General features: G+C 40.5%; 2 protein-coding genes across 2 annotated transcripts; both read right to left on the bottom strand.

Annotated features, from left to right (window-relative positions):
- Positions 1–17271: 17271 nt before the first annotated feature.
- LOC139757151 (glutamate receptor ionotropic, delta-2-like) lies at positions 17272–86504 on the bottom strand. The gene is made up of 10 exons (XM_071677250.1): positions 86347–86504; positions 82821–82997; positions 73059–73271; positions 69816–69934; positions 50643–50808; positions 46079–46320; positions 35406–35590; positions 21335–21571; positions 20966–21144; positions 17272–17299 (listed from the first exon to the last, which is right to left on the bottom strand). Exons 1-10 carry the CDS (start codon positions 86502–86504, stop codon positions 17272–17274), a joined length of 1704 nt encoding a protein of 567 aa, XP_071533351.1.
- A 27991-nt stretch (positions 86505–114495) lies between these two features.
- LOC139757150 (abasic site processing protein HMCES-like) lies at positions 114496–115255 on the bottom strand (the record flags this gene model as incomplete). The annotated part of the gene is made up of 1 exon (XM_071677249.1): positions 114496–115255. A coding segment is annotated over one exon (636 nt), but the record flags the coding sequence as incomplete, so codon positions are not given.
- Positions 115256–141267: the final 26012 nt, after the last annotated feature.

A 141267-nucleotide genomic window follows, 5' to 3' on the forward strand; every position in this document is an offset into this window, starting at 1 on the left:
CATATGTTATTCTCAAACAATTCTTTCCAACGCATCCACCCTCCACCCTACCTATAGCCCATGCCTCGGAAGCATATACCATTATTGGAACCACTATTCCTTCAAACATACCCATTTTTGCTCTCCGATAACCTTTGACCCCTCCCTCACCCTGTGACTCACTTCTGCTTCTATGGTTCCATTTGCTGCTAAGTCCACTACCAGATATCTAAATCACTTCACTTCCTCCAATTTTTCTCCATTCAAACTTGCATCCCAATTAACCATACTGAGCCAAATAACCTTGTTCTTATTCACAATTACTCTCAACATTTTCTTTTCACACTTTTCCAAACTCAGACACCAACCTCTGCAGGCTCTCACACGAATCAGCCACCAAAGCTGTATCATCGGCGAACAACAATTGACTCGTTTCCAAGGCCCTCTCATCCACAACAGACTACATACTTGCCTATGTCTCCAAATCTTGCTTTTCCCTCCTTAACCACCCAATTGATAAAGAAATCAAACAACCATGGGAACATCACACACCCCTGCCGCAAACAGATATTCACTGGGAAACCATCACTCTTCTCCCTTCCTACTCGTACACATGCCTTACATCCTTGGAAAAAACTTGTCACGGCTTCTAGCAACTTACCTCCCACACCATATTCTCAAAAAACCTTCCACAAAGCATCTCTATCAACCCCATCTTATGCCTTTTCCAGATCGACAAATGCTACACACAAATCCATTTGTTTCTCTAAGTATTTCTCACACACATTCCTGAAACACCTGATCCACGCATCCTCTACCACTTCTGAAACCACACTGCTCTTCCCCAGTCTGATGCTCTGTACATGCCTTAACCCTCTCAGTCAATAACATGCCATATAATTTCCCAAGAAAACTTGAAAAACTTATACCTCTGTAATTTGAACATCCACATATATCCCCTTTGTCTCTTTACAATGGCACTATGGATGCATTCCGCCAATCCCCAGGCACTTCACCATGAATCATACATCCATTGAATATCCTTACCAACAAATCAACAACACAGTACGAGAGTAAGGGTAAGAGAGATGTGTGGTTATAAAAAGAAAGTGGTTCAGAGAGCATAAGAGGTTGTGTTGAAATGGTTTGGACATATAGAGAGAATGAGTGATGAATGACTAAAAAATACGATATATGTGTCAGAGGCGGAGGGAAGAAGGAGAAGGTGGAGAACAAATTAGAGACGGAAGGATGGAGGGAAAAAGATTTTCAGCGATCGGGGCCTGAACATAAAGGAGGATGAAAGGTGTGCAATGAATTGAGTGAATTGGAACGATGTGTGATACCGGGGTCGACGTGCTGTCAATGGATTGAACCAGTGCATGTCAACAGTCTGGGGCAAACCTTAGGAAGTTCTGTGGATCCAGGATGTGAAATATAAATACATATATATATATATATATATATATATATATATATATATATATATATATATATATATATATATATATATATTTTTTTTTTCATACTATTTGCCATTTCCCGCGTTAGCGAGGTAGCGTTAAGAACAGAGAACTGGGCCTTAGAGTGAATATCCTCACCTGACCACCTTCTCTGCTCCTTCTTTTGGAAAATTGAAAAAAAATCAAGAAAGGGGAGGATTTCCAGCCACCCGCTCCCTCCCCTTTTAGTCGCCGTCTACGACACGCAGGGAATACGTGGGAAGTATTCTTTCTCCCCTATCCCCAGGGATAATATATATATATATATATATGTATATATATATATATATTTTTTTTTTTTTTTTTTTTTTCATACTATTCGCCATTTCCCGTGGTAGCGAGGTAGCTTTAGGAACAGAGGACTGAGCCTTTGAGGGAAATCCCCACTTGGCCCCCATCTCTGTTCCTTCCTTTGGAAAATCAAAAATGAGAGGGGAGGATTTCCAGCCCCCCGCTCCCTTCCCTTTTAGTCGCCTTTTACGACATGCAGGGAATACATGGGAAGTATTCTTTCTCCCCTATCCCCAGGGATAATATATATATATATATATATATATATATATATATATATATATATATATATATATATATATATATATATATATATATATATATATATATGTTTCCCCTTTTTAGAAAGTTAAAAAAAAAGAAAAAAGAAAAAAAATACAAGGAGGGGAGGATTTCTGGCCCCCCTCTCCCGTCCCCTCTAGTCGCCTTCTACGACACGCGAGGAATGCGTGGGAAGTATTCTTTCACCCCTATCCACAAGGATAATATATATATATATATATACATATATATATACATTTCTCAAATACATTCTTCAAAGCAAACACCTGATCCACACATCCTCTACCACTTCTGAAACCACACTGCTCTTCCCCAATCTGATGCTCTGTACATGCCTTCACCCTCTCAATCAATACCCTCCCATATAATTTACCAGGAATACTCAACAAACTTATACCTCTGTAATTTGAGCACTCACTCTTATCCCCTTTGCCTTTGTACAATGGCACTATGCACGCATTCCGCCAATCCTCAGGCACCTCACCATGAGTCATACATACATTAAATAACCTTACCAACCAGTCAACAATACAGTCACCCCCTTTTTTAATAAATTCCACTGCAATACCATCCAAACCTGCTGCCTTGCCGGCTTTCACCTTCCGCAAAGCTTTCACTACCTCTTCTCTGTTTACCAAATCATTTTCCCTAACCCTCTCACTTTGCACACCACCTCGACCAAAACACCCTATATCTGCCACTCTATCATCAAACACATTCAACAAACCTTCAAAATACTCACTCCATCTCCTTCTCACATCACCACTACTTGTTATCACCTTCCCATTTACGCCCTTCACTTAAGTTCCCATTTGCTCCCTTGTCTTACGCATTTTATTTACCTCCTTCCAGAACATCTTTTTATTCTCCCTAAAATTTAATGATACTCTCTCACCCCAACTCTCATTTGCCCTTTTTTTCACCTCTTGCACCTTTCTCTTGACCTCCTGTCTCTTTCTTTTATACATCTCCCACTCAATTGCATTTTTTCCCTGCAAAAATCGTCCAAATGCCTCTCTCTTCTGTTTCATTAATACTCTTACTTCTTCATCCCACCACTCACTACCCTTTCTAATCAACCCACCTCCCACTCTTCTTATGCCACAAGCATCTTTTGCGCAATCCATCACTGATTCCCTAAATACATCCCATTCCTCCCCCACTCCCCTTGCTTCCATTGTTCTCACCTTTTTCCATTCTGTACTCAGTCTCTCCTGGTACTTCCTCACACAGGTCTCCTTCTCAAGCTCACTTACTCTCACCACCCTCTTCACCCCAACATTCACTCTTCTTATCTGAAAACCCATACAAATCTTCACCTTAGCCTCCACAAGATAATGATCAGACATCCCTCAGTTGCACCTCTCAGCACATTAACATCCAAAAGTCTCTCTTTCACACGCCTGTCAATTAACACGTAATCCAATAACGCTCTCTGGCCATCTCTCCAACTTACATAAGTATACTTATGTATATCTCGCTTTTTAAACTTAGAAAAACAAATGGATTTGTATGTAGCATTTATGGATCTGGAGAAGGCATATGATAGAGTTGATAGAGATGCTCTGTGGAGGGTATTAAGAATATATGGTGTGGGAGGAAAGTTGTTAGAAGCAGTGAAAAGTTTTTATCGAGGATGTAAGGCATGTGTACGTGTAGGAAGAGAGGAAAGTGATTGGTTCTCAGTGAATGTAGGTTTGCGGCAGGGGTGTGTGATGTCTCCATGGTTGTTTAATTTGTTTATGGATGGGGTTGTTAGGGAGGTAAATGCAAGAGTTTTGGAAAGAGGGGCAATTATGAAGTCTGTTGGGGATGAGAGAGCTTGGGAAGTGAGTCAGTTGTTGTTCGCTGATGATACAGCGCTGGTGGCTGATTCATGTGAGAAACTGCAGAAGCTGGTGACTGAGTTTGGTAAAGTGTGTGAAAGAAGAAAGTTAAGAGTAAATGTGAATAAGAGCAAGGTTATTAGGTACAGTAGGGTTGAGGGTCAAGTCAATTGGGAGGTAAGTTTGAATGGAGAAAAACTGGAGGAAGTGAAGAGTTATAGATATCTGGGAGTGGATCTGGCAGAGGATGGAACCATGGAAGCGGAAGTGGATCATAGGGTGGGGGAGGGGGCGAAAATTCTGGAGGCCTTGAAAAATGTGTGGAAGTCGAGAACATTATCTCGGAGAGCATAAATGGGTATGTTTGAAGGAATAGTGGTTCCAACAATGTTGTATGGTTGCGAGGCGTGGGCTATGGATAGAGTTGTGCGCAGGAGGATGGATGTGCTGGAAATGAGATGTTTGAGGACAATGTGTGGTGTGAGGTGGTTTGATCGAGTGAGTAACGTAAGGGTAAGAGAGATGTGTGGAAATAAACAGAGCGTGGTTGAGAGAGCAGAAGAGGGTGTTTTGAAGTGGTTTCGGCACATGGAGAGGATGAGTGAGGAAAGATTGACCAAGAGGATATATATGTCGGAGGTGGAGGGAGCAAGGAGAAGAGGGAGACCAAATTGGAGGTGGAAAGATGGAGTGAAAAAGATTTTGTGTGATCGGGGCCTGAACATGCAGGAGGGTGAAAGGAGGGCAAGGAATAGAGTGAATTGGAGCGATGTGGTATACCGGGGTTGACGTGCTGTCAGTGGATTGAATCAAGGCATGTGAAGCGTCTGGGGTAAACCATGGAAAGCTGTGTAGGTATGTATATTTGCGTGTGTGGACATATGTATATACGTGTATGGGGGGGGGGGGTGGGGCCATTTCTTTCGTCTGTTTCCTGGCACTACCTCGCAAACGCGGGAGACAGTGACAAAGTATAAAAAAAAAAGAAAATGATATATACATACACATACATACGTACATACACACACACACACACACATATACATATATATACATATGAAAAATCTAAGAAACAATTTAGAAAACTAAAACTCCTAGCTTGAAATGAAATACATATATATATATATATATATATATATATATATATATATATATATATATATATATATATATATATATATATATATATATATATATATATATATAAATAAATATATATAGATATATAGATATATATATATATATATATATTTTTTTTTTTTCTTTTTTTCTTAGTCGCTGTCTCCCGTATTTGCGAGGTAGCGCAAGGAAACAGACGAAAGAAATGGCCCAACCCACCCCCATACACATGTATATACATACACGTCCACACCACAAATTACATACCTACAAAGTTTTCCATGGTTTACCCCAGACGCTTCACATGTCCTGATTCAATCCACTGAGAGCACGTCAACCCCGGTATACCACATCGATCCAATTCACTCTATTCCTTGCCCTCCTTTCACCCTCCTGCATGTTCAGGCCCCGATCACACAAAATCTTTTTCACTCCATCTTTCCACCTCCAATTTGGTCTCCCACTTCTCCTCGTTCCCTCCACCTCCGAGGCATATATCCTCTTGGCCAATCTTTCCTCACTCATTCTCTCCATGTGCCCAAACCATTTCAAAACACTCTCTTCTGCTCTCTCAACCACGCTCTTTTTTATTTCCACACATCTCTCTTACCCTTACGTTACTTACTCGATCAAACCACCTCACGCCACACATTGTCCTCAAACATCTCATTTCCAGCACATCCACCTTCCTGCGCACAACTCTATCGATAGCCCACGCCTCGCAACCATACAAAATTGTAGGAACCACTATTCCTTCAAAAATACCGATTTTTCCTTTCCGAGATAATGTTCTCGACTTCCACACATTCTTCAAGGCTCCCAGGATTTTCACCCCCTCCCCCACCCTCTGATCCACTTCCGCTTCCATGGTTCCCTCCGCTGCCAGATCCACTCCCAGATATCTAAAACACTTTACTTCCTCCAGTTTTTCTCCATTCAAACTTACCTCCCAATTGACTTGACCCTCAACCCTGCTCTACCTAATAACCTTGCTCTTATTCACATTTACTCTTAACTTTCTTCTTTCACACACTTTACCAAACTCAGTCACCAGCTTCTGCAGTTTCTCGCATGAATCAGCCACCAGCGCTGTATCATCAGCAAACAACAACTGACTCACTTCCCAAGCTCTCTCATCCACAACAGACTTCATACTTGCCCCTCTTTCCAAAACTCTTGCATTCACCTCCCTAACAACCCCATCCATAAACAAATTAAACAACCATGGAGACATTACACACCCCTGCCGTAAACCTACATTCACTGAGAACCAATCACTTTCCTCTCTTCCTACACGTACACATGCCTTACATCCTCGATAAAAACTTTTCACTGCCTCTAACAACTTGCCTCCTACACCATATATTCTTAATACCTTCCACAGAGCATCTCTATCAACTCTATCATATGCCATCTCCAGATCCATAAATGCTACATACAAATCCATTTGCTTTTCTAAGTATTTCTCACATACATACGTACATATATATATATATATATATATATATATATATATATATATATATATATATATATATATATATATATATATATATATATATATATATATGTACAGCTCCCTTTCCACACCCAGGTCCCACACAACTTTCCATGGTTTACCCCAGACGCTTCACATGCCCTGGTTCAATCCATTGACAGTACGTCGACCCCAGTATACCACATCGATCCAATTCACTCTATTCCTTGCCCGCCTTTCACCCTCCTGAATGTTCAGGCCCCGATCACAGAAAATCTTTTTCACTCCATCTTTCCAACTACAATATATATATATATATATATATATATATATATATATATATATATATATATATATATATATATATATATATATATATATATATATATTGTATTAACTTTCTAAAATGGGAAACAGAAGAAGGAGTCACGCGGGGAGTGCTCATCCTCCTCGAAGGCTCAGAGTGGGGTGCCTAAATGTGTGTGGATGTAACCAAGATGTGAAAAAAAGGAGAGATAGGTAGTATGTTTGAGGAAAGGAACCTGGATGTTTTGGCTCTGAGTGAAACGAAGCTCAAGGGTAAAGGGGAAGAGTGGTTTGGAAATGTCTGGGGAGTGAAGTCAGGGGTTAGTGAGAGGACAAGAGCAAGGGAAGGAGTAGCAATACTCCTGAAACAGGAGTTGTGGGAGTATGTGATAGAATGTAAGAAAGTAAATTCTCGATTAATATGGGTAAAATTGAAAGTTGATGGAGAGAGGTGGGTGATTATTGGTGCATATGCACCTGGGCATGAGAAGAAAGATCATGAGAGGCAAGTGTTTTGGGAGCAGCTAAATGAGTGTGTTAGCGGTTTTGATGCACGAGACCGGGTTATGGTGATGGGTGATTTGAATGCAAAGGTGAGTAATGTGGCAGTTGAGGGAATAATTGGTATGCATGGGGTGTTCAGTGTTGTAAATGGAAATGGTGAAGAGCTTGTAGATTTATGTGCTGAAAAAGGACTGATGATTGGGAATACCTGGTTTAAAAAGCGAGATATACATAAGTATACTTATGTAAGTAGGAGAGATGGCCAGAGAGCGTTATTGGATTACGTGTTAATCGACAGGCGTGCGAAAGAGAGACTTTTGGAGGTCAATGTGCTGAGAGGTGCAACTGGAGGGATGTCTGATCATTATCTTGTGGAGGCTAAGGTGAAGATTAGTATGGGTTTTCAGAAAAGAAGAGTTAATGTTGGGGTGAAGAAGGTGGTGAGAGTAAGTGAGCTTGGGAAGGAGACCTGTGTGAAGAAGTATCAGGAGAGACTGTGTACAGAATGGAAAAAGGTGAGAACAATGGAAGTAAGGGGAGTGGGGGAGGAATGGGATGTATTTAGGGAATCAGTGATGGATTGCGCAAAAGATGCTTGTGGCATGAGAAGAGTGGGAGGTGGGCTGTTTAGAAAGGGTAGTGAGTGGTGGGATGAAGAAGTAAGAGTATTAGTGAAAGAGAAGAGAGAGGCATTTGGACGATTTTTGCAGGGAAAAAATGCAATTGAGTGGGAGAAGTATAAAAGAAAGAGACAGGAGGTCAAGAGAAAGGTGCAAGAGGTGGAAAAAAAGGGCAAATGAGAGTTGGGGTGAGAGACTATCAGTAAATTTTAGGGAGAATAAAAAGATGTTCTGGAAGGAGGTAAATAGGGTACGTAAGACAAGGGAGCAAATGGGAACTTCAGTGAAGGGCGTAAATGGGGAGGTGATAACAAGTAGTGGTGATGTGAGAAGGAGATGGAATGAGTATTTTGAAGGTTTGTTGAATGTGTCTGATGACAGAGTGGCAGATATAGGGTGTTTGGGTCGAGGTGGTGTGCAAAGTGAGAGGGTTAGGGAAAATGATTTGGTAAACAGAGAAGAGGTAGTAAAAGCTTTGCGGAAGATGAAAGCCGGCAAGGCAGCAGGTTTGGATGGTATTGCAGTGGAATTTATTAAAAAAGGGGGTGACTGTATTGTTGACTGGTTGGTAAGGTTATTTAATGTATGTATGACTCATGGTGAGGTGCCTGAGGATTGGCGGAATGCGTGCATAGTGCCATTGTACAAAGGCAAAGGGGATAAGAGTGAGTGCTCAAATTACAGAGGTATAAGTTTGTTGAGTATTGCTGGTAAATTATATGGGAGGGTATTGATTGAGAGGGTGAAGGCATGTACAGAGCATCAGATTGGGGAAGAGCAGTGTGGTTTCAGAAGTGGTAGAGGATGTGTGGATCAGGTGTTTGCTTTGAAGAATGTATGTGAGAAATACTTAGAAAAGCAAATGGATTTGTATGTAGCATTTATGGATCTGGAGAAGGCATATGATAGAGTTGATAGAGGTGCTCTGTGGAAGGTATTAAGAATATATGGTGTGGGAGGCAAGTTGTTAGAAGCAGTGAAAAGTTTTTATCGAGGATGTAAGGCATGTGTACGTGTAGGAAGAGAGGAAAGTGATTGGTTCTCAGTGAATGTAGGTTTGCGGCAGGGGTGTGTGATGTCTCCATGGTTGTTTAATTTGTTTATGGATGGGGTTGTTAGGGAGGTAAATGCAAGAGTCTTGGAAAGAGGGGCAAGTATGAAGTCTGTTGGGGATGAGAGAGCTTGGGAAGTGAGTCAGTTGTTGTTCGCTGATGATACAGCGCTGGTGGCGGATTCATGTGAGAAACTGCAGAAGCTGGTGACGGAGTTTGGTAAAGTGTGTGGAAGAAGAAAGTTAAGAGTAAATGTGAATAAGAGCAAGGTTATTAGGTACAGTAGGGCTGAGGGTCAAGTCAATTGGGAGGTGAGTTTGAATGGTGAAAAACTGGAGGAAGTGAAGTGTTTTAGATATCTGGGAGTGGATCTGTCAGCGGATGGAACCATGGAAGCGGAAGTGGATCATAGGGTGGGGGAGGGGGCGAAAATTTTGGGAGCCTTGAAAAATGTGTGGAAGTCGAGAACATTATCCCGGAAAGCAAAAATGGGTATGTTTGAAGGAATAGTAGTTCCAACAATGTTGTATGGTTGCGAGGCGTGGGCTATGGATAGAGTTGTGCGCAGGAGGATGGATGTGCTGGAAATGAGATGTTTGAGGACAATGTGTGGTGTGAGGTGGTTTGATCGAGTAAGTAACGTAAGGGTAAGAGAGATGTGTGGAAATAAAAAGAGCGTGGTTGAGAGAGTAGAAGAGAGTGTTTTAAAATGGTTTGGGCACATGGAGAGAATGAGTGAGGAAAGATTGACCAAGAGGATATATGTGTCGGAGGTGGAGGGAACGAGGAGAAGAGGGAGACCAAATTGGAGGTGGAAAGATGGAGTGAAAAAGATTTTGTGTGATCGGGGCCTGAACATGCAGGAGGGTGAAAGGAGGGCAAGGAATAGAGTGAATTGGAGCGATGTGGTATACAGGGGTTGACGTGCTGTCAGTGGATTGAATCAAGGCATGTGAAGCGTCCGGGGTAAACCATGGAAGGCTGTGTAGGTATGTATATTTGTGTGTGTGGACGTGTGTATGTACATGTGTATGGGGGGGGTTGGGCCATTTCTTTCGTCTGTTTCCTTGCGCTACCTCGCAATACGCGGGAGACAGCGACAAAGTATAAAAAAAAAAAAAAAAAAAATATATATATATATATATATATATATATATATATATATATATATATATATATATATATATATATATATATATATATTTTTTTTTTTTTTTTTTTCATACTATCCGCCATTTCCCGCATTAGCGAGGTAGCGTTAAGAACAGAGGACTGGGCCTTTGAGGGAATAACCTCACCTGGCCTCTTTCTCTGTTCCTTCTTTTGGAAAATTAGAAAAAAAAGAAATGAGAGGGGAGGATTTCCTGCCCCCCACTCCCATATATATATATATATATATATATATATATATATATATATATATACACCATATATTCTTAATACCTTCCACAGAGCATCTCTATCAACTCTATCATATGCCATCTCCAGATCCATAAATGCTACATTCAAATCCATTTGCTTTTCTAAGTATTTCTCACATACATACGTACATATATATATATATATATATATATATATATATATATATATATATATATATATGTACAGCTCCCTTTCCACACCCAGGAATATATGGTGTAGGTGACTGAGTTTGGTAAAGTGTGTGGAAGAAGAAAGTTAAGAGTAAATGTCAATAAGAGCAAGGTTATTAGGTACAGTAGGGTTGAGGGTCAAGTCAATTGGGAGGTGAGTTTGAATGGAGAAAAACTGGAGGAAGTGAAGTGTTTTAGATATCTGGGAGTGGATCTGTCAGCGGATGGAACCATGGAAGCGGAAGTGGATCATAGGGTGGGGGAGGGGGCGAAAATTTTGGGAGCCTTGAAAAATGTGTGGAAGTCGAGAACATTATCTCGGAAAGCAAAAATGGGTATGTTTGAAGGAATAGTGGTTCCAACAATGTTGTATGGTTGCGAGGCGTGGGCTATGGATAGAGTTGTGCGCAGGAGGATGGATGGGCTGGAAATGAGATGTTTGAGGACAATGTGTGGTGTGAGGTGGTTTGATCGAGTAAGTAACGTAAGGGTAAGAGAGATGTGTGGAAATAAAAAGAGCGTGGTTGAGAGAGCAGAAGAGGGTGTTTTGAAATGGTTTGGGCACATGGAGAGAATGAGTGAGGAAAGATTGACCAAGAGGATATATGTGTCGGAGGTGGAGGGAACGAGGAGAAGAGGGAGACCAAATTGGAGGTGGAAAGATGGAGTGAAAAAGATTTTGTGTGATCGGGGCCTGAACATGCAGGAGGGTGAAAGGAGGGCAAGGAATAGAGTGAATTGGAGCGATGTGGTATACAGGGTTTGACGTGCTGTCAGTGGATTGAATCAAGGCATGTGAAGCGTCTGGGGTAAACCATGGAAAGCTGTGTAGGTATGTATATTTGCGTGTGTGGACGTGTGTATGTACATGTGTATGGGGGGGGGGGGGGGGGGTTGGGCCATTTCTTTCGTCTGTTTCCTTGCGCTACCTCGCAAACGCGGGAGACAGCGACAAAGTAAAAAAAAAAAAAAAAAAAAAATATATATATATATATATATATATATATATATATATATATATATATATATATATATATATATATATATATATATATATATATATATATATATATATATATATCCCTGAGGATAGGGGAAAAAGAATACTTCCCACGTATTCCCTGCGTGTCGTAGAAGGCGACTAAAAGGGAAGGGAGCGGGGGGCTGGAAATCCTCCCCTCTCGTTTTTTTTTCTTTTTTTTTTTCTTTTTAATTTTCCGAAAGAAGGAACAGAGAAGAGGGCCAGGTGAGCATATTTCCTCAAAGGCCCAGTCCTCTGTTCTTAACGCTACCTCGCTGTCGCGGGAAATGGCGGATAGTATGAAAAAAAAAAAAAAAAAAATATATATATATATATATATATATATATATATATATATATATATATATATATATATATATATATATATATATATATATATATATATATATATTGTAGTTGGAAAGATGGAGTGAAAAAGATTTTCTGTGATCGGGGCCTGAACATTCAGGAGGGTGAAAGGCGGGCAAGGAATAGAGTGAATTGGATCGATGTGGTATACTGGGGTCGACGTACTGTCAATGGATTGAACCAGGGCATGTGAAGCGTCTGGGGTAAACCATGGAAAGTTGTGTGGGGCCTGGGTGTGGAAAGGGAGCTGTGATATCGGGCATTATTGCATGACAGCTAGAGATTGAGTGTAACCGAATGGGGCCTTTGTTGTCTTTTCCTAGCGCTACCTCGCACACATGAGGGGGGAGGGGGATGTTATTCCATGTGTGGCGAGGTAGCGATGGAAATGAATAAAGGCAGACAGTGTGAATTGTGTGCATGTGTATAAATGCATGTGTCTGTGTGTGTATATATATGTGTACATTGAGATGTATGGGTATGTATATTTGCGTGTGTGGACGTGTATGTATATACATGTGTATGGGGTGGGTTGGGCTATTTCTTTCGTCTTTTTCCTTGCACTACCTCGCAAACGCGGGAGACAGCGACAAAGCAAAATAAAAAAAAATGAAAATAAAATATATATATATATATGTATATATATATATATATATATATATATATATATATATATATATATATATATATATATATATATATATATATATATATATATATCTTTTTTTTATTATATTTGTTTTGCATTGTCGCAGTCTCCCGCGTTAGCCAGGTTGCGCAAGGAAACAGAGGAAAAGTGGCATAATCCACCCACATACACATGTATATACATACACGTCCACAAATGCAAATGTAGATACCTATACATCTCAACGTATACATATATATACAAACACAGACATATACATATATTCATAAGTACATAATTCATACTATCTGCCTTTATTCATTCAAATCGCCGTCCCCGCCGCACATGAAATAACAACCGCCTCCCCCCTCATGTGTGCGAGGTAGCGCTAGGAAAAGACAACAAAGGCCACTTTTGTTCTCACTCAGACTCTAGCTGTCATGTAATAAGGCAACGAAACCACAGCTCCCCTTCCACATCCAGGCCCCACAAAACTTTTCATGGCTTACCCCAGACTCTTCACATGCCATGGTTCATTCCATTGACAGCATGTCGACCCCGGTATACCACATAGTTCCAATTCACTGTATTCTTTGCACGCCTCTTACCCTCCTGCATGTTCAGGCCCTGATCACTCAAAATCTTTTTCACTCCATCTTTCCACCTCCAATTTGGTCTCCCACTTTTCGTTCCCTCCACCTCTGACACATATATCCTCTTGGTCAATCTTTCCTCACTCATTCTTTCCATGTAACCAAACCATTTCAAAACACCCTCTTCAGCTCTCTCAACCACACTCTTTTTATTACCACACATCTCTCTCACCCTATTATTTCTTACTCGATCAAGCCACCTCACACCGCATATCGTCCTCAAACATCTCACTTCAAGCACATCCACCCTCCTGCGCACAACTCTATGCATAGCTCACGCCTCGTAACCATATAACTTCGTTGAAACCAATATTCCTTCCAGCATACTCATTTTTGATTACCGAGATAATATTCTCGACTTCCACACATTCTTCAACGCTCACAGAACATTTGCCCCCTCCCCCACCCTATGATTCACTTCCGTTTCCATGTTTCCATCCGCTGCCAAATCCACTCCCAGATATCTAAAACACTTCACATCCTCCAGTTTTTCTCCTTTCAAACTTTCCTCCCAGTTGACATGTCCCTTAACCCTACTGTACCTAATAAACTTGCTCTTATTCACATTTACTCTAAGCTTTCTTCTTTCACACACTTTACCAAACTCAGTCACCAGTTTCTGCAGTTTCTCACATTAATCAGCCACCAGCGCTGTATCATCTGCGAACAACAACTGACTCGCTTCCCAAGCTCCCTCATCCACAACAGACTGCATACTTGCCCCTCTTTCCAAAACTCTTTCATTCACCTCCCTAACAACCCCATTCACAAACAAACTAAAGAACCGTGGAGATATCACACATCCCTGCCGCAAACCTACATTCACTGAGAACCAATCACTTTCTTCCTACACGTACACATTCCTTACATCCTCGATAAAAGCTTTTCACTGCTTCTAACAACTTGCCTCCCACAACATATATGCTTATTACCTTCCACAGAGCATCTCTATCAACTCTAAAATATGCCTTCTCCAGATCCATAAATGCTACATATAAATCCATTTGCGTTTCTAAATGTTTTTCACATACATTCTTCAAAGCAAACACCTGATCCACACATCCTGTACCACTTCTGAAACCACACTGCTCTTCCCCAATCTGTTGCTCTGTACATGCCTTTACCCTCTCAATCAATACCCTCCCATATAATTTCCCAGGAATACTCAACAAACTCATACCTCTATAATTTGAGCACTCACTCTTATCCCCTTTGCCTTTGTACAATGGCACTATGCAAGCATTCTGCCAATCCTCAGTCACCTTATCATGAGTCATACATACATCAAATAACCCTACCAACCAGTCAAATATAAAGTCACCCCCTTTTTTAATAAATCCCACCGAAATTCCGTCCAAATCCGCTGCCTTGCCGGGTTTCATATTCCACAAAGATTTCACTACCTCTTTTATGTTTACCAGATCATTCTCCCAAACCTTCTCCCTTTGCACATCACCTCGAACAAAACACCCTATATCTGCCACTCTATCATCAAACACATTCAACAAATTTTCAAAATACTCACTTCATCTCCTCACATCACCACTACTTATCATCACCTCCCCTTAGTCCCCTTCACTGAAGTTCCCATTTGTTCCCTTGTGTTACGCACTTTATTTACATCCTTCCAAAACATCTTTTTATTCTTCCTAAAATTCAATGATATTCTCTCGCCCCAACTCTCATTTTCCCTCTTTTTTACCTCTTGCACCTTTCTCTTGACCTCCTGTCTCTTTCTTTTATGCATTTCCCACTCATTTGCATTATTTCCCTGCAAAAATCGTCCAAATGCTCTCTCTCTCTTCTATTTCACTAATAATCTTACTTCTTCATCTTACCACTCACTACCCTTTTTAATCTGCCCACCTCCCACGCTTCTCATGCCACAAGCATCTTTTGCGCAAGCCATCACTGCTTCTCTAAATTCATCCCATTCCTCCCCCACTCCCCTTACCTCCTTTGTTCTCACCTTTTTCCATTCTCTACTAATTCTCTCCTGGTACTTCCTCACACAAGTCTCCTTCCCAAGCTCACTTACTCTCACCACTCTCTTCACCCCAACATTCTCTCTTCTTTTCTGAAAACCTCTACAAATCTTCACCTTCGTCTCCACAAGATAATGATCAGACAACCCTCCAGTTGCACCTCCTAGCATATTTACATCCAAAAGTCTCTCTTTCGCGCGCCTATCAATTAACACGTAATCCAATAAAGATCTATGGCCATCTCTCTTATTCACATATGTATAATTTATATATATATATATATATATATATATATATATATATATATTTTTTTTTTTTTTTTTTTTTTTTTTTTTTTATACTTTGTCGCTGTCTCCCGCGTTTGCGAGGTAGCGCAAGGAAACAGACGAAAGAAATGGCCCAACCCCCCCCCCCCATACACATGTACATACACACGTCCACACACGCAAATATACATACCTACACAGCTTATATATATATATATATATATATATATATATATATATATATATATATATATATATATATATATATATATATATATATATATATATATATCTTTTTAAACCAGGTATTCCCAATCACCATTCCTTTTTCAGCACATAAATCTACAAGCTCTTCACCATTTCCATTTACAACACTGAACACCCCATGTACACCAATTATTCCCTCAACTGTCACATTACTCATCTTTGTATTGAAATCACCCATCACTATAACCCGGTTTCGTGCATCAACACTACTAACACACTCACTCATCTGCTCCGAAAACACTTGCCTCTCATGATCTTTCTTCTCATGCCCAGGTGCATATTCACCAATAATCACCAATCTCTCCCCATCCACTTTCAATTTTACCCATATCAATCGAGAGTTCACTTTCTTACACTCCGTCACATACTCCCACCACTCCTGTTTCAGGAGTAGTGCTACTCCTTCCCTTCTCACAATTTTGCGCGTGAGTAAGATATTCCTATGAGTCCACTGGGAAAATGAAACACGATAACTTCCCAAGTGGACTTTTTTTTGATAATCATGTCATCAGGGGACGTACAAGAGAGTGATGTAACAGTCATTTGATATACATCGAAGAGACGAAGCTAGGACGCCATTTGGTAAACGTGCGATTGTCCAAGACAGATTACGAGCGTTCATAAACTTACCATTTTACAAATTTTATCAAGAATATAGTTATCTGTTTGTATATACCATCGCTAATATTAAGATTATAATTCTCTGCGTATCTAATAATAGAAGATTCAAGGATATTGCTCGTGGGTATAGAGTTAGAGTTAATAACTTAGATGGCATTACTCCTTTCAATATAATGATCATAGTTTCTTACGTGATTAAACAAGGTAGTTGATTCTTGTCCCGTTCTTATACTATATTTATGTTGCTTAAGTCTAACAGAAAGATCCTTACTAGTGTGCCCAAATTAAACTTATCACAATTTCTACATGGCACTTTATGAATGCATCCAGGAGAATTTTTTTGATAATTCCTGATTAAGACATTCTTTATAGTATTATTGTTGCTAAAGGCAACATTTACATTAAAGGATTTAAGCAACATGGGAAGCAAAGTAAAATTATTAAAAGGGTGAGCTAGAGATTCTTGGTGTTAATGGGAGGTTTGGGCACAACTCTATGAAATTATTTCTTTGCTTACTTAAGGGATTTATCAATGAAAGATCTATGGTACTTTTAACATAGATCCAATAGATTATATCTTGTCAAACTCATCATCAATAGACTCTGGACTGGAAATACGTAATGCCTTAAGGAGCATAGATTGAAATGATAAATTAACTCTGTCATGTTGAGATGAGTAATAGTGGATATATGAGCATACATTGGTAGGTTTTCTATATATGCTAAACTTAAACTTGTTTCCTTGCCTATGGATCATGGAATCTCAAAATGGTGACATACCATTATTTTCATTTTCTACAATAAATTTGATGGAAGGTACTAAACTGTTAAGTAAGGGGAGAAATATTTGTAAAATTCTATATGTTGGCCAAACATAAAGAGCATCATCTATATACCTAAACCAAATTGCATTAGAGAGTAAGATACCGTTTAGTAATTCTGTTTTAAAAAATTTCATATAAAGATTACTAAGTAAATAAAGTGCGTAAGACAGGGGAGCAAATGGGAACTTCAGTGAAGGGCGCAAATCGGGAGGTGATAACAAGTAGTGGTGATGTGAGAAGGAGATGGAGTGAGTATTTTGAAGGTTTGTTGAATGTGTTTGATGATAGAGTGGCAGATACAGGGTGTTTTGGTCGAGGTGGTGTGCAAAGTGAGAGGGTTAGGGAAAATGATTTGGTAAACAGAGAAGAGGTAGTAAAAGCTTTGCGGAAGATGAAAGCCGACAAGGCAGCAGGTTTGGATGGTATTGCAGTGGAATTTATTAAAAAAGGGGGTGACTGTATTATTGACTGGTTGGTAAGGTTATTTGATGTATGTATGACTCATGGTGAGGTGCCTGAGGATTGGCGGAATGCGTGCATAGTGCCATTGTACAAAGGCAAAGGGGATAAGAGTGAGTGCTCAAATTACAGAGGTATAAGTTTGTTGAGTATTCCTGGTAAATTATATGGGAGGGTATTGATTGAGAGGGTGAAGGCATGTACAGAGCATCAGATTGGGGAAGAGCAGTGTGGTTTCAGAAGTGGTAGAGGATGTGTGGATCAGGTGTTTGCTTTAAAGAATGTATATGAAAAATACTTAGAAAAGCAAATGGATTTGTATGAAGCATTTATGGATCTGGAGAAGGCATATGATAGAGTTGATAGAGATGCTCTGTGGAAGGTATTAAGAATATATGGTGTGGGAGGAAAGTTGTTAGAAGCAGTGAAAAGTTTTTATCGAGGATGTAAGGCATGTGTACGTGTAGGTAGAGAGGAAAGTGATTGGTTCTCAATGAATGTAGGTTTTGCGGCAGGGGTGTGTGATGTCTCCATGGTTGTTTAATTTGTTTATGGATGGGGTTGTTAGGGAGGTGAATGGAAGAGTTTTGGAAAGAGGGGCAAGTATGAAGTCTGTTGGGGATGAGAGAGCTTGGGAAGTGAGTCAGTTGTTGTTCGCTGATGATACAGCGCTGGTGGCTGATTCATGTGAGAAACTGCAGAAGCTGGTGACTGAGTTTGGTAAAGTGTGTGAAAAGAAGAAAGTTAAGAGTAAATGTGAATAAGAGCGAGGTAATTAGGTACAGTAGGGTTGAGGGTCAAGTCAATTGGGAGGTAAGTTTGAATGGAGAAAAACTGGAGGAAGTAAAGTGTTTTAGATATTTGGGAGTGGATCTGGCAGCGGATGGAACCATGGAAGCGGAAGTGAATCATAGGGTAGGGGAGGGGGCGAAAATCCTGGGAGCCTTGAAGAATGTGTGGAAGTCGAGAACATTATCTCGGAAAGCAAAAATGGGTATGTTTGAAGGAATAGTGGTTCCAACAATGTTGTATGGTTGCGAGGCGTGAGCTACGGATAGATTTGTGCGCAGGAGGATGGATGTGCTGGAAATGAGATGTTTGAGGACAATGTGTTGTGTGAGGTGGTTTGATCGAGTGAGTAACGTAAGGGTAAGAGAGATGTGTGGAAATAAAAAGAGCGTGGTTGAGAGAGCAGAAGAGGGTGTTTTGAAATGGTTTGTGCACATGGAGAGAATGAGTGAGGAAAGATTGACCAAGAGGATATATGTGTCGGAGGTGGAGGGAACGAGGAGAAGAGGGAGGCCAAATTGGAGGTGGAAAGATGGAGTGAAAAAGATTTTGTGTGATCGGGGCCTGAACATGCAGGAGGGTGAAAGGAGGGCAAGGAATAGAGTGAATTGGAGCGATGTGGTATACCGGGGTTGACGTGCTGTCAGTGGATTGAATCAAGGCATGTGAAGGGTCTGGGGTAAACCATGGAAAGCTGTGTAGGTATGTATATTTGCGTGTGTGGACGTATGTATATACATGTGTATGGGGGTGGGGTTGGGCCATTTCTTTCGTCTGTTTCCTTGCGCTACCTCGCAAACGCGGGAGACAGCGACAAAGCAAAAAAAAAAAAAAAAATATATACATACATATATATATATATATATATATATATATATATATATATATATATATATATATATATATATATATATATATATATATATATATATATATATATACATACATATATGTATGTATATATATATATATATATATATATATATATATATATATATATATATATATATATATATATATATATATATACATATTTTTTTTTTCTTTTTTCTTTTGCTTTGTCGCTGTCTCCCGCGTTTGCGAGGTAGCGCAAGGAAACAGACGAAAGAAATGGCCCAACCCACCCCCATACATATGTATATACATACGTCCACACACGCAAATATGCATACCTGCACAGCTTTCCATGGTTTACCCCAGACGCTTCACATGCCTTGATTCAATCCACTAACAGCACGTCGACCCCGGTATACCACATCGCTCCAATTCACTCTATTTCTTGCCCTCCTTTCACCCTCCTGCATGTTCAGGCCCCGATCACACAAAATCTTTTTCACTCTATCTTTCCACCTCCAATTTGGTCTCCCTCTTCTCCTCGTTCCCTCCACCTCCGACACATATATCCTCTTGGTCAATCTTTCCTCACTCATTCTCTCCATGTGCCCGAACCATTTCAAAACACCCTCTTCTGCTCTCTCAACCACGCTCTTTTTATTTCCACACATCTCTCTTACTCTTACGTTACTTACTCGATCAAACCACCTCACACCACACATTGTCCTCAAACATCTCATTTCCAGCACATCCATCCTCCTACGCACAACTCTATCCATAGCCCACGCCTCGCAACCATACAACATTGTTGGAACCACTATTCCTTCAAACATACCCATTTTTGCTTTCCGAGATAATGTTCTCGACTTCCACACATTCTTCAAGGCTCCCAGAATTTTCGCCCCCTCCCCTACCCTATGATCCACTTCCGCTTCCATGGTTCCATCCGCTGCCAGATCCACTCCCAGATATCTAAAACACTTCACTTCCTCCAGTTTTTCTCCATTCAAACTCACCTCCCAATATATATATATATATATATATATATATATATATATATATATATATATTTATATATATATATATATATATATATATATATATATATATATATATATATATATATATATATATGTATATATATATATATATATATATATATATATATATATATATATATATATATATATATATATATATATATATATATATATGTATATGTATGTATAAAATACAGTTATTTAAGATTATCAAAATATTTGATGACATATGTTCAAACATCTACATGAGGCTTGATTCGTCTGATTTTACTTAGTATAATGGATACAAACTAGTGGGCAACGTTTTTCCTAAAATTAGGGAAGTATTTTTGCTTCAAGAGAATCGTTAAGAAATGGATTGCTTTCTCAGTTGGAATAGTTCAGATTAGTCCCATAGATACGTTTAAGAATTATCTAAAATATAGATCGTTTCCAGAGCATATGTAACATTGTTTGCACATTCTTATTATCTTGAATGAAAAGTTTGACATTATTATTTGAAACTTCTTTCTACTTTCCCATAGAAAACCGTGATCTTTGATATTTTCAATATCAAAAAGAACCTGGAAATGATCCAATGGTTTATTGTTCTTTGGATTCCTTTATAACTTTTGCATCCATTTATATTCGTTTGTATTTTTACGGTGATGTACACATACCTGATTCCCCATCCAGATGCAGCGAAGACTGATATTCCATGGTTGCTGATGTAGAAGGGCGTGTTGCCCATAGTGTCGGTGTAGCGAGAGGCAATAACGACAGTGATGAGAATTTTAAAGTCTATGAGGGAGTACCCACCTTGAGACACCTTCCGGAGCGCTTCATCCACCAGGAGAACCTGCAGTACAGTGAGGTTTGTCATGACTGAAGTGTCGCTATACAAACGTACATTTAACGCAGTTGATTTTGTTGTGTGTACGTGTGCATTTTGATTTTCTTGTTGATTATACGAATCACTTGTCATTTTTCAGGCAAAAATAATATTTTCTTCTCATACAATAATAACAAAAGTTATATAAATGGCCGACCTCCATTCCTTCATGGATTTGTTTCACTACGGAGTCAGGATGCCTGGAGAAGTATTCATACGTTGCTCCTCCGTAGAGCCAAGGTTCGGTGCACCACCGCCAACCGTCCTTCTCCACCAGGTCTTTAAATGTGTCCAGGGTTCCTGATCTTCCCTGAATGGTCAGGTGCGCGATCAACGACGAACGGAACCCTGTAGTGATGACCAGGCAGAACACCAGCCACCAACCCACCAACAACTGTACGGTGAGCAAAAGATTATAACCAAAAAGAAGGATAACTATAAACAGTAAGAGCGACCAATGACGACAGTAGCCACCAGCATATGATAGTTTAGGTTGTGGCCAGACAAGTCACCCGTCACCACTTGTGTGCACACAGTATATGATGGACGGAATGAACACCAGCTCTCACACTCACCTATAGTAAAGATGATGATCGGGCTGCCACAACTGAATAAACACAGCAGAAAATGTATTGAAGATTTTTGGAAAGAAGACCAGCTAAACATCCAAGCAGCAAAGTAGTCAAGCAGCCATATCTCTGCTAGTACCTACACCATTCAAGCAGTCAACCAGCCAACACTTGCTCGTATCTACACGTACAAGGGAGGTGATGACCAGGTTGTCGACTATCCATTATCTACATATGAAAAGTAGTTAAGCACTAAACAAAAAGTGTATATATACCTTACTAGGTGATTATACAACCACCACGATACTAACACATGTACATAGGTGTACAGCAAACAGCACCCCCCCCAGCACAACCCCCCCCCCACCCCCCACCCCCCCGCAATCCAACCCCACCCCTGTCAGAAACGTTTCATTGCGTGTAATTTCCAAACATTTTCGTCTTTACCTAAGGCATCGACAAGGTGGCACGTATGTCTACATAAACATGGAAATTTCCAGGTGCTGCCTGCTTGGGGCAACACCTTGAAGGAAGCGCCACCTTTGGAAAGGTTGTGCCATCGTCATTTAGTACAAGAGTTCCATGTGCTCAATCAACTTATTTCAAAAGACTCCATCCCATCCCTGCTGATGAGTGTAGAGCAGCCTTGGAACGGAAGAACCTCCTGGGTGGGTAAGGGGGGTTAATGTCATAGTAATAGCATTATCCCATCTTTCCATGGTTCCCTACAATGCCTCATATGCCTTGGCTCAGCCCACTAACAATGCGTCATCTTCCTTGTACCACATAAATAAATGTTCAAACCCTGATCACTCAAAATCTTTTTCACTCCATCTTTTCAACTCCAATTTGGTCTCCCACTTCTACTCGTTCCCTCCACCTTTGACACATATATCCTCTTTTTGAATCTTTCCTCACTCATTCTCTCCATGTAACCAAACATTTTCTAAACACTCTCTTCTGCTCAATCAACCATGCTCTCTTTATTACCACACATATTTCTTACCATTTCATTACTTAGTCGGTCAAACCTCTTCACATCACAAATTGTCTTTTGATTCTGATCATTCACAGCATCTTTTGATCTAAATATTCATCTCATCCTTCATCTCCACTGCCACTAGGTTCCCTCGACCACTGGCACTTACACCTTCTAAGTCATCCTCTCGTAATTTTTGCTATTCAAATGCCCAGAATGTTTCAGGAAACCATCTTCTACTTTAACTACCACCGTTGATTAATACCACAATTTCTTCTTATTGGTGGCAGACATGGCAGAGACAAAACATGACCCAGTCAAAGCTAACTCGGGTGTACGAAACGAGAGATAAATACGAGTTCCGCACGTTTTTTAAAACCTGACACGACACTTAAATGAAGAAAAATTATTTGGAAGCTGCCAACATCTGGTACCTAATCAAAAAAGCACTAGTGATTATATATATATATATATATATATATATATATATATATATATATATATATATATATACACATAAACATATATTTCTTTTTCTTTCAACTTATACTTTGTCGCTGTCTCTCGCGTTCTCGAGGTAGCACAAGGAAACAGACGAAAGAGTGGCCCAACCCACCCACATACAAATGTATATACATCCACGTCCACACACGCACATATATATACATCTACATTTCAACGTATATATATATATATATATATATATATATATATATATATATATATATATATATATATATATATATATATATATATATATATATATATATATATATATATATATATTCCTATGAGTCCACGGGGAAAATGAAACACGAAAAGTTCCCAAGTGCACTTTCGTATAATAATCACATTATCAGGGGAGACACAAGAGAGAAATATAACAGTCAGTTGATATACATCGAAGAGACGAAGCTAGGACGCCATTTGGTAAACATGTGATTTACCAAATATATACATATATATAGGTGTATATACAAATATACACAATATATACATATATATATATAGAGAGACACAGACATATACATATATAGAAATGTACATGATTCATACTGCCTGACTTTATTCATTCCCATCGCAACCCCGCGTTAGGAAGACAACAAAGGCCCCATTCGTTCACACTCAGTCTCTATCTGTCATGTAACAATGTACCGAAACCACAGCTCCCTTTCCACATCCAGGCCCCACAGAACTTTCCATGGTTTACCCCAGACGCTTCACATGCCCTGGTTCAATCCATTGCCAGCACCTCGACTCCGGTATACTACATCGTTCAACTACACTCTAGTCCTTGCACGCCTTTCACCGTCCTGCTTGTTCAAACCCTGATCGCTCAAAATCTTTTTCACTCCATCTTTTCAACTCCAATTTGGTCTCCCACTTCTACTCGTTCCCTTCACCTTTGACACATATATCCTCTTTTTGAATCTTTCCTCACTCATTCTCTCCATGTAACCAAACATTTTCTAAACACTCTCTTCTGCTCAATCAACCATGCTCTCTTTATTACCACATATATTTCTTACCCTTTCATTACTTAGTCTGTCAAACCTCTTCACACCACAAATTGTCTTCAAACATCTCATTTCCAACACATTCACCCTCCTCAGCACAACTCTATCCATAGCCCACGCCTCGCAACCATATAACATTATCGGAACCACTATTCCTTCAAACATACTCATTCTTGCTTTCCGAGATGATGTTCTCGCCTTCCATATATCCTTCAACGCTCCCAGAACTTTCGCCCCCTCCCCGACCCTATGACTCACTTCAGCTTTCATGGTTCTATCCGCTGCCAAATTCACTCCCAGATATCTAAAACACTTCGCTTCCTCCAGTTTTTCTCCATTCAATCTTACCTCACAATTGACCTGTCCCTTAACCCTACTCTACCTAATGACTTTGCTCTTATTCATATTTACTCTCAGCTTTCCTTTTTCAAACACTTTACCAAACTCATTCACCAACTTCTTCAGTTTCTCACCCGAATCAGCCAACAACGCTGTACCATCAGCGAACAACAACTGACTCACCAAGCTCTCTCATCCACAACAGACTCCATACTTGCTCCTTTCTCCAAAGTTCTTGCATTCACCTCCCTAACAACCCCATCCGTAAACAAATGAAACAATTATGGAGACATCACGCGCCCCTGCCGCAAACCGATATTCACTGAGTACAAACCACTTTCATCTCTTCCTACTCCAACACAAGCCTTACGTTCTCGATAAAAACTTTTCACTGCTTCTAAAAACCTTCCACCACACCATATATTCTTGATACCTTCCACAGAGCATCTCTATTAACTATGTCATATGCCTCCTTCTTCCCCAATCTGATGCTCTGTACATGCCTTTACCCTCTTACTCAATGTGGTTTCAGGAGTGGTAGAGGATGTGTGGATCAGGTGTTTGCTTTGAAGAATGTATGTGAGAAATGCAAATGGATTTGTATGTAGTATTTATGGATCTGGAGAAGGCTTATGATAGAGTTGATAGAGATGCTCTGTGGAAGGTATTGAAATATATGGTGTGGGAGGCAAGTTGTTAATGCAGTAAAAAGTTTTTATCGAGGATGTAAGGCATGCGTACGTGTAGGAAGAGAGGAAAGTGATTGGTTCTCAGTGAATGTAGGTTTGCGGCAGGGGTGTGTGATGTCTCCATGGTTGTTTAAATTGTTTATGGATGGGGTTGTTAGGCAGGTGAATGCAAGAGTTTTGGAAAGATCGGTAAGTATGCAATCTGTTGTGGATGAAGAGCTTGGGAAGTGAGTCAGTTATTGTTCGCTGATGATTCAGCGCTGGTGGCCGATTCATGAGAGAAACTGCAGAAGCTGGTGACTGAGTTTGGTTAAGTGTGTGAAAGAAGAAAGCTGAGAATGAATATGAATAAGAGGAAGGTTATTAGGTAAAGTAGGGTTGAGGGATAAGTCAACTAGGAGGTAAGTTTGAATGGAGAAAAACTGGAGGAAGTGAATTGTTTTAGATATCTGGGAGTGGATGGAACCAGAAAAGTGGAAGTGAATCATAGGTTTGGGGAGGGGGCGAAAGTTCTGGGAACGTTTAAGAATGTGTGGAAGTCGAAAACATTACCTCAGAAAGCAAAAATGGGTATGTTTGAAGGAATAGTGGTTCCAAAAATGTTATATGGTTGCGAGACGTAGGCTATGCATAGAGTTGTGCGGAGGAGGGAGGATGTGCTGGAAATGAGATGTATGAGGGCAATATGTGTTGTGAGGTGGTTTGATCGAGTAAGTAAAAATAAGGTAGGAGAGATGTGTGGTACTGAAAAGAGTGTGGTTGAGAGAGCAGAAGAGGGTGTTTTGAAATGGTTTGGTCACATGGAGAGAATGAGTGAGGAAAGATTGACCAAGAAGATATATGTGTCAGAGGTGTAGGGAACGAAAAGTGGGAGACAAAATTGGAGGTGGAAAGATGGAGTGAAAAAGATTTTGAGTGATCGGAGCCTGAACATGAAGGAGGGTGAAAGGCGTGCAAGGAATAGAGTGAATTGGAACGATGTTGTATACCGGGTCGACGTGCTGTCAATGGATTGAGCCAGGGCATGTGAAGCGTGTGTGGTAAACCATGGAAAGTTCTGTGAGGCCTGGATGTGGAAAGGGAGCTGTGGTTTCGGTGCAATATTACATGACAGCTAGAGACTGAGTGTGAACGAATGTGGCCTTTGTTGTCTTTTCCTAGCGCTACCTCGCACACATGAGTGGGAGGGGGGATGTTATTTCATGTGTGGTGAGGTGGCGGTGGGAATGAATAAAGACAGACAGTATGAATTGTGTACATGTGTATATATGTATATATCTTTGTGTGTATATATATATGTATACGTTGAGATGTATAAGTATGTATATTTGCGTGTGTGGACGTATATGTATATACATGTGTATGTTGGTGGGTTGGGCCATTCTTTCGTCTGTTTTCTTGCGCTACCTCGCTAACGCGGGAGACAGCGACAAAGTAAAATAAATAAATAGATAAAGAAATAAAGAAATATATATATATATATATATATATATATATATATATATATATATATATATATATATATATATATATATATATATATTTTTTGTGCTTTGTCGCTGTCTCCCGCGTTTGCGAGGTAGCGCAAGGAAACAGACGAAATAAATGGCCCAACCCACCCCCATACACATGTATATGCATACGTCCACACACGCAAATATACATACCTACACAGCTTTCCATGGTTTACCCCAGACGCTTCACATGCCTTGATTCAATCAACTGACAGCACGTCAACCCCGGTATACCACATCGCTCCAATTCACTCTATTCCTTGCCCTCCTTTCACCCTCCTGCATGTTCAGGCCCCGATCACACAAAATCTTTTTCACTCCATCTTTCCACCTCCAATTTGGTCTCCCTCTTCTCCTCGTTCCCTCCACCTCCGACACATATATCCTCTTGGTCAATCTTTCCTCACTCATTCTCTCCATATGCCCAAACCATTTCAAAATACCCTCTTCTGCTCTCTCAACCACGCTCTTTTTATTTCCACACATCTCTCTTACCCTTACGTTACTTACTCGATCAAACCACCTCACACCACACATTGTTCTCAAACATCTCATTTCCAGCACATCCATTCTCCTGCACACAACTCAATCCATAGCCCACGCCTCGCAACCATACATCATTGTTGGAACCACTATTCCTTCAAACATACCCATTTTTGCTTTCCGAGATAATGTTCTCTACTTCCAGACATTCTTCAAGGCTCCCAGAATTTTCGCCCCCTCCCCCACCCTATGATCCACTTCCGCTTCCATGGTTCCATCCGCTGTCAGATTCACTCCCAGATATCTAAAACACTTCACTTCCTCCAGTTTTTCTCCATTCAAACTCACCTCCCAATTGACTTGACCCTCAACTCTACTGTACCTAATAAACTTGCTCTTATTCACATTTACTCTTAACTTTCTTCTTTCACACACTTTACCAAACTCAGTCACCAGCTTCTGCAGTTTCTCACATGAATCAGCCACCAGCGCTGCATCATCAGCGAACAATAACTGACTCACTTCAAGCTTTCTCATCCACAACAGACTTCATACTTGCCCCTCTTTCCAAAACTCCCTAACAACCCCATCCATAAACAAATTAAACAACCATGGGGACATCACACACCCCTGCCGCAAACCTACATTCACTGAGAACCAATCACTTTCCTCTCTTCCTACACGTACACATGCCTTACATCCTCGATAAAAACTTTTCACTGCTTCTAACAACTTGCCTCCCACACCATATATTCTTAATACCTTCCACAGAGCATCTCTATCAACTCTATCATATGCCTTCTCCAGATCCATAAATGCTACATACAAAGAGAAAGGTGCAAGAGGTGAAAAAAAGGGCAAATGAGAGTTGGGTGAGAGAGTATCATTAAATTTTAGGGAGAATAAAAAGATGGTCTGGAAGGAGGTAAATAGATTGCGTAAGACAAGAGAGCAAATGGGAACTTCAGTGAAGGGCGCAAATGGGGAGGTGATAACAAGTAGTGGTGATGTGAGAAGGAGATGGAGTGAGTATTTTGAAGGTTTGTTGAATGTGTTTGATGACAGAGTGGCAGATATAGGGTGTTTTGGTCGAGGTGGTGTGCAAAGTGAGAGGGTTAGGGAAAATGATTTGGTAAACAGAGAAGAGGTAGTAAAAGCTTTGCGGAAGATGAAAGCCGGCAAGGCAGCAGGTTTGGATGGTATTGCAGTGGAATTTATTAAAAAAGGGGGTGACTGTATTGTTGACTGGTTGGTAACGTTATTCAATGTATGTATGACTCATGGTGAGGTGCCTGAGGATTGGCGAAATGCGTGCATAGTGCCATTGTACAAAGGCAAAGGGGATAAGAGTGAGTGCTCAAATTACAGAGGTATCCCTGGTAAATTATATGGGAGGGTATTGATTGAGAGGGTGAAGGCATGTACAGAGCATCAGATTGGGGAAGAGCAGTGTGGTTTCAGAAGTGGTAGAGGATGTGTGGATCAGGTGTTTGCTTTGAAGAATGTATGTGAGAAATACTTAGAAAAGCTAATGGATTTGTATATATATATATATATATATATATATATATATATATATATATATATATATATATATATATATATATATATATATATATATATATATATATATATATATATATATATATATATATATATATATATATATATATATATATATATATATATATATATATATATATATATATATATATATATATATATATATATATATATATATATATATATATATATATATATATATATATATATATATATATATATATATATATATATATATATATATATATATATATATATATATATATATATGTATATGTATATATACATATATGTATATATACATACATATATATATGTATATATATATATATATATATATATATATATATATATATATATATATATATATATATTTTTTTTTTTTTTTCAAACTATTCGCCATTTACCGCGTTAGCGAGGTAGCGTTAAGAACAGAGAACTGGGCCATTGAGGGAATATCCTCACCTGGCCCCCTTCTCTGTTCCTTCTTTTGGAAAATTAAAAAAAATTGAGAGGGGAGGATTTCCAGCCCCCCGCTCCCTCCCCTTTTACTCGCCTTTTACGACACGCAGGGAATACGTGGGAAGTATTCTTTCTCCCCTATCCCCAGGGATGCCATATATATATATATATATATATATATATATATATATATATATATATATATATATATATATATATGAAGTCTGTTGGGGATGAGAGAGCTTGGGAAGTGAGTCAGTTGTTGTTCGCTGATGATACAGCGCTGGTGGCGCATTCATGTGAGAAACTGCAGAAGCTGGTGACGGAGTTTGGTAAAGTGTGTGAAAGAAGAAAGTTAAGAGTAAATGTGAATAAGAGCAAGGTTATTAGGTACAGTAGGGTTGAGGGTCAAGTCAATTGGGAGGTGAGTTTGAATGGAGAAAAACTGGAGGAAGTGAAGTGTTTTAGATATCTGGGAGTGGATCTGTCAGCGGATGGAACCATGGAAGCGGAAGTGGATCATAGGGTGGGGGAGGGGGCGAAAATTTTGGGAGCCTTGAAAAATGTGTGGAAGTCGAGAACATTATCTCGGAAAGCAAAAATGGGTATGTTTGAAGGAATAGTGGTTCCAACAATGTTGTATGGTTGCGAGGCGTGGGCTATGGATAGAGATGTGCGCAGGAGGATGGATGTGCTGGAAATGAGATGTTTGAGGACAATGTGTGGTGTGAGGTGGTTTGATCGAGTAAGTACCGTAAGGGTAAGAGAGATGTGTGGAAATAAAAAGAGCGTGGTTGAGAGAGCAGAAGAGGGTGTTTTGAAATGGTTTGGGCACATGGAGAGAATGAGTGAGGAAAGATTGACCAAGAGGATATATGTGTCGGAGGTGGAGGGAACGAGGAGAAGAGGGAGACCAAATTGGAGGTGGAAAGATGGAGTGAAAAGGATTTTGTGTGATCGGGGCGTGAACATGCAGGAGGGTGAAAGGAGGGCAAGGAATAGAGTGAATTGGAGCGATGTGGTATACAGGGGTTGACGTGCTGTCAGTGGATTGAATCAAGGCATGTGAAGCGTCCGGGGTAAACCATGGAAAGCTGTGTAGGTATGTATATTTGCGTGTGTGGACGTGTGTATGTACATGTGTATGGGGGGGGGTTGGGCCATTTCTTTCGTCTGTTTCCTTGCGCTACCTCGCAACCGCGGGAGACAGCGACGAGGTATAAAAAAAAAAAAAAAAAAAAAAAAAAAAAAAAAAAAAATATATATATATATATATATATATATATATATATATATATATATATATATATATATATATATATATATATATATGTATGTATATATACATATATGTATATATACATACATATATATATATATATATATATATATATATATATACATATATATATATATATATATATATATATATATATATATATATATATATGTATGTATATATACATATATGTATATATACATACATATATATATATATATATATATATATATATATATATATATATATATATATATATATATATATATATATATATATATATATATATATATATATATATATATATTATCCTTGGGGATAGGGTATTAAGAATACTTCCCACGTATTCCCTGCGCGTCGTAGAAGGCGACTAAAAGGGGAGGGAGCGGGGGGCTGGAAATCCTCCCCTCTCGTTTTTTTTTAATTTTCCAAAAGAAGGAACAGAGGGGGCTAGGTGAGGATATTCCAAAAAAGGCCCAGTCCTCTGTTCTTAACGCTACCTCGCTAACGCGGTAAATGGCGAATAGTTTAAAAGAAAGAAAAGAATATATATATATATATATATATATATATATATATATATATATATATATATATATATATATATATATATATATGTATATACGTATTAGGATGTGGGAGCCTAAAAGGAGAATGTATGGCAGTGTAGTTTATATGGCTGGTGTTAGTCGAAGATCACTTGTGAGTTGGGCAAATATTGTGGAGGAATACTTGAGGGAGAGAATTTGTATAAGAATGCGTGGGATTGTGTATGCGAGGGAGGCATGTAAAGAGAGGGATAAATAGTAGCTCTTTTTTCCGTGACCATCCTTTTATGGGAGTTACTAGAGTGAACGGGCCTCAGAGATATAGAAAGTTTACATAAATGAATAGAGAACATGAATACTGATTGGACCACGACCCGATTGTGCTTTAAAACAAACAAAAAAAAGTTTGACTTTACTGCTGTATTTCATAGTTTATTTCTGGCGCTTTTTCAAAGTATACTTGAATTTATGAAGCATTTGTCTAAACTACTTTTGAAGGTATCTATGGTCTCAGCATTCACTCCGTCTGACGGTAATTTATTCCAGTGCTCAATAAACCTATTGGAAAAGAAGCTTTTCTCACGTCCGTACTACATCTTTCAGGTGTGAGTTGTATTCCATTCGTCCCGGCAACCATATTTCATTGTATTTCGAAAGGATGCTCGTGATATACCTTATCGAACTTGTTCAGAATTTTGAACACATGGATTAATCCGCCGCGAAGTCTTCGTTTTTTAAGGAAGAAAAGATGTAATCGTTGTAGCCTCTCAGATTTCTAAGGGAATTGATTCATTTTGTTGCAAGTCTTTGTACTTGCTCTAATGTTTCTTCGTCTTTTCATAGTTTGAGGACCAAAACTAATTGTAAAGTGCTAGAATTGTTTCTGGTGACCTTTAATTTATGTTCCTTGCTATGAAAGCTAACATTTGGTCGTTTTTTTTTATTTGCTGCTTGACAATGTTCAGTGTACTTTAAGACAATTGCTAATTACAACTCTAAGGTCCTTTTCTTCATTTACCTTTGATAGTTTCCAGACAGTTTGTAGTGATAATGTAAATTCTTGTCTCCAGAGTGGATAGCTTTTCACTTGTCTACATTAAACTTCATTTGCCATCTGTCTGACCACTCTGCTAGTAAGTTAAGATCCCTCTGAATCATTTCGTAGTCCCGCCTGTTTACAGCTCTACCTCCTAGTTTAGTATTGTCAGCAAATTTGGAGATCTTAGATATGAGACCGAGTTCTAGGTCATTAATGTATATCATGAAAAGAATTGGGCCTAAAACCAACCCCTGTGACACATCATTCGTTACGTCTAGCAAATCTGAGGCTTCGCTGTTTAATACTACACGCTGCTTTCTTCCAGTAAGCCAGGCTCTGATCCATGTACAGAGTTCTTCACCGATTCCGTGTGCTGTGAGTCTCTTGAAAATCTAGATATACTACATCAGACGGTAATTTTTCTTCCCTATTCAGATAAATGATATTAAATAAGTCCAGCAAAGTCGTCAGGCATGTTCTTCTGTAGCGGAAACCGTGTTCGTTGTCCAATAAGTTTTTGTGATCTGGAAACGTGACAATTTTACCTTGTATTATTTTTTTCATCATTTTACTTAATACTGACGTAAGGCTAATTAGGCGGTAGTTGAAGGCACACTTTTTGTCTCCTTCTTTATATATAATAGTAACATTCGCTAGTTTCCAGTCAGTTGGCACCTGACCATCCGATGGAGATTTGTTGAATATTTTTGTTATGTGGTATATCAGCTGTCTCCTGACCACCTTTAGATATCTTGGAGCTAAGTTATCTGGGAATTGGATTTGTTAGGATTTGATTGGTCCAGGTATTTAAGTACTTCAGAGTTCTTTATTTCTCTTAACTGCAACTCTTCTTCATCAGATCATTGAAACATTTTCATTGGTTTCGGTATCCGAGATGTTTCTTCAATTGTCAATATAAAGTTAAAAGAATAATTTAGTATGGTTGTCGTATCTTTGTCGTCAGTAGTTAGTGTGTCTTGTTCGTTTCGTAATGGTCCAATTCCTTCTTTTACCGTCTTCTTTTGTCTTGTATATTTGATGAATTCCTTAGGATTTATTCTTAACTTTCAAGGAAATTCTTGTTTCTTCCTTGCGTTTACTCTACGTTATGACCTTCCTACACTTTTTTTGGATTCTGATTAATTTCAAACGATTTTCATCGATCCCCATTAATTTGAATTTCCTATATGTTATCTTCTTTTGGGAAAATAGTTCTTCTATTCTCCTATTCATCCATGATGGTTTTGAAATATTGGAAGATATCTTTGTAATTCGGGAAGGAGTTTATTTTCAATCGTGAGTAGTGTGTTTTTAGAATTATACATTTCCTTTACTGTGTAAACGTCAAGAAGTTTTGTTACATTGATACAGCAAATTTCGTGTCTAATGTTTTCAAAATTTGCTCTATTGTAATCTGGGATCAAGGGTTTGTTGTTATTTATTTCATGATCAAAATTTATCTCTAATCTAATCAAATTGTGATCGCTGTTTAACAAACTCTCGCCTACTTCGAAAGAGTTGATTAAGTTTGTGTCACTGGTGAGGACAAGATCAAGAATGTTTTTACCTCTAGTTGGTTTTGTAATTAACTGTTCCAGAAAAGCGTCTTCAATCAGTTCCGTTAGTCTCGTTCCCTCTCGATCACCTGTTAACGTGTTTCAGTTTATGTTTGGACTGTTGAAGTCTCCTACTTTTTTAACCTCTTTACTGTTTACTATAGTTATGATTTCACTGATTACCTTATCTTCTTTTTGCTTAGGTCTGTAAATGAGAGCGATACATAGTTTACTTTTGAACTTATCGGTAATAACAACATAAAAAGGGAATCGTAAGTGTGTGTGTGTGTGTGTGTGTGTGTGTGTGTGTGTGTCTACTTTGCTCATCTTGATAGCATTTAGATTGTTATCAACGTAGATCATAACTGCACCACCTACCCTGTACAAGCGATCTTTCGTTGATAGTTTGTATCCGGGTATTGCTAACAGAGCCATTAAGTGTTTATTCTCAGAGTTCACCCACGTTTCTGAGATTGCAATAATGTTTGGTTTTTCAGTAACTACATAGGATATAAGTTCATCATAGGATATAAGTTCATCATAGGATATAAGTTCATCATAGGATATAAGTTCGTCGCGTTTAGTAATGATGCTCCGGGCATTTGTGTATATCAAACTTATTTTCCCTTAAGTTGATTTCTGTTCTAAATTTGCCTTTTTTTCTTACTGTTGGTATGATGTGTGTTTGTACTATCTCTGTTAATGTCAGCGTCGTGTGCAGCAGCGGGAGAGAGACGGTTCTCCATCTGTTTTGGGTTCGCCGCCTTACTCTGACCCTTCCCGCACTGGAGATTGATAGATAGATATAATGTCAAGAGAGAGAGAGAGTGATAGAGGAAAGGTGTAGATAACATGAATTCGTGAAGACCATCATTCAGTGTTCATGTATAAAATAAAGAGGATTCATTAGTAAGTGATATACTAAGCTGTTCCACATCAGCTGGAAAGTTACGGTATCTTGTGCGTGGGGAAGAGATTAAACGCCAGAACCTAACTCATGCTATGATCTTGCATGATTAGCGAGATCTCCTACGTTATCATACCTTTCCTGCAAATATCCTCATTCATCAGGACAATTTCAGGAAAACATTTGTTCGAGGGAAAAGTGTCAAGTGTCATCCTTGGGTAAGAGTTTATGGTGATGTGTTCATCGTTACAAACCTTATCCCGTAACAGCTGTCATCTTTAGGCAAGATTTTAGGGTATCATTGCATCCATATAAAACTTACTCCGTCGTATCACATCACATATCAGTACGAAATGTATTAGTCACCTGTCTTTAACAATGATATCAGATAACCATACACCAATAACAAAGATAGCAGGCCATTATTCCATAGGATGGAAGATGTCACGTATCATTAATGGAAATGGTTTTTGATCAAGTGCAATCACAGGGAAGATAATAAGGTATTGCTACTTTAGTTGAGAAATTTTAATGTATCACGGGAGGAAGAAATACTAAACCTAATGAGACATAAGGACGTCATATATTACTTTGCTATAAATCATAGATGTATCTGCGGTAAATAAACTTTGATATGCCCATGAAGGATTGTTAAGGTGTTCTCCTGGATGAAGAAAGGAAAGTAAAATCCTTTTTTACATTATCATGTCTTCGGTGATATGGATGAGATATTATCTGTAGGGCACAGAACAGGCACTACCTTAGAACGTAGACAAACACTCACTCTTCCTGAGGTGCTGATGGAGGGGTCATGGGGCGGCTGCTCCAGGAGGGCGCCCCAGCCGTACAGGAGGGCGGTGCTGAACCTGACCCTAGGTCCTCCTACCAGCCACCACCACGCCTTCTGCAGCAGCCACAGGAGCACTCCCCACGCCACCACACTCGCCACCACCGCCAACCACAGTTCCTCTGTCGAAGAAGGCGTTATAGACTAAGTGTGTAAAGTACCAAGCAATAAAAGTATGTTTATTATATCAATTGAACCAATCTACACGATGTATCAGGCCAAACTGAAGATACATAACCTGCAATAGAGGCCACTAGCACATAAAGATATACATATTCATATTTTGACATACGTCCTTATGTAAACGAATAACATTAGTGAATAAGATAGGATGATAAACATATGACTAATGCTATGAAGTATGCCTTTAAAGATAACAGTGTCTGCTTTCTTTTCTTAGCAAGACGATTGTTCAGATCTTGGTACCGCAGAAAACAAGAAAAGCCTTAGAAGCGACGCTGTTGTCAGGGATGCTCTCAGATTGGTAGCAAAAGCAAATCCTCTCGAATGTCACTATTTTTCTATGATGTCAGCAGGGCGACTTGACTCCTCATAAGAAAGGCACTTGAACACGAGCGTCAAAGACTTACATACAATCGTCATAAAAGACAAATAAATTCATGTATTTGGTTACCTCGTTTGTTCCAGTAAACACCTTCATTCATAGCTCCTTCTCTTTCAGTTGCCTTCAGCAACAATAATACTATAAAGAATATCTTAGTCAGGAACTCACCAGAAAATTCTCCTGGGTGCATCTACTAAGTGCTATGTAGATATTGTGATAAATTTTACGTTCGGCAGACTGGTAAGTATCTTTCTGTTAGAATTAAGCAACATAGATATAGTATAAAAACGGGACAAGAATCAAATGCCTTGTTTAATCATGTTAAAAACTATGATTATTGTATTGACTGAAGTAATGCCATCTTAATTATCAACTCTAACTCCAGTACCACGAGAAATATCATTGGATCTTCTATTATGAAATACAAAAATAATCATAATCTTAATATTAGTAAATTTATACAATTGAATAACTTTGTTATTGATAAAATTTGTAAACAATTCACCTTCTTGTCCACGTGATAAGGTTATGATACGCTCGTTGTCTGTCTTGGACAATCGCATGTTTACCAAATGGGGTCCTAGCTACGTCTCTTCGTTGAATATCAGCTGACTGTTATGATTCTCTCTTATGTCTCCCCTGATGTGATTATTACACGAAAGTGCACTTGGTAACTTATCGTGTTTCATTTTCCCCGTGGACTCATCGGAATATACTTGATCATGAGCAAAATTGTGATCCTTTTCAACATGGATTCCACACGGCTCTTCTATTACTTTTCTACAAGCTGTCCTATACGTTCTCCTTTCGTTACTGCTTTCTCCAAAACGTTAATCAAGGCCCACCAACTGAATTTAAGATTTGGATTCCTTAGGAAATTCCTTGATGAACAAGCGATGCCAAGATCTGTCCTACCCCAGCGACTGCTGGAGCTGTCGACCATTTGACGAATTCCAAAACAACATTTAAAAAAAAAAACATATTGAATTAAAGAAGATTGAAAGGTTTTTCGTATTGTAAGAGAGAAGAAGCGTGCCTTTCAAATGGCTATACCGACATATTGGAAGAACCGGATGTTGGATTATTGCTATAGTAGATAAAAAAGTGAACACAATAGGTTATAAATGAAATTGAAATGTAAGTTGGACCATCTTATTGAAAACTGCGAATGGACTAAAAACACGAACCCTTCTTTTGTGATAAACCTGTCCAATAAACAGCTAGATAAAGATTCTTTATGGGCTTTAGGATATGGATTAAGTTTTGTGTGCAATAACCGAGAAGCCACCTGTGTTGATGTCACAAAGTCTTTTTTTAATTTAGAGAAATACAACAATCATTTCTAATGATGAAATTGATATCTGTAAGGGTTTAGTGTATGCCAGTTTGTCAAAACCAATGGAACTTAATTGCCCTAAAAGATTTTTAAGAGGTATTAACATCTTAGAAAATGACAATGATATACATATTACTAAAGCAGATAAGGCTAACACTGCTGTGATTATGAACAAAAGTAATTATTCATCTAAAATGAATGATCTTTTAAATGATGACACAACATATTTCAAACTCAGTAAGAGCCCCTAAGGAGCAGATATTTCCCATTTCAATAGAGAACTGAAGTTGTTGTTGAAAGGTAATGGTTCTCATATCAAAAGTTTGTCATCTTTGTTCCCTTCATTACCATATACGTATGGACTTATCAAAACACATAAACAAAATTTACCAGCAAAACCTATAGTGAGTTCAGTAGGCTCCATCACATATGAATTGTCAAAATGGCTAGTTTCTTTATTGAGCCCTTTAGTGGGTAAGATATCAAATACTATTACCATGATAAATGTAGATTTAGTTAGGAACATTTAACAATATCAATATTAATTTTGATTTCAAACTTACTACCTTTGATGTTTACTCACTTTTCACAAAAGTTCAACTTGATGACCTTTTAGAACATTTATTTGATGTTTTGGATGATATTCATTTACCGGTTTCAAAATCTGTTTTCATTGAACTAATAAATTTGTGTATAAAAGACTGTGTATTTCAATTCAATGGAGATTATTATGCCCAAAAATTTGGCATGGCAATAGTTAACCCTCTTTCATCTGTACTAATAATCTATAAATGGAGTTTTTTGAAACAAAATTACTAAAGGATATCTTACCCTCTAAAGAAATTTGATTAAGGTATATAGATGATGTTCTTTGTGTCTGGCTAACAAATGAAAATTTGCAAACATTTCTCCCCTTACTTAACAATTATGTACCTTCCATCTAATTTACTGTACAAAATGAAAATAATGGTATGTTACCATTTTAGATTGCATGATCCATAGGCAAGGAAACAAGTTTAAGTTTAGCATATATAGAAATCCTACCAATGTATGGTCATATATCCATTATTACTCATCTCAACATGACAGAGTTAAATTATCATCATTTCAATCTATGTTCCTTAAGTCATTACGTATTTGCAGTTAAGAGTATATTGATGATGAGTTTGAGAAAATATATTCTATTGGATCTATTTAAAGTACCCTAGATGTTTCATTGATAAATCCCTTGAGTCAGCAAAGAAATCATTATATAGAGTTAAGCCCAAACCTCCCATTGAAACCAAGAAACTTTTAGTTCTCCCATTTGATAATAACTTTACTTCCCATGTTCCTGAAATCCTATAATGTAAATGTTGCCTTCAGCAACAATAATTCTATAAAGAATATCTTATCAGGAACTCACAAAAAAATTCTCCTGGATGCATCTATAAAGTCCCGTGTAGAAATTGTGATAAGTTTTATGTTGGGCAGACTGGTAAGGGTCTTTCTGTTAGACTTAACCAACATAGATATAGTTTAAGAATGGGATAAGAATCAAATGCCTTATTCAATCACGTTAAAAACTATGATCATTGTACTGACTGGAGTAATGATATCTCAGTTATTAACTCTAACTCCACTACCACAAGAAATATCATTGAATCTTCTATTATTGAATACACAAAGAATTATAATCTTGATATTAGTGAAGGTCTATACAAATTGGATAACTTTATTGTTGATAAAATTTGTAAACATATCAACTTCTTGTCCACATCATAAGTATGTGATGCGCTCGAAGTCTGTTTTGGACAATCGCATGTTTACCAAATGGCGTCCTAGCTACGTCTATTCGTTATATATAAACTAACTGTTCTATTTCTCTCTTGTGTCTCCCATGATGATGTGATTATCACACGAAAGTGCACTTGGGAAGTTATCGTTTTTCATTTTCACCATGGACTAATAGGAATATACTTCATCTCGCGCAAAATTGTGATCCATTCTGATATATATATATATATATATATATATATATATATATATATATATATATATATATATATATATATATATATATATATATATATATATATATATATATATATATATATATATATATATATATATATATATATATATATATATATATATATATATATATATATATATATATACATACATATTTATCTATTTATTATTTATTTTGCTTTGTCTCTGTCTCCCGCGTTTGCGAGGTAGCGCAAGGAAACAGACGAAAGAAATGGCCCAACCCATCCCCATAAACATGTATATACATACACGTCCACACACGCAAATATACATAACCATACATCTCAATGTACACATATATATACACACACAGACACACATATATATATATACATATATACATGCACACAATTCACACTGTCTGCCTTTATTCATCCCCATCGCCATCTAGCCAAACATGGAATAACATCCCCCTCCCCCCTCATGTGTGCGAGGTAGCGCTATGAAAAGAAAAAAAAAGGCCCCATTCGTTCACACTCAGTCTCTAACTGTCATGCAATAATGCCCGAAACCACAGCTCCCTTTCCACATCCAGGACCTACAGAACTTTCCATGTTTTACCCCAGACGCTTCACATGCCCTGATTCACTCCATTGACAGCACGTCGACCCCGGTATACCACATCGATCCAATTCACTCTACTCCTTGCCCTCCTTTCACCCTCCTGAATGTTCAGGCCCCGATCACTCAAAATCTTTTTCACTCCATTTTTCCACCTCCAATTTGGTCTCCCACTTCTCCTCGTTCCCTCCACCTTCGACACATATATCCTTTTGGTCAATCTTTCCTCACTCATTCTCTCCATGTGACCAAACCATTTCAAAATACCCTCTTCTGCTCTCTCAACCACGCTCTTTTTATTTCCACACATCTCTCTTACCCTTACATTACTTACTCGATCAAACCACCTCACACCACATATTGTCCTCAAACATCTCATTTCCAGCACATCCACCCTCCTGCGCACAACTCTATCCATAGCCCACGCCTCGCAACCATACAATATGGTTGGACCAATATTCCTTCAAACATACCCATTTTTGCTTTCTGAGACAATGCTCTCGACTTCCACACATTCTTCAAGGCTCCCAGAATTTTCGCCCCCTCCCTCACCCTATGATTCACTTCCGCTTCCATGGTTCCATCCGCTGCCAGATCCACTCCCAGATATCTAAAACACTTCACTTCCTCCAGTTTTGCTCCATTCAAACTTACCTCCCAATTGACTTGACCCCCAACCCGACTGTACCTAATAACCTTGCTCTTATTCACATTTACTCTTTACTTTCTTCTTTCACACACTTTACCAAACTCAGACACCAGCTTCTGCAGTTTCTCACATGAATCCGCCACAAGCGCTGTATCATCAGTAAACAACAACTGACTCACTTCCCAAGCTCTTTCATCCACAACAGACTGCATACTTGCCCCTCTTTCCAAAACTCTTGCATTCACCTCTCTAACAACCCCATCCATAAACAAATTAAACAACCATGGAGACATCACACACCTCTGCCGCAAACCTACATTCACTGAGAACCAATCACTTTCCTCTCTTCCTACACGTACATATGCCTTACATTCCCGATAAAAACTTTTCACTGCTTCTTACAACTTGCCTCCCACACCATATATTCTTAATACCTTCCACAGAGCATCTCTGTCAAATCTATCATATGCCTTCTCCAGACCCATAAATGCTACATACAAATCCATTTGCTTTTCTAAGTATTTCTCACATACATTCTTCAAAGCAAACACCTGATCCACACATCCTCTACCACTTCTGAAACCACACTGCTCTTCCCCAATCTGATGCTCTGTACATGCCTTCACCCTCTCAATCAATACACTCCCATATAATTTACCAGGAATACTCAACAAACTTATACCTCTATAATTTGAGCACTCACTCTTATCCCCTTTGCCTTTGTACAATGGCACTATGCAAGCATTCCGCCAATCCTCAGGCACCTCACCATGAATCATACATGCATTAAATAACCTTACCAACCAGTGAACAATACAGTCACCCCCTTTTTTAATAATTTCCACTGCAATACCATCCATACCAGGTGCCTTGCCGGTTTTCATCTTCTGCAAAGCTTTTACTACCTCTTCTCTGTTTACCCAATCATTTTCCCCTAACCCTCCCACTTTGCACACAACCTCGACCAAAACACCCTATATCTGCCACTCTATCAGAAAACACATTCAACAAACCTTCGAAATACTCGCTCCATCTCCTTCTCATATCACCACTACTTGTTATCACCTCCCCATTAGCCCCCTTCACTGAAGTTCCCATTTGCTCCCTTGTCTTACGCACTTTATTTACCTCCTTCCAAAACAGCTTTTATTCTCCTTAAAATTTAATGATACTCTCTCACCCCAACTCTCATTTGTCCTCTTTTTCACCTCTTGCACCTTTGTATTGACCTCCCACCTCTTTCTTTTATACATCTCCCACTCATTTGCATTTTTTCCCTGCAGAAATCGTCCAAATGCCTCTCTCTTCTCTTTCACTAATAATCTTACTTCTTCATCCCACCACTCACTACCTTTTCTAATCAACCCACCTCCTATACTTCTCATGCCACAAGCATCTTTTGCGCAAGCTATCACTGCTTTCCTAAATACATCCCATTCCTCCCCCACTCCCCTTACCACCTTTGTTCTTACCTTTTTCCATTCTGTACTCAGTCTCTCCTGGTACTTCCTCACACACGTCTCCTTCCCAAGCTCACTTACTCTCACCACTCTCTTCACCCCAACATTCTCTCTTCTTTTCTGAAAACCCCTACAAATCTTCACCTTCGCCTCCCCAAGATAATGATCAGACATCCCTCCAGTTGCACCTCTCAGCATATTAACATCCAAAAGTCTCTCTTTCGCGCGCCTATCAATTAACACGTAATCCAATAACGCTCTCTTTCTACTTACATACGTATACTTATGTATATCTCGCTCTTTAAACCAGGTATTCCCAATCACCAGTCCTTTTTCAGCACATAAATCTGCAAGCTCTTCACCATTTCCATTTACAACACTGAACACCCCATGTATACCAATTATTCCCTCAACTGCCACATTACTCACCTTTGCATTCAAATCATCCATCACTATAACGCGATCTTGTGCATCAAAACCACTAACACACTCATTCAAGTGCTCCCAAAACACTTGCCTCTCATGATCTTTCTTCTCATACCCAGGTGCATATGCACCAATAATCACTCATCTCTCTCCATCAACTTTCAGTTTTACCCATATCAATCTAGAATTTACTTTCTTACACTCTATCACATACTCCCACAACTCCTGTTTCAGGAGTAGTGCTACTCCTTCCCTTGCTCTTGTCCTCTCACTAACCCCTGACTTTACTCCCAAGACATTCCCAAACCACTCTTCCCCTTTACCCTTGAGCTTCGTTTCACTCAGAGCCAAAACATCCAGGTTCCTTTCCTCAAACATACTACCTATCTCTCCTTTTTTCTGATCTTGGTTACATCCACACACATTTAGACACCCCAATCTGAGCCTTCGAGGAGGATGAGCACTCCCCGCGTGGCTCCTTTTTCTGTTTCCCCTTCTAGAAAGTCAAAATACAAGGAGGGGAGGGTGTCTGGCCCCCTGCTCCCGTCCCCTTTAGTCGCCTTCTACGACGTGTGAATAATGCGTGGGAAGTATTCTTTCTCCCCTATCCCCAGGGGAATACTTCCCACGTATTCCCTGCGTGTCGTAGAAGGCGACTAAAAGGGGAGGGAGCGGGGGGCTGGAAATCCTCCCCTCTCGTTTTTTTTTTTAATTTTCCAAGGGAAGGAACAGAGGGGGCCAGGTGAGGATATTCCAAAAAAGGCCCATTCCTCTGTTCTTGGCGCTACCTCGCTAACGCGGGAAATGGCGAATGGCTTGAAAGAAAGAATATATATATATATGCATATATATATATATATATATATATATATATATATATATATATATATATATATATATATATATATATATATATATATATATATATATATGTATATATATATATATATATATATATATATTTATATATATATATATATATATATATATATATATATATATATATATATATATATATATATATATATATATATATATATATATATATATATATATATATATATATATATATATATATATATATATATATATATATATATATATATATATATATATATATATATATATATATATATATATATATATATATATATGTGTGTGTGTGTGTGTGTATATGTGTGTGTGTGTGTGTGTGTGTGTGTGTGTGTGTGTGTGTGTGTGTGTGTGTGTGTGTGTGTGTGTGTTTATATATCTTACACCTTTGGATGGGGAGAATGAATACTTCCCACATATTCCCTGCCTGTCATGAAAGACGAGGAGGAGGGCGCAGAGGGCTGGAAATCTTCCCCATCTGTCTTATCTTTTCAAAAGAAGGAGAGAAGTGGCCACGTTAGGATTTTACCTCAAAGAGAGAGAGAGAGAGAGAGAGAGAGAGAGAGAGAGAGAGAGAGAGAGAGAGAGAGAGAGAGAGAGAGAGAGAGAGAGAATGGTAAGTCTGAAAACAGTGTCTGCCGAATAGCGTGAGGTGATTGAGGGAGGTTTTAATGCGAGTGTTGATAACAAATGCTTCTGATTCTACTCTGACCGAGAAAGGGACGAGGAAAGAACCATCCCAGATACAGATGATATTCATTACTTGGGCTGATGGTAACCCTGTAAAATTTGGATCATCTGCTCTCGAGAAAAAAAACACTAAAAAAATAAGCTTGAAATAACCTATGATACAAGACCAGCTTTTGAAAAGCAAACTTTGTTACAATGATAATGATGGTTTTCCAGGATAGATTGTGGGTTATTCTGATGCTTTTGTTCATGATAACTTACAGTTGGTCTCAAGTGTCTTGAAAATTCAAACTAAAAAAGAAGTGGGATTTAGACGCATACATACAAGGGAGCTGAGTTTCACAATGTTGAATTCAGCTATGTTATTGTTTTCTCGATTTGTTGTGCTGCAGATGTCTGACTTAAGAAAGAAATCTTATTCACCGTGAGAAAAGAGCGAGTATGGGAGCGGGAAGGAGAGGGACATAGAGAGAAATAGATAGGGTAAACAATGGGATAAAACTATAAGAGGCATAACCGGTCACAGGGTAAGAGTATAGTGTTGTCCCAGCAACGACCACTACAATGGAACAACTGGAGATAATGTTATGCATCAGAGAGGAAAGAAAAGACAGAAAGCAAAAGGATGAAAATTTAGTAAATAAAGACTTGTGGCACATTCTGTGAAATGCCCCAGAGGTTTGAAGAGGAAGACGAAAGATTAACAAATATCCCAGAAAGAGAAGGACCAAAGGTAGAGCATATAGGACAAGTGATCAACAGGAAAACAAATGATGATTCACGAGAAAGGAATGAGATTCTAAGAAAGTAAGAATCACGAAGAGTTCCCATTAGTTTGAAGATAAGAGAGGTAGATCGACTGGGTAATGATTATATGAGGATACGAAGCGCAGAACTGGGAAAAACTTCAAAGCTTCGAAGTAATGGGAAAATATGGGACTATAAACAAATGTACAAATGATGGACAAGCACCAGAGGTAGGAGACACATTCTTTGAGGATTTAGGTAAGTATCCATCTGGCTCACATGTCTTGTCCACCTTATATGAGAGACAACTCAGAAGACTTTGTGAGAAAAAATTACGAAGTTCACTGGGAGGAAAACTAGAGAGAATTTGATGAAGAATCATCCGATGTGGAGTTAGGAAAATATGGGACCGAAAGTAATGGTTTCATCTGACAAAGTTTCCAACTGATTGTTCAGGTCGGAAGATAACACAATTGAATGAAATGCATAGGATGCTGGAGATGCTCTTGGTTAAGGACTATAAAGACTTATCTATTAAAAAAGAAATCCAATCAGCTTACATTCTCTGTGTGTAGCGTACTGAACGAGTAGCAGCAGTGAAATGATACCGAGTAAAAATGAGGACTTAAAGTGAGTCAGCAGGGAAGGTTTTTGTGCCTCATACACAAAGTTCAGAATAAACGCATTTAATCCATGACTAGAAGTTTAGTACAACACGGGACGTGGGATTTATCCCACCTAAGATAACCTCTCGTATATGGTCAGCACAGCTGGAAGCTTCCCGGCCAGCGAAGCAAAGAAACGCTGAGGGAAAGATGAGCAAAATTTACTGAGCTTTTCCGAAGTGGTAGAGGACAGGCCATGGACGTGCCCACTTGGCCAGGACATGCCCGCTCGGCCTTGATCGTGCCCTCTTGGCAATGAATGTGGCCCGCTTGGCCATGGACGTTCCAGCTTGGCCATGGACGTTCCAGCTTGGCCATGGACGTTCCCGCTTGGCCGTGGACATGCCCGCTTGCAAGTGATAGGATTAAGATGGTAATCCAAAGACCGTAAGGGAACTCAAGTAGTGGATAATGAAGAAGCTCATGGGTGAAAAAGATCAGGTTGAGTGTTGCCTGGGTGATCGGTCGTGGTGATCAAGAGTTAAGGATGACAAATGTACTTCAGCAGGATATACCAGGTACAATCAAGTTACTATTTATAGTATACATTAAATTCTCCAACACACAGCATATCGCAGAGTAGATCTAAAGAGAGCAAAGTCACCTGAAAATGGCCTGATCAATGCAAGACGTGCCGGCAGCAGTGCAGGTTTAAGAGATGTGACGACCATCTTATCGGCGGGATACCCACGCAGGAACTCAACCACCTTGAGTCGTCCTGGTGTTGGGGCTAGTATGGTTGAGAAGTCCGTCTCCTCCCGCTGCAGTTGGCCGATCATCCCGTTGAAGATACCGTCTTCCACCTCATCGCCAAAGGTGCGATCAGGCTCAGCAAATATCTCGAAGCTGTTGCAAAATACGTAATCATATTTACCTGAACACTACAGTATGTTTATATATAAACGTTAAAGTATGTCTATATATGAACGTTATAGTATAGATATATGTGAAGGCTATAATATGTTCATACCTGTGAGCTACAGTATGATTACATACACAAACAAAGTCTCCTGAATGTGTTGTGTCACCAGTAATGAATCATATTATCTATTGTAATCTTTTGTTGGGAGTAAACGTGAGAAACTTGCATTACTACAAACCGTAAATGTATTAATGTCAGATATTCATAACTGTCTTTCAATTTATACAAACACTGAAATTATAGTTTCTGATTTTTCCCTTTTCTTGTGCGCTCTCCTAAGTTATCTAAAAACTAGGAACCTTTGCACTACTGACAGACACACATGCATCAATCACAGATACATAAGTATAATACATTTTGTATTCATGTCCGCCTTTACAGCCATAGCCATTTCCCGTACATACAGCATTTCTCCCTCACAAGCGTACACAGGCTTCATCTCCTCCCTGATCTTTCTGGTTTGTTCATGCTGACCAACATTCTTGCTGCATCCTTCTGATCCACACGCTAACAACGTTCCTGTGATCCACATCGTCGCTGCATCCCTCTGATCCACACACCGGCAACGTTCATCTGATCCACGCCTTTGCTTCAACCCTCCAATCCATAGTCTAGCTTTTACACACTGATCCCTAATCTAACGTCTTCAATCTGATCCATAACCCAACGTCTTCAATCTGATCTATAACCTAACATCTTCAATCTGATCTATAACGTAAGGTCTTCAGTCTGATCTATAACGTAAGGTCTTCAGTCTGATCTATAACGTAAGGTCTTCAATTTGATCCTTCACCTAACATGTTCACTTTGATCCAGCCTCATCATATTTCTTTTACTCTGATCTACTCACTGACTTTTACCTCCTACTCCATACTGTCTCGCCTCTGATCCCTTTGATCTATCCCCGATATTTTGCTTCCCTCAGCCTCCCTCTACTCTCTACCTTCTTGGCCTGTCCCTCCGTTTCCAGATAACTTTCTTCCCTGTACTCCTAGCCCGGACTCTAGTTCCTCCCCTCACTGACCTCACCTCAACACCACCTCTGACTGTGGAATGAGGTAGAATCTGGCCACCTAATCCATACTGTCGCCTCTCCCCTGCCTAATGTGACCTCCCTGTGCCTTGATGTGCCCTCCCCCTACCTGATGTGAACTCCCTCTGCCTGATATGACCTCCCTCTGCCTGTTGTGACTTCCCTCTGCCTGATATGACCTCCCTCTACCTGATGTGACCTCTCACTGCCTGATGTGACATCCCTCTACCTGATGTGACCTTTCACTGCCTGATGTGACCTCCCTCTACCTGATGTGACTTCCCTTTACCTGATGTGACATCCCTTTACCTGATGTGACCTCTCACTGCCTGATGTGACCTCCCTCTGCCTGATGTGACCTCTCTCTGTCTGATGTGACCTCCCTCTACCTTATGCGACCTCCCTCTGTCAGATGCGACCTCCCTCTACCTGATGTGACCTACCTCTGTCAGATGCGACCTCCCTCTGCCTGATGTGACCTCCCTCTCTCAGATGAGACCTTCCTCTGCCTGATGTGATCTTCCTCTACCTAATATGACCTCCCTCTGCCTAATGTGACCTACGTCTTCCTGATATGACCTTTCTCTGCCTGATGTGACCTCCCTCTGTCTGATATGACCTCCATCTGCATGATATAACCTCCCTCTGCTTAATATGACCTCTCTCTGCCTGATGTGACCTTCCTCTACCTAATATGACCTACCTCTGCCTAATGTGACCTCCGTCTGCCTTATGTGACCTCCCTCTGCCTGATGTTACCTCCCTCTGCCTGATGTGACCTCCCTCTGCCTGATGTGACCTTCCTCTGCCTGATGTGACCTCCCTCTGCCTGATGTGACCTCCTTCTGCCTGGTGTGACCTCCCTCTGCCTGATGTGACCTCCCTCTGCCTGCTATAACCTCTCTCTGCCTGATGTGACCTCCCTCTGCCTGATATAACCTCTCTCTGCCTGATATGACCCCCCTCTGCCTAATGTGACCTCCGTCTACCTGATGTGACCCCCCTCTGCCTGATATGACCTCCCTCTGCCTGATGTGACCTCCCTCTGCCTGATGTGACCTCCCTCTGCCTAATGTGACCTCCCTCTGCCTGATGTGACCTTCCTCTACCTAATATGACCTACCTCTGCCTAATGTGACCTCCGTCTGCCTTATGTGACCTCCCTCTGCCTGATGTGACCTCCTTCTGCCTGGTGTGACCTCCCTCTGCCTGATGTGACCTCCCTCTGCCTGTTATAACCTCTCTCTGCCTGATGTGACCTCCCTCTGCCTGATATAACCTCTCTCTGCCTGATATGACCCCCCTCTGCCTAATGTGACCTCCGTCTACCTGATGTGACCCCCCTCTGCCTGATATGACCTCCCTCTGTCTGATATGACCTCCATCTGCATGATATAACCTCCCTCTGCTTAATATGACCTCTCTCTGCCTGATGTGACCTTCCTCTACCTAATATGACCTACCTCTGCCTAATGTGACCTCCGTCTGCCTTATGTGACCTCCCTCTGCCTGATGTTACCTCCCTCTGCCTGATATGACCTCTCTCTGCCTGATGTGACCTCCCTCTGCCTGATGTGACTCCCCTTCTGCTTAGTGTGACCTCTCTCTGCCTGATGTGACCCCCCCTCTGCCTAATGTGACCTCCCTGTACCTGATATAACCCCCCTCTGCCTGATATAACCTCCCTCTGCCTGATGTGACCTTCCTCTGCCTGATGTGACCTCCCTCTGCCTGATGTGACCTCCCTCTGCCTGATGTGACCTTCCTCTGCCTGATGTGACCTCCCTCTGCCTGATGTGACCTTCCTCTGCCTGATGTGACCTCCCTCTGCCTGATGTGACCTCCTTCTGCCTGGTGTGACCTCCCTCTGCCTGATGTGACCTCCCTCTGCCTGTTATAACCTCTCTCTGCCTGATGTGACCTCCCTCTGCCTGATATAACCTCTCTCTGCCTGATATGACCCCCCTCTGCCTAATGTGACCTCCGTCTACCTGATGTGACCCCCCTCTGCCTGATATGACCTCCCTCTGCCTGATGTGACCTCCCTCTGCCTGATGTGACCTCCCTCTGCCTAATGTGACCTCCCTCTGCCTGATGTGACCTCCCTCTGCCTGATGTGACCTCTCTCTGCCTGATGTGACCTTCCTATGCCTGATGTGACCTCCCTCTGCCTGATGTGACCTCTCTCTGCCTGATGTGACCTTCCTATGCCTGATGTGACCTCCCTCTGCCTAATGTAACCTCCCTCTGCCTAATATGACCTCCCTCTGCCTGATGTGACCTCCCTCTGCCTGATGTGACCTCTCTCTGCCTGATGTGACCTTCCTCTGCCTGATGTGACCTCCCTCTGCCTAATGTAACCTCCCTCTGCCTAATGCGACCTCCCTCTGCCTGATGTGACCTTCCTCTGCCTGATATAACCTCCCTCTGCCTGATGTGACCTTCCTCTGCCTGATGTGACCTCCCTCTGCCTAATGTAACCTCCCTCTGCCTAATGTGACCTCCGTCTGCCTGATGTGACTTTCCTCTGCCTGATGTGACCTTCCTCTGCTTGATGTGACCTCCCTCTGCCTGATATGAACTTCTCTCTGCCTGATGTGATCTTCTACCTAATATGACCTCCCTCTGTTTAATGTAACCTCCGTCTGCCTGAAGGACCCTTCTCTGCCTGATGTGACCTCCCTCTGCCTGATGTGACCTTCCTCTGACTGATGTGACTTCCCTGTGCCTGATGTGGACTCCCTCTGCCTGGTGTGACCTCCCTCTGCCTGATGTGACCTCCCTCTGCCTGTTATAACCTCTCTCTGCCTGATGTGACCTCCCTCTGCCTGATATAACCTCTCTCTGCCTGATGTGATCTCTGCCTAATATGACCCCCCTCTGCCTAATGTGACCTCCGTCTACCTGATGTGACCCCCCTCTGCCTGATGTGACCTCCCTCTGCCTGATGTGACCTCCCTCTGCCTGATGTGACCTCCCTCTGCCTGATGTGACCTCCCTCTGCCTGATGTGACCTTCTCTTCCTTGTCTTCTCTTCTTCCATCATCATTTGGTCTTTCATTGGTCTTCTTCTGGATTATGAGTATACAGCCTTCCACAGAACGCTGTATATTTCATAGTACACTAATACTTTGGATTATGATATTCATAAGACTAGTAAACTCTGGCGCTTGAGTAGCATAAGTGTGAGAGTGGAATAGGCGAGGTTTTTACGTAAAGTTTAATGTTCTGGAAAATGCGTTGATTAGCCTAACGTCAAGAGAATCCCTGGGTGTCACTCTGTTGCTTTCCTCGCGATTCATCCAATGGTAGTCCATGTAAGGGAAGTGTGGTGTTGTCACAATCCTGAACTTGTGGCCCATGAAATTCTGGAGCAGATCTGGAAGGGGGAAAGTATCTGTCTGAGTTGATTTCCTTGATCTTTTGTGGTAAATTCAGGATATAGATTTTCAGCTAGAGCTATCATGATAAAAGCATAGAATAACTTTCTTAAGAAATTTGATTACAATACCGTCCACTCAGCCACTGTGCTGCATTTCATCTTACGTAAGACATTCACCACTTCCTATCTTTTCAGCATACCAATTTTCATAACTCTTCCACTTCGCATATTTCCTCTTACAAAACATATCCCTTCTGCCACCCTATCATCAAACTCGTTTAAGAACTCTTCAAAACACTCACTCCATCTCTTCACCTCTTCTCTGGCTCTTATCACTTCCCATTAGCTCCCTTCACCGATGTTACAATTTCCTCTCTTGTTTTCTTAAACCATCACTCTTCGAAAGCATTTTCTTATTCTCTCTTTGGGATTTGCTGGAACTCTCTCATCCCAACTTTTTTTTTTTCAGCACCTACACCTTCCTTTTGACCTCCTATCGCTGTCCTTTGTACATCGAGTAGTGTGCTCACCTTCCCTGCAAATAATACCTATACACCTCTCTTTTCTCCTTAACTTGCCACTTAACTTCTTCATTCCACCTCTCACTACACTTTCTAACTTGTTCACCTTCCACTTTCCGCGTGCCACACACTTCTTTAGCACATATAAGCAGTGCTTTCCTAAACACCTGCCATTCCGCATCCACTGCAATATCTTCATTTACTCCACCTTTTTGGCTATCTACGCTTAATTTTTTTCACAATCCTCTTATCTAAACTCATTCGCTTTCACAGTCTACTTCCCATCCTCACCGTTTCTTCTTTTTCTAAAGCCCCTACAAGCATTCACCTTCGTCTTCATTTGGTAATAATTACATATTTCGCTATCAATTTTTCCTCCCGCTTCAACATATTAACATCCAAGAGTCTCTCCTTTGCGTGCTTCTCAATTTGCACATGGTCCAATAAAGCCCCTCACCATCTATCTTACTCACCCACGTATATTTCTGTACATCCCCCTCCTCCTTAAACCAATGGTATTCACATTCACCAACCTTTATTCAACATACAACTTCACAAGCTCTTTACTATTCTTATTCACAACACCGGGTATCCCATGCTCGCCAGTTGTACCCCCAACTGCCACATAACTACTCTCGTAATCAGATCATGCAATACTGATACTCGATCCCGCTCATCAAAATTGCTGATACAGTCTGCCATATGCTCCCAAAACACTCACTTTACCTCTTAAGCCACCTCATCACCGGTTTCATTAGCACAAAAAATTATCCACATCTCGTAATCCGCTCTCATTTCATACATCAGCCTGAGACTCATTCCCTTACATTGTTTCAGACACTCCCACAGCTCTTCCAGTACTGTTGCTATCCCTTACTTAGCTCTCGCCCTCATACTATCCCTGAATTTAATCTTAAGACATTCGTAAACCATTCTTTCCTTCAGATTCAGAACATTCATGATTCATTTTACATATCTCTCATTTCTTCTCAGACTGGTTACGTCAACGCACTTTAAGATATCTTACACTCAGCCCTCGAGGATGGCAAAGAAATCATTTTATAGAGCTAAACCCAAACCTCCCCTTGACACCAAGAACCTTCTAGTTCTTCCTTTTTACTCTATTTCTCAAAGTGCATAAAATAAATTAGTGTAAATGTTACCTTTAGCAACAACAGTACTATAAAGAATATCTCAATCAAGAACTCACCAGAAAATTCTGCAGGATGCATTTATAGAGTACCCTGCAGAGATTCTGATAGGTTTTATGTTGGGCAGACTGGTAAGAAACTCTCTCTTAGACTTAAGCAACATGAATATATTACAGGAACAGGAAAAGAATCAAATGCCTTGTTTAATCACGTTAAAAGATGATAATCATTATATTGACTGGAGTAATGCCAGCTAGGTGAACATAACAATTCATTGAATCTTCTATCATTACATACACAAAGAATTGTAACATTATGTTAGTGAAGGTCTGCACAAATTGGATAGCATATAGCTAAAAAGATATGTAAACAGATCCCCGGCCAGTCCAAAATATGAACTTGTGATACGCATGTTGCTAAACTTGGATCTCCCCTCATGATATGCAATTACAGGAAAGTTTACTTGGGAACTTATATCATTTCCCCGTGGACTCATAGGAATATACTTAATCATATACATATATATATATATATATGTATATATATATATATATATATATATATATATATATATATATATATATATATATATATATATATATATATATATATATATATATATATATATATATATATATATATATATATATATATATATATATATATGTATATATATATATATATATATATATATATATATATATATGTATTTATATATATATATATATATATATATATATATATATATATATATATATATATATATATATATATATATATAGGTATGTATATTTGCGTGTGTGGACGTATGTATGTACATGTGTATGGGGGAGGTTGGGCCATTTCTTTCGTCTGTTTCCTTGCGCTACCTCGCAACCGCGGGAGACAGCGACGAGGTATAAAAAAAAAAAAAAAAAAAAATATATATATATATATATATATATATATGTATATATATATATATATATATATATATATATATATATATATATATATATATATATATATATTTATTTTTTTTATTATACTTTGTCGCTGTCTCCCGCGTTTGCGAGGTAGCGCAAGGAAACAGACGAAAGAAATGGCCCAACCCCCCCATACACATGTATATACATACGTCCACACACGCAAATATACATACCTACACAGCTTTCCATGGCTTACCCCAGACGCTTCACATGCCCTGATTCAATCCACTGACAGCACATCAACCCCGGTATACCACATCGCTCCAATTCACTCTATTCCTTGCCCTCCTTTCACCCTCCTGCATGTTCAGGCCCTGATCACACAAAATCTTTTTCACTCCATCTTTCCACCTCCAATTTGGTCTCCCTCTTCTCCTTGTTCCCTCCACCTCCGACACATATATCCTCTTGGTCAATCTTTCCTCACTCATCCTCTCCATGTGCCCAAACCACTTCAAAACACCCTCTTCTGCTCTCTCAACCACGCTCTTTTTATTTCCACACATCTCTCTTACCCTTACGTTACTCACTCGATCAAACCACCTCACACCACACATTGTCCTCAAACATCTCATTTCCAGCACATCCATCCTCCTGCGCACAACTCTATCCATAGCCCACGCCTCGCAACCATACAACATTGTTGGAACCACTATTCCTTCAAACATACCCATTTTTGCTTTCCGAGGTAATGTTCTCGACTTCCACACATTCTTCAAGGCCCCCAGAATTTTCGCCCCCTCCCACACCCTATGATCCACTTCCGCTTCCATGGTTCCATCCGCTGCCAGATCCACTCCCAGATATCTAAAACACTTCACTTCCTCCAGTTTTTCTCCATTCAAACTCACCTACCAATTGACTTGACCCTCAACCCTACTGTACCTAATAACCTTGCTCTTATTCACATTTACTCTTAACTTTCTTCTTCCACACACTTTACCAAACTCAGTCACCAACTTCTGCAGTTTCTCACATGAATCAGCCACCAGCGCTGTATCATCAGCGAACAACAACTGACTCACTTCCCAAGCTCTCTCATCCCCAACAGACTTCATACTTGCCCCTCTTTCCAAAACTCTTGCATTTACCTCCCTAACAACCCCATCCATAAACAAATTAAACAACCATGGATATATATATATATATATATATATATATATATATATATATATATATATATATATATATATATATATATATATATATATATATATATATATATATATATATATATATATATATATATATATATATATATATATATATATATACATATATCATATGCCTTCTCCACATCCATAAATGCTACATACAAATCCATTTGCTTTTCTATGTATTTCTCACATACATTCTTCAAAGCAAACACCTGATCCACACATCCTCTACCACTTCTGAAACCGCACTGCTCTTCCCCAATCTGATGCTCTGTACATGCCTTCACCCTCTCAATCAATACCCTCCATTATAATTTACCAGGAATACTCAACAAACTTATACCTATGTAATTTGAGCACTCACTCTTATCCCCTTTGCCTTTGTACAATGGCACTATGCACGCATTCCGCCAATCCTCAGGCACCTTACCATGAGTCATACATACATTAAATAACCTTACCAACCAGTCAACAATACAGTCACCCCCTTTTTTAATAACTTCCACTACAATACCATCCAAACCCGCTGCCTTGCCGGCTTTCATCTTCCGCAAAGCTTTTACTATCTCTTTTCTGTTTACTAAATCATTTTCCCTAACCCTCTAACTTTGCACACCACCTCGACCAAAACACCCTATATCTGCCACTCTATCATCAAACACATTCAACAAACGTTCAAAATACTCACTCAATCTCCTTCTCACATCACCACTACTTGTTACCAACTCCCCATTAGCCCCCTTCACTGAAGTTCCCATTTGCTCCCTTGTCTTACGCACTTTATTTACCTCCTTCCAGAACATCTTTTTCTTCTCACTAAAATTTAATGATACTCTCTCACCCCAACTCTCATTTGCCCTCTTTTTCACCTCTCGCACCTTTCACTTGACCTCCTGTCTCTTTCTTTTATACATCTCCCACTCATTAGCATTTTTTCCCTGCAAAAATCGTCCAAATGCCTCATGTGTACGTGTATGAAGAGAGGAAAGTGATTGGTTCTCAGTGAATGTATGTTTGCGGCAGGGGTGTGTGATGTTTCCATGGTTGTTTGATTTGTTTATGGATGGGGTTTTTAGGGAAGTGAATGCAAGAGTTTTGGAAAGAGGGGCAAGTATGCAGTCTGTTTGGGATGAGAGAGCTTGGGAAGTGAGTCAGTTGTTGTTCGCTGATGATACAGCGCTGGTGGCTGATTCATGTGAGGAACTGCAGAAGCTGGTGACTGAGTTTGGTAAAGCGTGTGAAAGAAGATGTTAAGAGTAAATATGAATAAGAGCAAGATTATTAGGTACAGTAGGGTTGAGGGTCAAGTCAATTGGGAGGTAAGTTTGAATGGAGAATAACTTAAGGAAGTAAAGTGTTTTAGATATCTGGGAGTGGATCTGGCAGCGGATGGAACCATGGAAGCGGAAGTGAATCATAGGGTGGGGAAGGGGGCGAAAATCCTGGGAGCCTTGAAGAATGTGTGGAAGTCGAGAACATTATCTCGGAAAGCAAAAATGGATATGTTTGAAGAAATAGTGGTTCCAACAATGTTGTATGGTTGCGAGGCGTGAGCTATGGATAGAGTTGTGCGCAGGAGGGTGGATGTGCTTGAAATGAGATATTTGAGGACAATATGTTGTGTGAGGTGGTTCGATCGAGTAAGTAACGTAAGGGTAAGAGAGATGTGTGGAAATAAAAAGGGCGTGGTTGAGAGAGCAGAAGAGGGTGTTTTGAAATGGTTTGGACACATGGAGAGAATGAGTGAGGAAAGATTGACCAAGAGGATATATGTGTCGGAGGTGGAGGGAACGAGGAGAAGTGGGAGACCAAATTGGAGGTGGAAAGATGGAGTGGAAAAGATTTTGAGTGATCGGGGATTGAACATGCAGGAAGGTGAAAAGATCGATGGTTGGTCGACGCTGGGAGGGGCGGGGTCAGTATCTGGGGGTGGGGGATTGGTCGTCGCTTGGAGGTGCGGGTCAGTACCTGAGGGTGGAAGGTGTGTCGGTGCTGAGAGGGGCGGGTCAATACCTGAGGGTGAGGGGTTGGTCGATGCTAGGAGGGGCGGGTCAATACCTGATGGTGGGGGGTTGGTCGGCGCTGGGAGGGAAGGGTCAGTATCTGAGGATGAGGAGTTAGTCGGCGCTGGGAGGGGCGGGTCAGTACCTGAGAGTTGGGGGTTAGTTGGCGCCGGCAGGGGAGGGTCAGCACCTGAAGGTGCGGAGGTTGGTCGGCGCTGGGAGGGGCGGGGTCAGTATCTGAGGGTGGGGGATTGGTCGTCGCTTGGAGGTGCGGGTCAGTACCTGAGGGTGGAAGGTGTGTCGGCGCTGAGAGGGGCGGGTCAATACCTGAGGGTGGGGGTTGGTTGGCGCTGGGAGTTGCACGTCATTACCTGACGGTGGGGGATCGGTCGGTGTGGGAGGGACGGGTCAGTTTCTGAGGATGATGGGTTAATCGGCGCTGGGAGGGGCGGGTCAGTACCTGAGAGTTGGGGGTTAGTTGGCGCTGGGAGGGGCAAGTCAGTACCTGAGGGTTTTGGGTTGGTCGACTCTGGGAGGAGTGGGTCAGTACGTGAGGGTGGGGTGTTGGTCGGCGCTAGGAGAGGCGGGTCAGTACCTGAGGATGGGGTTTTTAAGCTGTTCAGTGGTTCAGTGACACAGATAATGCCATACTGTCCCACCATCATGATGAGATGAGCTGGCAGATATTCCTATAAGAAACACGGACTAAGATAACATTCACACATCAAGAGTAATAAGTCTAAAGTATATAATCTTCACCTTTGAAGAGGTTGCTTGTGTTCTGGAAGGCCAAGGTCAAGTTCCAAATGTTGATAAGTTGGACTCCCTGCTGGCCAGTGTTACAGTAGAGGCAGCGTCTGTACACCTGCACACCATCACTTATCACTGATGACAGTAACAGAAACATTAAATTTTCCTTCAATATATATTATATTTTCATGACTCATAATCGTATGTGTTCACATGTTGAACATGACAGAAACCACGTGGAAATCCTGCTAGTCAGACCTGGGTCTTCTGCATCAATGTACTTCATAAAACTCTTTTTATGTTTTTCTTTTTACAGTGACCGACATGTCTTGAGCAACATGGCTCAGGCAGAAGCCATCTCGGGTGAAAGAAATGTATAAGCGAAAAAGAAGACGAAAATTATTCATGGCTTCGAAGGTGTTTTCTGTCATTCGGTTGATTATATTGATATAAGAAAGGTTTTATTTCGTCATATAACATTCTTCAGTATTCAGGAAGACATCAGAATATATGAGTTCAAACATCTCAATACTTGCAGATAAGATAATTGTAATATGTAGAGCGACGAAGTTATATGTATGTAAACATAACAGTAGAAAGACATGAGAGAGACGATGTTTGTGAATCTCCAGTTATTCATACAACCACAAAAGGAATAGTGATATATATTTAGGAAGAAGAATGAAAAAAGGAATTAATATGATGCTCACCTACTATCTAATAAATCAGTTCACAGTGTTGGCGAGACTCAGGTGTAACAACCCTGACTTCATCAAATGATAGACTGCGTCGTCTTCATCATACCAAGTGGCAGTGCAATGATGGCATTGAGCATATGTACCGTAGCATTATGTACTGATGACCATAATGGCCTCATGTCTGAAAGTTGTCTGAAGCAGAAGGAAGAATTGCCTGAGTTTTGCCCCGAGAAAATACTACTGCTATGCAATACTGTATACCAAAGTCGATACGTTTATGTTGTCACAGTGGTAACGCAAGGCGTTATGAGGGAAAAAATGTCTCGAGTTTTCAGATTTGGTCATTAAAGGTCATATGAGAAAGCTGGAGTATCTCAAGCAAGGTCACAAGAAAAATTATTAATCAGTATTATCTTTCATGACAGGAAGACTTCACGAACTTCACAACAAGGTGACGGTAGTTCGTGAGGCGCAGCAAGAATCACCAACTCTTAACCAAAGTCATAAACATAATCCGTGACTCTCCTGTCATGATCCCGAGAACGTAATGTAACGCAAGCTGAGATTGAACCCTGATCTCTGGCTCAAAATATGTATATCTCTAAAGCTAAACCCCTTAGTGAATGCTCCCCTTAGTGTAACCTGAGAGGCAGTACTCTTCTACAAGCGAGGAAAGGAGCACTTTCGTGTTTGTGTGTAGCCTCCGAATCTAAGGATGTCAATAATCTTACATAAGTGTAGGAGTAGCAGATTATATAAACAACATAAAGCTTGAAGGAGAGATAAGAGGAGTTGTTGGTAAACTATCGCCTACTTGTTTGACGTCTTCGAAACAGAACTAACAGCTCTGATTTCAGGAGTACTTCCCAGATCGGCGCCAAAATCCTCCTTCATGAAGTGAGATGTTTAGTCGCAATACTAGATTAGTGAACCTTTGTTTCCAGGAGGGAGTCGAGTTCATAAACTTTCAGTTTATGGAAGCTGTGCGTTTTGATAGGCACTCTAGTGAGTATACTCCTGCGTTTTAGTCAAAAAACGTACTTCGTGTAGAATGGGTCTCTCACACTCTGTTACTACTTTTTTTTTAACTAGTCTCGGTCATGCATCATGACATTTTATGTTCTTCAACGGATTATAGACTTAAGAACTTTTCAGAGCTACAGACAACTGCATCAGAAGAAAATTTTGGTATAAATGGTATTCATACAAATTTGTTGGATATTCTTAATGTAGACATCGTAGCAGTTCCAGAGTACACACAATTAACAATGATTGAGGAAATAAAGAGGATGGAGGTGTCTTCCTCTGTTGAAACTCATCATACTCCCGTGATAAAAGATCGAGAATTATAATGAAAATTATCTACATATGAAAAGGGGTAAAAGGGGAAGAGTGGTTTGAGAATGTCTTGGGAGTAAAGTCAGCGGTTAGTGAGAGGACAAGAGCAAGGGAAGGAGTAGCACTACTCCTGAATCAGGAGTTGTAGGAGTATGTGATAGAGTGTAAGAAAGTAAATTCTAGATTGATATGGGTAAAACTAAAAGTTGATGGAGAGAGATGGGTGATTATTGGTGCATATGCACCTGGGCGTGAGAAGAAAGATCATGAGAGGCAAGTGTTTTGGGAGCAGCTGAATGAGTGTGTTAGTGGTTTTGATGTACAAGACCGGGTTATAGTGATGGGTGATTTCAATGCAAAGGTGAGTAATGTGGTAGTTGAGGGAATAATTGGTTTACATGGAGTGTTCAGTGTTGTAAATGGAAATGGTGAAGAGCTTGTAGATTATGTGCTGAAAAAGGACTGGTGATTGGGAATACCTCGTTTAAAAAACGAGATATACATAAGTATACGTATGTAAGTAGGAGAGATGGCCAGAGAGCGTTATTGGATTACGTGTTAATTGATAGACGCTCAAAAGAGAGACTTTTGGATGTTAATGTGCTGAGAGGTGCAAATGGAGGGATGTCTGATCATTATCTTGTGGAGGCGAAGGTGAAGATTTGTGGGGGTTTTCAGAAAAGAAGAGAGAATGTTGGGGTGAAGAGAGTGGTGAGAGTAAGTGAGCTTGGGAAGGAGAGTTGTGTGAGGAAGTACCAGGAGGGACTGAGAACAGAATGGAAAAAGGTGAGAACAATGGAAGTAAGGGGAGTGGGGGAGGAATGGGATGTATTTAGTGAAGCAGTAATGGATTGCGCAAAAGATGCTTGTGGCATGAGAAGCGTGGGAGGTGGGTTGAATAGAAAAGGTAGTGAGTGGTGGGATGAAGAAGTAAGATTATTAGTGAAAGAGAAGAAAGAGGCATTTGGACGATTTTTGCAGGGAAAAAATGCAAATGAGTGGGAGAGGTATAAAAGACAGAGGCAGGAGGGCAAAAGAAAGGTGCAGGAGGTGAAAAAGAGGGCAAATGAGAGTTGGGGTGAGAGAGTATCATTAAATTTTAGGGTGAATAAAAAGATGTTTTGGAAGGAGGTAAATAAAGTGCGTAAGACAAGGGAGCAAATGGGAACATCAGTGAAGGGGGCTAATGGGGAGGTGATAACAAGTAGTGGTGATTTGAGAAGGAGATGGAGTGAGTATTTTGAGGGTTTGTTGAATGTGTTTGATGAAACGTGGCAGATATAGGGTGTTTTGGTCGCGGTGGTGTGCAAAGTGAGAGGGTTATTGAAAATGATTTGGTAAATAGAGAAGAGGTAGTAAAAGCTTTACGGAAGATGAAAGCCGGCAAGGCAGCAGGTTTGGATGGTATTGCAGTGGAATTTATTAAAAAAGGGGGTGACTGTATTGTTGACTGGTTGGTAAGGTTATTTAATGCATGTATGATTCATGGTGAGGTGCCTGAGGATTGGCGGAATGCTTGCATAGTGCCATTGTACAAAAGCAAAGGGGATAAGAGTGAGTGCTCAAATTACAGAGGTATAAGTTTGTTGAGTATTCCTGGTAATTATATGGGAGGGTATTGATTGAGAGGGTGAAGGCATATACAGAGCACCAGACTGGGTAAGAGCAGTGTGGTTTCAGAAGTGGTAGAGGGTGTGTGGATCAGGTGTTTGCTTTGAAGAATGTATGTGAGAAATACTTAGAAAAACAAATGGATTTGTATGTAGCATTTATGGATCTGGAGAAGGCATATGATAGAGTTGATAGAGATGCTCTGTGGAAGGTTTTAAGAATATATGGTGTGGGATGCAAGTTGTTAGAAGCAGTGAAAAGTTTTTATCGAGGATGTAAGGCATGTGTACGTGTAGGAAGAGGGGAAAGTGATTGGTTCTCAGTGAATGTAGGCTTGCGGCAGGGGTGTGTGATGTCTCCATGGTTGTTTGAATTGTTTATGGATCGGGTTGTTAGGGAGGTGAATGCAAGAGTTTTGGAAAGAGGGGCAAGTATGAAGTCTGTTGTGGATGAGAGAGCTTGGGAAGTGAGTCAGTTGTTGTTCGCTGATGATACAGCGCTGGTGGCTGATTCATGTAAGAAACAGCAGAAGCTGGTGACTGAGTTTGGTAAAGTATGTGAAAGAAGAAAGTTAAGAGTAAATGTGAATAAGAGCAAGGTTATTAGGTTCAGTAGGGTTGAGGGTCAAATCAACTGGGAGGTAAGTTTGAGTGGAGAAAAACTGGAGGAAGTAGTTTTAGATATCTGGGAGTGGATCTGGCAGCGGATGGAACCATGGAAGCGGAAGTGAATCATTGGGTGGGGGTGGGGTCGAAAATTCTGGGAGCCTTGAAGAATGTTTGGTAGTCTAGAACATTATCTCGGAAAGCAAAAATGGGTATGTTTGAAGGAATAGTGGTTCCAACAATGTTGTATAGTTGCAAGGCGTGGGCTATGGATAGAGTTGTGCGCAGGAGGGTGGATGTGCTGGAAATGAGATGTTTGAGGACAATATGTGGTGTGAGGTGGTTTGATCGAGTAAGAATTGTAAGGGTGAGAGAGATGTGTGGAAATAAAAAGAGTGTGGTTGAGAGAGCAGAAGAGGGTGTTTTGAAATGGTTTAGTCACATAGAGAGAATGAGTGGAGAAAGATTGACAAAGAGGATATATGTGCAGAGGTGGAGGGAACGAGGAGAAGTGGGAGACCAAATTGGAGGTGGAAAGATGGAGTGAAAAAGATTTTGAGTGATCGGGGCCTGAACATGCAGGAGGGTGAAAGGAGTGCAAGGAATAGATTGAATTGGAACGATGTGGTATACAGGGGTTGACGTGCTGTCAGTGGATTGAATCAAGGCATGTGAAGCGTCCGGGGTAAACCATGGAAAGCTGTGTAGGTATGTATATTTGCGTGTGTGGACGTATGTATGTACATGTGTATGGGGGGGGTTGGGCCATTTCTTTCGTCTGTTTCCTTGCGCTACCTCGCAAACGCGGGAGACAGCGACGAGGTATAAAAAAAAAAAAAAAAAAAAAAAATATATATATATATATATATATATATATATATATACATATATATATAGGGTAGTGAGTGGGGGGATGAAGAAGTAAGATTATTAGTGAAAGAAAAGAGAGACGCATTTGGACGATTTTTACAGGGAAATAATGCAAATGACTTGGAGATATGAAAAATAAAGAGGCAGGAGGTCATTAGAAAGGTGGAAAAGGCGAAAAAGAGGGCAAATGAGAGTTCGGATGAGATAATCATCAAATTTTAAGGTATTCTAGAACAAAAAGATATCTTGGAAGGAATTAAATTAAATGCGTAAGTAAAAGAAACAAATGGGAACATCAGCGAAGGGGGCTGAAAGGGAGGTGGTAACAAGTAGTGGTGATGTGGGAAGATGGAATGAGTATTTTGAGGGTTTGTTGGATGTGTTTCATGATAGAGAGGCAGATATATGGTGTTTTGGTCAAGGTAGTGTGCAAAGTGAGAGGGTTAGGGAAAATGATTAGGTAAACAAAGAAGAGGTAGTAAAAAGTTTGCCAAGGATGAAAGCCGGCAAGGCAGCGGCTTTGGATGGTATTGCAGTGGAATTTATTAAAAAAGGGGGTGACTCTATTGTTGACTTTTTTTTTTTTTTTTTTCATACTTTGTCGCTGTCTCCCGCGTTTGCGAGGTAGCGCAAGGAAACAGACGAAAGAAATGGCCCAACCCCCCCCCATACACATGTACATACGTCCACACACGCAAATATACATACCTACACAGCTTTCCATGGTTTACCCCAGACGCTTCACATGCCTTGATTCAATCCACTGACAGCACGTCAACCCCTGTATACCACATCGCTCCAATTCACTCTATTCCTTGCCCTCCTTTCACCCTCCTGCATGTTCAGGCCCCGATCACACAAAATCTTTTTCACTCCATCTTTCCACCTCCAATTTGGTCTCCCTCTTCTCCTCGTTCCCTCCACCTCCGACATATATATCCTCTTGGTCAATCTTTCCTCACTCATTCTCTCCATGTGCCCAAACCATTTCAAAACACCCTCTTCTGCTCTCTCAACCACGCTCTTTTTATTTCCACACATCTCTCTTACCCTTACGTTACTTACTCGATCAAACCACCTCACACCACACATTGTCCTCAAACATTTCATTTCCAGCACATCCATCCTCCTGCGCATATCTCTATCCATAGCCCACGCCTCGCAACCATACAACATTGTTGGAACCACTATTCCTTCAAACATACCCATTTTTGCTTTCCGAGATAATGTTCTCGACTTCCACACATTTTTCAAGGCTCCCAAAATTTTCGCCCCCTCCCCCACCCTATGATCCACTTCCGCTTCCATGGTTCCATCCGCTGACAGATCCACTCCCAGATATCTAAAACACTTCACTTCCTCCAGTTTTTCTCCATTCAAACTCACCTCCCAATTGACTTGACCCTCACCCATACTGTACCTAATAACCTTGCTCTTATTCACATTTACTCTTAACTTTCTTCTACCACACACTTTACCAAACTCAGTCACCAGCTTCTGCAGTTTCTCACATGAATCAGCCACCAGCGCTGTATCATCAGCGAACAACAACTGACTCACTTGCCAAGCTCTCTCATCCCCAACAGACTTCATACTTGCCCCTCTTTCCAGGACTCCTGCATTTACCTCCCTAACAACCCCATCCATAAACAAATTAAACAACCATGGAGACATCACACACCCCTGCCGCAAACCTACATTCACTGAGAACCAATCACTTTCCTCTCTTCCTACACGTACACATGCCTTACATCCTCGATAAAAACTTTTCACTGCTTCTAACAACTTGCCTCCCACACCATATATTCTTAATACCTTCCACAGAGCATCTCTATCAACTCTATCATATGCCTTCTCCAGATCCATAAGTGCTACATACAAATCCATTTGCTTTTCTAAGTATTTCTCACATACATTCCTCAAAGCAAACACCTGATCCACACATCCTCTACCACTTCTGAAACCACACTGCTCTTCCCCAATCTGATGCTCTGTACATGCCTTCACCCTCTCAATCAATACCCTCCCATATAATTTACCAGGAATACTCAACAAACTTATACCTCTGTAATTTGAGCACTCACTCTTATCCCCTTTGCCTTTGCACAATGGCACTATGCACGCATTCCGCCAATCCTCAGGCACCTCACCATGAGTCATACATACATTAAATAACCTTACCAACCAGTCAACAATACAGTCACCCCCTTTTTAATAAATTCCACTGCAATACCATCCAAACCTGCTGCCTTGCCGGCTTTCATCTTCCGCAAAGCTTTCACTACCTCTTCTCTGTTTACCAAATCATTTTCCCTAACCCTCTCACTTTGCACACCACCTCGACCAAAACACCCTATATCTGCCACTCTGTCATCAGACACATTCAACAAACCTTCAAAATACTCACTCCATCTCCTTCTCACATCACCGCTACTTGTTATCACCTCCCCATTTGCGCCCTTCACTGAAGTTCCCATTTGCTCCCTTGTCTTACGCACCTTATTTACCTCCTTCCAGAACATCTTTTTATTCTCCCTAAAATTTACTGATAGTCTCTCACCCCAACTCTCATTTGCCCTTTTTTTCACCTCCTGCACCTTTCTCTTGACCTCCTGTCTCTTTCTTTTATACTTCTCCCACTCAATTGCATTTTTTCCCTGCAAAAATCGTCCAAATGCCTCTCTCTTCTCTTTCACTAATACTCTTACTTCTTCATCCCACCACTCACTACCCTTTCTAATCAACCCACCTCCCACTCTTCTCATGCCACAAGCATCTTTTGCGCAATCCATCACTGATTCCCTAAATACATCCCATTCCTCCCCCACTCCCCTTACTTCCATTGTTCTTACCTTTTTCCATTCTGTACTCAGTCTCTCCTGGTACTTCCTCACACAGGTCTCCTTCTCAAGCTCACTTACTCTCACCACCCTCTTCACCCCAACATTCACTCTTCTTTTCTGAAAACCCATACAAATCTTCACCTTAGCCTCCACAAGATAATGATCAGACATCCCTCCAGTTGCACCTCTCAGCACATTAACATCCAAAAGTCTCTCTTTCGCACGCCTGTCAATTAACACGTAATCCAATAACGCTCTCTGGCCATCTCTCCTACTTACATAAGTATACTTATGTATATCTCGCTTTTTAAACCAGGTATTCCCAATCATCAGTCCTTTTTCAGCACATAAATCTACAAGCTCTTCACCATTTCCATTTACAACACTGAACACCCCATGTATACCAATTATTCCCTCAACTGCCACATTACTCACCTTTGCATTCAAATCACTCATCACTATAACCCGGTCTCGTGCATCAAAACAACTAACACACTCATTCAGCTGCTCCCAAAACACTTGCCTCTCTTGACCTTTCTTCTCATGCCCAGGTGCATAAGCACCAATAATCACCCATCTCTCTCCATCAACTTTCAGTTTTACCCATACTAATCGAGAATTTACTTTCTTACACTCTATCACATACTCCCACAACTCCTGTTTCAGGAGTATTGCTACTCCTTCCCTTGCTCTTGTCCTCTCACTAACCGCTGACTTTACTCCCCAGACATTCCCAAACCACTCTTCCCCTTTACCCTTGAGCTTCGTTTCACTCAGAGCCAAAACATCCAGGTTCCTTTCCTCAAACATACTACCTATCTCTCCTTTTTTCACATCTTGGTTACATCCACACACATTTAGGCACCCCACTCTGAGCCTTCGAGGAGGATGAGCACTCCCCACGTGACTCCTTCTTCTGTTTCCCATTTTAGAAAGTTAATACAAGGAGGGGAGGATTTCTGGCCCCCCGCTCCCGTCCCCTCTAGTCGCTTTCTACGACACGCGAGGAATACGTGGGAAGTATTCTTTCACCCCTATCCCCAGGGATAATATACATATATATATACATATACACATACACACACATACACATACATACGCACATATACACACACACACACATACATATATATACATATGAAAAATGTAAGAAACAATTTAGAAAACTGAAACTTTTAGCTTGAAATGAATGAAAAAAATGAATGTCACATAATGGTTCAACCTCTGGCTATGGAAAAAGGAAATGTATAATTCATTTACACAAACGTCAATAGCAGTTCTCATCAATTTAACCACTGTATCAATAGGCTTCAATGTCTAAGCTACATTTTTCTCCAATTTCACTATTTTCCTTCACATTTTCAATTGTGTCTGAAGGTTCTACTTCAAGAGTGATTGTTTTTCCAGTAAGGGTCTTCACATCTTGGTTACATCCACACTCATTTAGGCACCCCACTCTGAGCCTTCGAGGAGGATATATATATATATATATATATATATATATATATATATATATATATATATATATATATATATATATATATATATATATATATATATATATATATATATATATATATATATATATATATATATATATATATATATATATATATATACATATATCATATGCCTTCTCCACATCCATAAATGCTACATACAAATCCATTTGCTTTTCTATGTATTTCTCACATACATTCTTCAAAGCAAACACCTGATCCACACATCCTCTACCACTTCTGAAACCGCACTGCTCTTCCCCAATCTGATGTTCTGTACATGCCTTCACCCTCTCAATCAATACCCTCCATTATAATTTACCAGGAATACTCAACAAACTTATACATATGTAATTTGAGCACTCACTCTTATCACCTTTGCCTTTGTACAATGGCACTATGCACGCATTCCGCCAATCCTCAGGCACCTTACCATGAGTCATACATACATAAATAATCTTACCAACCAGTCAACAATACAGTCACCCCCTTTTTTAATAACTTCCACTGCAATACCATCCGAACCCGCTGCCTTGCCGGCTTTCATCTTCCGCAAAGCTTTTACTATCTCTTCTCTGTTTACCAAATCATTTTCCCTAACCCTCTAATTTTGCACACCACCTCGACCAAAACACCCTATATCTGCCACTCTATCATCAAACACATTCAACAAACGTTCAAAATACTCACTGAATCTCCTTCTCACATCACCACTACTTGTTACCAACTCCCCATTAGCCCACTTCACTGAAGTTCCCATTTGCTCCCTTGTCTTACGCACTTTATTTACCTCCTTCCAGAACATCTTTTTCTTCTCACTAAAATTTAATGATACTCTCTCACCCCAACTCTCATTTGCCCTCTTTTTCACCTCTCGCACCTTTCACTTGACCTCCTGTCTCTTTCTTTTATACATCTCCCACTCATTAGCATTTTTTCCCTGCAAAAATCGTCCAAATGCCTCATGTGTACGTGTATGAAGAGAGGAAAGTGATTGGTTCTCAGTGAATGTAGGTTTGCGGCAGGGGTGTGTGATGTTTCCATGGTTGTTTGATTTGTTTATGGATGGGGTTTTTAGGGAAGTGAATGCAAGAGTTTTGGAAAGAGGGGCAAGTATGCAGTCTGTTGGGGATGAGAGAGCTTGGGAAGTGAGTCAGTTGTTGTTCGCTGATGATACAGCGCTGGTGGCTGATTCATGTGAGGAACTGCAGAAGCTGGTGACTGAGTTTGGTAAAGCGTGTGAAAGAAGATGTTAAGAGTAAATGTGAATAAGAGCAAGATTATTAGGTACAGTAGGGTTGAGGGTCAAGTCAATTGGGAGGTAAGTTTGAATGGAGAATAACTTAAGGAAGTAAAGTGTTTTAGATATCTGGGAGTGGATCTGGCAGCGGATGGAACCATGGAAGCGGAAGTGAATCATAGGGTGGGGAAGGGGACGAAAATCCTGGGAGCCTTGAAGAATGTGTGGAAGTCGAGAACATTATCTCGGAAAGCAAAAATGAGTATGTTTGAAGAAATAGTGGTTCCAACAATGTTGTATGGTTGCGAGGCGTGAGCTATGGATAGAGTTGTGCGCAGGAGGATGGATGTGCTTGAAATGAGATATTTGAGGACAATATGTGGTGTGAGGTGGTTCGATCGAGTAAGTAACGTAAGGGTAAGAGAGATGTGTGGAAATAAAAAGGGCGTGGTTGAGAGAGCAGAAGAGGGTGTTTTGAAATGGTTTGGACACATGGAGAGAATGAGTGAGGAAAGATTGACCAAGAGGATATATGTGTCGGAGGTGGAGGGAACGAGGAGAAGTGGGAGACCAAATTGGAGGTGGAAAGATGGAGTGGAAAAGATTTTGAGTGATCGGGGATTGAACATGCAGGAGGGTGAAAGGATCGATGGTTGGTCGACGCTGGGAGGGGCGGGGTCAGTATCTGGGGGTGGGGGATTGGTCGTCGCTTGGAGGTGCGGGTCAGTACCTGAGGGTGGAAGGTGTGTCGGCGCTGAGAGGGGCGGGTCAATACCTGAGGGTGAGGGGTTGGTCGATGCTAGGAGGGGCGGGTCAATACCTGATGGTGGGGGGGTTGGTAGACGTTGGGAGGGGCGGGTCATTACCTGAGGGTGGGGGATTGCTCGTCGCTGGGAGGTGCGGGTCAGTACCTGAGGGTGGAGGGTGTGTCGGTGCTGAGAGGGGCGGGTCAATACCTGAGGGTGAGGGGTTGGTCGATGCTAGGAGGGGCGGGTCAATACCTGATGGTGGGGGGTTGGTCGGCGTTGGGAGGGAAGGGTCAGTATCTGAGGATGAGGAGTTAGTCGGCGCTGGGAGGGGCGGGTCAGTACCTGAGAGTTGGGGGTTAGTCGGCGCCGGCAGGGGAGGGTCAACACCTGAAGGTGCGGAGGTTGGTCGGCGCTGGGAGGGGCGGGGTCAGTATCTGAGGGTGGGGGATTGGTCGTCGCTTGGAGGTGCGGGTCAGTACCTGAGGGTGGAAGGTGTGTCGGCGCTGAGAGGGGCGGGTCAATACCTGAGGGTGGGGAGTTGGTCGACGCTAGGAGGGGCGGGTCAGTACCTGAGGGTGGGGGTTGGTTGGCGCTGGGAGTTGCACGTCATTACCTGACGGTGGGGGGTCGGTCGGTGTGGGAGGGACGGGTCAGTTTCTTAGGATGAGGGGTTAATCGGCGCTGGGAGGGGCGGGTCAGTACCTGAGAGTTGGGGGTTAGTTGGCGCTGGGAGGGGCAAGTCAGTACCTGAGGGTTTTGGGTTGGTCGACTCTGGGAGGAGTGGGTCAGTACGTAAGGGTGGGGTGTTGGTCGGCGCTAGGAGAGGCGGGTCAGTACCTGAGGATGGGGTTTTTAAGCTGTTCAGTGGTTCAGTGACACAGATAATGCCATACTGTCCCACCATCATGCTGAGATGAGCTGGCAGATATTCCTATTAGAAACACGGACTAAGATAACATTCACACATCAAGAGTAATAAGTCTAAAGTATATAATCTTCACCTTTGAAGAGGTTGCTTGTGTTCTGGAAGGCCAAGGTCAAGTTCCAAATGTTGATAAGTTGGACTCCCTGCTGGCCAGTGTTACAGTAGAGGCAGCGTCTGTACACCTGCACACCATCACTTCTCACTGGTGAAAGTAACAGAAACATTAGATTTTCATTCAATATATATTGTATTTTCATGACTCACAATCGTATGTGTTCACATGTTGAACATGACAGAAACCACGTGGAAATCCTGCTAGTCAGACCTGGGTCTTCTGCATCAATGTACTTCATAAAACTCTTTTTATGTTTTTCTTTTTACAGTGACCGACATGTCTTGAGCAACACGGCTCAGGCAGAAGCCATCTCGGGTGAAAGAAATGTATAAGGGAAAAAGATGACGGAAATCATTCATGGCTCCGAAGGTGTTTTCTGTCATTCGGTTGATTTTATTGATATAAGAAAGGTTTTACTTCGTCATATAACATTCTTCAGTATTCAGGAAGACATCAGAATATATGAGTTCAAACATCTCAATACTTGCAGACAAGTTAACTGTAATATGTAGAGCGACGAAGTTATATGTATGTAAACATAACAGTAGAAAGACATGAGAGAGACGATGTTTGTGAATCTCCCGTTATTCATACAACCACAAAAGGAATATTGATATATATTTAGGAAGAATAAAGAAAAAGGAATCAATATGATGCTCACCTACTATCTAATAAATCAGTTCATAGTGTTGGCGAGACTCAGGTGTAACAACCCTGACTTCATCAAATGATAGACCGCGTCGTCTTCATCATACTAAGTGGCAGTGCAATGATGGCATTGAGCATATGTACCGTAGCATTATGTACTGATGACCATAATGGCCTCATGTCTGAAAGTTGTCTTAAGCAGAAGGAAGAATTGCCTGAGTTTTGCCCCGAGAAAATACTACTGCTATGCAATACTGAATACCAAAGTCGATACGTTTATGTTGTCACAGTGGTAACGCAAGGCGTTATGAGGGAAAAAATGTCTCGAGTTTTCAGATTTGGTCATTAAAGGTCATATGAGAAAGCTGGAGTATCTCAAGCAAGGTCACAAGAAAAATTATTAATCAGTATTATCTTTCATGACAGGAAGACTTCACGAACTTCACAACAAGGTGACGGTAGTTCGTGAGGCGCAGCAAGAATCACCAACTCTTAACCAAAGTCATAAACGTAATCCGTGACTCTCCTGTCATGATCCCGAGAACGTAATGTAGCGCAAGCTGAGATTGAACCCTGATCTCTGGCTCAAAATATGTATATCCCTAAAGCTAAACCCCTTAGTGAATGCTCCCCTCAGTGTAACCTGAGAGGCAGTACTCTTCTACAAGCGAGGAAAGGAGCACTTTCGTGTTTGTGTGTAGCCTCCGAATCTAAGGATGTCAATAATCTTACATAAGTGTAGGAGTAGCAGATTATATAAACAACATAAAGCTTGAAGGAGAGATAAGAGGAGTTGTTGGTAAACTATCGCTTATTTGTTCGACGTTTTCGAAACATAACCAACAGCTCTGATTTCAGGAGTACTTCCCAGATCGGCGCCAAAATCCTCCTCTTCATGAAGTGAGATGTTTAGTCGCAATACTAGATTAGTGAACCTTTGTTTCCAGGAGGGAGTCGAGTTCATAAACTTCCAGTTTATGGAAGCTATGCGTTTTGATAGGCACTCTAGTGAGTATACTCGTGCGTTTTAGTCAAAAAACGTACTTCGTGTAGAACGGGTCTCTCACACTCTGTTACTATTTCTTTTTTTTAACTATTCTCGGTCATGCATCATGACATTTTATGTTCTTCAACGGATTATAGACTTAAGAACTTTTCAGAGCTACAGACAACTGCATCGGAAGAAAATTTTCGTATAAATGGTATTCATACAAATTTGTTGGGTATTCTTAATGTAGACATCGTAGCAGTTCCAGAGTACACACCAGTAACAATGATTGAGGAAATAAAGAGGATGGAGGTGTCTTCCTCTGTTGAAACTCATCATACTCCCGTGATAAAAGATCGAGAGTTATAATGAAAATTATCTTCATATGAAAAGGGGTAAAAGGGGAAGAGTGGTTTGAGAATGTCTTGAGAGTAAAGTCAGGGGTTAGTGAGAGGACAAGAGCAAGGGAAGGAGTAGCACTACTCCTGAAACAGGAGTTGTAGGAGTATGTGATAGAGTGTAAGAAAGTAAATTCTAGATGTTATGGGTTTAAAATGAAAGTTGATGGAGAGAGATGTGTGATTATTGGTGCATATGCACCTGGGCATGAGAAGAAGATCATGAGAGGCAAGTGTTTTGGGAGCAGCTAAATGAGTGTGTTAGTGGTTTTGATGTACAAGACCGGGTTATAGTGATGGGTGATTTGAATGCAAAGGTGAGTAATGTGGTAGTTGAGGGAATAATTGGTTATCATGAAGTGTTCAGTGTTGTAAATGGAAATGGTGAAGAGCTTGTAGATTTATGTGCTGAAAAAGGACGGTGATTGGGAAAAACCTTTTTAAAAACCGAGATATACATAATATTTTTTATTAAGTAGGAGAGTTTGGGCCAGAGAGCGTTTTTGGGTTTAACGTGTTGATTGACAGGCGTGCAAAAGGAGATTTTTGGGATTTTTAATGGCGAGAGGGGGCCTGGGGGGAAATGTCTGATCATTTCTTGTGGGGCAAGGTAAAAATTTTGTATGGGTTTTCAGAAAAGAGGAGTGAATGTTGGGGTGAAGAAGGTGGTGAGAGTGAGTGAGCTTGGGAAGGAGACCTGTGTGGGGAAGTACCAGGAGAGACTGTGTACAGAATGGAAAAAGGTGAGAACAATGGAAGTAAGGGGAGTGGGGGAGGAATGGGATGTATTTAGGGACTTTTTGGTAAAGTTATTTAATGTATGTATGACTCATGGTGAGGTGCCTGAGGATTGGCGGAAGGCTTGCATAGTGCCATTGTACAAAGTCAAAGGTGATAAAGGTGAGTGCTCAAATTACAGAGGTATAAGTTTATTGAGTATTCCTGGATAATTATATGGGAGGGTATTGATTGGGAGGGTGAAGGCATGTACAGAGCATCAGATTGGGGAAGAGCAGTTTGGTTTAAGAAGTGATGGATGATGTGTGGCTCAGATGTTTGCTTTGAAGAATGTATTTGAAAAATACTTAGAAAAGCATAAGGATTTGTATGTAGCATATCTCAGGCAATTTCGAAACAATATGACAGATTTATCATTACAACACGAAATACAGAGGCTGACCTTCTTGTTTGTTGACCTGCGAGATTCTTGACTTCTTATGGTCCACTGGAGTACGCTCTGTGTAGTGTGGGACGGCGAGGTAGAGGGCGTGGATAGTGTTACGGAGGCTGTGGTGAAGGAGGACGTTCTGGAGTTCGATCTTCCAGCCTACAGCCACCACACGTGTCTCTGGCCACCACCACAAATATGATGACTCGAGAAACCTATTCATAGACAATAAAGAAGACTTTTGCACCACATTACTAAACCTAGACATCAAAACACGAATGTATATATATATATATATATATATATATATATATATATATATATATATATATATATATATTTTTTTTTTTATTATACTTTGTCGCTGTCTCCCGCGTTTGCGAGGTAGCGCAAGGAAACAGACGAAAGAAATGGCCCAACCCACCCCCCATACACATGTATATACATACTTCCACACACGCAAATATACATACCTACACAGCTTTCCATGGTTTACCCCAGACGCTTCACATGCCTTGATTCAATCCACTGACAGCACGTCAACCTCGGTATACCACATCGCTCCAATTCACTCTATTCCTTGCCCTCCTTTCACCCTCCTGCATGTTCAGGCCCCGATCACACAAAATCTTTTTCACTCCATCTTTCCACCTCCAATTTGGTCTCCCTCTTCTCCTCGTTCCCTCCACCTCCGACACATATATCCTCTTGGTCAATCTTTCCTCACTCATTCTCTCTATGTGCCCAAACCACTTCAAAACACCCTCTTCTGCTCTCTCAACCACGCTCTTTTTATTTCCACACATCTCTCTTACCCTTACGTTACTCACTCGATCAAACCACCTCACACCACACATTGTCCTCAAACATCTCATTTCCAGCACATCCATCCTCCTGCGCACAACTCTATCCATAGCCCACACCTCGCAACCATACAACATTGTTGGAACCACTATTCCTTCAAACATACCCATTTTTGCTTTCGGAGATAATGTTCTTGACTTCCACACATTCTTCAAGGCTCCCAGGATTTTCGCCCCCTCCCCCACCCTATGATCCACTTCCGCTTCCATGGTTCCATCCGCTGCCAGATCCACTCCCAGATATCTAAAACACTTTACTTCCTCCAGTTTTTCTCCATTCAAACTTACCTCCCAATATATATATATATATATATATATATATATATATATATATATATTTTTTTTTTTTTATACTTTGTCGCTGTCTCCCGCGTTTGCGAGGTAGCGCAAGGAAACAGACGAAAGAAATGGCCCAACCCCCCCCCCATACACATGTATATACATACATCCACACACGCAAATATACATACCTACACAGCTTTCCATGGTTTACCCCAGACGCTTCACATGCCTTGATTCAATCCACTGACAGCACGTCAACCCCGGTATACCACATCGCTCCAATTCACTCTATTCCTTGCCCTCCTTTCACCCTCCTGCATGTTCAGGCCCCGATCACACAAAATCTTTTTCACTCCATCTTTCCACCTCCAATTTGGTCTCCCTCTTCTCCTCGTTCCCTCCACCTCCGACACATATATCCTCTTGGTCAATCTTTCCTCACTCATTCTCTCCATGTGCCCAAACCACTTCAAAACACCCTCTTCTGCTCTCTCAACCACGCTCTTTTTATTTCCACACATCTCTCTTACCCTTACGTTACTCACTCGATCAAACCACCTCACACCACACATTGTCCTCAAACATCTCATTTCCAGCACATCCATCCTCCTGCGCACAACTCTATCCATAGCCCACGCCTCGCAACCATACAACATTGTTGGAACCACTATTCCTTCAAACATACCCATTTTTGCTTTCCGAGATAATGTTCTCGACTTCCACACATTCTTCAAGGCCCCCAGAATTTTCGCCCCCTCCCCCACCCTATGATCCACTTCCGCTTCCATGGTTCCATCCGCTGCCAGATCCACTCCCAGATATCTAAAACACTTCACTTCCTCCAGTTTTTCTCCATTCAAACTCACCTCCCAATTGACTTGACCCTCAACCCTACTGTACCTAATAACCTTGCTCTTATTCACATTTACTCTTAACTTTCTTCTTCCACACACTTTACCAAATTCAGTTACCAGCTTCTGCAGTTTCTCACATGAATCAGCCACCAGCGCTGTATCATCAGCGAACAACAACTGACTCACTTCCCAAGCTCTCTCATCCCCAACAGACTTCATACTTGCCCCTCTTTCCAAAACTCTTGCATTTACCTCCCTAACAACCCCATCCATAAACAAATTAAACAACCATGGAGACATCACACACCCCTTCCGCAAACCTACATTCACTGAGAACCAATCACTTTTCTCTCTTCCTACACGTACACATGCCTTACATCCTAGATAAAAACTTTTCACTGCTTCTAACAACTTTCCTCCCACACCATATATTCTTAATACCTTCCATAGAGCATCTCTATCAACTCTATCATATGCCTTCTCCAGATCCATAAATGCTACATACAAATCCATTTGCTTTTCTAAGTATTTCTCACATACATTCTTCAAAGCAAACACCTGATCCACACATCCTCTACCACTTCTGAAACCACACTGCTCTTCCCCAATCTGATGCTCTGTACATGCCTTCACCCTCTCAATCAATACCCTCCCATATAATTTACCAGGAATACTCAACAATCTTATACCTCTGTAATTTGAGCACTCACTCTTATCCCCTTTGCCTTTGTACAATGGACTATGCACGCATTCCGCCAATCCTCAGGCACCTCACCATGAGTCACACATACATTAAATAACCTTACCAACCAGTCGACAATACAGTCACCCCCTTTTTTAATAAATTCCACTGCAATACCATCCAAACCTGCTGCCTTGTCGGCTTTCATCTTCCGCAAAGCTTTCACTACCTTATCATTATTATTATCATTTTGCTTTTTCGCTGTTTCCCGCGTTTGCGAGGTAGCGCAAGGAAACAGACGAAAGAAATGGCCCAACCCACCCCCATACACATCTATATACATACACGTCCACACACGCAAATATACATACCTATACATTTCATTGTACATATATATATACACACACAGACATATACATATAGCTTCACATGCCCTTGTTTAATCCATTGGCAGCACGTCCACCCTGGTATACCAAATCGTTCCAAATCACTCTATTCCTTGCACGCCTTTCACCCTCTTACATGCTCAGGCGTCCATCACTCAAAATCTTTTTCACTCCATCTTTCCACCTCCAATTTGGCCTCCCACTTTTCGTTCCCTACACTTTTGATATATATATATCCCCTTTGTCAATCTTTCCTCACTCATTCTCTCCTTGTGACCAAACCATTTCAAACACCCTCTTCTGCTCTCTCATCCACACACTTTTTATTATCACACATTTCTCTTACTTTTTCATTACTTACTCGAACAAACCACCTCACACCACATATTGTCCTCAAACATATCATTTCTAAAACATCCACCCTCCTCCACACAACTCTATCTATAGCCCACGCCTCGCAACCATATGACATTGTTGGAACCACTATTCTTTCAAACATACCAATTTTTGCTCTCCAAGATAACGTTCTCGACTTCCACACATTTTTCAACGCTCCCAGAACTTTCGCCCCCTCCCCCATCGTATGATTTTCTTCCATTTCCACGGTTCCATCAGATGCCAAATCCACTCCCAGATATGTAAAACACTTCACTTCCTCCAGTACATACATAACCCTACTGTACCAAATAACCTCGCTCTTATTCACATTTGCCCTCAGCATTATTCTTTCACACGCTTTACCAAACTAAGTAAACAGCTTCTGTAGTTTCTCACCAGAATCAGCCACCAGCGCTGTATCATCAGCGAACAACAAATGACTCACTTCCCAAGCCCTCTCATCCACAATAGACTACATACTTGCCCCTCTCACCAAAACCCTTGCAGTCACCTCCCTAACAACCCCATCCATAAACAAATTAAACAACCATGGAGACATCACTCACCCGTGCCGCAGACCGACATTCACTGAAAGCCAATCATTTTTCTCTCTTCCTACTCGTACACATGCCTAACACCCTCCATAAAACTTTTCGCTATTCCTGGGGATAGGGGAGAACGAATATTTCCCACGCATTCCCCACGTGTCGTAGTAGGCGACTAAAGGGGACGAGAGCGGGGGGCTAGAAACTCTCCCCTCCTTGTATTTAAACTTTCTAAAAGGGGAAATAGAAGGAGTCGCGCGGGGAGTACTTATCCTGATCGAAGGTCCAGATTAGGGTGTTTAAATGTGTGTGGATGTAACCCAGATGAGAAAAAACAAGAGATAGGTAGTATGTTTGAGGAAAGGAACATGGATATTTTGGCTATTAGTGACACAAAGGTCAAGGGTAACGGGAAAGAGTGGTTTGGAAATGTTTTTGGAGTAAAGTAAGGGGTTGCTGAGAGAAGAGCAAGGGAAGTAGTAGCACTACTCTTGAAACAGGAGTGGTGGGAGTATGTGATAGAATGTAAGAAAGTAAAGCTGGATTGATATGGGTAAAACTGAAAGTGGATACAGAGAGATGGGTGATTATTGGTGCATATGCACCTGGGCATGAGAAGAAAGATCATGGGAGGCAAGTTTTTTGGGAGCAGCTGATTAAGTGCGTTAGCAGTTTTGATGCACGAGACCGGGTTAGAGTGATTTGAATACAGAGGTAAGTAATGCGGCAGTTGAGGGAATAATTGGTGTACATGGGGTGATCAGTGTTGTAAATGGAAATGGTTAAGAGCTTGTAGATTTGTATACTGATAAAGGACTGATGATTGGGAATACATGATTTAAAAGAGAGGTATACATAAGTATACGTATGTAAGTAGGAGAGATGGCCAAAGAGCGTTATTGGATTACGTGTTAATTGAAAGGCGCGTGAAACAGAGACTTTTGAATGTTTATGTGCTGTGAGGTGCAACTGGAGGGATGTTTGATCATTATCTTTTGGAGGCAAAAGTGAAAATTTCTAGAGGTTTTCAGAAAAGTGAGAATGTTGGGGTGAAGAGAGTGGTAAGAGTAAGTGAGCTTGGGAAGGAAAGTTTTGTGAGGGAGCACCAGGAGAGACTGAGTGCAGAATGGAAAAAGGTGAGGATACGGGATGTTAAGGGAGTGGGGGAGGAATGGGATGTATTTAGGGAAGCCGCGATGGCTTTCGCAGAAGATGCTCGTTGGGTGAGAAGCGTGGGAGGTGGGCAGGTTAGAAAGAGTAGTGAGCGGTGGAATGAAGAGGTAAGATTACTAGTGAAACAGAAGAGAGGCATTTGGGCGATTTCTGTAGGGAAATAGTGAAAATGACAGAGAGAACAATAGTAAAGAAAGGTGCAAGAAGTGAAAAGTAGGGCAAATGAGAGTTGCGGTGAGAGAGTATCATTAGATTTTAGGGAGAACAAAAAATGTAAGACAAGAGAAGAAATGGGAACATCGGTGAAGGGGGCCAATGGGGACGTAATAACAAGTAGTGGTGATGTATGAAGTAGATGGAGTGGGTATTTTGAAGGTTTATTGAATGTGGTAGATGATAGAGTGGCAGATATAGGGTGTTTTGTGAGAGGTGGTGCGCGAAGTAAGACGGTTAGGGAGAATGATTTGGTAAACAGAGAAGAGGTAGTGAAAACTTTGCAGAAGATGAAAGCCTACAAGGCGGTGGGTTTTGATGGCATTGCAGTGAAATTTATTAAGAAAGGGGGTGAGTGTGTTGTTGACTGGTTGGTAAGGATATTTAATGGATGTATGACTCATGGTGAGGTTCCTGAGGATTGGCGGAATGCATGCATAGTGCCATTGTACAAAGGCAAAGGGATAAAGGTGAGTGCTCAAATTACAGAGGTATAAGTTTGTTGAGTATTCCTGGTAAATTATATGGGAGAGTATTGATTGAGAGGGTGAAGGCATGTACAGAGCTTCAGATTGGGGAAGAGCAGTGTGTTTTCAGATGTGGTATTGGATATATGGATCAGGTGTTTGATTTGAAGAATGTATGTGAGAAATACTTAGAAAAGCAAATGGATTTGTATGTGGCATTTATGGATCGGAAGAAGGCATATGATAGAGTTGATAGGGATGTTCTGTGGAAGGTATTAAGAATGTATGGTGTGGGAAGCAAGTTGTTAGAAGCAGTGAAAAGTTTTTATCGAGGATGTAAGGCATATGTACGAGTAGGAAGAGAGGAAAGTGATTGGTTCTCAGTGAATGTGGGTTTTCGGCAGGGGTGCATGATGTCTCCCTGGTTGTTTAATTTATTTATGGATGGAGTTGTTAGGGAGGTGAATGCAATAATTTTGGAAAGAGTGGTAAGTATGCAGTATGCTGTGGATGAGAGGGCTTTGAAAGTGTCAGTCGTTCGCTGATGATACAGCGCTGGTGGCAGACTCGGTTGAGAAACTGCAGAAGATGATGACGGAGTTTGGTAAAGTGTGCGAAAGAAGAAAGCTGAGCGTAAATGTGAATAAGAGCAAGGTTATTAAGTACAGTAGGGTTGAGGGTCAAGTCAATTTGGGAGGTAAATTTGAATGGAGAAAATCTGGAGGAAGTGAAGTGTTTTAGATATCTGGGAGTGGATCTGGCAGCGGATGGAACCATGGAAGCGGAAGTGAGTCACAGGATGGGGGAGGGGGCTAAAAATCTGGGAGCGTTGAAAAATGTGTGGAAGGCGAGAACATTATCTCGGAAAGCAAAAATGCGTATGTTTCAAGGAATAGTGTTTCCAGCAATGTTATATGGTTGCGAGGCGTGGTCTATAGATAGAGCTGTGCGGAGGAGGGTGGATGTTCTGGAAATGAGATGTTTGAGAGCAATGTGTGGTGTGAAGTGGTTTGATCGAGTGAGAAATGTAAGGGTAAGAGGGATGTGTGGTAATAAAACGAGTGTGGTTGATAGAGCAGATGAGGATGTATTTGAAATGGTTTGGTCAGATGGAGAGAATAAGTGAGGAAAGACTGACAAAGATATATGTGTCAGAGGTGGAGGGAACGAGGAGAAGTGGGAGACCAAATTGGAGGTGGAAGGATGGAGTGAAAAAGATTTTGAGCGATTGGGTTGAACGTGCAGGAGGGTGAAAGGCACGCCTTTCACCCTCCTGTATGTTCAGGCCCCGATCGCTCAAAATCTTCTTCATCCATCCATCTACCTCCAATGTGCTCTCCCGCTCCTCCTTTTTCCATCCATTCCTGACACATATATCCTCCTTTTCAACCTTTTCTCACTCATTCTCTCCATATGTCAGAACCATTTCAACACATCCTCTTCTACTCTTTCATCCACATTCTTTGTTTTACACACAGCACTTTACCCTTTCATTACCTACACAGTCAAACCACCTCATACCACATATTGTTCTCAAATATATCATTTCCAATACATCCATCTTCGTCCACACATCCCTATTTACAGCCTCTGATTTGCAGCCATATAACATTGTCGGAACCACTGTTCCTTCAAACATACCCACTTTTGCTCTCCGATATAACGTTCTCGCCTTCTACACAGTCTTCAATGCTCCCAGAACCTTCGCCCCTTCCCCCACCCTGTGACTCACTTCCGCTTCCATGGTTACATCCGCTGCTAAGCCCACTCCCAGATATCTAAAACATTTCCTTTCCTTCAGTTCATTACTCCATTCATTACTCTGTCTTCCTACTCCTACACATGCCTTACATCCCTGATAAAAACGTCTCACTGCTTCTAGTAGCTTTCCTTCCATACCGTACATTCTTAAGAACCTTCCTCAGGGCTTCTCTGTCAATCTTATCGTATGGTTTCTCCAGATCCGTTGTACATACAAAGGCATCTGTTTTTCTAAGCATTTCTGAATTTCATTGCTCTACCACTTCTGAAATTACACTGCTCTTCCCTTATCTGATGCTATCTAAGTGCCTTCACCAATTCATCAATACCCTCCCATACAACTTACCAGGTATACTCAACAAACTTATGCCTCTGTAGTTTGAACACTCACCTTTGTTCCCTTTGCCTTTATACAATAGCGTTATGAATACATTCCACCAATCCTTATGCACCTTATCATGATCCATACGTACAATGAAAATCCATACCAACCAATCAAAAAAATACAGTCATTCACTTTCTAAAAAAAACATCAAGTGCAATACCACCTACTCCTTGCCAAATTTCATTTTACGTAAGGCTTTCACCACCTCTTTTCCCTTTACCAAACTACTCTGGCTGACTCTCGCACATTGCACACAATCCCGGCCTTAATCCCTTCATCTGCCACTCTGTCATCAAACACATTCAACTGGTTTTCAAAATACTCACTCCATCTTCTCCTTACTTTATCACTGTTACCAATTCCCGTTTTTTCCACATCGCCGATGTTTCTATTTGTTCTATTTGTTCAAGCCGGTTTCTATTATACATCCTCCAGTCACTGTACTCCTTCCCTGTAAGCAACGTCCAAATGACTCCCTTCTCTTTTTCACTAATATCTTTACTACATCCTACCACTTGTTACCCATTCTAATCTACCCACCTCCCACCTTTCACAATGCAACATGCATCTCTTGCACATTCCAGCTCTGTTTCCCTAAATAGCTCCCATTCCTCACCCACTTCTGACGTTACTCTTACCTTTTGCCATTCTAAACTCAACCTTTTCTACTTTTTCGTCATAAAAATCTCTTTTTCAAGCTCATATACTCTCAACAATCTCTCCTCACTGGCATTGCTTCCTCTTTTCCACAGACTTTTACAAATCTTCACCCTCGTCTCCACAATATTGTGATCAGACATACCACCAGCTACCCTACTCGGCACATCTACATCAAAAATACTCTCTTTTCACGCCTATTAGTTAATATGTAATCCAATGATTCCCGCTGACCATATGCCCTACTCACATACATATACTTGTGTATATTTCTAATCACCAGCCATGTTTCAGTAATCAACTCCACAACCTTTTCACCATTTCCATTTATTAGACAATGAGTACCACATGTCCCTCCAATTATATTCTGAAGTGCCATATTACTTACCTTCGCATTGAAATCACCCATCACCAATACACAATTCCTTACATCAAAACTGTTGACACATTAACTCAGCTGCTCTCAAAGCACTAGTAACCATCCATCTCTCGCCATCCAATTTCATTTCCACTCAAGTCAATCTTGAATTCACTTCCTTATAGTTTCACTCACTCCCACAACTGCTTCAGGAGTAGAACTCCTTCTTTATTGCTTGTCCTCTCACAAAACTCTGAATTTATTCCTAAGACAATTCAAAGACATTTTATCCCTTTACCCTTGACTTTTGTTTCACTGAGAACCAGAACAGCCAGTTTTTTCTCTTCTCTGACATACTAACTATTTCTCATCTCTTCTTTCCTTGGTTGCACCTTGAATATGCAGTCCAAGGACGAGGAAAAATTAAAGCAAGTACAAAGACGCGCGACAAAATTGATCCCATCCTTTAGAAATCTGGCATACGAAGAGAGGCTACAACAATTGGATCTTTTCTCCCATAAAAAAACGTAGACTTCGCTGCGATTTAACCCAAGTGTTCAAAATTCTGAACACCTTCGATAAAGTAAACCATGAGCTTCTTTTCGAAATACAAGAAAATACGGTTGTCAAAACAAATAGGGAAAACTCAAAGCTAGAAGATGTAGGGAGAGAGAGAGAGAGAGAGAGAGAGAGAGAGAGAGAGAGAGAGAGAGAGAGAGAGAGAGAGAGAGAGAGAGAGAGAGAGAGAATCAACCAATACCTGATGACGAGGTTGTTGCTTTTGTTGTTGTTGTTGATGAAGGTGAGGTCGAGGATGAGAGCACGACAGGTGGTCCTGGTGTCTCCCCACAGCCCCTGGAGGAGGTGGTCCTGGGCCAGCTGGTCCTGGGAGAACATCTTCTCTCCCTCCACCAAGAACACACTCTGTTCTCCAAAGCTCAAGTGTCTGAGGTGATAAGTATTTGATAGATATCACTTCTTTATAATGACATTGGTACTAATGATAGATGAAAGCCAGATTTAAATTACAAACGTACTTTATGTTCCAACACTTCACCAATGTGTGTAACAATGTATCATAAATAGCATGAGAGCAGACAAGCCCAGACCAGACGTTTCCTCCAATGACACTGAGGTAGACGAGCAGTGACGTAATTCAATCATTAGCTGCTCCTTTCAAAAAGTCCTTTACTACGTGAAATGTTCCAGAGGAATGGTAATGTGCCAATGTAACACCGATATTCAAAATACGTCATTCATCACTGCTCAGGTCCAGTTAGCTTGACGTCTGTTGTTGGGAAGCTAATAGGAAATATCATTTGGGATATGACTGTAAACCATTTGGAAGACAACACTCGGTAAACGATTCTCAGAATTGTCTTCGACGAAATAGCTCATTTTTGACAGACTTGCTTGATTTTATAAGACTTTTGATAATCAACATGCATGATGCAAATAAAGAAGTTAACGTCATCAATTTAGATTTTCCAAAAGCATTTAATAAAGTTCTTTATCAAATGTTAATGACAAATGTTGTCACATGGTATTGATGGGGTTGTACTTCAACATTTAGGAACTTGGTTGATTGACCGTAAACAAAAAATAGTGATTAGCAGTCAAGCCTTAGAATAGTTAGAGGAACAAGCGTTGGGATCAGTGTTGTGACATGTTCTCTTTCTCACATGATTTACAATATTGATAATGGCCTTCTCTGTAACGATCTCTAGATTTGTGGATGATGCTAAGTATGGAAATAAATCTACATGAGAAACTGAAGGTCAGCAACTACAAACTAACAAAGAGGACAATGGAGTGGACGATGGAGTGGACGATGGAGTGGACGATGGACTGGACGATGGACTGGACGATGGACTGGACGATGGAGTGGACGATGGAGTGGACGATGGACTGGACGAACAGGTGGTAAATGAATGTTGATAATGATCAGCGCAAGGTTTTACATCTCTATAGTAAAAATGAAAAGTTAACCTACATTATGAATTCTGTTGGCCTGCGAGACAAAAGATCAATGAGGAAGGATAAACTTGGGTGTGATGTACTCTGGTGATCTATGTCAAGCAAGCAGTACACACAAGCAGTATGAAGGGCAAACAAAATTCTTGGATTCATAGGAAGGATTTTCTCACTGTACTACTCTCTGGTCCGTCGCCATCTGTACTGCTATCTGGTCCGTCGCCATCTGTACTACTCTCTGGTCCGTCACCATCTGTACTACTATCTGGTCCGTCGCCATCTGTACTACTATCTGGTCCGTCGCCATCTGTACTACTATCTGGTCCGTCGCCATCTGTACTACTATCTGGTCCGTCGCCATCTGTACCAGTCTCTGGTCCGTCACCATCTGTACTACTATCTGGTCCGTCGCCATCTGTACTAGTCTCTGGTCCGTCGCCATCTGTACCAGGCTCTGGTCCGTCGCCATGTGGAGTATTGTGTTCAGTTATGGTCACGTTACTTGAGGAAAGACATAGACAGAATGGAGAGAAGCGAGCTACCAAGATGAAATACAAATCCTAAGAAAGTCGACTAAACACAATTAATCTATTCACCTTTGAAGAAAGAAGGTTGAGTTACGATCTAATACAGGTATTCAACACCATTAAACGCTTCATAATCTTGGTTTGATGAGCCACTTACGGGTCGATCCGTCTGATTGTACTCGCAGGACTAGATACAGAGGCGTGAGCAAACGTTTAACCTCAAATGAGGTGAAGAACTTTTGCATCTACAGGATTGTTAACATATGGAATGATTTTCCAGTTAGAATAGTTGAAGGCATTACCTTATACAATGACTACATTTTCTACCTCCCTAGCCATACGATAAGTTAAACTACAGCTTATCCTCTCATTGATTATCTCATTGTCTTTCTCCACTTACCATAATTACCCTAAAGCTTCTTTTTCCCTCCACTATCGTAAACAACCTCGTTAGGACCCAGTGGTCAGCTGCTGTTTGAATTCATTTATGTTCATTCATATGTATCTCCTGCAGCAGAACTCTCATCTTCTCAAAGTGGAGATTGATATCTAGAAATGCAACATTTCTACTCAAGAACTACAGGAGAAAGCACTGTGACGTAGACCACAGAGCAATGTGGAGTAGGTACTAGTCTTCTATTAAGTGCAAAAGACGATAAAGGAATTTACGAGTGAAAAATAAGCTCTGTAGTAAGAGATGCGTGAGTGTGGCTGTACAGTAATTAGGGAACGCATGAGAGAAGGTGGTTGGCTGTGATGGTATCAGTAGGGTGACTAGTATAATGTTAAGATACCAGGTAACAAGGTATTTGGCTCTCAACATCACTCCTATTTTTCCGCACATCTCACTTAACTGTCTTATTACGTACTCGATCAAACCACCTCACACTACATATTGTTCTTAAACATTTCATATCCAGTACACCCAGCTTCTCCACACATCCTCATCCACAGCCCAAACTTCGCATCCATACAACATTGTTAAGAATATTATACCTTCAAACATAACCATTTCTGCCCCTCCGAATAACGACCTTTCTTCAAATTTCCAAATGCTTCAAGAATCTTCGCACCTTCACCCAGCCCAAGACTCACTTTCCCTTCCACGATTCCATTCGCTGCTATATGCACTCCCAGGTGCCTAATCCACCCTACTTTCTACAATTTTTTTCCACTGAACCCAATACCTCAGCTATCATATTCCACTACCCTGCTAAAAGTAATAATCATGCTTTTATTCATATTCATTTTCAACTTCTTCCTTCTAAACACTCTTCCTGAACTCAGTCACCAACTTCTGCAGTTTCTCACTCGAACCAGTGATGTATTATCGACGAACAACAACAAACTGCATACTCGCCCCTCTCTTCCTTATGACTTCAGACATAAGCAAATTAAACATGTCAAGGCGACATCACACACCACTACTACTGACCAACCTTTGACCCGGAACCACTCACTCTCCTTTCATCTTACTTGAATATATATATATATATATATATATATATATATATATATATATATATATATATATATATATATATATATATATATATACTCACATAACTAATGCTTGTGTATGTCCCTCGTTTAGCACCAGGAACTCCTGGTAACTTCATATCCATTAACTTTACTGAAATCCCCATGTTGTCCAATTATAGCCTCAACTGCCACTTTACTCACTTCACACTGAAATCACCCATCACTATTACCCAGCATATATAGCTTCAGTCACAGCATACAGTACAGTACTCAAGTCATGGCAGAGATAATGGATATATTGACCTGACAGCACTGGAGAACACAGTTGATTGTTGTGTTGTGGTGAAGATCACCAGGTGACACCCGGTTAAGTACTGCTTCACCACTTGACCCATCATTACCCCCACCTCATCCAGTGGGCCAGCCACTCTGGCGCTATTTAGCAGCAAAGCGTCCACCATCGTGAGAGCAAACAGCATTGCATGGCACTGTTGTGACAGCATATACATCTGTGTTTTGGGAGAATAAGTCCATGATTATTAAACACACACACACACACACACACACACACACACACACACACACACACAAATACACACACACATACACACACACCCATATCACAAACATACACACACACAAATACACACATACACACATATACACACACATACATACACACACACACACACACACACACACACACACACACACACACACACACACACATTCACACACAAACACACACACTTACACACACACTTACACACACACTTATATAAACACACACACACACACACACACACACACACACACACACACACACACACACACACACACACACACACACACACACACACTTATACACACACTTACACACACACACATACATACACACACACACACACACACACACACACACACAGTGAGATGAAGAAGCCAGCCCAGCATTCCACTGGTTTTAACTTGTGAAAAAATGGAAAAAGAGACGTTTGCTATAAGTACATGAAGGCAGTAACAAAGCTATTTTTTTCTCAGACTTTATGGCCATTTCCCACGTTCGCGAGGAATAGACAAGAAAGGCCACATTCACTTACATTCATTTTCTAGCTGTCATGTTCAATGAACTGAAACCACAGCTTTCTATCCACGACCAGGCCCCACAGACCTTTCCATGGTTTACCCTGGCCATTCCACATGCCCTGATTTAGCCCAATGACAGCATGTCGACCCCTGTATACCATATAGTTCTAATCCACTCTACCCCATGCACGCCTTTAATCTTCCTGCATGTTCAGGGCACGACCATTCAAAATCTTCTTCATTACATCCTCCCATCTCCAATTTTATCTTTCCTTTTTTCCTGCTCCATCCATTTCCAGTATATATATCTTCTTTATTAACCTTTCCTCACTTCTTTATATCTAAATGATTTCAGCACACCCTCTTCACCTCTCTCAACCACACTCTGTCCCTTTCATTACTTACCTGATCAAACCACCAATTTTGTCTTCACCAAACCACCCTCTATGATTCTCTCACTTCTCATACCTCTCCATACTAATACCTAACATCTGCCCACCTATCATCAAACACATTCAACACTCCTTCAAAATACACACTGCATCTCCTCCTCACTTCATCGACACTTATTACCTCATCCTCCCTTGCCCCCTTCACCGTTGTTCCCATTTCTTCTCTTGTTTTTCGCACATGATTAACCTCCTCTAAAGAAATCTTATTCTCCCTAAAGTTTACTACTGCTCACTCACCCCAATTCTAATTTGCCCTCTTTTTCAACCCCTACACTTTCCTCATGACCTCCTGCCTCTTTCTCTTGTACATCCCTCAATAAATCCAGGAGCGCCTAGCAAAGAGGGAAGCAAATGTGTCTTGGGTATCTCTCAGGGGTCACATCGACCTATAGAAAGCTGAAAAATGGCATTCCGTAAGGAGGCATCCTCAGTTCGACTTCGACGCTGTTCCGTGTCCTGACGGAAAACACTTCAACTTCTCAGCAGGTCAACTGTAATGCTCCTGTGAATGCAGATGATCATCAGCTCACAGTAAGAGGATCAGGCAGGTATAGCAACCCTCCCAGTATGCATCAAAATTATGCATAGTTTTTACGCAAGCTGACAAAGGTTGCGGAATAATGATACTAAATAAAAGTGAATATGCTAGAAAAGTGTCGAATTTACTGGATGACAGCAACATATGTGAAGAAAAGCTTTTGAATTTGTCGAACGTGAGGTTAACAGATTCAATAAAGAAGCAAGGCAAAATGTAAATAAAACAAGGAAGGGAAATAAATAACTTGGACTTTTGTAGGAAGCTTCCAGGCCACCGAGAATAAGAGGGCTACTGAGAATATACAAACCTGGTATATCCATGAGACTGATCACGTCAGATGTGGGTTTTCCTCACCACAGTTTAGCCAAGTGTCTAACGAGACTGTTATCAAGTGCTTTTGGTACGTTAAGTGATGCACGCTTAAAGAACTCATCAGATATACTTAACAAATTAAAGGAATTAGATTTCAAGGTAAAACACACCAGTTTTGAAGGAAAGGCACAGTAGCAGCGGAAGGAGCGATATAGGCAGTATAAAATACTATATGAAATGTTGAAGAAAGCAACATCTTATTAAGGAAAACTGAAAATATAAAGTTAATATGATTGTGCATCAATAGAGTGGCATTCATGTTTGAAGAACGAGAAAGGAATGAACACAGAGATCTAGCAGTTGGGTCCCATCTGAGTGCCGTCATAGCCTCTTTATACATTGAGATGACAGAAGCAGAGAGTTCTGTGAGAATTATGGGAAAGGGCTCGAAATAACTTCTTTGTGTTGGTGACGTGTTGGTAATTCAGGAAAAGACCACAGATAGAAACATCCAGTTTACGGTGGAAATTGAAGAAGGAGGTAAGCTGTCCTTTCAGATACGGTGGTTGATAAGTGTGAAGGACAGGTGAAATCCTCAGTGTATTATAAATCCACAAAAACAGACATTTCCTCCATTACCTGCCCGCACAAACTGAAAGGCCAATGGTGATAAGTTTCTTTCTTCGAGCTATACATATCTGCAGTGAAGAATTTGAAAGGAAGAATTATCTTACATCAAAAAAACGTTCAGATGCTGACATATTCAGTGGAGCTGCTAAGTGTGTTAAAGCGACGAGCCAGGGAGACAACTGAGAGGTAGAGAGAATGATAAAAGTGAAGTCATCGCGTTACCACATCTAATGTTTCTTCTAACTTACGCATCAGGTAAAATGATTAGAGACTTGGCGAACAAGAGTACTGAGATAAGTGTTATACATAAGGTTCCGTGTGGTGTTTGTAACGTTTCTTACTGTGGTGGTGAAACATCAAGCAGAGTTGACACAAGAATTAATGATCACAAGAACGACACAAGAAACCATTGTACTTTACACTCATCAGTTCTATTTACAATTCAAAAATCATAATGATGATCATTTTGAAAGCATATAAGACTAATACAGCTGTCATTATGAGCAAAGTTGATCATTTATCAAGAATTAATGATCTTTTATGTGATGATCCAACATACTTTAAAGTTAGTAGAAATCTCTTACAGTTGATCTTCACTTTAATGAAATACTGAAGTTGTTTTTGAAAGATAATGATTCTCTCATCAAATGATTTTCATCAATGTCTTCTTCATTGCCATATATGTATAGATTTATCATAACACATAAACCAAACTTTCCAGTTAGCCCCACAGTGAGTTTAAATGGCAAAGTCGCATAAAGATTATCAAAATGTTTAGTTTCTTTATTAAGCCCACTAGTTAGTAACATATCAAATTCTAATATCATGAACAATGTATGTTCATTAAAAAGCTCAATGATATCAGTGATGATAATAATTTCAATCTGGTCAGTTTTGATGTTTCATCCTTGTCACAAAAGTTGCAGTTGATGGCCTCTTAGAATATTTGGTTGATGTCTTGGATAATATTATTTACATGTTTAAAATTCTGTGTTTATTGAAACGATGAAACTGTGTTTAAAAGACTGAGTCTCTCAATTCAATAAAGAATTTATGCGCAGAAATTTGGTATGGCTATGGGTAACCTTCTTTCACTAGTATTAAGTAATCTTTACATGGAATTTCTTGAAACAAAATTGCTAAAGGATATCTTACCCACTAAGGCAAATTGCTTTAAGTATGAAAGATATATTCTTTCTGTGTGCCCAACAAATTAAACTTACAAACGTTTCTCACTTTACTTAACAATTTTTAGCATGCATGATCCAAAGGGATTGAAATATGCTAAAATTTAGTATATATAGAACACCCACTAATGGTTGTTCATATATTCATTATTACTCAACATGATAAACTACATCATCATTCAAATCGATGTTCCTAAGGCATTACGTATATGCAATCTGGAATTTAAAGACTCGTAAAAATTCTTATCAATTTTCCATTGAAAATGGTTCTTCTTTCCGATAGTCTAGTTTCTTTCTCGTCTTCTAGCTTCACTCACGGTCGGTATCAATCTCAGGGTCACTCCCTTTTTAATGGTTATGGCCGGTCAACGCAGACAGACACTGGGCGGTCGGGGAGGGTAGGCACTACACGACGTCACTCAGTTCTAATGTTGGGATTTAGAGAACATTGTTAAGTACTGGGAACACCTGATGATAAAGTGGATTTTCTCCATGGAACATGTCGAGCCAAATGGAGAGATAAATACAGGTTCAGTGAAATGGTATGAACTCCTACTGAATTGCGATTTCATTTTCACACATACACACACACACACACACACACACACACACACACACACACACACACACACACACACTCACACAGGATTATCTTGATCAAGCGCAAAATTGTGATCCTTTCCAATATATCCCTGGGGATAGGGGAGAAAGAATACTTCCAACGCATTCCTAGCGTGTCGTAGAAGGCGACTAAAGGGGACGGGAGCGGGGGGCCAAAATCCCTCCCCTCCTTGTATTTTAACTTTCTAAAAGAGGAAACAGAAGAACGAGTCACGCGATAAGTGCTCATCCTCCTCGAAGGCTCATATTGGGATGTCTAAATGTGTGTGGATGTAACCAAGATTAGAGAAAAGGAGAGATAGGTAGTATGTTTGAGGAAAGGAACCTGGATGTTTTGGCTCTGAGTGAAACGAAGCTAAAGGGTAAAGGGAAAGAGTGGTTTGGGAATGTCTTGGGAGTAAAGTCAGAGGTTAGTGAGAGGACAAGAGCAAGGGAAGGAGAAGCACTACTCCTGAATCAGGAGTTGCGGGAGTATGTGATAGAGTGTACGAAAGTAAATTCTAGATTGATATGGGTAAAACTGAAAGTTGATGGAGAGAGATGGGTGATTATTGGTGCATATGCACCTGGGCATGAGAAGAAAGATCATGAGAGGCAAGTGTTTTGGGTGCAGCTGAATGAGTGTATTAGTGGTTTTGATGCACAAGACCGGGTGATAGTGATGGGTGATTTGAATGCAAAGGTGAGTAAGGTGGCAGTTGAGGGAATAATTGGTATACATGGAGTGTTCAGTGTTGTAAATGGAAATGGTGAAGAGCTTGTAGATTTATGTGCTGAAAAAGGACTGGTGATTGGGAATACCTGATTCAAAAAGCGAGATATACATAAGTATACGTAGGTAAGTAGGAGGGATGACCAGAGATCGTTATTGGATTACGTGTTAATTGATAGACGCACGAAAGAGAGACTTTTGGATGTTAATGTGCTGAGAGGTGCAACTGGAGGGATGTCTGATCATTATCTTGTGGAGGCGAAGGTGAAGATTTGTGGGGGGTTTCAGAAAAAAAGAGAGAATGTTGGGTGAAGAGAGTGGTGAGAGTAAGTGAGCTTGGGAAGGAGACTTGTATGAGGAAGTACCAGGAGAGACTGAGTACAGAATGGAAAAAGGTGAGAACAAACGAGGTAAGGGGAGTGGGGGAGGAATAGGATGTATTTAGGGAAGCAGTGATGGATTGCGCAAAAGATGCTTGTGGCATGAGAAGAGTGGGAGGTGGGTTGATTAGAAAGGGTAGTGAGTGGTGGGATGAAGAAGTAAGATTATTAGTGAAAGAGAAGAGAGGGGCATTTGAACGATTTTTTCAGGGAAAAAATGAAAATGAGTGGGAGACGTATAAAAGAAAGAGGCTGGAGGTCAAGGGAAAGGTGCAAGAGGTGAAAAAGAGGGCAAATGAGAGTTGGGGTGAGAGAGTATCATTAAATTTCAGGGAAATAAAAAGATGTTTTGGAAAGAGGTAAATAAAGTGCGTAAGACAAGGGAGCAAATGGGAACTTCAGTGAAGGGGGAAAATGGGGAGGCGATAACAAGAAGTGGTGATGTGAGAAGGAGATGGAGTGAGTATTTTGAAGGGTTGTTGAATGTGTTTGATGATAGAGTGGCAGATATAGGTGTCTTTTGGTTGAGGTGGTGTGCAAAGTGAGAGGGTTAGGGAAAATGATTTGGTAAATAGAGAAGAGGTAGTAAAAGCTTTACGGAAGGTGAAAGCCGGCAAAGTAGCAGGTTTGGATGGTATTGCAGTGGAATTTAGTAAAAAAAGGGGTGACTGTATTGTTGACTGGTTGGTAAGGTTATCTAATGTATGTATGATTCATGGTAAGGTGCCTGAGGACTGGCAGAATGCTTGCATAGTGCCATTGTACAAAGGCAAAGGGGATAAGGTGAGTGCTCAAATTACAGAGGTATAAGTTTGTTGAGTATTCCTGGTAAATTATATGGAAGGGGATTGATTCAGAGGGTGAAGGCGTGTACAGAGCATCAGATTGGGGAAGAGCGGTGTGGTTTCAGAAGTGGTAGAGGATGTGTGGATCAGGTGTTTGCTTTGAAGAATGTATGTGAGAAATACACCCTCTTCTGCTCTCTCAACCACGCTCTTCTTATTTCCACACATCTCTCTTTCCCTTACATTACTTACTCGATCAAACCACCTCACACCACACATTGTCCTCAAACATCTCATTTCCAGCACATCCACCCTCCTGCGCACAACTCTATCCATAGCCCACGCCTCGCAACCATACAACATTGTTGGAACCACTATTCCTTCAAACATACCCATTTTTGCTTTCCGAGATAATGTTCTCGACTTCCACACATTCTTCAAGGCTCCCAGGATTTTCGACCCCTCCCCCACCCTATGATTCACTTCCGCTTCCATGGTTCCATCCGCTGCCAGATCCACTCCCAGAAATCTAAAACACTTTACTTCCTTCAGTTTTTCTCCATTCAAACTTACCTCCCAATTGACTTGACCCTCAACACAACTGTACCTGATAACCTTGCTCTTATTCACATTTACTCTTAACTTTCTTCTTTCACACACTTTACCAAACTCAGTCACAAGCTTCTACAGTTTCTCACATGAATCAGCCACCAGCGCTGTATCATCAGCGAACAACAACTGACTCACTTCCCAAGCTCTCTCATCCACAACAGACTTCATACTTGCCCCTCTTTCCAAAACTCTTGCATTCACCTCCCTAACAACCCCATCCATAAACAAATTAAACAACCATGGAGACATCACACACCCCTGCCGCAAACCTACATTCACTGAGAACCAATCACTTTCCTCTCCTCCTACACGTAAACATGCCTTACATCCTCGATAAAAACTTTTCACTGTTTCTAACAACTTGCCTCCCACACCATATATTCTTAATACCTTCCACAGAGCATCTCTATCAACTCTATCATATGACTTCTCTAGATCCATAAATGCTACATACAAATCCATTTGCTTTTCTAAATATTTCTCACATACATTCTTCAAAGGAAACACCTGATCCACACATCCTCTACCACTTCTGAAACCACACTGCTATTCCCCAATCTGATGTTCTGTAGATGCCTTCACCCTCTCAATCAATACCCTCCCAAATAATATACCAGGAATACTCAACAAAGTTATACCTCTGTAATTTGAGCACTCACTCTTATCCCCTTTGCCTTTGTACAATGGCACTATGCACGCATTCCGCCAATCCTCAGGCACCTCACCATGAGTCATACATACATTAAATAACCTTACCATCCAGTCAACAATACAGTCACCTCCTTTTTTAATAGATTCCACTGCAATACCATCCAAACCTGCTGCCTTGGCGGCCTTCATCTTCCGCAAAGCTTTTACTACCTCTTCTCTGTTTACCAAATCATTTTCCCTAACCCTCTCACTTTGCACACCACCTCGACCAAAACACTCTATATCTGCCACTCTATCATCAAACACATTCAACAAACCTTCAAAATACTCACTCCATCTCCTTCTCACATCACCATTACTTTTTATCACCTCCCTATTAGCTCCCTTGTCTTACGCACTTTATTTACCTCCTTCCAGAGCATCTTTTTATTCTCCCTGAAATTTGATGATACTCTCTCACCCCAACTCTCTAGCACCTTTCTCTTGACCTCCTCTCTCTTTCTTTTATACATCTCCCACTCATTTGCATTTTTTCCCTGGAAAAATCGTCCAAATGCCTCTCTCTTCTCTTTCACTAACAATCTTACTTCTTCATCTCACCACTCACTACCTTTTCTAATCAACCCACCTCCCACGCTTCTCATGCCACAAGCATCTTTTGCGCACTCCATCACTGATTCCCTAAATACATCTCATTCCTTCCCCACTCCCCTTACTTCCGTTGTTCTCACCTTTTTCCATTCTGTACTCAGTCTCTCCTGCTTTTCCTCACACAAGTCTCCTTCCCAAGCTCACTAACTCTCACCACCCTCTACACCCCAGCATTCACTCTTCTTTTCTGAAAACCCATACAAATCTTCACCTTCGCCTCCACAAGATAATGATCAGACATCCCTCCAGTTGCACCTCTCAGCACAATAACATCCAAAAGTCTCTCTTTCGCGCGCCTGTCAATTAACACGTAATCCAGTAACGCTCTCTGGCCATCTCTCCTACTTACATACGTATGCTTATGTATATCACGCTTTTTAAACCAGGTATTCCCAATCACCAGTCCTTTTTCAGCACATAAATCTACAAGCTCTTCACCATTTCCATTTACAACACTGAACACCCCATGTATACCAATTATTTCCTCAACTGCCACATTACTCACCTTTGCATTCAAATCACCCATCACTATAACCCAGTCTTTTGCATCAAAACCACTAACACACTCATTCAACTGCTCCCAAAACACTTGCCTCTCATGATCTTTCTTCTCATGCCCAGGTGCATATGCACCAATAATCACCCATCTCTCTCCATCAGCTTTCAGTTTTATCTATATTAATCGAGAATTTACTTTCTTACATTCTATCACATACTCCCACAACTCCTGTTTCAGGAGTACTGCTACCCCTTCCCTTGCTCTTGTCCATATATATATATATATATATATATATATATATATATATATATATATATATATATATATATATATATATATATATATATATATATATATATATATATATATATATATATATGAAAAATGTAAGAAATGATTTAGAAAACTGAAACTTCTAGCTGGAAAATGAAATGAAAAATGATTGTCACATAATGGTTCAACCTCTGGCTATGGAAAAGGAAAATGTATAATTTATTTACACAAACGTCAATAGTAGTTTTCATCAATTTAACCACTGTATCATACTGCCTAGCGTACGTCTTGTCTCATCATGAAACTGGAATATTGGCTTATGATGTTTCTGAATTGTCTTCACTACACAAAGTACAACCATATCTTGGATACATGAGGGTAGGTAGTTGGTCACGCGCCATAATAAAGTCTTGACAGAAAAAAAAGTTTATCTGAACCTCAAGTTTTCCAGTACATTCATGAAAAACACCTTTTTGCTTTCCATCTCTATCACTTTGAAAAAATGCTCCATTTTTTCACATTTCAATGAAAGAATTAGCGAGGTAATAGGCTACAAATGAAGCTAAATTTAAAGTTGGACAATCTTATCGAAAACAGTGATTGGACTAAGAGCATGAAACCTTCTCTTGTGATAAACCTGTCCAATAGATAGCTAGATAAAGATTCCTTGTGTAGCTTTAGGCTATGAATTATATTTTGTGTGCTCTAACAGGGAAGCCAGTTGTGTTGGTGCCACAAAGTCTTTTTGTAATCTAGGGAAGTACTGTAAATCATCTAATGATGAATCTAAGAATCTGTAAAGCTTTAGTGTATACTTGTTTCTCAAAACTAGTGGATCCTAATTGTCCTAAAAGATTTTTAAGAGCTATTAAAACAAATGAATGATCTTTTAAGTGGTGACACAACCAATTTCAAAGTCTATAAGAATTCCCTAGAAGCAGATAATTCTCATTTCATTAAAGAACCGAAGTGGTTGTTCAAAGGCAATGGTTCTCTTATCAAACGTTTGTCATCTATGTCCCCTTCATTGCCATATATGTATGAACTTGTCAAAACACATAAACCAAAATTTTTCAGCAAGACCTATAGTGAGCTAAGCAGGTTTCATCACATCTAAACTGTCAAAATGGTTAGTTTCTTTATTAAGCTCTATAGTGGGTAAGATATCAAAGTCTAATATCATGAACAATGTACATTTAGTTAACAAGCTTTACAATATCAATGTTAATTTTGATTTCAAACTAGTTAGCTTTGATGTTTCCTCACTTTTCACAAAAGTTCCAGTTGATGACCTTTTAGAATATCTATTTGATGTCTTGGATGATATTGATCTACCTGTTTCAAAATCTGTTTTTAATGAACCGGTAAAATGTGTATAAAACTGTGTATTTCAACATAATGGAGAATATTGTGCTCAAAAATTTGGTATGGCAGTGGGTAACCCTCTTTCACCTGCACTAAGGAATCTTTATATGGAATTTTTTTTAAAAAGATTTTAAAGAATATCTTACCTTTTAATGCAATTTGGTTTAGGTATGTAGATGAGGTTCTTTCTGTTTGGCCAACAAATGAAAACTGTCAAAAAATTTTCCCTTTACTTAACAAATTAGTACCTTCCATCATATCTACTGTAGAACATGAAAATAATGGTATACTGTCATTTCTAGATTGCACGATCCATAGGGATAGAAACAAGTTTAATTCTAACATATGCAGAAAACCTAACGATGTATTCTCATATATCCTTTATTATTCATATTAATAAGACACAGCTAAATTATCATAATTTCAATCTATGTTCCTTAGGGCATTAAGAATTTGCAGTTCAGAGTTTATTGATGATGAGTGTGAGAAGATATATTCTCTTGGATCCAAGTTAAACTACCCTAGATCTATCGTTTATAAATCCCTTAAGTTAGCAAAGAAATAATTTTATAGAGTTGAACCCAAACTTCCCATTCAAACCAAGACTCTTTCAGTTCTCCCTTTTGATAATAATTTTTACTTTACTTCCTATGTTGCTTAGATCCTTTAATGTAAATGTTTCTTTTTTCAGCAACAATAATACTCCAAAGAATATCTTAATCAGTGTCATGTAGAAATTATTATAAGTTTTATGTTGGACAGACTAGTGAGGATCTTTCTCTCATACTCAAGCAGCATGTATATAGCAAAGGAACAGAAGAATAATCAATTCCCTTGTTTAATCAAGTTAAAAACTACGATTATTGTATTGACTGAAATAAGCCATCTTAGTTAATCTGTCTCTAGTACCACGATAAATATTGATTCTCCTATTATTAAATACACGAAGAATTATAACCTTAATAATAGTGGAGGTCTATAGAAATTGGACAGCTTTATAGTTGATGAAATTTGTAAACAAGGTCTACACAAATTGGACAGCTTTATAGTTAATAAAATCTGTAAACAATTCCCTTTCACGTCCAAATAATAAGTTTATTATACACTCGTTGTCAGTCTTGGACGCACCCAACCTCCATCCTGACTGTCACTTTTTACCAAATAACGTCTAGCTGCGCTTCTTCGTTGCATATCAACTAACAATTATATTTCTGTCTTGTGTATATATATATATATATATATATATATATATATATATATATATATATATATATATATATATATATATATATATATATATATATATATATATATATAACCATGGAGACATCACACACCCCTGCCGCAAACCTACATTCACTGAGAACCAATCACTTTCCTCTCTTCCTACACGTACACATGCCTTACATCCTCGATAAAAACTTTTCACTGATTCTAACAACTTTCCTCCCACACCATATATTCTTAATACCTTCCACAGAGCATCTCTATCAACTCTATCATATGCCTTCTCCAGATCCATAAATGCTACATACAGATCCATTTGCTTTTCTAAGTATTTCTCACATACATTCTTCAAAGCAAACACCTGATCCACACATCCTCTACCACTTCTGAAACCACACTGTTAGGGAGGTAAATGCAAGAGTTTTGGAAAGAGGGGCAAGTATGAAGTCTGTTGGGGATGAGAGAGCTTGGGAAGTGAGTCAGTTGTTGTTCACTGATGATACAGCGCTGGTGGCTGATTCATGTGAGAAACTGCAGAAGCTGGTGACTGAGTTTGGAAAAGTGTGTCGAAGAAGAAAGTTAAGAGTAAATGTGAAGAAGAGCAAGGTTATTAGGTACAGTAGGGTTGAGGGTCAAGTCAATTGGGAGGTGAGTTTGAATGGAGAAAAACTGGAGGAAGTGAAGTGTTTTAGATATCTGGGAGTGGATCTGGCAGCGGATGGAACCATGGAAGCGGAAGTGGATCATAGGGTGGGGGAGGGGGCGAAAATCCTGGGAGCCTTGAAGAATGTGTGGAAGTCGAGAACATTATCTCGGAAAGCAAAAATGGGTATGTTTGAAGGAATAGTGGTTCCAACAATGTTGTATGGTTGCGAGGCGTGGGCTATGGATAGAGTTGTGCGCAGGAGGATGGATGTGCTGGAAATGAGATGTTTGAGGACAATGTGTGGTGTGAGGTGGTTTGATCGAGTGAGTAACGTAAGGGTAAGAGAGATGTGTGGAAATAAAAAGAGCGTGGTTGAGAGAGCAGAAGAGGGTGTTTTGAAGTGGTTTGGGCACATGGAGAGGATGAGTGAGGAAAGATTGACCAAGAGGATATATGTGTCGGAGGTGGAGGGAACAAGGAGATGAGGGAAACCAAATTGGAGGTGGAAAGATGGAGTGAAAAAGATTTTGTGTGATCGGGGCCTGAACATGCAGGAGGGTGAAAGGAGGGCAAGGAATAGAGTGAATTGGAGCGATGTGGTATACCGGGGTTGACGTGCTGTCCGTGGATTGAAGCAGGGCATGTGAAGCGTCTGGGGTAAACCATGGAAAGCTGTGTAGGTATGTATATTTGCGTGTGTGGACGTATGTATATACATGTGTATGGGGGGGGGGGCCATTTCTTTCGTCTGTTTCCTTGCGCTACCTCGCAAACGCGGGAGACAGCGACAAAGTATAATAAAAAAATAAATAATATATATATATATATATATATATATATATATATATATATATATATATATATATATATATATATATATATATATAGATAGATAGATAGATAGATAGATATATTTATCCCTGGGGATAGGGGAGAAAGAATACTTCCCACGTATTCCCTGCGTGTCGTAGAAGGCGACTAAAATGGGAGGGAGCGGGTGGCTGGAAATCCTCCCTTTTCGTTTTTTTTTTTTTTTTTGATTTTCCAAAAGAAGGAACAGAGGGGGCCAGGTAAGGATATTCCAAAAAAGGCCCAGTCCTCTGTTCTTGACGCTACCTCGCTAACGCGGGAAATGGCTATTAGTTTAAAAAAAGAAAAGAAAATATATATATATATATATATATATATATATATATATATATATATATATATATATATATATATATATATATATATATATATATATATATATATATGTATCCTACCCTCATGTATCCAAGATATGGTTGTACTTTGTGTAATGAAGACAATTGAGAAACATCATAAGCCAATATTCCAGTTTCATGTTAAGAGAAGTGGTCCAGGCAGTAGGATACAGTGGTTAAATTGATGAAAACTACTATTGACGTTTGTGTAAATAAATTATACATTTCCCTTTTCCATAGCCAGAGGCTGAACCATTATGTGACATTCATTTTTTCAGTTCATTTCAAGCTAGAAGTTTCAGTTTTCTAAATTATTTCTTACATTTTTCATATGTATATATGTATATATATATATATGGTGACTGAGTTTGGTAAACTGTGTGAAAGAAGAAAGTTAAGAGTAAATGTGAATAAGAGCAAGGTTATTAGGTACAGTAGGGTTGAGGGTCAATTCAATTGGGAGGTGAGTTTGAATGGAGAAAAAATGTAGGAAGTGAAGTGTTTTAGATATCTGGGAGTGGATCTGGCAGCGGATGGAACCATGGAAGCGGAAGTGGATCATAGGATGGGGGAGGGGGCGAAAATTCTGGGAGCCTTGAAGAATGTGTGGAAGTCGGGAACATTATCTCGGAAAGCAAAAATGGGTATGTCTGAAGGAATAGTGGTTCCAACAATGTTGTATGGTTGCGAGGCGTGGACCATGGATAGAGTTGTGCGCAGGAGGATGGATGTGCTGGAAATGAGATGTTTGAGGACAATGTGTGGTGTGAGGTGGTTTGATCGAGTAAGTAACGTAAGGGTAAGAGAGATGTGTGGAAATAAAAAGAGCGTGGCTGAGAGAGCAGAAGAGGGTGTTTTGAAATGGTTTGGTCACATGGAGACAATGAGTGAGGAAAGATTGACCAAGAGGATATATGTGTCGGAGGTGGAGGGAACAAGGAGATGAGGGAAACCAAATTGGAGGTGGAAAGATGGAGTGAAAAAGATTTTGTGTGATCGGGGCCTGAACATGCAGGAGGGTGAAAGGAGGGCAAGGAATAGAGTGAATTGGAGCGATGTGGTATACCGGGGTTGACGTGGAAGCGGAAGTGGATCATAGGATGGGGGAGGGGGCGAAAATTCTGGGAGCCTTGAAGAATGTGTGGAAGTCGGGAACATTATCTCGGAAAGCAAAAATGGGTATGTCTGAAGGAATAGTGGTTCCAACAATGTTGTATGGTTGCGAGGCGTGGACCATGGATAGAGTTGTGCGCAGGAGGATGGATGTGCTGGAAATGAGATGTTTGAGGACAATGTGTGGTGTGAGGTGGTTTGATCGAGTAAGTAATGTAAGGGAAAGAGAGATGTGTGGAAATGAGAAGAGCGTGGTTGAGAGAGCAGAAGAGGGTGTTTTGAAATGGTTTGGTCACATGGAGAGAATGAGTGAGGAAAGATTGACCAAGAGGATATATGTGTCGGAGGTGGAGGGAACGAGGAGAAGAGGGAGACCAAATTGGAGGTGGAAAGATGGAGTGAAAACGATTTTGTGTGATCGGGGCCTGAACATGCAGGAGGGTGAAAGAAGGGCAAAGAATAGAGTGAATTGGAGCGATGTGGTATACCGGGGTTGACGTGCTGTCAGTGGATTGAATCAAGGCATGTGTATGGGGGTGGGTTGGGCCATTTCTTTCGTCTGTTTCCTTGCGCTACCTCGCAAACGCGGGAGACAGCGACAAAGCAAAAAAAAAAAAAAAAAAAAATGAAAAAAAAAATATATATATATATATATATATATATATATATATATATATATATATATATATATATATATATATATATATATATATATATATATATTTATATATATATATATATATATATATATATATATATATATATATATATATATATATATATATATATATATATATATATATATATATATATATATATATATATATATATATATATTATCCCTGGGGATAGGGGTGAAAGAATACTTCCCTCGCATTCCTCACGTTTCGTACAAGGCGACTAGAGGGGACGGGAGCGGGGGGCTAGAAATCCTCGCCTCCTTGTATTTCTAACTTTCTAAAAAATGGGAAACAGAAGTAGTCACGCGGGGAGTACTCATCCTCCTCGTAGATTCAGATTGGGGTGTCAAAAAATGTGTGGATGTAACCAAGATGTGAAAAAAGGAGAGATACGTAGTATGTTTGAGGAAAGGAACCTGGATGTTTTGGCTCTGAGTGAAACGAAGCTCAAGGGTAAAGGGGAAGAGTGGTTTGGGAATGTCTGGGGAGTAAAGTCAGGGGTTAGTGAGAGGACAAGAGCAAGGGAAGGAGTACCACTACTCCTGAATCAGGAGTTGTGGGAGTATGTGATAGAATGTAAGAAAGTAAATTCTCGATTAATATGGGTAAAACTGAAAGTTGATGGAGAGAGATGGGTGATTATTGGTGCATATGCACCTGGGCATGAGAAGAAAGATCATGAGAGGCAAGTGTTTTGGGAGCAGCTGAATGAGTGTGATAGTGGTTTTGATGCAACCGACCGGGTTATAGCGATGGGTGATTTGAATGCAAAGGTGAGTAATGTGGCAGTTGAGGGAATAATTGGTATACATGGGGTGTTCAGTGTTGTAAATGGAAATGGTGAAGAGCTTGTAGATTTATGTGCTGAAAAAGGACTGATGATTGGGAATACCTGGTTTAAAAAGCGAGATATACATAAGTATACGTATGTAAGTTGGAGAGATGGCCAGAGAGCGTTATTGGATTACGTGTTAATTGACAGGCGCGCGAAAGAGAGACTTTTGGATGTCAATGTGCTGAGAGGTGCAACTGAAGGGATGTCTGATCATTATCTTGTGGAGGCTAAGGTGAAGATTTGTATGGGTTTTCAGAAAAGAAGATTGAATGTTAGGGTGAAGAGGGTGGTGAGAGTAAGTGAGCTTGGGAAGGAGACCTGTGTGAGGAAGTACCAGGAGAGACTGAGTAAAGAATGGAAAAAGGTGAGAACAGTGGAAGTAAGGGGATTGGGGGAGGAATGGGATTATTTAGGGAATCAGTGATGGATTGCGCAAAAGATACTTGTGGCATGAGAAGAGTGGGAGGTGGGTTGATTAGAAAGGGTAGTGAGTGGTGGGATGAAGAATTAAGATTATTAGGGAAAGATAAGAGAGAGGCATTTGGACGATTTTTGCAGGGAAAAAATGCAATTGAGTGGGAGATGTATAAAAGAAAGAGACAGGAGGTCAAGAGAAAGGTGCAAGAGGTGAAAAAGAGGGCAAATGAGAGTTGGGGTGAGAGAGTATCATTAAATTTTAGGGTGAATAAAAAGATGTTCTTGAAGGAGGTAAATAAAGTCCGTAAGACAAGGGAGCAAATGGGAACTTCAGTGAAGGGCGCAAATGGGGAGGTGATAACAAGTAGTGGTGATGTGAGAAGGAGATGGAGTGAGTATTTTGAAGGTTTGTTGAATGTGTTTGATGATAGAGTGGCAGATATAGGATGTTTTGGTCGAAGTGGTGTGCAAAGTGAGAGGGTTAGGGAAAATGATTTGGTAAACAGAGAAGAGGTAGTAAAAGCTTTGCAGAAGATGAAAGCCGGCAAGGCAGCAGGTGTGGATGGTATTGCAGTGGAATTTATAAAAAAAAAAGGGTGTGACTGTATTGTTGACTGGTTGGTAAGGTTATTTAATTTATGACTCATGGTGAGGTGCCTGAGGATTGGCGGAATGCGCGCATAGTGCCATTGTACAAAGGCAAAGGGGATAAGAGTGAGTGCTCAAATTGCAGAGGTATAAGTTTGTTGAGTATTCCTGGTAAATTATATGGGAGGGTATTGATTGAGAGTGTGAAGGCATGTACAGAGCATCAGATTGGGGAGAGCAGTGTGGTTAAAGAAGTGGTAGAGGATGTGAGGATCAGGTGTTTGCTTTGAAGAAAGTATGTGAGAAATACTTAGAAAAGCAAATGGATTTGTATGTAGCATTTATGGATCTGGAGAAGGCATATGATAGAGTTGATAGAGATGCTCTGTGGAAGGTATTAAGAATATATGGTGTGGGAGGTAAGTTGTTAGAAGTAGTGAAAAGTTTTTATCGAGGATGTAAGGCAGTGTATGTGTAGGAAGAGAGGAAAGTGATTGGTTCTCAGTGAATGTAGGTTTGCGGCAGGGGTGTGTGATGTCTCCATGGTCGTTTACTTTGTTTATGGATGGGTTGTTAGGGAGGTGAATGCAAGAGTTTTGGAAAGAGGGGCAAGTATGAAGTCTGTTGTGGATGAGAGAGCTTGGGAAGTGAGTCTGTTGTTGTTCGCTGATGATACAGCGCTGGTGGCTGATTCATGTGAGAAACTGCAGAAGCTGGTGACTGAGTTTGGTAAAGTGTGTGAAAGAAGAAAGTTAAGAGTAAATGTGAATAAGAGCAAGGTTATTAGGTACAGTAGGGTTGAGGGTCAAGTCAATTGGGAGGTTAGTTTGAATGGAGAAAAACTGGAGGAAGTAAAGTGTTTTAGATATCTGGGAGTGGATCTGGCAGCGGATGGAACCATGGAAGCGGAAGTGAATCATATGGTGGGGGAGGGGGCGAAAATCCTGGGAGCATTGAAGAATGTGTGGAAGTCGAGAACATTATCTCGGAAAGCAAAAATGGGTATGTTTGAAGGAATAGTGGTTCCAACAATGTTGTATGGTTGCGAGGCGTGGGTTATGGATAGAGTTGTGCGCAGGAGGGTGGATGTTCTGGAAATGATATGTTTGAGGACAATGTGTGGTGTGAGGTGGTTTGATCGAGTAAGCAATGTAAGGGTAAGAGAGATGTGTGGAAATAAAAAAGAGCGTGGTTGAGAGAGCAGAAGAGGGTGTTTTGAAACGGTTTGGGCACATGGAGAGAATGAGTGAGGAAAGATTGACCAAGAAGATATATGTGTCGGAGGTGGAGGGAACGAGGAGAAGTGGGAGACCAAATTGGAGGTGGAAAGATGGAGTGAAAAAGATTTTGAGTGATCGGGGCCTGAACATGCAGGAGGGTGAAAGGCGAGCAAGGAATAGAGTGAATTGGATCGATGTGGTATACCGGGGTTGACGTGCTGTCAGTGGATTGAATCAGGGCATGTGAAGCGTCTGGGGTAAACCATGGAAAGCTGTGTGGGGCCTGGATGTGGAAAGGGAGCTGTGGTGTCGGGCATTATTGCATGACAGCTAGAGACTGAGTGTGAACGAATGAGGCCTTTGTTGTCTTTTCCCAGCGCTACCCCTTTCACATGAAGGGGGAGGGAGATGGTATTCCATGTGTGGCGAGGTGGCGATGGGAATGAATAAAGACAGACAGTGTGAATTGTGTGCATGAGTATATATGTATGTGTCTGTGTGTGTATTTATATGTGTACATTGAGATGTATAGGTATGTATATTTGCGTGTGTGGACGTGTGTGTATATACATGTGTATGGGGGTGGGTTGGGCCATTTCTTTCTTCTGTTTCCTTGCGCTACCTCGCAAATGCGGGAGACGGCGACAAAGCAAAATAAATAAAGAAAACATATATATATATATATATATATATATATATATATATATATATATATATATATATATATATATATATATATATATATATATGTATTCCTATGAGTCCAAGGGGAAAATGAGACACGATAAGTTCCCAAGTGCACTTTCGTGCATATAACAGTCAGTTGATATACATCGAAGAAACGAAGCTAGGACGCCATTTGGTAAACATGTGATTGTCAAAAACATACAACGAGCGTTCATAAACTTATCATTTTACAAATCTTATCAACAATAAATTTATCTAATTTGTATAGACCATCAATGATATTAGCATTATAATTCTTTGTGTATGTAATGGTAGAAGATTCAATGATATTTCTCTTGGTATTAGAGTTAGAGTTAACAACTGAGATGGCGTTACTCCAGTCAATACAATGATCATAGTTTTTAACATGATTAAACAAGGCATTTAATTCTCGTCCATTTTTATACTATATTTATGTTGCCTAAGTCTAACAAAAAGATCCTTACCAGGCTGACCAACATAAAATTTATCACAATTTCCACAAGGCACTTTATAGATGCATCCAAAAAAATTTTCTGGTGAATTCCTGATTGAAATATTCTTTATAGTATTATTGTTGCTAAAGGCAACATTTACATTAAAGAATTTATGCAGCATGGGAAGCAAAGTCATATTAATATTAAAAGGGAGAACTAAAAGATTCTTGGTGTCAGTGGGAGGTTTGGGCTCAACTCTATAAATGATTTCTTTGCAAACTTAAGGGATTTATCAATGAAACATCTAGAGTACTTTAACTTAGATACAATAAAATATATCTTCTCAAACTCATCATCAATAAGCTCTGGACTGGAGGAAGTAAAGTGTTTTCGACATCTGGGAGTGGATCTGGCAGCGGATGGAACCATGGAAGCGGAAGTGAATCATACGGTGGAGGAGGGGGCGAAAATCCTGGAAGCCTTGAAGAATGTGTGGAAGTCGAGACCATTACTTCGGAATGCAAAAATGGGTATGTTTGAAGGAATAGTGGTTCCAACAATGTTGTATGGTTGCGAGGCGTGGGCTATGATAGATTTGTGCGCAGGAGGGTGGATGTGCTGGAAATGAGATGTTTATATACATATATATATACATATATATATATATATATATATATATATATATATATATATATATATATATATATATATATATATATATATATATATTCTTTTTTTTTTTTTTTTTGCTTTGTCGCTGCATCCCACGTTTGCGAGGTAGCGCAAGGAAACAGACGAAAGAAATGGCCCAACCCACCCCCATACACATGTATATAAATACGTCCACACACGCAAATATACATACCTACACAGCTATCCATGGTTTACCCCAGACGCTTCACATGTCCTGATTCAATCCACTGACAGCACGTCAACCCCGGTATACCACATCGATCCAATTCACTCTATTCCTTGCCCTCCTTTCACCCTCCTGCATGTTCAGGCCCCGATCACACAAATCTTTATCACTCCATCTTTCCACCTCCAATTTGGTCTCCCACTTCTCCTCGTTCCCTCCACCTCCGACACATATATCCTCTTGGTCAATCTTTCCTCACTCATTCTCTCCATGTGCCCAAACCATTTCAAAACACCCTCTTCTGCTCTCTCAGCCACGCTCTTTTATTTCCACACATCTCTCTTACCCTTACATTACTTACTCGATCGAACCACCTCACACCACACATTATCCTCAAACATCTCATTTCCAGCACCTCCATCCTTCTGCGCACAACTCTATCCATAGCCCACGCCTCGCAACCATACAACATTCTTGGACCCACTATTCCTTCAAACATAAACATTTTTGCTTTCCGAGATAATGTTCTCGACTTCCACACATTCTTCAAGGCTCCCAGGATTTTCGCCCCCTCCCCCACCTTATGATCCACTTCCGCTTCCATGGTTCCATCCGCTGCCAGATCCACTCCCAGATATCTAAAACACTTTACTTCCTCCAGTTTTTCTCCATTCAAACTTACCTCCCAATTGACTTGACCCTCAACCCTATTGTACCTAATTACCTTGCTCTTATTCACATTTACACTTAACTTTCTTCTTTCACACACTTTACCAAACTCAGTCACCAGCTTCTGCAGTTTCTCACATGAATCAGCCACCAGCGCTGTATCATCAGCGAACAACAACTGACTCACTTCCCAAGCTCTCTCATCCCCAACAGACTTCATACTTGCCCCTCTTTCTAAAACTCTTGCATTCACCTCCCTAACAACCCTATCCATAAACAAATTAAACAACCATGGAGACATCACACACCCCTGCCGCAAACCTACATTCACTGAGAACCAATCACTTTCCTCTCTTCCTACACGTACACATGCCTTACATCCTCGATAAAAACTTTTCACTGCTTCTAACAACTTGCCTCCCACACCATATATTCTTAATACCTTCCACAGAGCATCTCTATCAACTCTATCATATGCCTTCTCCAGATCCATAAATGCTACATACAAATCCATTTGCTTTTCTAAGTATTTCTCACATACATTCTTCAAAGCAAACACCTGATCCACACATCCCCTACCACTTCTGAAACCACACTGCTCTTCCCCAATCTGATGCTCTGTACATGCCTTCACCCTCTCAATCAATACCCTCCCATATAATCTACCAGGAATACTCAACAAACTTATACCTCTGTAATTTGAGCACTCACTCTTATCCCCTTTGCCTTTGTACAATGGCACTATGCACGCATTCCGCCAATCCTCAGGCACCTCACCATGAGTCATACATACATTAAATAACCTTACCAACCAGTCAATAATACAGTCACCCCATTTTTTAATAAATATATATATATATATATATATATATATATATATATATATATATATATATATATATATATATATATATATATATATATATATATATATATATATATATATATATATATATATATTTATATATATATATATATATACCATTGCATAAAATTCATACTGTCTGGCTTTATTCATTCCCATCGCAACCCTGCCACACATGAAAATAAGCCACCCCCTCCCCACAAATTTACGCGAGATAGCGCTAGGAAAAGACATCAAAGGCCACTTTCGTTCAAATTCAGTCTCTAGCTTTCATGCAATAATGCACCGAAACCACAGCTCCCTTTCCACATCCATGCCCCACAGAACTTTCCATGGTTTACCTCAGACGCTTTACATACCCTGGTTCAATCCATCGACAGCACGTCGACCCCGGTATACCACATCGTTCCAATTCACTCTATTCCTTGCACACCTTTGACCCTCCTGCATGTTCAGGTCCCGATCACTCAAAATCTTTTTCACTACATCTTTCCACCTGCAACTTGGTGTCCCACTTCCCCTCGTTCCCTCCACCTCCGACACATATATCCTCTTTGCCAATTTTTCCGCAATCATTCTCTCCATGTGACCAAACCATTTCAACACACCCTCTTTTGCTCACTCAACAACACTCTTTTTATTACCACACATCTCTCTTACCCTATTATTACTTATTCGATGAAACCACCACACACCACATATTGTCTTCAAACATCTCATTTCCAGCATATCCAACCTCCTCCCAACAACTCTATCCATAACCCACGCCTCTCATCCATATAATATTGTTGGAACCACCATTCCTTTAAACATACCCATTTTTGTTTTCCGAGATAATGTTCTCGACTTCCACACGTTCTTCAACGCATACAGAACTTTCGCCCCCTCCCCCACCCTATGACTCACTTCCGCTTTCATGGCTCCATCCGCTGCCAAATCCACTCACAGATATCTAAAACACCTCACTTCCTTCAGTTTTTCTCCAATCAAACTTCCCTCCCAATTGACTTGTCCCTCAACACTACTGTACCTAATAACCTTGCTCTCATTCACATTTACTCTCAGCTTTCTTCTTTCACACACTTTACCAAACTCAGTCACCAGCTTCTGCAGTTTCTCACACGAATCATCCACAAGCGTTGTATCATCAACGACAACAACTGACTCACTTCCCAAGCTCTCTCTGCCACAACAGACTGCATCCTTGCCCCTCTTTCCAAAACTCTCCCATTCACCTCCCTAACAACCCCAACCATAAACAAATTAAACAACCTTGGAGACATCACAGACCCTTGCCGGAAACCTACATTCGCTGAGAACCAAACACTCTCCTCTCTTCCTACACGTACACATGCCTTACATCCTCGATAAAAACATTTCACTGCTTCTAATAACTTGCCTCCCACACCATATATTCTTAATACCTTCCACAGAGCATCTCTATCAACTCTATCGTATGCCTTCTCCAGATCCATAAATGCTACATACATATCCATTTGCTTTTCTAAGTATTTTTTATATACATTCTTCAAAGCAAACACCTGATCCACACATCCACTACCACTTCTGAAACCACACTGCTCTTCCTGAGGACGATGTTCTCTACATGCCTTCACCTTCTCAATCAATACCTTCCCATATAATTTACCAGGAATACTCAACAAATCTATACCTCTATAATTTGAGCAATCACTTTTATCCCCTTTGCCCTTGAACAATGGCACTATGCAAGCATTCCGCCAATCCTCAGGCACGTCACCATGAGTCATACATATATTAAATATCCTAACGACCAGTCAACAATACAGTCACTCCCTTTTTTAATGAATTCCACTGCAATACCATCCAAACTCGCTGCCCTCCGGCTTTCATTTTCCGCAAAGCTTTTACTACCTCTTCTCTGTTCACCAAATCATTTTTTCTAACCCTCTCACTTTGCACACCACCTCGATCAACACACCCTGTAACCGCCACTCTATCATCAAAAACATTCAACAAACCTTCAAAATGCTCACTCCATCTCCTTCTCACATCACCACTACTTGTTATCACGTCCCCACTTCCCCCTTTCACTAAAGTTCCCATTTGTTCCCTTGTCTTACGCACTTTATTTACCTCCTTCCAAAACATCTTTTAATTCTCACTGAAATTTGATGATACTCTCTCACCCCAACTCTCATTTGCCCTATTTTTCACCTCTTGCACCCTTCTCTTGACCTCCTGCCTCTTTCTTTAATACATCTCCCACTCATTTGCATTATTTCCCTGCAAAAATAGTCCACACGCCTCTCTCTTCTCTTTCACTAATAATCTTACTTCTTCGTCCCACAACTCACAACCCTTTCTAATCTGGCCACCTCCCACGCTTCTCATGCCACAAGCATCTTTTCCGCAAGCCATCGCTGCTTCCCGGAATGTATCCCATTCCTCCCCCACTCCCATTGTTCTCACCTTTTTTCCATTCTGTGCTCAGTCTCTCCTGGTACTTCCTCACACAAGACTCCTTCCCAAGTTCACCTACTCTCATCACTCTTTTCACCCAAACATTCTCTTCTTTTCTAAAAACCTCTACAAATCTTCACCTTCAACTCAACCAGATAATGATCAGACATTCCTCCAGTTGCACCGCTCAGCACATTAACATCCAAAAGTCTCTCTTTCGCGCGCCTAACAATTAACACGTAATCCAATAACGCTTTATGGGAATATCTCCAATTTACATACGTGTAATTATGTATATCTCACTTTTTAAACCAGGTATCCCAAATCACCAGTCCTTTTTCAGCACTTCCATTTACAACACTGAACACCCTATGTACACTAATTATTCCCTGAAGTGACACGTTACTCACCTTTGCATTCAAATCACCCATCACTATAACTCGGTCTTGTGCATCAAAACTACTAACACACTCAATGAGCTGCTCCCAAAACTATTGCCTCTCATGATCTTTCTTCTCATGCCCAGGTGCATATGCACCAATAATCACCCATCTCTCTCCATCCACTTTCAGTTTTACCCAAATTCGCAAACAACTCTTCCCCTTTACCCTTGAGCTTCGTTTCACTCAGAGCCAAAACATCCAAGCTCCTTTCCTCAAACATACTACCTATCTCTCCTTTTTTCTCATCTTGGTTACATCCACACACATTTAGACACCCCAATCTAAGCCTTCCAGGAGGATGAGCACTCCCCTCGTTACTCCTTCTGTTTTCCATTTTAGAAAGTTAAAGTTATATATATATATATATATATATATATATATATATATATATATATATATATATATATATATATATATATATATATATACACTTTTTTTTTTTCTTCTCTCATACTATTCGCCATTCCCGCGTTAGCGAGGTAGCGTTAAGAACAGAGCACTGGGCCTTTGAGGGAATATCCTCACCTGGTCCCCTTCTCTGTTCCTTCTTTTGGAAAACTAGAAAAAAACAAGATGGGAGGATTTCCAGCCACCCGCTCCCTTCCCTTTTAGCCGCCTTCGACGACACGCAGTGAATACGTGGGAAGTATTCTTTCTCCCCCATCCCCAGGGATAATATATATATATGTATATATATATATATATATATATATATATATATATATATATATATATATATATATATATATATATATATATATATATATGTACATATATATATATATATATATATATATATATATATATATATATATATATATATATATATATATATATATATATATATATATATATATATATATATATATATATATATATATATATATATATATATATATATATATATATTTTAGGGAGAATAAAAAGATGTTCTGGAAGGACGTAAATAAAGTGCGTAAGACAAGGGAGCAAATGGGAACTTCAGTGAAGGGCGCAAATGGGGAGGTGATAACAAGTAGTGGTGATGTGAGAAGGAGATGGAGTGAGTATTTTGAAGGTTTGTTGAATGTGTTTGATGATAGAGTGGCAGATATAGGGTGTTTTGGTCGAGGTGGTGTGCAAAGTGAGAGGGTTAGGGAAAATGATTTGGTAAACAGAGAAGATGTAGTGAAAGCTTTGCGGAAGATGAAAGCCGGCAAGGCAGCAGGTTTGGATGGTATTGCAGTGGAATTTATTAAAAAAGGGGGTGACTGTATTGTTGACTGGTTGGTAAGGTTATTTAATGTATGTATGACTCATGGTGAGGTGCCTGAGGATTGGCGGAATGCGTGCATAGTGCCATTGTACAAAGGCAAAGGGGATAAGAGTGAGTGCTCAAATTACAGAGGTATAAGTTTGTTGAGTATTCCTGGTAAATTATATGGGAGGGTATTGATTGAGAGGGTGAAGGCATGTACAGAGCATCAGATTGGGGAAGAGCAGTGTGGTTCCAGAAGTGGTAGAGGATGTGTGGATCAGGTGTTTGCTTTGAAGAATGTATGTGAGAAATACTTAGAAAAGCAAATGGATTTGTATGTAGCATTTATGGATCTGGAGAAGGCATATGATAGAGTTGATAGAGATGCTCTGTGGAAGGTATTAAGAATATATGGTGTGGGAGGCAAGTTGTTAGAAGCAGTGAAAAGTTTTTATCGAGGATGTAAGGCATGTGTACGTGTAGGAAGAGAGGAAAGTGATTGGTTCTCAGTGAATGTAGGTTTGCGGCAGGGGTGTGTGATGTCTCCATGGTTGTTTAATTTGTTTATGGATGGGGTTGTTAGGGAGGTAAATGCAAGAGTTTTGGAAAGAAGGGCAAGTATGAAGTCTGTTGGGGATGAGAGAGCTTGGGAAGTGAGTCAGTTGTTGTTCGCTGATGATACAGCGCTGGTGGCTGATTCATGTGAGAAACTGCAGAAGCTGGTGACTGAGTTTGGAAAAGTGGGTGGAAGAAGAAAGTTAAGAGTAAATGTGAATAAGAGCAAGGTTATTAGGTACAGTAGGGTTGAGGGTCAAGTCAATTGGGAGGTGAGTTTGAATGGAGAAAAACTGGAGGAAGTGAAGTGTTTTAGATATCTGGGAGTGGATCTGGCAGCGAATGGAACCATGGAAGCGGAAGTGGATCATAGGGTGGGGGAGGGGGCGAAAATCCTGGGAGCCTTGAAGAATGTGTGGAAGTCGAGAACATTATCTCGGAAAGCAAAAATGGGTATGTTTGAAGGAATAGTGGTTCCAACAATGTTGTATGGTTGCGAGGCGTGGGCTATGGATAGAGTTGTGCGCAGGAGGATGGATGTGCTGGAAATGAGATGTTTGAGGACAATGTGTGGTGTGAGGTGGTTTGATCGAGTGAGTAACGTAAGGGTAAGAGAGATGCGTGGAAATAAAAAGAGCGTGGTTGAGAGAGCAGAAGAGGGTGTTTTGAAGTGGTTTGGGCACATGGAGAGGATGAGTGAGGAAAGATTGACCAAGAGGATATATGTGTCGGAGGTGGAGGGAACAAGGAGAAGAGGGAGACCAAATTGGAGGTGGAAAGATGGAGTGAAAAAGATTTTGTGTGATCGGGGCCTGAACATGCAGGAGGGTGAAAGGAGGGCAAGGAATAGAGTGAATTGGAGCGATGTGGTATACCGGGGTTGACGTGCTGTCAGTGGATTGAATCAAGGCATGTGAAGCGTCTGGGGTAAACCATGGAAAGCTGTGTAGGTATGTATATTTGCGTGTGTGGACGTATGTATATACATGTGTATGGGGGGGGGGGGGTTGGGCCATTTCTTTCGTCTGTTTCCTTGCGCTACCTCGCAAACGCGGGAGACAGCGACAAAGTATAATAAAAAAAATAAAAATAATATATATATATATATATATATATATATATATATATATATATATATATATATATATATTTTTTTTTTTTTTTCATACTATTCGCCATTTCCCGCGATAGCGAGGTAGCGTTAAGAACAGAGGACTGGGCCTTTGAGGGAATATCCTCACCTGGCCCTCTTCTCTGTTCCTTCTTTTGGAAAAATTAAAAAAAAAAAAAAAAAAAAAAAAACGAGAGGGGAGGATTTCCAGCCCCCCGCTCCCTTAAATATATATTTCTGTGAAAATATATATTTCTTTATTATACATAATCAGTTTCCCATGTCTGTGAGGTAGCACCAGGAAACATAATAAGGAATGCATGTAACTGTTACCATATAGTTCCAACATAACCTTATTTCATAGAAAAAGAGAGAAAAAAAATAATTCTGGAAGTTTTCTTAAATTTGTAATCAGATATTTTTCTCATAAATGATTATATCCTACCATAATGTAAATGTTTTTATTAAAGCATACAGCTATATTCTACTTTTAAGTTTGTGAACTCAACTGATAATTGCCATAAAATTTTTATTAATGTTGAACTGGGTTTCTAATGCCCTTACTTCAGATTCAATTGTCATTAGCATTATCATCAGATTCCTTCTTTATCCACTTTGAGAAGGGTGATGGCTTCTTTTCTTTTTCCTCATAATGTTCTGGTGCTTCTGTTTTTCCTGGTTCTCTTTTCATATCTTTTAGGGCAGAATTGTCTTTTTTGGCTGAACCTTTGCTCAACCAGGCAGACATCAGTTTGCTACTTGCTGTTTCAGGGGGCTTCTTGTCCAAACTAACAGGCACATTTATGTTTGGTTCTTGATTGCGGGAATTATTGACAGCTGTAGAGACTGGATGCCATGTCAACTCTACCTCATTCGTCAAATTGGTCAGAGCTTCTTTATAACCAATACGTCCAAAATCTAGCCAATCCTCAACATCTTGATCAGTTTCCAGGATGGCAGGAATTCTATGGTGGAGACTAGAGAACTTTTTTCCAGACTCCATTGTCAATACTGTGTAGCTCATTACTTCCTCACCTTCTGTTGAAATCCAGAAGGAAAAAAGACCAGCTATCTTGAGTAACTGTGGTCCTCTCCACCCTTCATCTTCACTCCATACTCCTGGCTTGTCCCAACTTTCACGGTTCCATATTTCAATCCCTTCTGGCTGAGGAGCATACACAAAGTAAGGTTGTTTGGTCTTCTCCCCTTTGATATATATATATATATATATATATATATATATATATGTACATATATATATATATATATATATATATATATATATATATATATATATATATATATATATATATGTATATATATATATATATATATATATATATATATATATATATATATATATATATATATATATATATATATATATATATATATATATATATATATATATATATATATATGGATGGGGTTGTTAGGGAGGCGAACAAGAGTTTTGGAAAGAGGGGCAAGTATGCAGTCTGTTGTTGATGAGAGAGCTTTGGAAATGAGTCAGTTGTTGTTCGCTGGTGATAGCAGCGCTGGTGGCTGATTCATGTGAGAAACTGCAGAAGCTGGTGACTGAGTTTGGTAAAGTGTGTGAAAGAAGAAAGTTAAGAGTAAATGTAATTAAGAGCAAGGTTATTAGGTACAGTAGGGTTGAGGGTCAAGTCAATTTGGAGGTAAGTTTGAATGGAGAAAAACTGGAGGAAGTAAAGTGTTTTAGTATCTGGGAGTGGATCTGGCAGCGAATGCAACCATGGAAGCGGAAGTGAATCATAGGGTGGGGGAGGTGGCGAAAATTCTGGGAGCCTTGAAGAATGTTTGGAAGTCGAAAACATTACCTCGGAAACCAAAAATGGGTATGGTTGAAGGAATAGTGGTTCCAACAATGTTGTATGGTTGCGAGGCGTGGGCTATGGATAGAGTCGTGCGCAGGAGGGTGGATGTTCTGGAAATGAGATGTTTGAGGACAATATGTGGTGTGAGGTGTTTTGATCAAGTAATGTAAGGGTAAGAGAGATGTGTGGAAATAAAAAGAGTGTGGTTGAGAGTGCAGAAGAGGGTGTTTTGAAATGGTTTGGTCACATGGAGAGAATGAGTGAGGAAAGATTGACCAAGAGGATATATGTGTCAGAGGTGGAGGGAACGAGAAGTGGCAGACCAAATTGATTGACCAAGAGGATATATGTGTCAGAGGTGGAGGGAACGAGAAGTGGGATACCAAATGGATTGAACCAGGTCATGTGAAGCGTCTGGGGTAAAACATGGAAAGTTTTGTGGGGCCTGGATGTGGAAAGGGAGCTGTGGTTTCGGTGCATTATTACATGACAGCTAGAGACTGAGTGTGAACGAATGTGGCCTTTGCGCTACCTCGCTTTCATGAGGGGGGAGGGTGTTGTTATTCCATGTGTGGCGGGGTGGCGATGGGAATAAATAAAGGCAGACAGTATCAATTATGGGACTGTCCCATAGCCTAGTGGTTAGCATGCCTGTCTCTTGCACAGGGGTCCCGAGTTCGATCCTGGCTGTTGGAGGTTTGTATGTTCTATGAAGGTGCGCGTTTATATGCACTTTATTCGTATACATGTGTATGTGGGTGGGTTGGGCCATTCTTTCGTGTGTTTTCTTGCACTACCTCACTAACGCGGGAGACAGCGACAAAGCAAAATGAGAAAATGAAATAGAAAAAAAAAAAAAAAAATATATATATATATATATATATATATATATATATATATATATATATATATATATATATATATATATATATATATATATATATATATATATATATATATATATATATATATATATATATATATATATATATATATATATATACATTTACATTTATTTTTTATCCCTGGGGACAGGGGAGAAAGAATACTTCCCACGTATTCCCTGCGTGTTGTAGAAGGCGACTAAAAGCGGAGGGAGCGGGTGGCTGGAAATCCTCCCCTCTCATTATTTTTTTTTCTTTTTAATTTTCCAAAAGAAGGAACAGAGAAGGGGGCCAGGTGAGGATTTCCCTCAAAGGCCCAGTTCTCTGTTCTTAACGCTACCTCGCTAATGCGGGAAATGGCGAATAGTTTACATATATATATATATTTACATATATGTATAAATATATACATATATATATATATATATTTTTTTTTTTCTTTCAAACTACTCGTCATTTCCCGCGTTAGCAAGGTAGCGTTATGAACAGAGGTTTGGGCCTCTGAGGGAATATCCTCAGCTGGCCCCCTTCTCTGTTCCTTCTTTTGGAAAATTTAAAAAAAAAAAAAACAAGAGAGGAGGATTTCCAGCCCCCCGCTCCCTCTCCTTTTAGTCGCCTTCTACGACACGCAGGGAATACGTGGGAAGTATTCTTTCTCCCCTATCGCCAGGGATAATATATATATATATATGTATATATATATATATATATATATATATATATATATATATATATATATATATATATATATATATATATATATATATAAATATATACCCTAGAGTGAGCCAGGTACCGATTTTACCTGCTCAACCCATAGGGTTGGATAAAGTGCTAGAGTCACCGTGGACCGCCTAATGCAACCAGGATTCGAACCAATGAGCTCCTCCCTGGGTGGTCCGTGAATTGTATGGGAATGATTTTATGAGCTGAATGTCCCGAATTTCCTCTTTGACCAAATTTTATCAAATTAGATAGGAATATTGAAAATGTAAATCACTTCCAGTGAATTAGTTTTTGTCCCTAATTATGTTGTACCGAGTCATATTATGTGATCTGTTAGATGAGTTTGGTTCTCTTTAGATTTTTTTTTTGTTCTGTTTTGCTTAAATTTCTTAGCTGTTGTTTTCATTATAAGAGTTCTCGTATCTTCTTACAAGTATCTATGATGAGTTGTGTTGCTTCTCAAGAGTATAGTTGGTTTTCAGTTTTCTTCCCATTTGTTTTATGATCCCGTCTTAACTTGCAGTCTATTTTTTACATTTCAAAACTGCAAAAGTATTCTTACATGAGAAGCTGTCATCACAGTAAATTGAAAAGGGTGGGCTCGTTTCTGACCGCGCCTCAGTCTATGTGAATATGAAGACATTCTAAGGAAAGGAGAGCCAATAAGTATATTCCTGAAGAGTAATAAGAATTAGATGGAGATATACTCTTTAATTATATAGGGATCTACTTTGGTCATTGGAACAGCTATCAAAATCAATTAATCTTTGATTATATATGGTTTTGCTTATTGGCATTAAGGTAATTCAATCAAAAGCATTTTGCTCAGGAAGTCACTATGAAAGTTCTTTAATGAAAGTGAATTATGTTGCCTCACATGACAGAAGAGACGAGGTCTTTATCAAGACGTCTGGCAGATGGACTCTTGTTGCCTATACATCATATACACTTAGTTCAATCTTCATGATATTCTCTGATAGGAGAAAAGTTAGCCTAGTCGACAGTGTACGATGACAGTCCTAACTGTGTGTTCTTGAACTTCATCTGTATTTGATATCACTCCAAGCGAGATGTCTCCTTCGAAGTGGCTGTATCTTCGTCAGTGGATCCATAGATTACAGGTGTCGTCTAGGAATCTCACTGCTCAAATCCGCTCATTTTATTCTGTCCACACTCGGACCATAGCCTCGATGGTGTAGGTGTCCCCACTCGGACCATAGTCTCGATGGTGCAGGTGTCCCCACTCGGACCATAGTCTCGATGGTGCAGGAGTTCCATGAAAGGGGTCTTGGGGTTGCATTATGATCATGACAATATCTTGAATGTGCTGAGTATAATTATATGTTTTTCATTCTCTTTGAGAAATCAATTAGAAGATCTTGATGAAAGAGTAGTGTTTTATTTGACGACCTCTGTGAGTTTGAAGACCTTCTACCTCAAAACAGGAGTATGGCTGCACAGTTCGAGAAGCAACTGGTCCACTTGTGTGAGGCTGTGTGTGCAAAATGTTTCGATGGTGTCCTTCCCATGAGGTCGTGCAAATCTCGTTCCCGTTCGATCTCGTTTTAATAGATCCTTCCTCCTGCCATCGCTGGACCCAGCGGTATACTGTGGATACACTGACACCGGTGTTTCGAGATATATCGCGCGCTGACATACCAGACAACCACAGCCACACGATCCTGGCACGGTTGAACAGTACTTCTGCATTATCTCTTAGGCGTTTCACCATGACACAGACTCTGCCGGAAAGTAGCAATATATAATTGACACTTTATAGAATTGGAGAAAATACCAATATTTTCATAATGACTCTTAGTATACCACGATATATATATATCTATTTTTGCTTTATCGCAGTCTCCCGCGTTAGCGAGGTAGCGCAAGGAAACAGACGAAAGAAATGGCACAACCCACCCACATACACATGTATATAAATACACGTCCACACACGTAAATATACATACCTATACATCTCAATGTACACATATATATAAACACTCTGATCACTCAAAATCTTTTTCACTCCATCTATCCACCTCCAATTTGGTCTCCAACTTCTCGTTCACTCCACCACTGACACATATATCCTCATGGTCAATCTTTCCTTACTCATTCTCTCCATGGGACAAAACCATTACAAAACACCCTCTTCTGCTCTCTCAACCATACTCTTTTTATTTCCACACATCTCTCTTACCCTTACGTTACTTACTCGATCAAATCACCTCACACCATATATTGTCCTCAAACATCTCATTTCCAACAAATCCACCCTACTGCGCAGAACTCTATCCATAACCCACGCCTCGCAACCATACAACATTGTTGGAACCACTATTCCTTCAAACATACCCATTTTTGCTTTCCGTGATAATGTTCTCGACTTCCACACATTCTTCAAGGCTCCCAGAATTTTCGACCCCTCCCCCACCATATGATTCACTTCTGCTTCCATGGTTCCATCCGCAGCCAAATCCACTCCAAGATATCTAAAACACTTTACTTCCTCCAATTTTTCCCCATTCAAACTTATCTCCCAATTGACTTGACCCTCAACTCTACTGCACCTAATAACCTTGCTCTTATTCACATTTACTCTTAACTCTCTTCTTTCACACTCTTTACCAAACTCAGGCACCAGCTTCTTCAGTTTCTCATATGAATCAGCCACCACCGTTGTATCATCAGCGAACAACAACAGACTCACTTCCCAAGCTTTCTCATCCACAACAGACTTCATACTTGCCCCTCTTTCCAAAACTCTTGCATTCACCTCCGTAGCAACCCCATCCATAAACAAATTAAACAACCATGGAGACATCACACACCCCTGCCGCAAACCTACATTCACTGAGAATCAATCACTTTCCTCTCTTCCTACACATACACATGCCTTACATCCTCGATAAACACTTTTCACTGCTTCTAACAACTTGCCTCCTACACCATATATTCTTAATACCTTCCACAGAGCATCTCTATCAACTCTATCATATGCCTTCTCCAGATCCATAAATGCTACATACAAATCCATTTGCTTTTCTAAGTATTTCTCACATACATTCTTCAAAGCAAACACCTGATCCACACATCCTCTACCACTTCTGAAACCACACTGCTCTTCCCCAGTCTGATGCTCTGTACATGCCTTCACCCTCTCAATCAATACCCTCCCATATAATTTACCAGGAATACTCAACAAACTTATACCTCTGTAATTTGAGCACTAACTCTTATCCCCTTTGCCTTAGTGCAATGGCACTATGCAAGCATTCCGCCAATCCTCAGGCACATCACCATGAATCATGCATACATTAAACACCCTTACCAACCAGTCAACAACACAGTCACCCCCTTTTTTAATAAATTCCACTGCAATACCATCCAAACCTGCTGACTCGCCAGCTTTCATCTTCCGCAAAGATTTTACTGCCTCTTCTCTGTTTACCAAATCATTTTCCCTAACCCTCACACTTTGCACACCACCTCGACCAAAACACCCTATATCTGCCACTCTATCATTAAACACATTCGACAAACCTTCAAAATACTCACTCCATCTCCATCTCACATCACCACTACTTGTTATCACCTCCCATTAGCCCCCTTCACTGAAGTCCCCATTTGCTTCCTTGTCCTACGCAATTTATTTACCTCCTTCCAAAACATCTTTTCATTCTCTCTAAAATTTAATGATACTCTCTCATTCCAACTCTCATTTGCCCTCTTTTTCACCTCTTGCACCTTTCTCTTCAACTCCTGTCTCTTTCTTTTATATATCTCCCACTCATTTGCATTATTTCCCTGCAAAACACGTCCCAATGCCTCTCTCTTCTCTTTCACTAATAATCTTACTTCTTCATCCCACCACTTACTACCCTTTCTAATCAACCCACCTCCCACGCTTCTCATGCCACAAACATCTTTTGCGCAAGCCATCACTGCTTCCCTAAATACAACCCATTCCTCCCCCAATCCCCTTACCTCCTTTGTGCTCACCTTTTTCCATTCTGTACTCAGTCTCTCCTGGTACTTCCTCAAACAGGTCTCCTTCCCAAGCGCACTTACTCTCACCACCCTCTTCACCCCAACATTCTCTCTTCTTATCTGAAAACCCCTACAAATCTTCACCTTCGCCTACACAAAATAATGATCAGACATCCCTCCAGCTGCACCTCTATACACATTAACATCCAAAAGTCTCTCTTTCGCACGCCTATCAATTAACACGTAATCCAATAACGCTCTCTGGCCATCTCTCCTACTTACATACGTATACTTATGTATATCTCGCTATTTAAACAAGGTATTCCCAATCACCAGTCCTTACTAAGCACACAAATCCACAAACTCTTCACCATTTCCATATACAACACTGAACACCCCATGTATACCAATTATTCCCTCAACTGCCATATTACTCACCTTTGTATTCAAATCACCCATCTCTATAACCCGGTCTTGTGCATCAAAACCACTAACACACTCATTCAGCTACTCCCAAAACACATGCCTCTCATGATCTTTCTCATGCGCAGGTGCATATGCACCAATAATCACCCATCTATCTCCATCAACTTTCAGTTTTACCCATATCAATCTAGAATTTACTTTCTTGCACTCTGTCACATACTCCCACAACACCTGTTTCAGTAGTAGTGCAACTCCTTCCCTCGCTCTTATCCTCTCACTAACCCATGATTTTACTCCAAAGACATTCCGAAACCACTCTTCACCTTTATCCTTTCCTCAAACATACTACCTATAACTCCTTTTTTCTCATCTTGGTTATATCAACACACATTTAGACACCCCAATCTGAGCCTTCGAGGAGGATGAGCACTCCCCGCGTGACTCCTTCTTCTGTTGACCCTTTTAGAAAGTTGAAATACAAGGAGGGGAGGGTTTCTGACCCCCACCTCCCGTCCCCCTTTAGTCACCTTCTACGACACGTGAGGAATGCGTGGGAAGTAATATTCTCTCCTATCCCAGAGATACAGGAGAAAGAATATATATATATATATATATATGTATATATATATATATATATATATATATATATATATATATATATATATATATATATATATATAAATGGCTGATTCATGTGAGAAACTGCAGAAGCTGGTGACTGAGTTTGGTAAAGTGTGTGGAAGAAGAAAGTTAAGAGTAAATGTGAATAAGAGCAAGGGTATTACGTACAGTAGGGTTGAGGGTCAAGTCAATTGGGAGGTGAGTTTGAATGGAGAAAAACTGGAGGAAGTGAAGTGTTTTAGATATCTGGGAGTGGATCTGGCAGCGGATGGAACCATGGAAGCGGAAGTGGATCATAGGGTGGGGGAGGGGGCGAAAATTCTGGGGGCCTTGAAGAATGTGTGGAAGTCGAGAACATTATCTCGGAAAGCAAAAATGGGTATGTTTGAAGGAATAGTGGTTCCAACAATGTTGTATAGGTGCGAGGCGTGGGCTATGGATAGAGTTGTGCGCAGGAGGATGGATGTGCTGGAAATGAGATGTTTGAGGACAATGTGTGGTGTGAGGTGGTTTGATCGAGTGAGTAACGTAAGGGTAAGAGAGATGTGTGGAAATAAAAAGAGCGTGGTTGAGAGAGCAGAAGAGGGTGTTTTGAAGTGGTTTGGGCACATGGAGAGGATGAGTGAGGAAAGATTGACCAAGAGGATATATGTGTCGGAGGTGGAGGGAACAAGGAGAAGAGGGAGACCAAATTGGAGGTGGAAAGATGGAGTGAAAAAGATTTTGTGTGATCGGGGCCTGAACATGCAGGAGGGTGAAAGGAGGGCAAGGAATAGAGTGAATTGGAGCGATGTGGTATACCGGGATTGACGTGCTGTCAGTGGATTGAATCAAGGCATGTGAAGCGTCTGGGGTAAGCTATGGAAAGCTGTGTAGGTATGTATATTTGCGTGTGTGGACGTATGTATATACATGTGTATGGGGGGGGTTGGGCCATTTCTTTCGTCTGTTTCCTTGCGCTACCTCGCAAGCGCGGGAGACAGCGACAAAGTATAAAAGAAAAAAAAAAAAAAAAAAATATATATATATATATATATATATATATATATATATATATATATATATATATATATATATATATATATATATATATATATATATATATATATATATATATATATATATATATATATATATATATATATATATATATATATATATATATATATATATATATATATATATATATATATATATATATATATATATATATATATATATATATATATATATATATATATATATATATATATATATATATATATATATATATATATATATATATATATATATATATATATATATATATATATATATATATATATATATATATATATATATATATATATATATATATATATATATATATATATATATATATATATATATATATATATATATATATATATATATATATATATATATATATATATATATATATATATATATATATATATATATATATATATATATATATATATATATATATATGTATATATATATATCATATATATATATATATATATATATATATATATATATATATATATATATATATATATATATATATATATATATATATATATATATGAAACAGGAGTTGTGGGAGTTTGTGATAGAATGTAAGAGACTAAATTCTTGATTAATGTGGGTAAAAATGAAAGTTGACGGAGAGAGATGGGTGATTATTGGTGCATATGCACCTGGGCATGAGAAGAAAGATCATGAGAGGCAAGTGTTTTACGAGCAGCTGAATGAGTGTGTTAGTGGTTTTGATGCACAAGACCGGGTTATAGTGATGGGTGATTTGAATGCAAAGGTGAGTAATGTGGCAGTTGAGGGAATAATTGGTATACATGGGGTGTTCAGTGTTGTAAATGGAAATGGTGAAGAGCTTGTAAATTTATGTGCTGAAAAAGGACTGGTGATTGGGAATACCTGGTTTAAAAAGCGAGATATACATAAGTATACGTATGTAAGTAGGAGAGATGGCCAGGGAGCGTTATTGGATTACGTGTTAATTGACAGGCGCGCGAAAGAGAGACTTTTGGATGTAAATGTGCTGAGAGGTGCAAGTGGAGGGATGTCTGATCATTATCTTGTGGAGGCTAAGGTGAAGATTTGTATGGGTTTTCAGAAAAGAGGAGTGAATGTTGGGGTGAAGAGGGTGGTGAGAGTAAGTGAGCTTGGGAAGGAGACTTGTGTGAGGAAGTACCAGGAGAGACTGAGTACAGAAAGGAAAAAGGTGAGAACAATGGAAGTAAGGGAAGGGGGGAGGAATGGGATGTATTTAGGGAATCATTGATGGAGTGCGCAAAAGATACTTGTGGCATGAGAAGCGTGGGAGGTGGGTTGATTAGAAAGGGTAGTGAGTGGTGGAATGAAGAAGTAAAATTATTAATGAAAGAGAAGAGAGAGGCATTTGGATGATTTTTGCAGGGAAAAAATGTAATTGAGTGGGAGATGTATAAAAGAAAGAGACAGGAGGTCAAGAAAAAGGTGCAAGAGGTGAAAAAGAGGGCAAATGAGAGTTGAGGTGAGAGAGTATCATTACATTTTAGGGAGAATAAAAAGATGTTCTGGAAGGAGGTAAATAAAGTGCGTAAGACATGGGAGCAAATGGAAACTTCAGTGAAGGGCACTAATGGGGAGGTGATAACTGATGTGGGAAGGAGATGGAGTGAGAATTTTGAAGGTTTGTTGAAGGTGTTTGATGATAGAGTGGCAGATATAGGGTGTTTTGGTCGAGGTGGTGTGCAAAGTGAGAGGGTTAGGGAAAATGATTTGGTAAACAGAGAAGAGGTAGTAAAAGCTTTGCAGATGATGAAAGCCGGCAAGGCAGCAGGTTTGGATGGTATTGCAGTGGAATCTATTAAAAAAGGGAGTGACTGTATTGGTAATTGGCTGGTAAGGTTATTTAATGTATGTATGACTCATGTTGAGGTGCCTGAGGATTGGCGGAATGCGTGCATAGTGCCATTATACAAAGGCAAAGGGGATAAGAGTGAGTGCTCAAATTACAGAGGTACAAGGTTGTTGAGTATTCCTGGTAAATTATATGGGAGGGTATTGAGTGAGAGGTTGAAGGTATGTACAGAGCATCAGATTGGGGAAGAGCAGTGTGGTTTCAGAAGTGGTAGAGGATGTGTAGATCAGGTGTTTGCTTTGAAGAATGTGTGTGAGAAATACTTAGAAAAGCAAATGGATTTGTATGTGGCATTTATGGATCTGGAGAAGGCATATAATAGAGTTGATAGAGATGCTCTGTGGAAGGTATTAAGAATATATGGTGTGGGAGGCAAGTTGTTAGAAGCAGTGAAAAGTTTTTATCGAGGATGTAAGGCATGTGTACGTGTAGGAAGAGAGAAAAGTGATTGTCTCCATGGTTGTTTAATTTGTTTATGGATGGGGTTGTTAGGGAGGTGAATGCAAGAGTTTTGGAAAGAGGGTCAAGTATGAAGTCTGGTGTGGATGAGAGAGCTTGGGAAGTGAGTCAGTTGTTGTTCGCTGATGATACAGCACTGGTGGTTGATTCATATGAGAAACTGCAGAAGCTTGTGACTGAGTTTGGTAAAGTGTGTGAAAGATGAAAGTTAAGAGTAAGTGTGAATAAGAGCAAGGGTATTACGTACAGTAGGGTTGAGGGTCAAGTCAACTGGGAGGTAAGTTTAAATGGAGAAAAACTGCTGGAAGTAAAGTGTTTTAGATATCTGGGAGTGAATCTGGCAGCAGATGGAACCATGGAAGCGGAAGTGAATCATAGGGTGGGGGAGGGGGCGAAAACCCTGGGAGCCTTCAAGAATGTGTGGAAGTCGAGAATATTATCTCGGAAAGCAAAAATGGGTATGTTTGAAGGAATAGTGGCTCCAACAATGTTGTATGGTTGCGAGGCGTGGGCTATGGATAGAGTTGTGCGCAGGAGGGTGGATGTGTTGGAAATGAGATGTTTGAGGACAATGTGTGGTGTGAGTTGCTTTCATCGAGTAAGTAATGTAAGGGTAAGAGAGATGTGTGGAAATAAAAAGAGCGCTTTTGAGAGAGCAGAAGAGGGTGTTTTGAAATGGTTTGGGCACATGGAGAGGATGAGTGAGGAAAGATTGACCAAGAGGATATATTTGTCGGAGGTGAAGGGAACGAGGAGAAGTGGGAGACCAAATTGGAGGTGGAAAGATGGAGTGAAAAAGACTTTGAGTGATCGGGGCCTGAACATGCAGGAGGGTGAAAGGCGGGCAAGGAATACAGTGAATTGGATCGATGTGGTATACCGGGGTTGACGTGCTGTCAGTGGATTGAATCAGGGCATGTGAATCGTCTGGGGTAAACCATGGAAAGTTGTGTAGGGCCTGGATGTGGAAAGGGAGCTGTTGTTTCGGGCATTATTGCATGACAACTAGAGACTGAGTGTGAACGAATGAGGCCTTTGTTGTCTTTTCCTAGCGCTACATCGCACACTTGGGGGGGGGGGAGGGGATGGTATTTCATGTGTGGCGAGGTGGCGATGGGAATGAATAAAGGCAGACAGTGTGAATTGTGTGCATGGGTATATATGTATGTGTCTCTGTATGTATATATATGTGTACATTGAGATGTATAGGTATGCATATTTGCGTGAGTGGACGTGTATGCATATACATGTGTGTGGGGGTGGGTTGGGCCATTTCTTTCTTCTGTTTCCTTGCGCTACCTCGCAAACGCGGTAGAAAGCGACAAAGCAAAATGAAAAAAAATAATATATATATATTTATATATATATATATATATATATATATATATATATATATATATATATATATATATATATATATATATATATATATATATATATATATATATATATATGTATATATATATATATATATGAATATATGTATATATATATATATATATATATATATATATATATATATATATATATATATATATATATATATATATATATATATATATATATATATCTTTCTTTCATACTATTCGCCATTTCCCGCATTAGCGAGGTAGCGTTGAGAACAGAGGACTGGGCCCTTGAGGGAATATCCTCACCTGGGCCCCTTCTCTGTTCCCACTTTTGGAAAATTAAAAAAAAAAAAGTGAGAGGGGAGGATTTCCAGCCCCCCGCTCCCTCCCCTTTCAGTCGCCTTCTACGACACGCAGGGAATACGTGGGAAGTATTCTTTCTCCCCTATCCCCAGGGATAATATATGTATATATATATATATATATATATATATATATATATATATATATATATATATATATATATATATATATATATATATATATATATATATATATATATACATATGTATATATATATATATATATATATATATATATATATATATATATATATATATATATATACATATGTATATATATATATATATATATATATATATATATATATATATATATATATATATATATATATATATATATCATACAAAGCTCCATCAGCCAGGATCGAACCTGGGACCCATTGTGCAAGAGGCAGGCATGCTAATCGCTAGGCTAAGGGACTGTATAATAGGAAACAACTATTCGAAATACTAAGTACTCGAATACCCTTCGTCTCACTATGGTGAGCAACGGGGTCTATCGCTTGTTTCCGAGCAGAACACATAGCCAGCTCATAGCGTTTTACCCAACCTGACTGTACAACGCGGAGTTATATGAATACGAATAAAGTGTATATTAACGCGCACCTTCATAGAACATACAAATCTCCATCAGCCAGGATCGAACCTGGGACCCCTTGTGCAAGAGGAAGGCATGCTAACCGCTAGGCTAAGGGACTGTATAATAGGAAACAACTATTCGAAATACTAAGTACTCGAATACCCTTCGTCTCACTATGGTGAGCAACGGGGTCTATCGGTTGTTTCCGAACAGAACACATAACTCCGCGTTGTACAGTCAGGTTCTGGAAGTGGATCTGGCAGCGGATGGAACCATGGAAGCGGAAGTGAATCATATGGTGGTGGAGGGGGCGAAAATCCTGGGAGCCTTGAAGAATGTGTGGAAGTCAAGAACATTATCTCTTAAAGCAAAAATGGGTATGTTTGAAGGAATAGTGGTTCCAACAATGTTGTATGGTTGCGAGGCGTGGGCTATGGATAGAGTTGTGCGGAGGAGGGTGGATGTGCTGGAAATGAGATATTTGAGGACAATGTGTGGTGTGAGGTGGTTTGATCGAGTAAGCAATGTAAGGGTAAGAGAGATGTGTGGAAATAAAAAGAGCGTGGTTGAGAGAGCAGAAGAGGGTGTTTTGAAATGGTTTGGGCACATGGAGAGAATGAGTGAGGAAAGATTGACCAAGAGGATATATGTGTCGTATGTGGAGGGAACGAGGAGAAGTGGGAGACCAAATTGGAGGTGGAAAGATGGAGTGAAAAAGATTTTGAGTGATCGGGACCTGAACATGCAGGAGGGTGAAAGGCGGGCAAGGAATAGAGTGAATTGGATCGATGTGGTATACCGGGGTTGACGCGCTGTCAGTGGATTGAATCAGGGCATGTGAAGCGTCTGGGGTAAACAATGGAAAGCTGCGTGGGGCCTGGATGTGGAAAGGGAGCTGTGGTTTCGGGCATTATTGCATGACAGCTAGAGACTGAGTGTGAACGAATGAGGCATTTGTTGTCTTTTCCTAGCGCTACCCCGTTCACATGAGGGGGGAGGGAGATGGTATTCCATGTGTGGCGAGGTGGCGTTGGGAATGAATAAAGGCAGACAGTGTGAATTGTGTGCATGGGTATATATGTATGTGTCTGTGTGTGTATATATATGTGTACATTGAGATGTATAGGTATGTATATTTGCGTGTGTGGACGTGTGTGGATATACATGTGTAAGGGGTTGGGTTGGGCAATTTCTTTCGTCTGTTTCCTTGCGCTACCTCGTAAACGCGGGAGACGGCGACAAAACAAAATAAGAATAAATATATATATATATATATAGATAGATAGATAGATAGATAGATAGATAGATAGATAGATATTTTCATTATCATTATTTTGGTTTGTCGCTGTCTCCCGCGTTTGCCTGGTAGCGCAAGGAAAGAGACGAAAGAAATAACCCAACACAACCCCACACACATGTATATACATACACGTCCACACACGCAAATATACATACCTATACATCTCAATGTACACGTGTATATACACACACAGACATATACATATATACACATGTACATAATTCATACTGTCTGCCTTTATTTAGTCCCATCACAACCTCTCCACGCAGGGAATAACAACCCCCTTCCCCCTCATGTGTGCGAGGTAGCGCTAGGAAAAAAACAACAAAGGCCCCATTCGTTCACACTAAGTCTCTAGCTGCCATGTAATAATGCCCGAAACCACAGCTCCCTTTCCACATCCAGGCCCCACATAACTTTCCATGGTTTACCCCAGACGCTTCACATGCCCTGATTCAATCCGCTGACAGCGCGTCAACCCCGGTATACCACATCGATCCAATTCACTTTATTCCTTGCCCGCCTTTCACCCTCCTGCATGTTCAGGGTCCGATCATTCAAAATCTTTTCTCTCCATCTTTCCACCTCATATTTGGTCTCACACTTCTCCTCGTTCCCTCCACTTCTGACATATATATCCTCTTGGTCAATCTTTCCTCACTCATTCTGCCCATGTGACCATACCATTTCAAAACACCCTCTTCTGCTCTCTGAGCCACACTCTTCTTATTACGACACATCTCTCTCACCCTTTCATTACGTACTCGGTCAAACCACCTCACACCACATATTGTCCTCAAACATCTCATTAAGAGCACATCAAACCTCCTCCGCAAAACTCCATCTATAGCCCACGCCTCACAACCATGTAACATTGTTGGAACGACTATTCCTTCAAACATACGCATTTTTGCTTTCCAAGATAACGTTCAGAACTTACAAACATTTTTCAACGCTCCCAGAACAGCCCCCCTTCTCCCCACCCTATGATTCACTTTCGCTCCAAGGTTCCATCGGCTGCCAAATCCACTCCCAGATATCGAAAACACCTCACTTCCCCCACTTTTTCTCCATTCAACTTACCTCTCAACTGACTTGCTCCTCAACCCTACTGTACCTAATAACCTTGCTCTTATTCACATCCACACTCAGCTTTCTTCTCTCACACACTTTACCAAACTCAGTCACCAGCTTCTGCAGTTTCTCACCCGAATTAGCCACCAGCGCTGTTTCATCAGCGAACAACAACTGACTCACCTCCCAAGCTCTCTCATCCACAACAGACTGCATAATTGACCCTCTTTCCAAAACTCTTGCATTCACCTCCCTAACAAACCCATCCATAAACAAATTAAACAACCATGGAGACATCACACACTCCTGCCGCAAACCAACATTCACTGAAAACCAATCACTTTCCTCTCTTCCTACACGTACACATGCCTTACATCCTAGATAAAAACCTTTCACTGCTTCTAACAACTTGCCTCCCACACCACATATTCTTAATACCTTCCACAGAGCATCTCTATCAACTCTATCCTATACCTTCTCCAGATCCATAAATGCTACATACAATTCCATTTCCTTTTCTAAGTATTTCTCACATACATTCTTCAAAGCAAACACCTGATCCACACATCCTCTACTACTTCTGAAACCACACTGCTCTTCCCAGTTTGATGTTCTGTACATGCCTTCACCCTCTCAATCAATACCCTCCCATATAATTTCCCAGGAATACTCAAGAAACTTATACCCCTGTAATTGGAGCAATCAATCCTATCCTCTTTGCCTTTTTACAGTGGCACTATGCAAGCATTCTACCAGTCCTCAGGCACATCCCCGTGCGTCATACATACATTAAATTACTTTACCAACCAGTCAACAATACAGTCACCCCGTTTTTTAATAAATTCCACTGCAATACCATCCAAACTCGCTGCCTCTCCGGCTTTCATCTTCCGCAAAGCTTTTACTACCTCTTCTTTGTTTACCAAATAATTTTCCCTAACCCTCTCACTTTGCACACCAACTCGACCAAAACAACCTATATCTGCCACTCTATCATCAAACACATTCAACAAACCTTGAAAATAACTCACTCCATCTCCTTCTCACATCACCACTACTTGTTATCACCTCCTAACTTGCCACCTTCACTGATGTTCCCATTTATTCCCTTGTCTTACGCACCTTATATACCTCCCCACAAAACATCTTTTTATTCATCTTAAAATATAATGATACTTTCTCACCCAAACTCTCATTTGCCCTCTTTTCGTCTTTTTTCACCTCTTGCACCTTTCTCTTGACCTCCTGCCTCTTTCTTTTATACATCTCCCAGTCATTTGCATTATTTACCTGCAAACATACTCCAAATGCCTCTCTCTTCTCTTTTACTAATAATCTTACCTCTTCATCCCACCACTCACTACACTTTCTAATCTGCCCACCTCCCACGCTTCTCATGCCACAAGCATCTTTTGCACAAGCCATCACTGCTTCCCTAAATACATCCCATTCCTCCCCCACTACCATTACGTCCTTTGCTCTCATCTTTTTCCATTCTGTACTCAGTGTCTCCTGCTACTTCCTCAAACAAGTCTCTTTCCCAAGCCCCTTACTCTCACCACTCTCTTCACCACAATATTCGCTCTTCTTTTGTAAAAACCTCTACAAATCTTCACCTTCGCCTCCACAAGATAATGGTCAGACATCTCTGCAATTACCTCTCAGCACATTAACATCCAAAAGTCTCTCCTTCGCGCGCCTGTCAATTAACACGTAATCCAATAACGCTCTCCGGCCATCTCTCCTACTTATATATGTTTCATTATGTATATCTCTCTTTTTAAACCAGGTATTCCCAATCACCAGTCCTTTTTCATCATATAAATCTACAAGCTCTTCACTATTTCTATTTTCAACACTGAACACGCAATGTACACGAATTATTCCCTCAACTGCCACATTACTCACCTTTGCATTCAAATCACTCACTATAACCCGGCCTGGTGCATCAAAACTACTAACACACTCACCCAGCTGCTACAAAACACTTGCCTCTCATGATCTTTCTTCTCATGCCCAGGTGCATATTCACCAATAATCACCCATCTCTTTCCATCCACTTTCAGTTTTACCTATATCAATCTAGATTTTACTTTCTTACATTCTATCACATAAGCCCACCACTCTTGTTTCAGGAGTAGTGCCACTACTTCCCTTGCTCTTGTCCTCTCAGTAACCCCTGACTTTACTCCCAAGACATTCTTAAACCACTCTTCCCCTATACCCTTGAGCTTCGTTTCAATGAGGGCCAAAACATTCAGGTTCTTTTCCTCAAATATACTACCTATCTCTCCTTTATTCTAATCTTGGTTACATCCACACACATTTAGACATCCCAACGTGTGCCTTCGAGGAGTTTGAGTACTCCCCGCTTGACCCCTTCTTCTGTTTCCCCGTTCAGAAAGTTATATATGTATATATATATATATATATATATATATATATATATATATATATATATATATATATATATATATATATATATATATATATTTATTTATTTATTTATTTTCCTTTGTCGCTGTCTCCCGCGTTTGCGAGGTAGCGCAAGGAAACAGACGGAAGAAATGGCCCAACCCACCCCCATACACATGTATATACATACACGTCCACACACGCAAATATACATACCTACACATCTCAATGTACACATATATAAACACACACAGACACATACATATATACCCATGCACGCAATTCACACTGTCTGCCTTTATTCATTCCCATCGCCACCTCGCCACACATGGAATACCATCCCCCTCCCCCCTCATGTGTGCGAGGTAGCGCTACGAAAAGACAACAAAGGCCCTATTCGTTCACACTCAGTCTCTAGCTGTCATGCAATAATGCCCGAAACCACAGCTCCCTTTCCACATCCAGGCCATACACAATTTTCCATGGTTTAACCCAGACGCTTCACATACCCTGATTCAATCCACTGAAAGCACGTCAATCCCGGTATACCACATCGATCCAATTCACTCTATTCCTTGCCCGCCTTTCACCCTCCTGCATGTTCAGGCCCCGATCACTCAAAATCTTTTTCACTCCATCTTTCCACCTCCAATTTGGTCTCCCACTTCTCGTTCCCTCCACCTCCGACACATATATCCTCTTGGTCAATCTTTCCTCACTCATTCTCTCCATGTGCCCAAACCATTTCAAAACACCCTTTTCTGCTCTCTCAACCACGCTCTTTTTATTTCCACATATCTCTCTTACCCTTACATTACTTACTCGATCAAACCACCTCACACCACTCATTATTCTCAAACATCTCATTTCCAGCACATTCACCCTCCTGCGCACAACTCTATCCATAGCCGACGCCTCGCATACAACATTGTTGGAACCACCATTCCTTCAAACATACCCATTTTTGCTTTCCGATATGATGTTCTCGACTTCCACACATTTTTCAAGGCTCCCAGGATTTTCGCCCAGTCCCCCACCATATGATTCACTTCCGCTTCCATGGTTCCATCCGCTGCCAGATCCACTACCAGATATCTAAAACACTTTACTTCCTTCAGTTTTTCTCCATTCAAACTTACCTCCCAGTTGACTTGACCCTCAATCCTACTGTACCTAATAACCTTGCTCTTATTCACATTTACTCTTAACTTTCTTCTTTCACACACTTTACCAAACTCAGTCACCAGCTTCTGCAGTTTCTCACATGAATCAGCCACCAGCGCTGTATCATCAGCGAACAACAACTGACTCACTTCCCAAGCTCTCTAATCCACAACAGACTTCATACTTGCCCCTCTTTCCAAAATTCTTGCATTCACCTCCCTAACAACACCATCCATAAATAAATTAAACAACCATGGAGACATCACACACCCCTGCCGCAAACCTACATTCACTGACAACCAATCATTTTCCTCTCTTCCTACACGTACACATGCCTTACATCCCCGATAAACACTTTTCACTGCTTCTAACACTTTGCCTCCCACACCATATATTCTTAATACCTTCCACAGAGCATCTCTATCAACTCTATCATATGCCTTCTCCAGATCAATAAATGCTACATACAAATCCATTTGCTTTTCTAAATGTTTCTCACATACATTCTTCAAAGCAAACACCTGATCCACATATCCTCTACCACTTCTGAAACCACACTGCTCTTCCCCAATCTGATGCTCTGTACATGCCTTCACCCTCTCAATCAATACCCTCCCATATAATTTACCGGGAATACTCAACAAACTTATACCTCTGTAATTTGAGCACTCACTCTTATCCCCTTTGCCTTTGTACAATGGCACTATGCAAGCATTCCGTCAATCGTGAGACACCTCACAATGAATCATACATACATTAACTAACCTTACCAACCAGTCAACAATACAGTCACCCCTTTTTTAATAAATTCCACTGCAAAGCCATCCAAACCTTCTGCCTTGCCGGCTTTCATCTTCCGTAAAGCTTTTGCTACCTCTTCTCTATTTACCAAATCATTTTCCATAGCCCTCTCACTTTGCACACCACCTCGACCAAAACACCCTATATCTGCCATTCTATCATCAAACACATTCAACAAACCTTCAAAATACTCACTCCATCTCCTTCTCAAATCACCACTACTTGTTATCACCTTCCCATTAGGCCCCTTCACTGAAGTTCCCATTTGCTCCCTTGTCTTACGCACTTTATTTTTTTTTTTTTTTTTTTTTGCTTTGTCGCTGTCTCCCGCGTTTGCGAGGTAGCGCAAGGAAACAGACGAAAGAAATGGCCCAACCCACCCCCATACGCATGTATATACATACGTCTACTCACGCAAATATACATACCTACACAGCTTTCCATGGTTTACCCCAGACGCTTCACATGCCTTGATTCAATCCACTGACAGCACGTCAACCCCGGTATACCACATCGCTCCAATTCACTCTATTCCTTACCCTCCTTTCACCCTCCTCCATGTTCAGGCCCCGATCACACAAAATCTTTTTCACTCCATCTTTCCACCTCCAATTTGGTCTCCCTCTTCTCCTCGTTCCCTCCACCTCCGACACATATATCCTCTTGGTCAATCTTTCCTCACTCATTCTCTCCATGTGCCCAAACCATTTCAAAACACCCTCTTCTGCCCTCTCAACCACGCTCTTTTTATTTCCACATATCTCTCTTACCCTTACATTACTTACTCGATCAAACCACCTCATACCACTCATTGTTCTCAAACATCTCATTTCCAGCACATCCACCCTCCTGCGCACAACTCTATCCATAGCCCACGCCTCGCATACAACATTGTTGGAACCACTATTCCTTCAAACATACCCATTTTTGCCTTCCGATATGATGTTCTCGACTTCCACACATTTTTCAAGGCTCCCAGGATTTTCGCCCCCTCCCCCACCATATGATTCACTTCCGCTTCCATGGTTCCATCCGCTGCCAGATCCACTCCGAGATATCTAAAACACTTTGCTTCCTCCAGTTTTTCTCCATTCAAACTTACCTCCCAGTTGACTTGACCCTCAACCCTACTGTACCTAATAACCCTGCTCTTATTCACATTTACTCTTAACTTTCTTCTTTCACACACTTTACCAAACTCAGTCACCAGCTTCTGCAGTTTCTCACATGAATCAGCCACCAGCGCTGTATCATCAGCGAACAACAACTGACTCACTTCCCAAGCTCTCTCATCCACAACAGACTTCATACTTGCCCCTCTTTCCAAAACTCTTGCATTCACCTCCCTAACAACCCCATCCATAAACAAATTAAACAACCATGGAGACATCACACACCCCTGCCGCAAACCTATATTCACTGAGAACCAATCACTTTCCTCTCTTCCTACACGTACACATGCCTTACATCATCGATAAACACTTTTCACTGCTTCTAACAACTTGCCTCCCACACCATATATTCTTAATACCTTCCACATAGCATCTCTATCAACTCTATTATATGCCTTCTCCAGATCAATAAATGCTACATACAAATCCATTTGCTTTTCTAAGTATTTCTCACATACATTCTTCAAAGCAAACACCTGATCCACATATCCTCTACTACTTCTGAAACCTCACTGCTCTTCCCCAATCTGATGCTCTGTACATGCCTTCACCCTCTCAATCAATACCCTCCCATATAATTTACCAAGAATACTCAACAAACTTATACCTCTAATTTGAGCACTCACTCTTATCCCCTTTGCCTTTGTACAATGGCACTATGCAAGCATTCCGGCAATCCTCAGACACCTCACCATGAATCATACATACATTAACTAACTTAGCAACCAATCAACAATACAGTCGCCCCTTTTTTAATAAATTCCACTGCAATGCCATCCAAACCTGCTGCCATGCCGGCTTTCATCTTCCGTAAAGCTTTTGCTACCTCTTCTCTATTTACCAAATCATTTTCCCTAGCCCTCTCACTTTGCACACCACCTCGACCAAAACACCCTATATCTGCCACTCTGTTATCAAACACATTCAACAAACCTTCAAAATACTTACTCCATCTCCTTCTCAAATCACCACTACTTGTTATCACCTTCCCATTAGGCCCCTTCACTGAAGTTCCCATTTGCTCCCTTGTCTTACGCACTTTATTTACCTCCTTTCAAAACATCTTTTTGTTCTACCTGAAATTTAATATGTGCGCAGGAGGATGGATGTGCTGGAAATGAGATGTTTGAGAACAATGTGTGGTGTGAGGTGGTTTGATCGAGTAAGTAACGTAAGGGTAAGAAAGATGTGTGGAAATAAAAAGAGCGTGGTTGAGAGAGCAGAAGAGGGTGTTTTGAAATGGTTTGGTCACATGGAGAGAATGAGTGAGGAAAGATTGACCAAGAGGATATATGTGTCGGAGGTGGAGGGAACGAGGAGAAGAGGGAGACCAAATTGGAGGTGGAAAGATGGAGTGAAAAAGATTTTGTGTGATCGGGGCCTGAACATGCAGGAGGGTGAAAGGAGGGCAAGGAATAGAGTGAATTGGAGCTATGTGGTATACCGGGGTTGACGTGCTGTCAGTGGATTGAATCAAGGCGTGTGAAGCGTCTGGGGTAAACCATGGAAAGCTGTGTAGGTATGTATATTGCGTGTGTGGACGTATGTATTTACATGTGTATGGGGGTGGGTTGGGCCATTTCTTTCGTCTGTTTCCTTGCGCTACCTCGCAAACGCGGGAGACAGCGACTAAGCAAAAAAAAAAGAAAAATATATACATATATATTTTTCTTTTTTTTTTTTTATACTTTGCCGCTGTCTCCCGCGTTTGCGAGGTAGCGCAAGGAAACAGACGAAAGAAATGGCCCAACCCCCCCCCCATACACATGTATATACATACGTCCACACACACATATATATATATACATATATATATATATATATATATATATATATATATATATATATATATATATAAATATATATATATATATATATATATATATATTTTTTTTTTTTTTTTTTTTTTTTTTATACTTTGTCGCTGTCTCCCGCGTTTGCGAGGTAGCGCAAGGAAACAGACGAAAGAAATGGCCCAACCCCCCCCCCCCATACACATGTACATACACACGTCCACACACGCAAATATACATACCTACACAGCTTTCCATGGTTTACCCCAGACGCTTCACATGCCTTGCTTCAATCCACTGACAGCACGTCAACCCCTGTATACCACATGACTCCAATTCACTCTATTTCTTGCCCTCCTTTCACCCTCCTGCATGTTCAGGCCCCGATCACTCAAAATCTTTTTCACTCCATCTTTCCACCTCCAATTTGGTCTCCCACATCTCCTCGTTCCCTCCACCGACGACATATATCCTCCTGGTCAATCTTTCCTCACTCATTCTCTCCATTTGCCCAAACCATTTCAAAACACCCTCTTCTGCTCTCTCAACCACGATCTTTTCATTTCCACACATCTCTCTTACCCTTACATTACTTACTCGATCAAACCACCTCACACCACATATATTCCTCAAACATCTCATTTCCAGCACATCCACCTTCATGCGCACAACTCTATCCATAGCCCACGCCTCGCAACCATACAACATTGCTGGAACCACTATTCCTTCAAAGATACCCAGGGAAGGGGAAGAGTGGTTTGGGAATGTCTTGGGAGTAAAGTCAGGGGTTAGTGAGAGGACAAGAGCAAGGGAAGGGGTAGCACTACTCCTGAAACAGGAGTTGTGGGAGTATGTGATAGAATGTAAGAAAGTAAATTCTAGATTATTATAGGTAAAACTGAAAGTTGATGGAGAGAGATGGGTGATTATTGGTGCATATGCACCTGGGCATGAGAAGAAAGATCATGAGAGGCAAGTGTTTTGGGAGCAGCTGAATGAGTCGCGCGAAAGAGACTTTTGGATGGCAGTGTGCTGAGAGGTGGAACTGGAGGGATTTCTGATCATTATCTTGTGGAGGCGAAGGTGAAGATTTATATAGGGTTTTAGAAAAGAAGAGAGAATGTTGGGGTGAAGAGAGTGGTAAGAGAAAGTTAGGTTGGGAAGGGGCTTGTGTGAGGAAATACCTGGAGAGACTGAGTACTGTGTGGGTAATGTGAAAACAAAGGACGTAACGGGAGTTGGAGAGGAATTGGGAGAATCTAGGGAAGCAGTGATGGCTTGCGCAAAAGATACTTGTGGCGTGAAAAGCGTGGGAGGTGGGCAGATTATACAGGGTAGTAGGAGGGGGATGAAAAAGTATGATTATTAGTGAAAGAGAAGAGAGAGGCATATGGACGTTTTTTTGCAGGGAAATAATGCAAATGACTGGGAGATGTATAAAAGAAAGAGGCAGGAGGTCAAGGGGAAGGTGCAAGAGGTGAAAAAGAGGGCAAATGAAACTTGGGGTGAGAGAGCATCATTACATTTTAGGGAGGATAAAAATATGTTTTGGAAGGAGATAAATCAAGTGCGTAAGACAAGGGAACAAATGGGAACATCAGTAATAGGGGCTAATGGGGAGGTGATAACAAGTATTGGTGATGTGAGAAGGAGATACCTATACTACCTATACATCTCAACGTATAGATATATATACACACAGATATATACATGTATACACATGCACATAATTCATACTGTCTACCCTTATTCATTCCCGTCGCCACTCCGCCACACATGAAATGCCAACCCCCTTCCCCCACATGTGCGCGAGGTAGCGCTAAAAAATGACAACAAAGGCCACATTCGTTCACACTCAGTCTCTAGATGTCATGTATAATTCACCGAAACCATAGGTTCCTTTCCACATCCAGGTCCCAAAAACTTTCCATGGTTTACCCCAGACCCTTCACACGCATTGGTTCAATCCATTGACAGCACGTCGACCACGGTATACCACATCGTTCCAAACAATTCCTTCCACGCTTTTCGACCTCTTGTATGTTCAGGCTCCGATCACTCAAAATCTTTTTCACCCCATCTTTCCATCTCCAATTTGGTCTCCCACTTCTCCCCGTTCCCTCCACCACTGACACATATATCCGCTTTGTCAATCTTTCCTCACTCATTCCTTCCATTTGAGCAAACCACTTCAAAGCACCTTCTCCTGCTCTCTCGACCACACTCTTTTTATTACTACACATCACTGTTACCCTTTCATTACTTAATCGATCAAACCTCACACCACATATTGTCCTCAAACATCTCTTTTCCAGCACATCCACCCTCTTCCGCATAAATCTATTTATAGCCCACACCTCGCAACAAATATAACATTGTTGGAAGCACTATTTCTTCAAACATACCAATTATTCCTTTCCAAGATAACGTTCTCGACTACCACAAATGAACAACGCTACCAGAACTTTCGCCCTCTGCCCCACCCTATGATTGCCTTCAGCTTCCATGGTTCCATCCGCTGCCAAATCCACTCCCAAATATCTAAAACACTTCACTTCCTCCAGTTTTTCTCCATTTTAACTTATCTCCCAATGGACTTGTCCATCAAACCTACTGTAACTAATAACCTTGCTCTTATCAACATTTACTCTCAGCTTTCTTCTCTCACATACTTGACCAAACTCAGTCACCAGCTTCTGCAGTTTCTCACCCAAATGAGCCACAAGCGCTGTGTCATCAGCGAACAACAACTGACTCACTTCCCAAGCTCTCTCATCAACAACAGACTGCATACTTGCCCTTCTTTCCAAAACTCTTGCATTCACCTCCCTAACAACCCCATCCATAAACAAATTAAACAACCATAGAAACATCACACACCCCTGCCGCAAACCAACATTTACTGAAAACCAAATACTTTCTTCCCACACGTACTCATGCCTTACATCCTCGACACAAGCATTTCGCTGCTTCTAACAACTTGCCTCGCACACCATATATTATCAATACCTTCCACAGAGCATCTCTATCAACTCTCTCAAATGCCTTGTCCACATCCGTAAATGATATATATATATATATATATATATATATATATATATATATATATATATATGTTTAACCAGCTACCAAGCTCAGATTTACGATTATAATTGAAAAAGATGAAAAGGAAACACTTGATCTCTTTCATCAGAACTCCAGAAAACAAACGAATAATCGAAAATATTTGCTCTCATTCAAGCATTCCATTCTGAGAGATATGAAAATATGTTACTGTTCTTTTACCTAGCACAGTGTTCCTCTCCTCGGGCTGCAGGATCACCAACCAACAGTGCTCAC

This window comes from Panulirus ornatus, chromosome 25 (genome assembly GCF_036320965.1).
Source record: "Panulirus ornatus isolate Po-2019 chromosome 25, ASM3632096v1, whole genome shotgun sequence".
Taxonomy (NCBI): domain Eukaryota; kingdom Metazoa; phylum Arthropoda; class Malacostraca; order Decapoda; family Palinuridae; genus Panulirus; species Panulirus ornatus.

What these genes read in the sequence shown, in the direction of transcription:
- LOC139757151 (XM_071677250.1), bottom strand. Translation starts at nt 86,504, where the DNA reads ATGGTGGACGCTTTGCTGCTAAATAGCGCCAGAGTGGCTGGCCCACTG. An exon ending in TCCAGAACATTAAACTTTAC is followed by an intron (nt 46,321 to 50,642) that starts GTAAAAACCTCG and finishes ATTTTGCAACAG; the next exon opens with CTTCGAGATATTTGCTGAGC. An exon ending in CCATCAGCACCTCAGGAAGA is followed by an intron (nt 21,572 to 35,405) that starts GTGAGTGTTTGT and finishes CTCACCGTACAG; the next exon opens with TTGTTGGTGGGTTGGTGGCT.